This window comes from Nesoenas mayeri (genome assembly GCF_963082525.1).
Source record: "Nesoenas mayeri genome assembly, chromosome: 2".
NCBI lineage: Eukaryota > Metazoa > Chordata > Aves > Columbiformes > Columbidae > Nesoenas > Nesoenas mayeri.
The window spans coordinates 37683179-37802068 of record NC_137543.1 but is presented as its reverse complement, the minus strand read 5'-3'; the positions used below and the strand labels follow the sequence as shown (position 1 = coordinate 37802068).

General features: G+C 39.0%; 2 protein-coding genes across 6 annotated transcripts; one reads left to right on the top strand and one right to left on the bottom strand.

The window, feature by feature from the left end:
• Window positions 1–850: 850 nt before the first annotated feature.
• On the top strand, window positions 851–24092 carry MTFR1 (mitochondrial fission regulator 1). 3 transcript variants are annotated; one of them, XM_080339565.1, is made up of 8 exons: window positions 851–987; window positions 7098–7240; window positions 10455–10553; window positions 15952–16070; window positions 19005–19243; window positions 20988–21240; window positions 21423–21591; window positions 23197–24092. In XM_080339565.1, exons 2-8 carry the CDS (start codon window positions 7175–7177, stop codon window positions 23254–23256), a joined length of 1005 nt encoding a protein of 334 aa, XP_080195691.1. In that variant the 5' UTR covers window positions 851–987; window positions 7098–7174; the 3' UTR covers window positions 23257–24092. The 3 variants fall into 3 exon arrangements, with proteins under 3 accessions (XP_080195691.1, XP_080195690.1, XP_080195689.1); XM_080339564.1 differs by having other exon boundaries at window positions 18969–19243; XM_080339563.1 differs by lacking the exon at window positions 851–987 and adding an exon at window positions 1007–1267 and having other exon boundaries at window positions 18969–19243.
• A 3481-nt stretch (window positions 24093–27573) lies between these two features.
• PDE7A (phosphodiesterase 7A) lies at window positions 27574–104833 on the bottom strand. Of its 3 annotated transcripts, XM_080339911.1 has the most exons (14): window positions 104106–104833; window positions 63211–63271; window positions 56318–56350; window positions 55735–55818; window positions 42781–42932; window positions 41095–41158; window positions 38986–39081; window positions 35869–35969; window positions 33893–34024; window positions 33488–33579; window positions 32356–32500; window positions 31412–31508; window positions 30309–30389; window positions 27574–28584 (listed from the first exon to the last, which is right to left on the bottom strand). In XM_080339911.1, the coding sequence occupies exons 1-14, from the start codon at window positions 104241–104243 to the stop codon at window positions 28373–28375; spliced, it is 1488 nt and encodes a 495-aa protein (XP_080196037.1). In that variant the 5' UTR covers window positions 104244–104833; the 3' UTR covers window positions 27574–28372. The 3 variants fall into 3 exon arrangements, with proteins under 3 accessions (XP_080196037.1, XP_080196035.1, XP_080196036.1); XM_080339909.1 differs by lacking the exons at window positions 55735–55818; window positions 56318–56350; XM_080339910.1 differs by lacking the exons at window positions 38986–39081; window positions 55735–55818; window positions 56318–56350.
• Window positions 104834–118890: the final 14057 nt, after the last annotated feature.

Below are 118890 nucleotides of genomic sequence, written 5' to 3'. Positions count from 1 at the left end.
CAGTCACTACCAGAACTTGAATTTACTGCTCAAGTGCACACTGTACTGTAAAATAATGTAACGTACACCCGATCCTGCATGGAGACACAGCACAGACCCTCGTTTTGAAACCTATGAGATCCAGACAAGTTTACTTTAACGTGAGCAGATCTTAACACCCCTTGAAGGTTTGGGTTCCTTCCCTCTCTCAAACTGCACAAGTTATTCATTTTGACATTACCCTGCTCCGCTCATCGCCGTTGAAACTTGGTTTGAGTTTCTAGCAAAGCTTTTAAAACGGGGAATCCCTCCTAAACCAGCCTTGAACACGGACTCAGCGGAGGGAAACTTCTCCCGAGAAGGCTGGTACGCCTGCAGCCCGGTCCCGCACCATCCCCTCCTGCCTCGGACCCGCGGCGACTCGCTGCCCTTCCCCGCACGCTTTAACAGGGCACAGCCGCCGCTCACAAAGCCAGCGGTGGTGCCGCAGCCGCCGCCCACACCAAACGGCCCCGTCAGCCACTGCGGGGTCTCCGCAGCAGTCCCGGGAAACTCTCCCCTCCCCCGGCCAGGCCCGGAGCTCTTCCAGCGCTGGCAACTGCCGCGCCCCAGAGGAGGCTGCTCCGGGCGGCACAGCCGCGGCCGAGCCGGCAATGACTGGGCAGCGCCGCTGCCCCAGCGCCCGCGGAACACGCGCTCAGATCCCCGGCCCGGCCGCTGCCCAACTGCCAACGGCTTCCCCCGGCGCCGCCTTATTGGAGAGGGCCGGTCACGTGACCCGGCGGTCGCGGCTGGGGGCGGTTTCACCCGTGTCCTCCGGGCCCGGTGGCTGCCGGGTAGGTCGCCGCGCCGCAGCCCTGTGGAAGGGCGCTCGAGGTCCCGCCTCCCGCGGGCGCAGTGGCTTATTGGTCGCGGTGGTGCCGGAGCGGCTGCGGATTGGCTGCTGGAGGGGGTCGCGAGCCGGGGTGGAAGAAGCGGATGAGAGAGCGCGGCCGCGGCGGACGGCGGGTGAGGCGCGGGCGGCGGGGCGGGTGGCGGCCCCTTCCCCGAGGCGGCCCATGGGCCTCCCTTGCTTCCTGGGTAGCCCCTCTCGTCGCGCCCGGCCCCGAGTGAGGGGAGATCGCGACCTGGGCCTGCAGGCTGCTGCGCGTAGCACGCCTCTCCCCGCCTGCCCCGCGGGCCGGCCCGGGCAGCGCTCCTCTCCTCCGAGCAAGACGGGGCCTTAGCGGCGCCGGGAGCGCTGCGTGTGTGAGAGGCTGCTGGTGGTGGGGAGTTGTCCTACTGTGAGGTGTGTCCTCGGGAGCTCGGTGCTGAGGGGAGGCAGGGGCGCTGCGAGACTGGAAGCGGGTACAGGCCGCTGAGGGCAGCGCCGAGCGCCTATCCGGGGCAGGGCAGGTGCCGGGCAGGCAATGGCTTTGCGAAGATGCCGTCTTTGTGCCGCCTCTCCGGAGGAGCAGAGCAGCGTGGAAACGGCTCGGGGCGTTGGGGTCGAAGCAGCCGTTTCTGCAGGCAAGCTGAGCAAACTGAACCCTCTTAGGTTGCTGTGATGGGAGGGACAGGTGGTGGGAAATCACGTAAGTGAAAGATAATCTGGAGGAGTTTCAGGGAAGTTTGTAAAGGAGGTTTTTAAATACATTGGCAGTGTATAAAGGGAAAAGGAGCTCTTAAGGAGCCTTAAGGGGTCTGGTGCATTTTTTTTTCTTTTCTGTAAAGTTACGGTGCTTGCTTTTTATACCTTTGGTGATACTGCTGCTGTGCTCAGGTTCTTCTGCAATTGTCATAAATAAATAACCTGCTAGGTGCTTGTTTTTGTTTTGTTTAACAAGCTGTCGAAATTCCAAATACTGAATGAGTAGAGTTTGAATGCTGGCATCAGCCGTAGTGCATTGATCTCTGATGGCGTCAGCAAGACAATATTTACATGCTGTTCGTAGACATAGACCTCTAGCTCTTGTGAAGACAAGACTTGAAGAGACTAAATGGAAAAGAAATAATTCTATCTTCTGATACCCACTGCTTTTTATGTGGGTGATAAGGAAAAAAGAAGGGAACTGAGCTTTCTGCACATCTGCTCTAAAAGTTTCAGTGGACTGTCACTGAATCAAAATAATTTTCTTCGCAGAGGTCACTAGCTGAAATCCAGTTGCTGTGTGTAGTAATCCAGCATTGTTACAAAAAGAGATGTTGGGGGAAAAAAAATAGAACATCTAAAATGCTTTTTCAGTCAAATACACCCTTTTGTTAACGTTTGCATGCTCTTGTTTCTCAAAGATAGAGCATAAGGACTGGTATTCACAGCAATGACTAGGGAGGTCTGTATGCCTGGCAGGGAAGTGTAGGTGTGTGGTTATGTCTGTGTAGTATAATACTGTATGGTTTAGAGATGTTGAAGGATTTCATTTACATGGTGTCATATTGCACAGTGTAGATATAAACTCTGCTGAGCAAAGGCTTTTGATTACAGTAGTGTTGAAGCAGGGATTTTTTGTTCTTCATCCTTAGTTGGCAAGATGTGGTAACATGAGTAAGATGTGATGAATATGGTTTTGCACTTAGAGGTATATATGACCGGGCTATATTTTTAAGAAAGCTTTAACAGTTTCTCTTGCAAGTATGTATTATTTTCAGTTCTTGCTTTAGATTTCATGCTGATGCTAGCTTAGATAAGCTTTATTACTTCTGTAATATATTTCCTTACAGATAGAATTTCATTAGATGAGCTTGGGTCATGTGTCAGTCTTAAAGACTGAAGATATGCATGCCCTACTTTCCTGCTAAAATAAAGAGGAACCTGGTCTTTTTATGTGTGATTTTTGGTGTGGTTGGTATTCCTTTGAAACCATGCTTCTTTGTAAATTTTGTTCTTTTTATGTTATGCATGCCCTTCCAGTTTAAAGACTAGATGTTTGATTTTTCAGATCTCATGCATTTGTTTATTCTTTGTTAAGGCTGATCTGCTGCATCAAGCCCATTAAGTCATTCTCTTTTATTTTTGTTTGGGTCTTACACGAATGAAACTTTGTTTAGTAAGAAAACTACAAATGTCATATTTCTTTTTAAGAGTGAGAACTTGTAATTTGAAAGGGACTTGGACAAATGCAACATTGGAAAATACACATAGAAAAATTTCAATTTGAAAGCAATTGCATCTGATTTTTCTTTCTTTTCATCTTTTACATGTATGAGTCACTAGAGAGCCTGGCAAAGGGCTCCATTTCATGTTAACTTAGAGGTATGCCTTATGTGTACAGCCTCCAGAGCCTTTATATTTATTTCATGAACGTTTTGTAACGTATGAGTGGTATTATCTCTCATTTTTGTAGACTGATATTTGATACGACAGTATTGAATGAAACCTGCAAAGATGGTTGGGAAAACTGAGTGCAAAAGAGAGTTCAAGGAGGCTAAAGTGAGAATCCCAAGACTCAGAAATGTAGATCTCCTCATTTCTGAACCTGGGAATTCCTGTGTATTTCCATATCAGAAGGAAGGTTCTTCAGAATTGCTAATTTCTGTGTAAGTAGAATTTTGTAAATGAAGAACCTGTGAAATTCCAACCCCACAGTGAAATGCAGTTCTTTGCTTTATTAGTCTTCAGACCTCTTTTGAGAATCTTGCCTATGACTGCTTATTGTTGTAGTAGTTTTGCTTAAGCACAGCAGAAGGACCATGTTTTATAGGATATTACTATCATTCAGGGTCTTCTATTGTAGTAATGGAGTTGTGAAAGCTTTAGCGGAGCTAAACTACTATTATTTTTAGTATAGCTAGCATAAAGAAGATGGAAGATAAATGAAGCAAGCATCAGTATTTCAGAAGAGGTATTATTCCAAGTTACTAAAAACAATAAACATTTAACTCCTGCTTCTGAAATTGGTGTGTATAGAGAGCATGAGAGAAAAATTTGCTGATATTTTCATTCTTACTCTCCAGCAGTTTCATTTGGAATGAACCTTTTCTGTTCTTGGCACATAAAGTAATTGTGAAATAACTGAGATTTATGAAGAAAGGTATAGAGCAATCTAGTCTGGAAGAAAGCAGTATCACATTTGTCTGGGGATTACTCTGGAAAACAAATATATCTCATAAAAATATCAAGCTGATATACTTAGAAACATATTTCCTTTTAGATAACAAGTTAGCTAGTGGTTGTTAAAACATGGTGGTTTTCCTTAGTGCCAGGAGCTAAGAAAACTAATCCAGCTGCACTCCTACAGATGGAATTCTGTCACTGTCCTCCACAAAAGCAGATAACTGATCATTAACAAGAGCAAAGAGTCGATGACCCCAGTCTTAGGTACTTTAAGTATTTAGGCTACAGAAGAAACAAGGATTTATAATGTGAACTATAAATAATCATCTTACTTAAGTAGTTATTTTGTAGAATGAATGGTCTTTTGTGTTCAGTCATCAAGGTCTTGGAACCTTGAATTATAAAAGGTTACCTAAATATTTTTAGGCAGGGTAAGTATTTTAGGCTGTTCCCAATGCTTTGTGTCATCATGCTCCTTTTATTCCTGGGTCTTCTGGATTTCATTGAACAAGTTTCTAAAAGTAATCACTAATATTTCAGAAATTGCTTTGTCTAATTTCTGAGCCATTCAAGGTGAATTTTGTCAGACACTGTTGTCCTGGATGCTTAAATTTTTTTGAGTTTTCTGTAGCCCGTTCTAACATCTGTCTCTTTTCTACTGTCTTCAAATAAAAACACATAATATACTGACTAGCTTTGTCACTCATTTTTTTTCTTTCCTCTCCTGTTAGATCGTGGATGTATCTCTCATCTCCTGCTTATTTGAATACACATAGGATTTTTTTATGCCTGTATTAGCTGGAACCCATTTTGCACCTTAGCATTTTTTAACTTACTGCTTCATATTTATACTACTTTGTCATCATAATGTTATGCTACTTCTTTTCTGCATCTGCTTTTGTGCCTTTAATAGGTTATCTTGCCAGGTTTTGTGTCATGCCTTTAGCTCTTTGCCTCTCAGTTTCTTGAGTTCATGAAAACTTTCTAGACCACCTGCCCTGATAATTCCTCAGAGGAAGTTCTAACACTCTCTTTCCACTAACACTCTCCTTTTACTTCTGTCCAAATTGTCTGTTATTAAAGACTCAGTCCTCCCAGTTGATCAGAAACAAAGTAATACCATTTCTTCATTTCCTGAAACAAAACATAACTCTGATTATATCTTGGGATTTTTAATGACCTGGCCATCTGTTAAAGAGCAACATATCAGGATATAGTCATCCCTTTGTATTCCTATCACTTGCCTTTCCCATCCAGCTCTGTCCTTGCAATTGCCCAGCAATACAGTCTCTACCTTTTTTTCCTCTTTTTTTTTTGAATCTCTGGACACAGCTTCCATTTTTCTTCTCTTTGATTTCTACACTGCATGTTCAACAATCCTGAACTTTGGAATGAGGCGGAGTGCATCATATGTAACACATTGTTGGAACAGGTTTCCGCTTCTAAAGGAGCATTCCTGTCTCTTTTATGTCACTGCCTGCCTGCAGTGCCAGATATGATGCCCAATCTAATATGGAGCATGTAGAAAGACTGGGATTCTTCCTGTTTTTAAAACACAGCAGGTACAATGTGATCAAAAATCCAAATAGTCTGGTGACTTGTTTAAGGGAAAAGTAACAGATGCCTAAAGGAAGAATAGATCAAGTATATGGTAATGCTTCCCTAATAGACTTTTCCAGCTTTTCATAAACAAGCCCATGACTTCTTTATTTATTATGTATGACTGTAGCTTATATGCATGGCTGTTTGGGAGGCACCCCTATTCTTCCCTATTGTTTTTCTTAGAACAGTTGCAGTTGCCATTCTAATCTGCTAGTGGTTAGTTTACCCCTTTTTTTTTTTTAATATATTTATCTCTTACATTTTCATTAGTCCTCCTTTACCTGATAGATTAGTAGTTTCTTCCTACTTTATTCAGAAACAAAATAAAATCCTGTTAGGAAGTGGATTGCTTTTCTGTGGTGATGAGCATCTAATATCAACTTTTTATTTTTTTAAGCCTGTCTAAAAAAACATAACTGTCAAGTTGCACTGTTCCTGCCAAGTTTCCACAAGAAGCCAGTTATTACTAAGGATCTGTAAACTGTTGAAAAAAGCATTTGTAATGGAAACAGTGATGGTTTAACTGTAGTGCTTGTGGGCTCTTTGAAACAGCTTTTCCGCCTCCTGACTTTCAAACTTCCCAAGTACCAGTTCCTTGCTGCTCCGTTGCTTTAGTCATCACTGTATATATACTTAGTGGCTTCAGCAACACTGTTGTTCATGCTACAAATATGTTGTTCAGGGTGATTCAACAGAGTGTTGTTTCTAGCCTGATACACAAAACAAATGTAAACTTATATCTATGGCTTCCTTTTTGTATTGGGTGGTATACGCTTTTCGGTTATGACTGGTGTAGAAGGCGGTTAAAGAAAAACTGATACTTTCACTTGGGGAGCAATAAAAACATTGTGATTTAAGTGAATGGTAGTGCATATAAATAGATGCAATTTGAAATCTGTCCAACTTTATAAATTGCTTGAATGTTTTCAGGTCCCTTGTCTACGCTATTTCCTGTAATTTTTTTTTTCATGAGTGATTTTTCCATGTTACATTTCTGTCCTCAGTTGTGGGAAAAAGGAGGAAACAACAAAGCTGTCAGAGAATGTGAATGAAGAGAGGTGATCAGCTTTCAGTAGTTTGTTCCTGCAGAGAAATGAGTTTTAGATAGGAGTATGGCCCTTTAATCTTAGTGCTAGTCCCCAGCTGCAGACATTCTGTAGTGTTTGGTGCTCCTTTGGAGCTGTTGAACACCATCATCTGCCTAAGCTCAAGTGAGCAATCATATCCTAGGCTTTTGAATCATTAACTTTGCAAGAGCTTTGATTTCTTAAAAATGACACTCCTAAAAATCCTTGTCATCAGTATGAAGTAAATGTCTTATGAATGCCCATGCTCTGCAGTACGAGGAATTGTTGTCACCTAACATGCCTTGTTTTCAATCACTGTTACTAAAGCTTGTTTTTTTTACAGGAATACATGTAACAGTTTACTTCTGTATATGTTCCACAACGTGCATGTAAAGTTCTTATCTTTCTCATTTCAGAAGTACTATGGAACCTCCGCAGCCCTGTAGGTTTGGAAGGCTTAAATCCAAGTTTGGAAAGGCTTTTTCCATTCCAAATGATTTGCTGGCTTAAGCGCTTAATTAGGATGGCTTTTGAACAAGTTGGATTAAACATGGAATCAGTAAGTGTTTCAAACTTCTTTCATGTTTTCAGAAATCAAGTATAGAAAACTCTTCATGTATTTTAGTTTGTGCTTATCTTTTTCTTTTGCTTATGTTTCTTCATCTTATTCCAGGAGAACACTTTGAGTATACTCAATACTTGTATGATTTTGCATTGCTGAAAAAGTATGAAGTTTACTAGTTGGACACTGAACTATTGACTAGTATATGTGTTAAAAATACCATTCAGTTCTTTCTAGCTTTAATAACAAACTGTTTACATTGTAAACGCTGCTTTTCATGCTGGACTTCCATGTGTCTCTTGAAGTTGCAGGAATAATCTTATTTCTTGGCTCTTATCTTGGAGATGTGAAAAGCCCCAGGAAACTGAGATAGTGATAATTGTACTATATTTACCTCTTCTGAAAGTGTTGCAGTACCAGAGAGCAACACAGCTGTCTTCTTTATTGGGGAAATGGATGAATGTGCATGCATAGCTCTCCTCTTGGAGGAAACTGTATGTAGAGTTTTAAACATCAACTGCTTTGTCACTGGGACTTTTAGGAGGGTATTTTGAGTACAAGTATTAACATCAATCCCTGTAAGATGTCAAAATATTTTGTTTTAACAATGGGGAAATCCTTAACAGTGATGTGCGGCGCATAGAAGGGCAGTTCTTACTCTGGATTTTGTGGTAAAACCTTTCATCAATCTTGGGGAATTTATGGAGACCAAAATGTTTATGCATTGCAAATTAAAATTACCAACAAGAGTCTGCATTTTAGGATTTTATTCGAACTTGGATCTGAGATTTCATGCAGTTTAACTTTGAAAATTCAAAGTATGAGAATGTGCTGGACTACCATGGGTGTTACTGTGGTCATTGTCGGCAACATCTTTCAGCCTAAATGTGGGGGGAGACAAGTTTTTAATGTGTTTCCCCATCCTCTTCTTCTATGAAGCTTGTGATAATGCAATTACATTTCCAAATGTCAGCTGCTCTGGACAACAGCAAAATACTGATGCAATAAGAGGGTGTGACTAAGTAATATTTTGTAGACTTGCTCTGCCAGTGCTTTGAGTCAACAAGAAGTTGTATGAACTTGGGTAGAGCAATCCTGAGTCTTAGGAGCTCAGCTGAGTAGTGTGCTGAGTTTATTTACATACCTCATGGCACAGTTTGCATGCAGATTTCTGAAAATACTGTCCAACCATATACTGAGTTACCAAAACTAAGTCATTAAAAGTTTTGGTGCACCAAACCACTGTTGTTGAACAACCCCAAGGGCATTTGGCCAGCAAATATTTTTGAGAATCTGGGTGCTAGTCAACATCTTGTCTGTGGTCTGCGCAATCACTAAACACGTTTTGCCACTTGTTTAAAATGCACTGTGCTTATGTTGGTAATGCAGCATGTAGTCTAGCCTCTCTTGCTGTTGTGGAAGTACTTCTGTAATTGATTAAGCCTTCCCTTGACTAGTAATATTTTTTCCATTGCAACATTGAGGCTATCACCAGCACTTCTGCTTCTAATGTCAGAATCTGTTTTAAATAGTGAGGCTGTATTACTGTGGTGCTGTCAGTGACTTTTTCTTGAAGGCTCTTCATCTACCTGCTATTTCCTCAGACATACAGAAAAACAGTAATGTGATAGTCACAAATGTGAGGTCTTTCTTTGGGGCATCCAAAACGCAGGATCAGTAGAGTACTCTGCACTGAACAAATTTGTGTTCAAACTTAGCAGCTGATTAAGCAAGAGAATATCTGTGTCATCGAATGGAAAAAATGGATCTCAGTGGATTAATGGCAAAGTTGCAGCTTTGATGTGAAGATCTAGCGTAGCATATGTGCAGTACACTTCTGTTTTGTAGAAATATCTACATACCAGTAAAGCCAGAGGAAGGAAAGATACTTGTTTAGAAATAGGCAAAATGTTTGTGTGAAGTTTCTGAGATAATGTAATCTAGGGATAAATGCCATGTAGCATAAATTGTTCTCTTTAACAGAACATGAGAGTAGTGATCTTTGCTTAGTACATCAAAATGTTATACAGCTGTGTGTTGTGAAAATCCCCCAGCTGCACTACTGATCACACATAGAATACAGCCATCCCAGATGAGGGCTGTTTCAGTATTAATAGCCTGGATTGTATCTAAGCTTTCTTTATTGGGCAACCTTCTAACAGGATGTTGAGTTTGCTTGAAGCTGTAAGCCTTTAAAAACAGAGAGCTGAGTAGTAAATTCATTTCTACAGCCATAACAGTGGCCAAGTATTTTAAATTATCATACAGTGTTCTAATTGTTGTGTTGTTTTTGTTGCATTTCCCTGTGCTGAAGTCTTTCCCACTTTTCTCTGTTTTTTGTTTGTTTGTGTTTGGTTTTTGTTTGTTTGTTTTTTCTTCTGCTCTGGCTCATTTTGTAGTATTCTCCTGGGATTAAAGTCTCGTTTCATACAACTATGGAAAATTGTAGAGCAAACATTCCCATCGTTAAGTACAACAAAAGAAAGCAAATAAATTCCCTGTTGAAACATCATAGGAGAAATCTGAATCGTAGTAGAAACAGTTCCAATGAAGTCAGGTGTGGTGAGGTGCTGAATGCAATTTTCTCTAGGTGAATGTATGTTTTTTGGACAAAATTTCATTCTCATCTATTTATTTTTCCTGTGCTGTTAAATTTCACAGTTTCATTTTCATGCTTATGCTAGCTGATACTTATTTTTATTAAGACTGGCAGACACTATTCCTGTATTAGAAGAGAAAAAATGAAATTAGTTTTAAAAAAAAGATATTATGGGAAACGTGGTATTATGTAACTTTGCATTTTTCATGATTGAGTGGCTTTTCTTGAAACCCCTTAAAAAGAGGTGTCTGACCCCATGCAGGTCCTTTATTGTCTTGAAAATAGACAAATTATTCTTTTGAAGATGCTGCTTACTCTTGAATCTTTCTGTGTTACCCAGTTTATTGCTTTGAATTTGAACTTAATGCAAAGGCTGTCGTAAACAGCCCTAGCTATATTGTAATGACAAAACCAGATTTTGTGCCAATTTGGATATAGCATGTTCACTGATAAAAATTTCAGTGTATATATATTATATTCAATTCTAGTATTAAAGAAATAACTTTCAATACATTTAGTACAAGTGTAGTATGGAAAGATAAAGGAAATCTATTCCAATATGATAGAAAAATCAATTATCTAACAGTTGGCTTCTTTTTGCTTCCCATCTAGGTGCTTTGGTCAAGCAAGCCTTATGGTTCATCTCGAAGTATTGTAAGAAAAATTGGCACTAACCTCTCTCTTATACAGTGTCCAAGAGTTCAGTTTCAGGTATGTGTTCTCAACAGTTTAAAATACTCCCTTCGCTATACTGATAAGGAAAGGATTTGCTCTTAAATCAAAAGATGTTAAGCAAATAAGCAGTTCATTTAAATAAATGACTAGAGGATTTGAAAAGTAGAATATGATAAACTGGGCACATAGGAGAATTAGTTTACTTCAGTTCTTCCCACATCCAGTTCAGATTTTTTCCAAATAGGGATTCTTCAGTTTCTGTATTGGGTAAAACCTGAATCTAAGTTGCAGTAACACACAGCATAATGAAACTTGAAATGATTTTTTTTTTTCCCCTGGGGAAAATTGCAACTCTAAAATGAGGCAATACGGTATTAAAAAGTTATTATTGGAAAAAATATGTATTCATAAAAACCAAAAATGTTTGAAACAGTTCTATAAACAGTACTTACAAGCTAGGCCTGAGAGACATGTAAAGATGAGCAGTGTTACTGAAAAATATTCGGGGAAAATAAACAGAAAGTAAAAAATTAGTAACAAGATAACGAGTACCCTGTTTGCTTTTGTTTTAAATACAAGGCTAGCACTGCATAGGTGAAAGGGTAACATCAAATCTGTGCAGCTTTCTGACTTGTTTGCTTTTAACTTCAACTGCATATAGTGAGAGGGTAAAGAGCGAGGGCAAAAACTTAAGGAGGAGAAAACCCTTGCTTTTTATAACAAGTCCTTCAGGAACAGATGGGAAAATGGAAGCTGTTACACATATTCTCTTCAACTGCATGTGTGTTGAGGATAGGGGGTGGATATAGAACTGGAGAAATTTAGTGTTTGAAACTCAAGCTGAGAGGAATATTTCTTGGGCCAAGCAAGGGAGGGGAACATAAAGATGAAAGGTGGGAATCATCACTTACAGTAAGACAAGGTAATTTCCACACAGCTAAAATTTTCACAGTTTAAATAGATTTCTTTATTCCGTATAAAACCTATGATCAATATTGAAATTATAGCAGCAAAATCAGAGAGTTCAGATTACCATAGAATCCTTTTTGGTGTAATAGTAAAAGCTATGCTAACATTTTGCCCCTCTCAAATAATTGCATTTAGAAACTAGGGGATCAGTCATCCTCCTCTATTAGTGGCTTGGGAAAACTTAAAAAATAAATATATACATTGTGGGGGTGGGGATTTGTGCAGGTGAGGACAACAAAAGCACATGGTGGATTTGAACTTTTGGATATATAATTAATAGTATTTATGCCAGCAATAAGGATCTGTGTGCCTCAGATTTGAAAAGAAGTGGAGTCCTATAATGTGGCTGATTTTCTGTACAGTAAAGGCCATACAAGGGAAGATGATGCTCATTTGCAGACAGCCAAGTGCTGCCTTCTCTTAATGTGGTACAGAAAAAAAGACATTACTGGTTTATATACTTGAAAAGAGCTGTAAGGTACATCTAGGGAATCTGTTCCTGAATATTTTTAGTGCTGAAATAAAAATGTGTGTTTTTGTCAGAATTCTGTGTTAGAATAAATAAAATATTTGCCTTTTTTTTCCTCTTAAAGAGACATTCAGTCAGCTTTGCTTAGATTTTATGCACACTAAGTATAAACATTCATCTTCTATTAGATGAAAGGAGAGGATCCTAAAAGTAGAAGTACCACTGTCAGAGTTGATTGAAATAGAAATATGAATGTCAAACTTTGAGCCTTGAAACACATTAACATTTATATGGTTTATGCAGGTGTTAAACTATTTTAATATATAAACTGTTGAAGATGTAAAAGTGTGATGCTAACATCTGTTTTTTATGTCTTTATCTCAGCGTTAAGATTCGGTAGCGAAGTTCAATACTGGTCTTGATCGTTTTTATGCTGTTGCAACTGACACTTTCCTATAGCTGTCTCTTCCTCTTTCTTTCTTGCCAGCTTTAGCTATATTATGAAAGGACCATGCACTGAACCTTGCTGTAAGTCACTTTATTTAAAAAACAAAGCAAACCTTACTTGCCTCATCTGAGGGTGCATGTATGTCATCAGTGTTTCTAACTTTATCTGAGAGCAACAAAACATTCCACAGGTCTTAATTTTCCTTTGAAATAATATCTCTGTTATGTTCATTCTTGCTTCTAGCATGCTTTTGTTCAGTTAGTAGCCTAACATTTTGATTTTTGGGGTCTACTGACTGTTGTAGTATCCATCTCTACGGATCTTGCCGTAGTCAACATTTAAATTAATTGCTAGATGCTGCTTATGTACTCAGGAGTGGCAGAGTTTACCTTATATACTCTATATGGCATGAACAAGTGAAAATGGTTCATATAGTTCTTTCGTATATTTTTTAGGTTTGTCTTGTGGAGAAAATAAAGTTAAACTTACCAATGTAGCCTAGGTAGATTAAACTAAAGCTACAGCACTGTCTCTCAAGAGAGTATCATTCAGCCACAGCATCTCTGTTCCAGTCCTATGTGTCTGTCTGATGGAAATCGGATAACTCACTAGAAGTCTTCAAAAGAATTGGTGTGCGTGTAGCAAATATCAGAGTTTACTGGGCGAATTTGAAAGATCAGAGCAAGTTTGTCTTACTTGAAGTAGTATTTCCAAATGTTTAATATCTGTCTGTATTAGTAATTTGAAATTAGAGTTTTTATTCTGTCCTTAAAAGTATAAAAATATTTGTTCTACCTTCCACTTCTTGGAGGAAAAAAAAAAAGTAGCGATCCTGCTTTTGCTTGTGTAGCAGCAGCGTTTCCGTAGTGTAGTGGTTATCACATTCGCCTAACACGCGAAAGGTCCCCGGTTCGAAACCGGGCGGAAACACTGGCAGGGCTGCCTGTTTTGGAGTTGTGTTTGATGATTCTTATGGGTTCCTTCCAACTCGAGAAATGCTACAATTCTGTTACATCAAAACAATACAGGATATGGAGGCTTTTCTTCAGAAATCTGTGGAGTAATGGGTGTAAAGCCCACAGGTGTGTGTGTACACTGTAATAGACAAAAAAGCCTGAGAAGTAAGAAGCAGAGGGTGCAACTACATCGTTTCCAGAGGAAAAATAAAGCAGGCTACTTTCACTGTTTTATTCAGTTCCTGCCATTTAGTAGAATTAAGCCTCTCTTTTCAGCTCTCTGTTCTCCAATTCAGGTGCCAGCAGAGCAGTTGTCCAGGTTTTCTTCAGCTGAGATTGGCTGGAGGGACATGGTAGTCACACAGTTGGTTAAGCGTAATTCTACAAACAGGCAAAGGTTTTAAGAGATCAGTATTGGCTTTTAACCCTTAAAATAAAGTAAAAATCTCGCATTAACTTGAAAATTGAAATCCACTGCTGTGGAAGGCCTTGTTGTTTCTAGGGATGGAGAAAGGAAACATCTGTATATGGGGTAACAAGCAGATTCTGTTTACGTAGAAATATGAATAAAAAAGTAAGAGGAAACTTGCATCACAGCATAACAGAAGGTTTGCTACTAAATGTTGGATTAGAAGTTATTTATCTCACAGTGCAGGGAACCTGGCAGTGGTAAATGCATTCCTTAGTGTTGATTTATAAAATTATTTTTGATGCAAGTACATATAGCGCCTCTATTTAAATGTGCCTTCAGTCTTTCCACAGTAATAGTTCCTCATGTGTTCATTGCCATCAGGAGAATCTGTATCACCTGCAAGAATTGGCTAATGTAACAAGGATTTTTTAAAATTCCATTAACATTAATACAGATGCTGTGGTCATGAAAATTTCTTTTTATTTTAAAAAAGAAAAAAGCCAAGGAAGCCTCAAACAGTGAAAATCCTAACATGCAATATAGTATTCTCTAGACTGTTTTAAAGAGAGGCAGACTGTGATGGTATTAGGCACAACTGTTAATGTGATAAACATATTACCATCTGTGCTGATGCTACCTGGAAAAAACCCTGTTGTTTCCAAATGATCTGATGGTGCCAATCCACACTCCTGGGAGCCGTGATAAAGGCTCACATACAAGTTGTGAGAGTGTGAGGTGAAGATGGCTAATATTGATTTCCAAAGCTGTTTGTAACAACTCCTGGGGAAAAAAAACAACAACCCCAAACCCACAACTTCTGTCTTCCTGGGACTTGTGTATCAAAGGCTACAAGTAAAATACCTGTGGATGTTCTTCAGAAGTAGTTTTGTTTCATCCAGCCTGCAAGTCCCACTGTGATAGGTCTGCTACAAATCCAACTTAATGCAAACATTTGCTGCTACATAATAGTTTCCTCTTACAGAGGTGAGTTGCCTTGAAAATTGTCCTAAGTGCTGACAGGCTGGATCAGTTGTCTTCATAGACTCTTACCTACTGCCACCATTTTTGCCAGTATTACTGGCTTCTTGGCCACTACCTGCAGCAGGCAGCACTTAAACAGCCACAACAACTGGTGAAGTTTGGCCTGTGGATTGTATGTAGGACAAGCAGAAGAGGCGGGATAGTTGCATTGGAAATAAGTAACTCTAGACTGACTAGGAGAAATTAGAGGAAGATGTTTCAGTAGTTTTACCTGCTGAGATACTGAGCGCAGGCTGCTCCAGTGACTGAGAACACGTGCCCTCGTCTAACCCGGGAAAGCAGGCAGTATTTCAAAGTTGATTTGAAACCATTTTGTGTAGTTGTGGCTATAGAACATGTATTGATGGTCCAAACAATTTTTCAAATTCAGGTCACTTAACTGTTAGTCTGAGGATGGTTCCAGTCTCTGGAGCCTTGCTCACCTTTGGCTTCAGACAGCTTATAAAGCTAATGGCAGAACCATGCTGGGAAACGGTCACTTTGTTTGGCGTGTTGTAAATGAGATTGTTAGCAAATAGTGTATTCTGTTACGATTGCACCCTACCTCTCACTTGAAATCGTTGTGATTACTGAGCTAGTAGAAATGGCTTTTTTTTTTTAACCTGCGTAATATGCACACCTTAATTCTTGTACAGAAATTCTGGAACTTGGAAGGGAAACACTTCCAACAGAATTTCAGTTTTAAAATAATACTAAATCAGAGCAAAATACTTAAGTATTAGTAACCTTAATCTCTTTTTTAACTACTGGTCATGAATATTAACTTTAAAACATTATTTGACTTAATATAGCAAACTACTTGAGAATGTTGATGTTTGTTTGTCTTTAAGGTAACAATTTGCATTGGATTTTTAGTGTTAAGTGGTGTCATGTGATAGTATATGTAGTTAGCTATGATCCTTAAAAAATAAATAGTTTCTGTAAAGCATTCAATAGACTAGATTGAGTAGTTGTTTGAAGGCGGTGCAAAGGTTCTGGACCAAGCCCAGGACAGAAATAAGTGTGCTAAGTCTATAGATGTGTTTTGTTCATGTATGTGTTAATAGTTATGTGTAGCCTCACTAAAAATAGGTAAAATAACTGTGACATGGGCTGAGAATACTGACTGTAACACCTTCAATCTTCTCTTTAAAATTCAGCTCACTTCGCATGCCACAGAAGGAAACCATCTTAATCAAGTTAGAGAAGATGCAGTGGCCTCCTTTGCAGATGTGGGATGGGTTGCTCAAGAAGAAGGTGAAGTTTCTACAAGGCTCAGGTATGCTCCACAAATCTTCTCTTTGAACTTCTGAACTGACAGGAAGAAACCCAGCACGTCTCTAATGAGAATCTCCTGTGCATTGCAATTAACAGCACTCAAATGCTGGGAGAAGAGACAGGGAAAGAGTGATAAAACAGGTAGGGTTTGGGAGAGAAGTAGCAGAGCTTAGACTAACAGGATTATGAAAGAAAGACTGGTTTGAGAACATATAGGAGGTTGGTTTTATACAAGGAAGACTGTTTTTTATGTACTTATTTATTGCAAAAAATTGCATTTGAAGGCTTCAGGCAACCTTGTCCCCACAAAAACATCTGCTGTGATACAGCACAATTGTTTACACTGATTCCTTTCCACTTCTGAGGTTTTCATTAACATGGGGTGGTGTACTGTACAGCTTCCTAATTAACAACAGTGATCATTCTTACAATCCAATAATTGGCACGGTGTTATTCACCTTTCTGGTTAAGGCTCTGCAGTCTGCAAAAGACAAAAAATTATGGTTTATATTTCATCTTTAATCTTAATAATGAAAACTGGCAGGGAAGCACATGAGCACCTGTGTCCGAATGATGGGATAGGTGCTGCTGTGTTGGACCAAGAGAACTACACAGAGCTGTAACCACGTGAGACTGGTTGGCTGAAGTGATGGTCTCTGTTCAGCCCACCCAAATTACTGCTCAGACTAGCCAGAAGCAAGGGTACAGTTCCGTAGAGCAGAGGAAGTTTTTCTTCTAAAAAAACTAACCTTCCAGAGAAAGGCACAGATTGTTGGCTTCAGAGATTACTGGAGGATACTGGTCTTAATTTCAAAGTACAAAATAGGTTAGTAATGACCTAGATGCTCTCCAACATGACTTGCCACAGTGAAGCTTTGCATAACAAACATTCTGGCGCTGCCACATTAATTTCCCAAACTCAGAGGGGAATCACAGAAACCAAGCCTGTTTGGGAAACACTATTTGTAAGGTGTATTTGATATGAAGGAAATTAACTGGCCAGTACTACTTTTGCTTGCGCAGAAGCGTTTAGATTAAGGATTGAACTGTAAAGCTGTTATGTATAATGGAGATAACAAGGAGAATATCTTTCTGTTGCTTCAAAGAACCTGTTATGAAAGACATAGGACTTGCATATTTGCTGAGATGTCTGCTTGGGAAGGGGGACAGATGGGTGTGGGATGGGACTAAAACAATCCTGCAGATATGTAGTGACCTTAAGGCAAACGGCTTATAATGGAGCATGGTGAGTGAATGACTTAACAAATATGAGTATTCCAACGTGCACCGTTTATTACATCTTCACACAGTGTTATATAGTGAAGCTAGCACACATTAGGTGTTTTCAAGGCATTTGGAATTCCCTGTTTTGACAGGATCACATAGGTGCTACTGTTAAATATATATTCACTGTATAATTCAGTAAATGGTCTTGCAGACGTAATGTTTTCTGCGAATGCGTTTTTATAGAGGAAGCAACTAAATGACAAATAATTTTCCACCTAGTTGTAGTCAAAGCACTAGTGACAATTCAGGCATAATATTTTTTCACAGTGTTAGATTCCAGTCAAGACATTTGCTTAAAACACTGTTACTGCTCTGAGCGTTTTAGTTATTCTGCTCCACTGAAGAGTTTCTAGAAGGCAGGTTTTAAAGAGCAAAGTGACCCCTGGCTCCTTACACCTTATGTACTTGGGGAGAGCAAGAAGGTGGCTGCTATAGGAAGCATCCAGTTCTCAGCTTTAGTTGCTCTCTGTTCCAAATTTCTGCAAGTTGTGTTGATGTTTTCTGCTAGTGTTGTGGAAGACTCGCGTGTGTGTCTAATCCGGGATGGAGGTGATCAGAAGCTTTGTTCTCGACTTAAATCTTGGCTCTTGCTTTAAGTCTAGCACAACCGCAGATACAACATGATGCACACCCATAGTTTCTTAACCTGTGTATCCAGAAGGATGGGGCTGTATTAGTCTGGAGTCACTCTACACATTTTGAAAAGTCCTTATCACTAGCCACTGTTCTTTCATGTTTGAATAAATAATGGAATCCTCAAGTTTTGAGATAGAAGTTAAAGAGGATTGATGTTTTTTCAGTTATAATGTTTATGATAATCTATTGTCATTAATCCTTACCAATTTTACTTGAGAGAAACTGCTTAAAAATGTTGGTGTCTTCAGTGAATATAGCCTTTTTTAAATGCTTATTAGACTGCAGAAGCTCTGTAATGCCTCAGTGTTTAACTTTGCTTGAGCTTTGGTGGGTAATAACGGAAAGCAAGTTTTATTTTCTTGCTCTTATGTGAAAGAGGTGAGAAGCTTATGGACTCTTTAAAACTGTATGAAGTTTTCTTCTCTATAGTTGTATTTATTGTGTTAGACAAGTAGGTATAAGACCCTTTCCCATTTACTGATAAGCAGCCTCTGCACCACTAAGCTGTTTCACATACTCCATATTCCCAAAACCGCTAAAATGGAGCACTGTCTCTTCAGAAGAACAGAAAGTACAAAAATGTGCTGTGGAACTAAGAAACTCTTCCTTCTTCTTCAAAGTGACTATTTTCAGCCCATGGGAGAAAAATGGCATTTGAGGGGAAAACAAAACAAACCCCACAAACTTACTTCCAACAAAAAAATACAACAGGTATGAGGCAAAGAAATACATTTGGAGTAAGAGGGAATGTATTCCTTTTTTCTTCTGAAATGAGGAATTCCAGAAAAAGTTGGCTAGGGGAAGAGAAGAAATACAGCTCATGATGCAAACAGAAAGGAGGTAAAGCTCTTGTTCTATTTAAGCTATATAATGTCTTGGTGGAAGTGATTTGTGTAACGCCAATTTTAAAGTGAGACCTTCAACTGGTACTCCTGGTTGATTTGTAACAGCACATTAGTTTTTATCTATAACAAAGCCTTTTAAAATGGAATCTTGTGGTATTTTGTTGCAGGTCAGAAGTTTGGTCAAAACCAGCCCAGTCTGTTTCAGGTGAACTACATCATTCTAGAAAGTCCCCATGCAGACAGACGTCCTCACAAAACCTGGAAGAAGAACCAGTGTCCAGGAGCACAGTGACGGCAAATGAAGAAGCTCTGCAGAAGATCAGCGCTCTAGAGAATGAACTAGCCACCTTAAGAGCACAAATAGCCAAAATTGTAATCTTGCAAGAACAACAGAACCTGACAATAGGTATTAAATTTGCTGTATTCTTAGCATAAATTAGTTAATGAATTTGTGCCTTTTATAATTAATAACCTGCTTATTTATTTTTTGTGAGATACTGCAACACTGAACACTTCTCTGCATTGTTTTGGTAAACAGACATAGCATAATAACCAAGGGATACAGAACAGGTCTTGAAGACAAGAGACCTGCCAGATTTTCTGTATTTTCTAGTATTCCAAAAGTCTTAATGTTTGTGTCTGCCAGAATTTTGAATCTGTGGATGCGCAAAGAAGATTTAAATGGCTTTCAGAGCAAAGCTCATGATAAACATGATGGATTAAGCTAAACTGAAAGAATGTAACTTAAATCTTCCCATCCAGTAATGAAATAAGCGCTCTCATCATGAAGTAATCATACAAGATGCTAATTACACTTTTGGAATATGTAATATACATCTCAAGTTTACGAAACAAATAACAGAAAAGGAGATTGTTTACTGGAATCCTCTCTGGGATCAGACACATTGTATAGATGGAACCAAAAGCAGTGCACTGTTTCTAGTAGTAAACAGCGTAATTCTTCATTCTCCTGAGTTTCTTCCTCCTCTTTCCCTCACCTCTGACTGCCTTCCAATCCTTCCAGTCCATTGCCCGAGATTAGGGGCAGGTGGCCCTTATCAACTGGAGATGCCAGCCATTTAGTTTTCACTCTTTCCAAAGGTCACTTAGCAAGTACAGTTTTGCCTACATTTATGTATAAAATCACATTCTGCTGCTTCAGATGCCCTTTTTTAGTTTTTGTGTGTAAACTGATAGCAATTACTTCATTTTTCCTTAACTGTTCATCTGTAAAACTAATAAGTAGTTTTAATGATCACATGGGTTTACTCTTGAATTGTAATTTTTGTGGGGATTTTGTAAAATAACTAGTTATTTTTCCTAGCTTTCCCTTTACCTCTGTTTCTTAGGAAAATTACATTTTGACTTGTTTTTATCATCTTTATCTCCCTCTTCTGGTAGAATCTGGTAATGACACTGTGTGTGTATACATAAATGTATGTAGAGTGGACTCCTGAATTATCTATATACATATCTTTACACGCTATATACTCCAAGCCTCAAAACTCTGGTTTCATCTGGTTTTGCAGATTTTTTTTAAAGGTGCAGTTGAACAGAGGCTTCTTCATTTATTTGTCAAGTTCTTACTGCTATTATAACATCAATGTTTACCTAAACAGCACAGGGAACTTGAAATCAAGATTATCTGGAGAATACTCTCTCTTCAAGTAGATGATTAGCTGGCCTAAAAAAACCCTGAACTTGAGCTCTATAATTTATATTTTAAAATCTTGTATAGTAATTTATTTATTTGTCATGATCAGTAGGAAGAAACTGCTCCCATGGCAGATTGTATAGGACTTGCAGCTCAGTACCTGCCTCTCAGAAGAAAATGAATTGCTGATAACTTTAAAATCAGAACATAACTAAAAGACATTGTGACGTCCATCCCATTGAAGTAAAGATGTGAAGGCACCTAGAATTTGAACTGGAAATACAAAGAACAGTTCTCACTCTTTGAGAAGGATTTTTGGGTGGCTTTTCAGTTGAGTCTACTTACATGTTTTAGGAATGAAGAAGTTACATGATAATCTAAAGGTGGCAGAGGGGAGGCAATTGAAGCTATTGAAGTCATATTCTCACCTGAGCATCTATGAGATACAAAGGGGATTTACAGGTAAACTGATGTGTAATGCATCCTTTATTTGTAGGTGGGTCAAGTCCGGTTGCTTCAGCTGCTGTCCCTGTTGCTCCTCCACCACCCCCACCGCCTCCTCCGCCACCGCTCCCTCCCCCAGGTCTACCAGCGAGCGTGTCTGCTGTCGAGCTCATTAAAGAAAGGAGAAACAAAAGAACGAACTCTGGACAGAATCTGGCAGCAAATGGGCCAAAGAAGCCTGAAATACCAAACATGCTAGAAATCCTCAAAGACATGAACAGCGTGAAACTACGCTCAGTGAAAAGGTAATAAATATAAACAAATATCAATGTGTTAACATTTGCGTTAATTATTTGTTTCTATGACTCAGAACCACTTCAAGGTGAGACAGGTGCTGATGTAACATCTGGCAAACAGAATTAAATGCATTCACAAATTCTGGAGGTTTGTTTTGGCCTATGTTAATGCTACTTACTTTCTTTTCTAGGTCTTCAGAAGGTACAAAATGTAAAGTGGCTGACCCTGCGGATCCTGCAGCATTAATAGCAGAAGCGCTCAAAAAGAAGTTTGCATATCGATACCGAAGTGATAGCCAAAGTGAAACGGAAAAAGTGATTCCAAAGACTGAAACAAAGACAAAGACTGAGGTAGTGCTGGTGAGTATTGTGATTCTGAACAGGTTTGGAATAAATCCTAGTTTTTGTGAAAGCCAACGTCTGTCTTTCTGCCAATATGGTGCAAATACCTACAAAGTTAGCATCCCTGTCCACAAGACCCTAAGAAGTACGGCTGAAATGCCAGGATTTGTGGCAGTTGTGTGTTTTTGGTATCAACTCTTAAGGTTGTGAACTCTTTTGGCCCTAGGTTTAGAAAGCCCTGTTAGAGTTTGCTTATTTTTTTTAAATAAAAATAGTTTCTGCTGCCAGAAACATGTGATATTTTGTAAACTCAATTCCTAAGGGCTTATACCAGGATCAAATCTGAACTGAGTTTACCTGCTGCTACCAACCTTAGCCATTCCCATAGCGCATGTGGCACTTTAAAGCAAGATCCTGAACCACGTCAGCCATTCCAAGGACTGTAGAAAGCAGATTGTTCAGAGTCCCTACACCAAGATCCAGCAGGCATTAACTGGAAACGCTGAGTAAATAGAAGCAGTTTCTTTATACTGTGAGAATGTTAAAATGAAATTATATTTAAAATCCACATCACAGTACAAATTAACGGCTTCTAGTTAGTTCAATTTCAAATCAATGTGAAATAAAGTGGATTTTAAGCTGTGAATGTTCAAGATGCAAGTTTCCAGCAATACACAAAAACCAGGTCAGCTTTGTTAGTAAGAAATCCTTGAAAGCTTGTGCTATAGAACCAGAGAAGAAGAGTAAAGAGTTCTTTTTTCCTTTGTGCTTTTGGAAAAATATGCATTAAACTCTAAGAGCTGGCTGCACTTTGAGGAAAAAGTAAGATTCCCAAGCCGCAAATGTCAGGACTTCTGAGTACTTCAGGTTATTCATGTTACTTACTTGCCTTCTGGCTTAGGCCTTTAACGTATATTCCTGTAACGTTCAGGCTGGTCTTCATGACTAAAAGGTTATAAATAATGCCCAAGCATTAATCGCTTCTTCCCCAATGTCTCTGGGGCTCTAAGGCAAAGGACGTGAGTTGGCAATAGTTTATTCACCCTTGAGTTTTTCATGACTTTCCAATTTTGAAATTTACAGTCTGTCTTTTCAATTGAGGATCAAGTCCTCAAGAGCTAAGAAAATTGAAGGGTTTAAGTTGGTAAATGATAGGATGTTGATCTGTAGTGAGCTAATAAGCATCTGTCACCAATATGTAACTTGCTACATCAGTCCTTGTATGATATCCTTGTAGGATACAGCTTTTAAAAGGACTTGCACAAAAATGCAGGAGAGAGTAAGAACAGAAATGTCGTTGAACTGCCACTAGAGTGATGGGTTGTCAGCTCTAAAGACAGTTGTGTGTGTCTGCTTCTCGTACTGGGGGAGAGGAACCATCTCTGGTCAGAGCTGCCCCGGCCGATGGTTACCTGCCTCCTCGGGGAGATTTCAGCTCATTGCGGACACAAGTTCCCTTTGCTTTGTGGCTACAAAGTGGGTGAAATCCACAGGCAAAGGAGGAGTTCGATAAAGGAAACCATCTCTGCCCAAGTTCTAGATTTACTTACAACTCAGATGGATAATAGTTCAGCTAGGTTTCTGGTGAAAGCCATCTGAATGTGTTTCTGGTTTCTTTCTCAGTTTGGACCACACATGCTGAAGTCTACTGGGAAAATGAAGACTTTAATTGAGAAATCTTAATGTATTTAGATGACTACGTGAAAGACTGTTGAGCTGTTTTGTCTGAAATCTTTTATGTTGCAAGTAGCACTAGTACTGAGTGGTCTCTCATAACACAGGAAAAAAACTAATGCGAGATGTAGAATTGAGGCACTAAACATGTTTGTATGTGATTTATCAAGGGGAATAAATTTGACCATTATACTCAGGTATTAATTTTGTATTGAAACCTGGCTTTCTACTCAAACCTATGTGGTGGTTTTAGGTTATTAACACTAAGTTATATATACAACATTCTTTGTGTATAACTGACCACCTTAAAAAATTGTGTACATGTTAATAATGCTAGTGATACACCCTTAAGTTAATATCAGTTATTTGAGCTCTAACTGTAACTTGCACTACAATGTTTAGTTTGATACTGAATTTTTTCAGGTTTAAGTATTTCTTTTAAACTGAATTTTAGCAGGTTTTTAGCCCAAAGAAAACCTGAATGCATTCTGCTTCCTACTGAAAGGAAGTGAGAACTTAAATCTGCTGCAGAGGTCACCTGGTATGAGACATTTTAAGTAGCAGCACATTTTTGTGCAGGGTGGTAGTTGTTTTTTTCTTGTTTAAATGAGCTTGCAAGGGTAAGAGCAAAACCTACTTGTGATCTTGGAAAACATAAAGAGTGCATGACAAGTAAATCACGCTGTGGGAGCCTCTGTGAGTAGGTAGTCCAATGGATTTGAAATAACTAGCAGATAGCAGCAGCATAAAATAATTTATGTCAGAGTATATGTTAACTTTAATTGGTGTAAAAATCGAGTACTGTGGGGTGCAAGTTGCCAAAAGTCTATTGCTCACCTCAGCTGTGCCAAGAGATGCTCATGGGCACCGTTTTACCCCCAGATGGGTTTGTGGCAGCGGGGGCCTGCACAAGCCCTCCTGATCCCGTTTGTGGGGAAGAGATGGTAGAAGCTGTTGCACATCACCCGCTTTCCAGGGGCAGCTGTTTCTGGTGCCAGACCTGTACAGAGAGAGGTAGATTATCAACCAACCGCCGGGGCTGACCTCCCCAGCTACAGGGGTAGGAAGGGCTCAAGATACAAATAAAATTCATTTTGAAAAAAGCTCTTTAGGAACCAGAGAGCTACAGCTCCACTGCACACTTAGATGAAGCCAAGGTTTGCTCTGGCTGTAGAGGAGCATAGAAGAAGCTGCGTCTGGGTGTTCCACCATTCTGGGTTGATCTGGCTGCTGGAACAAGTACAAGTGCCTCTTAGAGCTTCTGTTTTCTAGGAAAAGGAAAATAAAGCAGAACTACTTAAATAGAGACAGCTGAATGTCTCTGAAGATGGCTGAAGCTTTGCTGCTTAGAACTGGAATGTAGATTGTACGATCAAGGAGGATGTTTCCTGTTGTGAAGCTTGAAATGGTGTTAATATGTACACAATGTCATTTCCTTCCAAAAAGCTCAAGCCTTCAGTCTTACTGATAGGCCGTTGAATCTTTGTTTTTTAAATGCCTTTAAGACACCTTTTTAAAAGTTAATTTTGGTTTCAAGTTTTGTATTTAATGCTCTATTGCCACTATATAAAATTAAAAGCAGTTAAAGTAAGGATTTGGTGTGTGATTTGTGGTACTCTACAAATGGTAACAGCCATATAAAGTAGTTTACATTTATCTTATAGTGACTACAAATCAATGTCATGATAACTTACTTGCATTTCCTCCAGGACTGGAATGCTCATTCTGCTGTGCAGTAGGAATAACACTAGAATTAGTCACAGAACAGCACAGCACTGTTAATTCGGTTAGATTAAAAATAAATTATCAGGAACCAGTGTGAGGCGTAGGAATCACCACAAACTGAGCAGGAAAGTTTCCCCATCCCCTAGTACAGGGGGGTTCCCCTCACAGTCCATTGGTGGGACAACCAGCCCCCTTCCAAAGGGCCACAGCTGCAGAAGAGCTGGCCCAGGAACCCTCTGCTGAAATCCTCATCTTCTCTCAGAGACAAAACCTCTGCTCAAAGTGTTTCAACTTACTTTGTTTCAACTCTGACATTTGCAATAACTAACTGGACTGAGTTACATTAACTGTAAAATTCAGGACTTCACTGAGGTAACAACTAAACATTTACAGTTTGAACTGCTGCTGGGAGGTGCAGGTATTCAGCACCCCCAAAATACAACATGTAGCAAGCCTTATTGGTCATGTAAAATTATGATAAATGTCACCTGCACAAGAAAATCACAAAGCTGCTGTCAAATAATTTATTCCATACTTTTCTGTACCTTAATTTGTATCTTCCTACTTGAAATAGTCTACACATACAACACCACTGCCCACAGAAAAATACTTGAAGCAGGAGTTGCTCAAACTAGGGATGTTCATGTATGTGGACACAGACCTTAGACGTAACCAAAGGCTGGTGTGTATCTGTGTTAGCAGAGAACGCGGCCCGCAGGGAGCAGGTTAGAACCAGTCTGTGTAAATCCAGTCTGGTAGGAAGAAACAGAAACCCGTTTCCAGGGAAGATGGCTCGGAACAGTTATTCACGTTTCCCATGTCAACAAGCTGTACTCTTTCCTCTCGGAGCAGATCAACCTTGCTGACAGCAAGACCGCACAAAGTTCAAAAAGCACAGGTTGCTAATATATTCAAATATTACTATACACATATTTTTGAATTAATTAGCTTAAATTTTCATTAAAATACATATTAAAATATGCTTATAAATAGCCCATAACAAGCACCAAAATTTATATTGCTGTTGAGATCCTTTAAACCAAGTCGCATTTCTTTAAAACATGTGAGTCATGGAAGACATCATCAGATCCCAATTTCAGTGGTTGTTCTGAAAAAAGCTGCAGGTTTGGAATATGCTTTATTCAGAAACGAAGAGAAATCAATACTTTTCCACAAGTCACCCTACGAATCTGTGCAGTCTCTCTGTAGTAAGTTGCTCACACGCAGCTGTTACCTCTTTGTCCTGACAGCTCCAAACACCCCTGGCAAGCATCACCCTTTCCAACGACAAGCTGCTAAAATAAGGGTTCTCTGTTAGTGCACGTGATAACGGAGGCTCATTACTCACATCTGATCCTTCCCTGTTGAAGTTGGATAACGGTGAGAACTTGCACTGACAGCAAAGGAAGTTCACGCGGGTTCAAAAAAATGGTTTCATTACAAATTTATTTCTTTAAACATGGCCACTTTGAGATTAATGATACTACTTCAGGGAACATGAACGAATAATCAACAACTCAATTTTAGAAGGGAAACAATCAGGTAAGTCAGGATTTGCTTTTCAAACAGTAAAAGGCCAGGCTCCAAGAGGCCATCAATTTTGGCATATGAGGACTAAGTATTTTTCAAATCCAAAAGTTGGCTTAGTCTGACAGTGGAAGCCGACTGCAACCTTAGCTACCTTTCCATAACGCTGAAATCGGTCGTAACTTAAATGTACAGGAGCATAATGTGAAAAGACTTTTTTTTTATTAATTAAAAGTTAACAGCAACAGGCACATATTAAAATGAATATGGCAAAGCCTTTACAAATGGCTTTACGCTGAAGCTCTCTCCCAAAAATGGCTGTTGCAACAAACTGTAAACAGAATTAATAAACAGTCTTTTACAATAATAACAGGGAAATACAAATAAACTAAAAGAAAGCACCAGTTTCTCAAACTAGATTACAGTTGTGCTTACTGTACTTAAAACAATGTAAAACAAATTACAAAAATGGAATGTTTTAAGTTTAAAATTAGTCCTTTAATTTTGTCCTAAAAAACATTTTCTCCTTTTCCCATCAAAAACCCATTAGTGGGTAATGTTTCAGTAGAGGGAGGAATACGTAAACAATGCACTTTTTCTTTTTCATTATTATTATTTTTCAAATCAAAAACAAATTTGGTCACTTAGCTTTGTGCATAGTTTAAGGCATCTGTAGCAATTTGTTACAGTTTCCTCCCCAATGTGGCTGTTCATGAAATTGTCACATTCTAAAGAATAAATAAAAAGAAACCAAAACAAAACAAAACCAAAACACAACAAAAAACGAACAGAAAAATGTTGCCGTTCAAACCCTTCCCGATACCCTCCCACCCTCCCCGTCCCAAACATACTCACGCACCCACACATACACACACGCTGCAGCGAAAGGGGCATTTGTACCCTTGTTCTGAAGGACACGCTTCCCATCCCACTTTATTTCAGATTGGCAAATACCCTGAGCTGATTTATGGTGTTTTAGACATTCCACCTTTTTCTTGCATGTGCAGTTCAAGTGTACAATAGTGGAAACAACATGCGATGTTTCCACTGCAGGATCGCAATGCAGTTCGGACGCTTCCCCCCACCCCCACCCCTTCCCTTCCCAAATTCAGAAGTGTTTTCTGCCGTTAAAAAATTGCATTCCCATACAGCACTGGAGTAAAGCTTGGCTGTGCTCTATGATGAATGCTCAGTTCCCAGTGCACAAACAAAATTATGGCAAATGGGAGGCTTTTCTGGCATCCAAAGAAACACGAGCTGCAGTCTCGGATTTGATCTTTTTCTTTTAAAAAAGAAAACTAAACAAAAAACAACCAACGAGTTAGTGGTTCCTTCACAGCCATGCGCAAAGGTTTTAAGTCTAGAACCAATAGTTTCAGAGTCCGTTTGTAAACATCAAGTCTTGCCAGAGGCAGCAGAGGATGGGCACTTCACATTTCCGTATTAAAACAGGGGCTGAGTGGAAGGTATGCGTTGGACACGTTTAGGCAAGTCTTGCTAAATTCCAAGGAAGTGGAACAATCCGTCTCAAGTCTCAGATTTGAAGACCGTATTCCGAATTTTGCCAACAAACCAAAGCCGTGTGGCACAAGGAAGCTCCGTGCTGTTCCTCCAAGGCTCAGTCACTGCTGTGCTTTGCATATTCAAGGTTCCGAACAAAAACCAACTGAGGCGTAGGCATATTGCTCTGTGGTCAGATCTCGCAGTTTAAAAAAATTCTGGATCAAATGGTCTGTGTCAAAGGAAAACTTGGAAATAAATAATGCTGGCATCGTTTTACCATTTTACCAAAACCTTGGGCAGGCAAGTTATCTCTTTTAATCAAACTGTGCAGATACCAAGAGAAGAGGCAGTTTTGTCGTGAAGACTGAGGTCAGGACAATCGAGGTTCCTGAGGTAATATGTCTGAGTCCATTTCCTCAAAAGCGGGGTCGGCGTCGTCACCGCTGCCGCACTGTTCCCTCTGCACCCCCTTCCAGCTGGCCTTGTTCAGTCCCAGGTGGCCAAGCATCGTCTGCGACAGCCGCGTGTTGGAGAAACGGGCCCACTCCCCAAACAGTGGTTCCACTAAGTAGGTCATAAAACCTTGGGAAACAAGCACACGCATCCAAGTGAAAAAAACAACCCTCACACGAAATATTTAAAATAAAATTTAGCAGCGAAAATAAACAACGCCTATGACTATCCTCAATGCGTCAGACTATTCTTCTCCAACGTGCACTTCAAAACTCATTTTGATATTTAGGGCATCTTTACAAAAAAACCTCTCAAAATCTAAGAGATTTTCCTTGTCAGTCAAAACAGCAGCATTATATCGGGTTACAAACTAATCTTTTGTTCACAACAATGACCAAATAAAGGAAAACTTTGGAGAACATGTGGGGAGGAATCTAAACATCAGCACCTCCGTCACACAAATTGATTTAGAAGACCTTAAGTTCTAAAAGATAGATTTTATACCAAATTACCTAAAAAAAAATAGACAGTCTGAACTATGTAACAGAGGGGAAAAAAATCTGAGATTATTTTCACAACATGAAGCTGACTAAAAGTACATTAAAATACAAATTAGAGAATTTTTTAAACAAAAAGGCCACGAAATTTCAACACACAAACATTTATATGCATGTGTGTGTGAATGCACGTGTGCTTATTTATAGTGCCTATCTGCATGAGCCAAAATGTCAATGGTGATCTGTCAATTCCAGAAATGTGTGATTTTCTAACGTTCTAAACTAAGCAATGCAGCTGATCGAATAGATCAGCTTTTGTCTCTAATTTAATGCACTCTATTTGTGGTAAAATTCATTCTTTACTATGCTTTTAACTGAGTCCCGTTCAATCTACATTAGCAACTTCATTAAAAATAACTATAAAAAGTCATTTTACTATTTTAAATCCAACTCAAGTTAGCCAAAAAAAGAAAAATTATATAACAGCTATTCACCGTTCTCCATCAAATCTCTGCCTTCCTAAGATCGCATTTAAAAGGAACGCTATGGAAGCTAAACCCAGAGTGCGGCGAGGGCACCAGGGGCTACACAGGCAGGGGAACAAACGCTCCTCTTCCCAAACCAGCCACTTGGGGTGAGGAAATTGTGGGCATCAGCACAGAGCAGTCAGACAGCGGCTCCCCGGGCTGAGCCTGCTCTGTGTGGAGACACGGGGGCTTCGTCTCCAGGGCAGGGCAGAACCTTCCGTGAGCACTCAATTCAAAGGGAGAAATGTTATATAGCAAATGGAAAAAACTTGCTCTTTGCAATGAAGTGCTGCCGCACACACACACACCGAGCAGGAACAACCTCTAGGAAGTGTGTCTAAAAGGTACGTTTTTCAAATTGCATCCTGAAAGAAGTTGGTGAAGGGTTTGGAGGGGAAGTCACATGAGCAGTGGCTGAAGTCACTTGGTTTGTTCAGCTTGGAGGAGACAAAGGGGAGACCTCATCGTGGTCTATGGCTTCCTCACAAGGGGAGGAGACGATCTCTTCTCTTTGGCAACCAATGACAGAACCCAAGGGAACAGCAGGAAGATGTGCCAGGGGAGGTTTAGGTTGGACATTAGGAAAAGGTTCTTCACCCAGAGGGTGGTGGAGCACTGGGACAGGCTCCCCAGGGAGATGTCACGGCCCCAAGCCTGACTGTGTTCAAGAAGTGACTGGACAACACCCTCAGACACACAGTGTGAACTGTGGGGTTGTCCTGTGCAGGGACAGGAGGTGGACTCGATGATCCTTGTGGATCCCTTCCAACTCAGGACATTCTATGGTTCTATGAAATAAATGTATGAAAATAAATTGAACTGCAGTTACCAATCTGGATGTTGGCAATAGTTTCTGTCTGTCGGTCACAAAGTGGACTCACACCCAAGTGATATTTTTTTTCAATATCTCCTAAAGAAATAAAAGTATAACATGACTGTTAGGTCATCGTGTCCAGACCCAAATGGAAGCATCAAACACCAGCTGAGGTGAGTTGTACAAGTTGGTTAACAAGGACAGTATCTTGCAGCTGGTTGAATGCACTTTTCCCTTCCACACGCCCCCCAAAAAAGAAACAAGTCTGTCATTAGCCTAGCAGTACTTTGTATTTTCATCAAACAATAATTAAAGAAAAAACATAAGATCACAGGTTTCCTGAAGATTAACATACTTCCTTGTAAAACCTTGTAGGCTGCCATAGAAATGACAAATTAAAATCCCCCCTTAGCAAAATGGAAGAGAATAGCTCAGCCTTCTGAAATTTCTTCACTACAGGAAAATTGTTGTTCTGCTTCTGTGTCACATTTGTCTGAGAATAAGCTTCACATGATTAGCACCACATAAAGCAGTCTGTTCTCCATTTATCGCATCCACGCACAAATTAACATGTCTCAAGTCAGCTAAACTAGCCCTAAGAGAGAAGCACACTATAGTATTAAAACAATTTAATAATAATGGAGAAAATTCACTCCATTTGGCAATTAAAAGCTTTATTAACTGCTTACATAAGTAAGTCGCCTTAATGGCACAGTGATTAAAAATCTCCTCCCTAGCCCTTACCCGCTTACCAACAGGCCTCACAGATCAAGTTTAAATATTGAAGATACATGATGAATATATTTAATAATTTACTGAAACTACTGTGTAAATGTAAAGTGAGCGTAATTATTCACCCTGAAAGGTGCTTCAGATGAAGGATCTATTGAACCAGCCATTCTAGATTCAGATTCTATGCAGATTCGTCGCTGTGTTTTAGTAACACCGATCTTTTGCAAGAAGTACAATCCTTGAAAGTAAAAAAAATCCCACACTGTACTGTAAATCTGTATTAGTCCTAAATATAAATCCCTTTATTTGCAGGCAGCAATGATTCAGTCGCTCTCTTCACAGTATAAAAACATTATGTACCAACAGATTCTGCTACTCTTACTTGCCTTGGTGGAAGAACTCCTCCGTTACTTTTTCACTCCACTGCTTACTCAGCTCCCACGTCCGACATGGATTACAAATATCAGCACACTTCAAAGCCATCTAGCAAGTTAACAGAACATACAGCATTAGATCACCTCTAGCTCCAACAGAAGCATCTGTAATTCTTTATTTCCCAACAGCAGATTATTTTAAGTTTTGTGAAAAACAGAACCTACCTACCTACCATTTGTGCTTCTCTCTAAAGTTAAGTTCTATAATTCTATTTAAATGATGCTCAGAGAACTATCAGATCACATGATCATCTCTGAGTAATATGGAAATTCAGTCAAGTCAAAGTATTTCAGGGGCGCTATATTTAGTATATGCACTAGTATAGGAGACAACAATAAATTCAGAAAGATACATCAAAGTAAGCAAGTGGTATTTCACATTTTTAGTAATGGTTTGCACAAGGCTGATCTTATCTGTTTGTCTACTTTACCACTTTCTTTTGTAGTCCACAATATGAATCCAATACTAAACATTTTTATAAACCTAAAGAGACTCACAAGGCTTTTGTTTTTAAAGCTTCCTAAACCTCTCTCTAGCAGAGCTGCAAACTCATTGCCAACAATAGTGCTTCCCTTCCCTGAAACAGGTTCTGACAAAGCATTTCACAGTTCTGAGGCTGCACTGGAGTCATCAGAAGAACTAAAAAAACCTTTTCTTGGGAACACAACTCTACTTGGTTTAGCAGCTCAAAGTTAGACTGAGCAACACACATCATCACTTGAAGAAGTGCTGGGAGAGGGGGAGACTGAAGTGAACAACCTTTTTGTAATCAAACAAAATGACTAAAAGATATTTCTACTTCATTTTGAAAGTAGGAGATATCCTGGAAGAAGTAGTATTTAGCATTTAAAGTAAATTATTTTTGACACCAAAATGATGTTTTCAAAAAGATCACCTGTAAAATGAAGTGACGATGGTTTGCATTCTCTAAACATAGGTCTCCTCTATCCAAATGGGATCGAAACATGGAGAGATATTCATTTTGCTGACTGATGTCTGTGGCAAGAATGAGGTCACCTATCTGGCTTTCCATCAGCTGCCTGAAATTTGCAATGCCAAACATTCAAAAAACAATTATGAACAACAGTCATCACTAGATTCACATTTCTTTTTATCATATTCATGATTATACTAGTCACAAAACAGTTTGGGTTGGAAGGAACCTTCAAAGGTCATCTAGTCCAACCCCCTGCAATGAGCAGGGACATCTTCAACTAGATCAGGTTGCTCAGAGCCCCGTCCAGCCTGGCCTTGAACCTCTCCAGGGATGGGGCATCTACCACCTCTCTGGGCAACCTGGGCCAGTGTTTCACCACCCTCATTGTAAAAAAAATTCTTCTTCATGTCTGGCCTGAATCTCCCCTCCTTTAGTTTAAAACCATTACTCCTTGTCCTATCGCAACAGGCCCTGCTGAAAAGTCTGTCCACATCTTTCTTATAGGCCCCTTACAAGTCACAAGCTTTATAATTAGCATTTTTATTGACCTGTTTATTTTTGCATGTGTGTGTGGTGGTGGTTTTGTTGTTGTTGCTTTGTGGGTTTTGTGTTGCCCCACCTGAAAAATTCCTAGAACATCCATAGAAATACCAGAATGTTTCATTGGCAGCTTTCAGGAAGACTGGAACAGTTTTTAGATTTCCCCCACTTCTTTTTTCTAAAAAGGCACAAACTAATCATTTAAAGCTTATTTCCTGTTAAAGCAGGTGAAGAGGGTCTATTTTAAACTACAGATGGGGTGGCAGAACGAGAAAAGGCTGCCTAGTTAAATCTAAACAGGTGCTACAACTATATGAATACTCTTCAGTGTGCTCAGAGTAAATGTCATTTTCTAAATATCACACTGCACCATGAACTGCTCTACTCCAAGAGCACAGTATCTGGGAAACTCCTAAAACAGATCATAAATCTTTGTTTTGTGTTCAGAACTGCCATGCAATAATTCAGCTTGTTTTGCAAGGCTGTCTTACTTCAGTGACAGGTTACTTGTGTCTTAAACTAATTTATATACTATTTTGTATAAACCTACCTGTTTTCTAATGACATATGTGCAAATAAACCAGACTCTCTCAGCAACCCCACTGCTGATCTCCAGTGATGGTTCTCTAATACTGAGGTATTCTGCGAATGAAAAGGGTATTACAGGTATCAGTTGATTACTTGTTCTTAAACTGAAGAGCTATAGAGTACAAGTGGTGCCAGACAGTTTTGTTGGCTTTGAGGGATGGTGTTATTTTTTTTTCCCAAAGAGGTTAAAACTCACAAATCCTCAATACTTTATTAGCGTGCACATTTTTAAATCTCAGTATCATGGAAGCCGTGTCTCAATTCCAACGTACCACTAGCTAAACACATTACACTTTATACTCCTTTTCTGTACTCCACCAGCATCCTCCAAACATGGTTTTAACAAAACAACTGATTTTGTCCTTACCTTATATAAAGTTGCTAAGTAATGGTTTGTTTTAATTAGGAAAGGTTGGTTAACACCTGGGTGATCCAAATCATGTGTGGCAGCTGCTATTAAGCTGAGCAGAACATCCCATGGAGTTAAAGATTTGGAAAGCTGTAAGATAATAACAACAAATGTAATTGTGTTAGCAATGCAAGTATACCCTTAGAAAAAGTGGATGGGTGTTGCATTTTTTTCTTTTTTAGTAATTAAAAGCCAATAGAAACTCTGAGAAAATTTTAATAATGCAAAACTGATATTCCACTGACTTCTGACAGTATTTCTGCCCCAAGAGCTACAAGATTTCAACAATGGTTTAAGGTTCAGCCAAAAAAAATGCTGGCACACAAAATGCTACTTTCTGGCTGGTAATGAAGTACTATTTCTAACCAGATCCTGTAAAAGCAACAAATTCTTAAAATTAGCTCTCCATCTCATTTACCAAATCTGTCTGTATGTGTGAATGCTGGTTTAAATACAGAGTATGTCTTAAAAAAATACACAGAAATCCTTCCTCTTAAAATGAAGAAACTAATGCTTTGGAAGACTTCAGAACTGTTCAGAATGGATTTCTACTCTTACACAAAATTATATTTCAAAATCTACCAGGAAAAGAATCAAAAGAGAAAAATCAGCCAAAAAGAAATATTTTCAAGAATTATGTGCATGTCGATTAACTCAGTGTGAAACTGCACAGACTTGTTTTCACTGTTCATAGCTGTTTCTGCTTCTGGTTGGGAGGTCTGAGAGTTGAACTGAGTAATAAAGTCCAGCTTGCACTAAACCAGAGAGGACAGTTCTGCCTGCACACACGTGAAATGCAGCAAACACCCTGTGAGGACACGAGTTTATGTTCCCTGTTGCATGTGCCATCCATCATACCTCACATGTTACTAACATACTTCGGTGCAACAGAACCAGTAGCTGTACATGTTACTAAAAATACAAAGTCTATACTTGAATCCGAAGCATTACAAAACTTCTATCACAAGTATTAAATAAAAAATGCTCAGAGCTTCCAAACTGCATGTCATAAAAAAAGCTCATCGTGTATCAGCTCTGATTTGGCTCCCTGCACCAACAATTCATCTGAGAGCAGCGCTGAGAAACTGAGTGGGAAGAGTGGGCAAAGAGCCTCTGAAAAACATCCATGGAGCCAGAACTTACTTGGTTTTACCTCAGAAGCAAAATAAAGAGCAATGCTATTCAAGAGAATACCAGACTGGCAATAACTTGCAAGGTAGATAATTTGTCTCACCTGGCTAGAGAGTACTACAGTTTTCAGTCTAACACAGGACAGGATTTAGCTCTGAATTTGTCTAAGACACTACTTAAGGCAGACTGCCAGCAGTCCAATTCCTAAGAAACATTCCACTAGCTCAGCTCCTTAAGGTCTGTCACACTGCCCTTTTTTTATAAAGAAAGGCCAAAGAACTCCTGATGTCTTGCTTTAAGGTGCCTCTATAGCAGAAACACACTATGCATTAACATCAAAGACGCACAAAGCAAGGGTAACGGTAGTACAAAAAACAAGCACCAAACACTCCCCCCCCCCCACAACCACAAACACACAGGTTTAGTATTGCCAGCTCTGACTCAGGATGCAATTCCATGTATACGTTCTGGGGCATAAGGCTATGTTAAACAGCTGCAATCTCAACTCCCTACTCTGGTTCAACATGAAGTCACACAAAAGTCAAAGGCGGCTCAGAAACAGGAAAAAAATCCCACTGCTAAGTGTGAACCTACAGCCCCGGTAACAGACAGTAATTCCCTGCTTTTTAGTGTTCGAAAGTGTTTTTTGTTGGGTTTTAGGGTTTGTTTTTAATAAAAAGCTTGTTTGTGTGTACATGTACATAAACATATATGTATATGTGCACACAATCCATTTATATGCACACACAAATACATGTGTTTCTGTACATATATGTGATGTGAAAATGAGAGCACTCCCTTACCTTGGGCTCTTTTAAGTAACAGTGCATGGCCTGAGTCACATCAGCAGCATGAACTGCATTATGATAAGGGTTTTGACTGTGATAATCTTCCTGAACCATAACTGTAGGAAAATAAGAAATATCCAAATTTAAATGAAATAGCACTTTTTTCAAGTACCATTTTATATGCTTGTTAGACACAGAAATATGCAGTATCACAAGTTAAATACACATAAAAGCACCAAAGTCAGTCATTTTCAGTTGAACCAAGACCCAGGTATAAAAGATTTTTATGTGAAGAAACAGTATTTTCTAAAGGAAATCAACTACACGTAAAGTCATCTCAGACCGAAATTAAACAACTTGAAATCAACATATAATCTGAGGTACTTTGAGAACTTCCCAGGAAAGGCTCCCTTTGATAATCTAGCCTGCCTGAACCTTGAGGCAACCTGGAATACAAAATGAAGATAATACTATTCATCAAAGCGTCAGGAAGACTTCGTATCATGCCTTGAAAACAAACAAGATCATAGGAATTAGGCACTGCTTTCCTGTCATATGAAGTGCTTTTCTTTCCCCTTCACGAGAGTGGTCATAAGAAGCCACCTCTACATAGTTTAGGCATCTTCTCATACTTGTACTTAGGCAAATTTAAGCCTATACACAATTGAGAAAAGAATCTCATCTAGATGACAGTCTGACTAGCCACTCCCAGACTTAGTATGTTTTATTGAACTTCTTCCTTGCTTTCTTCCATTGTCCCGTCTTTAAACATTACAGGTAGAATACTTTAAAGGACATGCACATTAGCTTCAGTACACAGAGGGAAATAACTGACATTAAAAAGGATGGAGCTCTGAAGCACAGCAATGAAAGCATACTCTAAATTTTTGCGAGACACGACTCATTAGCTCTTGCAAGCAGACCTCAGAAGAGCATCTTCCTGGCTGACTACAGTCTGTCAGTCCCATTCAAACAAATATGCCCAAAACATGTTTTCCTACCCAGTTGACAAGCCAGTACTCTCCAGTAATTGTGACTGTAATGTTAAGAGCATTACTGCCACTGCTGTGTAATCTCAAGAGTACTCAATGCATCTCTGACACCTCATATGGAAAATCATGAAAATAAGCATCTTAGGGTTCTACTAATCTGCAGTGGAACTCCCTTTCACCTGTTTCTCACATCCAGCGCATTAATGCGGATGCTTTGGCTTAATCCTAGTTGTTTTGTGGCTCCATAGGCTGGTCCAGCTACCTGAAGTCTACTATTTTCTTATTTAATAAAGCAGACTTAGGATATTTTGATCACAGTTTGCCAGAACTAGAATGGCACAAAGACCCTATGTTTCCAGGATCATAGTACTTTGTGTTTTCTCTCCTCTTGTTTGGATTTGGAATAAGAACTTGAAAACACACAGCAGGAAGATAAAGATCTCCAAGTAACCTCTGGAAATCACAGAAAGACTGTGTATAAGCATACACACACACATACACACACACACGTGTGATGTATATATAGAGATTGTATAGAGATATATATACACACAGACAAAAATATTGAGACCCTATTGAAGACTAAAATTAGATTCTTCTCCTTAAAAAGATTCTGGTCAGTTCTCAGATAAAGTGAATTTTGTGTGGCACTATGGACCAGTTGAGCTGTCCCAGTCTTCTAGAATTTGATCTTCAGATTAGTTTGGACTAGGGTATAAGAGGTAGGAAAAGAAAAGGATGAATTGGGTTCACAGTGAAAAGCTTTATTTGGAAGAAAGGTTCCTTGATTGGACAGATGGACTAGCACATAGCTAAGAAATGTTTTTCTTACTGCTATTAAGTAGAAGGCATTAATGAAAAGGGAAAGGTGGTGAACTTCAAAGCTAGAATAAAATTTTGCCTTCCTCCAAGTCTAATGTAATTTTAGTGACTTACGGCTTTGAGTAGTCATATGCAGTCAAGACTTATTGTTTTCTTCTGATAAGCATTTAAGTAACCCAGTCATTTCTAACTGGTCTTTCATTTTAAGGACTGTCTTTGGCTAAATCTCAACTAATTGGGAAATAAGTAAGAAGATAAAGACAAAACACACTCAGTTACAACTTGAGTAACCTAAGACCAGATTTCTATGATCATTTTATTCACATACCAATATTTCAGTTCTCAAGGTCAGCTGATCTACCTTTTTTAAACTAAAAGGAATTGAGTCACTTTAAAGCAACATGAATTGCCAGCCAGAACTGCAATTTTTTTCAAGCTGAAAGAGAACTGAATGATGAAAACAAAAACATTCCCTTATTTGAAAGGGGAAAAGTGCCTTTCAAATGTGATTTCTCCCCTGTTAAATGACAAGCTTATTACCACAAAATTATTTTCTTTGAAACTGTGAAAGCCTGGTAAAAGGGACCAGAAACTTGTTTCTCCTGCCCAGTTAAAAAAACAAAACAAAACCACACACACCAAAAAAGCATCCCACTTCACAAAATTACATAAAAGGTACTGACACAGAAGAACCAAAGGTTGTCTCACAGCAGTATCTGTGTCTATGGTCTGGGGATGCAGAAAGACAGATCCTTCAGCTGTCAAGTCAAAGTACCACTTGGTTTGAATATTCTACATCATCTTTACAATTGCAGCGCCGCAGGCCCACCTGTGCGCTCTGTCTATGGAGAAAGCGTTGCCACAAGGAACAGCGCTTATTTGTAGGAGGGTCTGAGCAAGCAAGAGATGGCATCAAATTGGCACCATTAAACATGGCCAAACTGGTATGTTCGGTAAAGTTTGGAAATAATATTATTAATTGAAAATCAATACAAAGAAAGGAGCTGTCTAGCCTTTCCCAGTAAAAATGACACACAATGTCACATATATTCCTGATCATCTAGATTTAATAAATACAATACAGCATCTGGTACAAAACTACTAAACTTGTTAATACTTGCTTGGATTTAACATGGACATTTCTATGCTTATAGAAACTTTGAGAGATTGTCTCAATCCATATAATTTAAATCACTGCACAATCTGGGCTACATCGGTACTCTTCAAACCTTATTGCTAAACTATAACCAGCACTTCATTTAAGGAATAAAAATGCGGATAAACAGCAATATTCATCATAATAAAAAGCTGTATTTACCCAAAAATCTACGGAGTTTCATCGTATCTAACTGGAAGTGTTCAATTAGTCCATGAAGATTAAACAGATGAAAGGTTAAGCTGACTAGACTGTTTCCTAAAAATAAGATGAAAATACTAATTCATTGGAAGTCATGAAATCAGTGACTCTTTAATAAGAAATGTATTATTTCAAACAAATTGGTCACAAAAATTATACAAGCAAATTTCTCTACACCAATTGATGACATTTACATCTTACTGCATGACAGGATTCCATTAGCTACCTCCTCCAGTAATCAGCAGTGTTTTTGCATCATGACAATGCATTTGCCAATTGTCCACTGTCAATTGATAGGAGGAAAACGTTACTGAACATTAAAAAGAAAAAAAATCAACAGGCTTCAACGTGCAAACCCGTTAAAACAGTATTTAACTTTGTGGTACGTCGTGTCATGACTTTTATAAATCAACATACAGCTTAAAACCAAATAGAAAAGTAACCAGGCAAAGAAAAAACACTAGTCAACACTCTTCATTAGCATACATTGCACATATGCTCTCATTTTCATGAAGTATTTTGGTAAACTACTCCTTATTTCACCCAGAATTCAAATAAAACATTTTAAATTTCTCTAGGAAATGTATACTATTACAAGCTTACCATATATTTTGCCTACTCATAGCTATAATTTTACAATCACTTGCAGTGGTAAAATAAGTAAAACTGTAAGAGACATAGTCTGCAAATGTTTACTTGAAATAGCTTGTCCATTATTTACTCTGCAAACAATATGTAGTGCCCGATAGCTCAGTTTTGGCACATTGACTCTGACGATCGTCATTTAGCAGGAATTAATGAGCTTAGCACAGCCAGAAACTGAGGTATGGAAGGACAAACATTTCTGCTAAAACTAGCTTCTTACTAGGCTTAATATATTCACTTGTGCACACCACTTTCTCACAATTCTTCGAACATTTACTGAGCATTTACAGGCAGCTCATCAAGCAGTTTCATACACAGCATTCTCACCTTACAAGCTTTCAAGAACAAGACTCCCTGTTCAAAATGTCCTCCTAAAATGACTAACTTAGGATGCAAAAAGGATGGTATAGGAAGGCTTCCACAACAGAAGTTGTACTGGTAGTATCTAAAATGTATTTGAAAAAAGCATATTTAAAAGCTACAGAAGGCCTCTGATAGAAAGGATGATTTGAGATTACTCCCATCTGATAAACTTTCTGTCAATTTTAAACACTCCAACTGCACTTCTGCTACCAGCTCCATTTGACTGATGTAAAACCTGCAAGAGCTGCCCTCCATTTCCCACGATGGCACAAATGTCACCTTGATGCTGGGCTTGCTGATCATCCTTCTCCATTCTATTCAAAACTCAGCTCCCATTGCTGTGACTGTAATACAAAACCTCACCCTACCCTCTGCAGCTGCCCTCCCTCCTCCTTTCCAGCACATTTAGAGATGACCTTTCTAACTGTCTGTCCATAATTCAAACACTTTATTTAATAGATTTTTTTAAACTACTTCTTTAGTTCCTATTGTAATTGGTACACGAAACTAATCGTAATATTCTCTTCCTTTTTGTATATTGTGCAAGCTATGTGTACAGCAGCTTCTGTCTGCTCAACTCCTAAGTATTCTATTGTATGTCATAATTATAATGCATTCATACCAAAATGCCTTCTTATTTAATTGTAAAGTAATAGAACTATTCTATTTAACATTAAATTGATCAGAAAAATACTTGTTCAATATAAATGACCTTTTGGACACAACCATATAAATTACCAGCATTCCATAATTAAAAAAACCAAACTGAGTTAGCAAAATTATTAACTTACATCAAATTAACTACATCAAATTACAGGTACAGCAACCTACTAAGTATAAGGGCCTCTTCTACAAATCAGTGATTATTATACCAGTACTGACGATAACTGTATTTTAACAGAGTGACCAGGCAAACTAGGATTTAGATTTAAAACTTAAATAAGAAACTACTACCTGATGAAATTTGTGCTTTTTAGTGAACAAGCAATCACATACTGCAATGTAAGACCAATAGTTACGCTAGGAGATAAAACACAAATGAAGTAGCAGAGGTAGACTCACCATTTGTCAGTCTATCAAAAAGAAAAATATCAAAATTCCAATTTCCAACCTTCTCCAGCATACACTGAAAGAAAACAAAAGCTGTCATGCTTTTTCCTCAGTATATGCCATCTTCCCATAGCCCAGTGGAGTATTTAAGATTTCACAGACAGGTGCAAGTCTTAGAATTTCTACATACAAACAAGTGCATCAGAAGAATAACTGAATTTGTCTGATAACTGAAAAACATGTTAAAAAAACCCCATACGCTACACAACAAGTAGTGCCTTGACAGAACTGGTTGGAGATTTTCCCTTCATCCTTCAGTCTATTTCTTAAAAGAAATAAGACACAATTTAAAACAATTCGGTGAAAAACAGAAGCAGTATGACAGATTGACTCTGTATTCTGACTTCTTCCACTTTAATTTTTGCAATGAGTTACTAAATTAATCTCTGTGTAGTCCTTTACTTGGTTTACTCTCTCTCAGTTTTTGTTTATAGAAGAGAAATAATACCTAGATGCTTTACTAGACGTAAGACAAGCCTTTAATTTTTTTAAGAAGTTGGCTTTTGAGTTTCTACCTCACTGCACTGGCACTTCTTCACAGCTGCTCCATACGACCTGTTCTTCTGGCGACAGGGATGAACACGAGCAGCAAACAGCATTCAGAGTTCAGCAGTCAGAGTCTTTGCCTCTCTTGCCTCTAGCGGAAATTCCTGGCCAGCGCATTTTACAACAGGTACTTGCCTTCCCCTATTCTCATCATATTGGTGGAGCTGTTTCATACTATGTTCTAGCTTTTCTCCACCAGTCACTAAAACTTAGCTACCAGAAGAAACAAACAGCACTAACAAGATCTTCCGCTGTTTACTTAAATGTACATTTTTAAAATCCATCCTCCAGATCATCAGGTTTTTCCTACCCTGGGGCCTGATGACGTGCTGCATGGATATGTCGCATGATCAGCACGCTCCTTTTCTGTGTCAATGTCGCTAACAAGCAGCTTTACACACAATCTCCAAGATGACACAGCCTTTGGGATCCTGAATAACCTGTGAGCTTTGCCTGCTCACTCCCCTTCAGCTCTACCCCTCCTCTATACCAATTCACCAGCCCTTCATCCAATTATCTGTTCTTTAAGTGCTGCCCATCATCTCAGCAGCTTTACTGCAGCGCGGGCAGAGATGAGAGCTACCAAAAACAAAGCCAGTTTGGCATAATAATCTTCTGATAAACCCATTTATGCATTTTATTGAATTTTTAGTAGTCACTCACTCCTCCAGATGTTCAGCAATGAGGTTAATACCGAAAAGGCAAAAAGGGGCGAGGGGTGTGGGGAGGGGGCACAGTTGTCCACATTGCTCCATTACATTTCTTAAATACAGTTACATTTTTCTTCCTTCACTTTTTCTTCAGTTATTACAGTGTATCTTCCATTCACTAGAGTTATTAAAAAAACTGCCAGCCATATAAGCTCTAAAAATCATCCCAGTAAACTTGTGGGAGGTGAAGGAGTTTGTTAGAAATCAGGTAATTTTGGCTAAACTTATTAAGATACAAACATACATACACATTTACATACAAAAATACATGCTTAAAATCTGCATTTGGCTGCACTCTCTCTTAACATAAGATACAGTTATATACTAGTCAACATTTTTAAAAACATGCTTTTAAAAATAAAATAAAAACCAAGCCACTAACCTTAGCTTGTCCATTATAATCATCATCTAAAATGTTCGAAGAATTTGGAGCAGTGATACCTCGGAAAAAACGGGAAGATCTCAGGTATCGCTGAAAACTAAGCAACCTTCTCACATTTCTTGCAGACACAGACACCTCGATTTCAGAATTTGCTACAAAAAACAAGAAAAATACTCTCTCTAATAAACTTTTACAAAAAAAACCATTCAGGGAAATCTGGTACGACAAAGGAGCTGTATCAAATGTTTCAGCCACAGAGGTTTTTATTAATAGGAAGTACAGAGATAAATGACTTAGAAAAGAAGGTTTTCTATGTAAGCACTCTGTAAAGAAAAACAAATATTTAAATCACAGCTAAAATGTATCTTTTTAAGGAAATCTATTGAAAGGACAAAAGTAGCGTGGAAATTGTGTAAAAACACATGAAAACTGCTCTCATGTGTGCTCTCTGTGTCCTTAGCAAATCACATAAAATATATACACCAGCACGATATTATCAGTTACCGTGTGTTGACACAAGACTTACAAGGAGGTCTTCAGTATATAACAAATAACTTTTACACAGATTTTAAACCCCAGAAATTCTCCTAAGTTTGCCAGTAAAGTTTTAGACGCACTCAAGTGATTTTGGTAGTGTTGCAGATAATTATGCTCAGCACCTCTCCTCTGCCAAACAAGCACCACATTTACTTTCATAGCATATGTAATTCCTTTTCCTAGCACAGTGAAATGACTACAGAAGATGGGTTTTGCCTGTTTTCAAAGACTAATCAAAATATTTTTCGCTTATTAGGTTGAGGGGTTTAGCTATTCAAATGACTGTTGCTAGCTTGTGTTCAATTCCACTTGATATGTTTTAAGTCCTTTAGGAACCTGAAGATCAAACTACATATATCTACAGTTTCTTTGCAATGAGCCAGATATTTTTCTTCTGAAATACTTAAGGCTAAACTTGGCCTTTACTTTCTTTTGAGCAGCACCCGCAACAGCAGTTGTACAGAACCAACAGCCAGTCAATAATCTTGATATTCCCTCATTCTGCCTGAAATTACTTACGTTAAAAAGAAAAATGGGTATTAAAGAAGTGAATGCAAACATGCTCATTTCCAAAAATGTAGATCGTCAAAATCAACATGAGCACAACTTGTAGTACAGAGCCTCTTGCCCTTCCAAGAAAAGGGCATATTAGAAACAGGTGAAATTAACAACAAAAATGGTAACTGCTTAAGTCAGTCTATACTATTGTACAGGGGAAGGTCTGGCCTTAACAATCTCAATTCAAAACTCAGTGATTTCTAGTGAAAGGAGTTTAATTCTACATAAAACTTTATCCATATCAATTTTCTCCCTGCAGAGGCTTCCACATACTTTTTGTTCTACATTAACTCATTAATATATTAATTTCCAATCTACACTAATAAAATGCCTCTGAACAGAACTGACATTTACAGTACAGTATGTAATCAAATGCAGCAGCATTTCACAACAACGGTCTTCAGTAACAGAGAATAAATTGACGAAACGGAAATATTCTTTCAGCCATGCCTGAAATACTCCATCAGGATTCTCAAATTCTCATCATTCTCCAAGGGCTAATGCAGACACCTTCACATGAAATATCTTACTTCAAGTCAGCACTATTAAGGCCAAGGATGCTTCCCCTGAAGACACTGGTACGTACTTATCCCAGCTATGTAAGCGAGAGTACTACATATGATAAAGGTTGCTTATAAAGCAACACTGATCCATACAGCAGGCAAATGAATAGACTGTGTCATGCTGCATTACTCTACCAATATTTCTAACCACATTTGTTAACATGAGGTTACAGCGAGCACTGCCAGCCTGCAGAACAGAGAAGCAGGGAGCAGTACAGCTGTTCCTGCTAACAGAGCGTAGGTTTCAGTTAAGTAGTTTTTCCCCCTCAATCTTGATCCAGCCCCTTAAAATCCATATTTCAGAACAGAAGTCATTAGTTTTGAAATAAAACAATATAAAGTGGGTATATATTTAGTTCATAAAATGACCTAAAATATCCATAAAGTCCCATACAAAATCCAGGAACTTCACTAAATCTCACTAAATCTAAATATTTTGAGTAGGAGAAATCAGCACTCTTCTGGCAGTACAGATAGTTTTCTTGATCTTAAGTAGTCTTTTACAGATCTATAGTTAACAAAAGCCTACTTTTGTTGTCATGCTACAAATAAGTCTCACTGTCACAGATGCCACACATTAATCTTCAGCAGAACAGTATGATGTAGGTAATACAAGTAAAAAACCCAGCTTTTTTTTCAGCGAAGCACGCAACAGAACACAGAAATGTGAGGATTTGGCAGCACAGACCTGAGTCCAACCTGTATTTGTGTTCATAAGCCATTTGTGGGGGGTTGCACATGTTTTTGCTTCAGTATATTTCTGATCATCATGTGGGTACAGAGGCAAATGAAATACTCAGTTTTCTGTGAAGCTGAACAGTCATTACTCTTTACTTTGCAATATGTTATCGACACATCCATCTCAAAAATATTTTTAAACTACCATCAGTTTGTACAGTTCATAAACCACTACTCTTACACAATCCTAATTTTCTCCACTTTACTTTAAAAAAGGGAGAGAAGAAAAAAAGGAAAAAAAGCACCATTCCAGTTGATATAATTCAAACAAACAACAACAAGCCAACTTCATCGAAGGTAGCAAAACACTGGCCCAGGTTGCCCAGAGAGGTGGTAGATGTCCCATCCCTGGAGACATTCAAGGCCAGACTGGATGGGGCTCTGAGCAACCTGATCTAGTTGAAGATGTCCCTGCTCATTGCAAGGGGGGTGGTCTAGATGATCTTTGAAGGGCCCTTCTGACCCAAACTATTCTGTGATTTATTCCAGCCTTCCTGCAGCAATACTCACAGAATGGTTGAGGTGGGAGGGGACCTCTGGAGGGCCTTTGGTCAAACCCACAACGTCCCTGGGTAACCTGTGTCAGGTCACCCTCACAGTGAAAAAGTGTTTCCTGATGTGCAGAGGGAACCTCCCATGTTTCAGTTTGTGCTCACTGCCTCTTGTCTTGGCACTGGGCACCACTGAAAAGACCCTGGCTCTGTCCTCTTTGCACCCTCCCTTCAGGTATTTATATACAGGTATTGATATACATTGATAAGGTTCCCCCTGAGTCTTCCCTGTTCCAGGCTGAACAGTCCGAGCTCTCTCAGCCTCTCCTCATCAGCCCCTTAAACACATTCCTGATCCTTTAGCTGGACTCTCCAGTATGTCCATATCTCTCATGTACTGGGGAGCCCAGACCTGGACCCAGGTGTGTTACCACCACTGCTGAGCAGAGGGGCAGGATCACCTCCCTCCACCTGCTGGCAACTCTCCTAATGCAGCCCAGGGTACCACTCACCTTCTTTGCTGCAAGGGCACACTGATGGCTTGTCCAACCCAGTGTCCATCAGCACCCCCAGGACCTTCTCTGCAAAGCTGCTTTCCAGCTGGTCAGTCCCCAGTCTGTGCTGGTGCCTGGGGCTGCGATTCCCTCTGAACTATTTATTCCACATGTATAGCCCAAGTTAGGCAATAGCAGCTTGACCAAGCAGCCTATCAATTAGATCTGCAATAGTCAGAATAACTTCTAAATAAGAAAACAATATTGTTGAGCCCTCCCAGCCCTCTGCAGTTCCAGAACACCTAATTCAGGGGACTACACCAACCTAACAGCTCAACATTTGCTATGGGACGATTCAGAATAGGTGAGTCAGATGTGGAGGTTTGACAGGTAATTAATTTAAAAGGGAGGCTGAAAAAGAAAATAGCTAGTTTTCAAGGAAGGAGGGAGGGGGAGGGAAATACAGGTTCTTAAAGCTGCAGGAACACTGATAGCACCCATGCTTGCAGTTTCCTTTTCCTCACAGATAAATTATGATGGATACAACAATCAGCCACTTTGCGGCTCTGGCAGACCAGCAAAGACACATTCATGGGAAGGATTGGTAAACTGAATGACACAGTTGTGCAATGGAAACTTGGTATTTCCCTCCTGGCACAAGCAGGACAGTCATTCCCACTACATGCGTGATTAATGAGAACGTCAGCCAACTGTCTTCTATCACGAGTCATGAAACGAGATGCTAGTTTCAGACACTACCAAAAGCAAGGTTCAAGATGTATTTATAATGAAGAGAAGGTGAGGAGTGCAGAGTGCACTACATTTGCTCAAGAAAAGCCATGCTGCAAACCCATTCCTCCTCCCGGCCCGTCCATCAGTTCATTTGGAGCTTTCAGTGTGCTAAATGCTTTTCTAATGTCTAACTGTGACCATCTGCTCTTAAGAGATAAGGACAGTTTCAGGACAAATTAGCATGAGAAAATAAATAAATGTAAAACATTTACAGTCTTGAGAACTGGAACAGAATGAAAGCAGAGTCAGGAAGTCAGGTGTGTGAAGAAGGTACAGTGTCCAGAAGTGCCTTCAGTGCAAGGAACCAGAAGACAAACTGCAGACCTTTGTGCCCAGACAACAGCAGGTCTCCTATGACATTCTTCTACCTTTCTTATTTCTTCATACTTAAAGTCAGAATATCACCCAAAGTATTTTTTACTTCCAAGTTTTTTTTTAATTAAAATTATGATATTCTTGTTTCTAAGCATCTTAGTGAGACACTAATTAAAAACAACTTTCTCTAAAATAAAAAGCAATAATTCTGTTTACTAACATCAGTTATTTTGATAGCGTTATGCATATACAGCAAGAAAAAAAAATGTAAACTGTCTTCATGAAACAGATATAATCTGTATTCCAAGACACTTATTTTAATCTCTCTTCCCACTCCCAATCTCTCCAGTGTGTTGTACTGCATGAAAAACTAGACAAAATAATTTTGTCATATTTACCAGGGATATTAAATACTTAGTTTTCTCATGTTGAAATCAAAAAATTAGTACAGACAAGTCAAAATCACTTTAAAAAATAATAATATACTGATATACTCTCAGAATTTTTTGCATCTTTCGTAGTAAGAACAGACAATGAAGGAAAGAATGACAATTTAATTATGGCTTGGTTTAAATTTTTTTAATAGAAACCATAATTTTTAGCAAAATGCTTTAACTTTCCTCTAATGCAAAGGATAAGGACTCAGAGCCTCTCATGGGGTCCTGGTTAAAACAAGGCTTATCCAGCATAAAAACTGTGCTTTCCACTTCTTCCCTGCTATAGGCAATAGGTAAATAGGAAATTATGCATGATAAAAATAACTGAATTTTACTATTACCAATAGAAAGAGCTTAACTGAGGATCTCAGGTATCACTAACAGAAAAAGGAATTAAAAAAAATATTTGTGAGGAAGGATCTTTCTTATGTGTGAACAGGAAACCTGAAGTTTAAGGTGCATACGCTCAGAGGAAGTTTGTCCTAAAAAAATTAAAGGAAATCATTTCATGGAAGTAATATCTCACAATTTTTCCATATTAAAGGCAACTACGCATTTGTTTAGCATTTTTACATAGCAGATACTATTCAAATGTAACATAATATCTGAAAGTTTCCACTAACTGTAAATATATACATTTGAAAGAAATATTCAATTTCACATGCCAATTATAACCATATTTCTAAAGCCTTTCAAGACACAAGTGATTTCTACTTATGAATAATTTGAAAGTATCACGTAGCACTTCACACCACTAGAGGGACCTATGTGCATTCTAATTTCACATCTATGCCCATCAAACCATTAAGAAATGCATTATATTTAAGTCCTGTTATTTAGCTGCTCTTTAAGTCTTTCAATCATGATTTGCATTTTAAAGTACTTTTAAGACATTCAGTACCGAGGTCATATCTAAAACTATGATTTCATGTGGAAGATATCATTTCAGCAAGGATTTTGAAGTTATATATGAAGACTACTGGTGTCTAAACTACCTTATTACCCTTCCTGACATCCTTAGAACCACTCTGGAGCCCTGACAGCATCACTGTAAGGCACTATACCTCCTCTTCTGCTTCAAAGAATTAAATTAAGCCAGTCTGGTTTGGTTTTCATGTATCATATGTATGTATTTATATACACATGCATACTTTTTTTTTAATCCACATAATAATGATCACTGGAAAATACGCTGTGGGTTAAGGATTTGTTAAACAACCGTGGCCTTGCAAGAGTCTTCTGACTGGAATCAGAAAATTGTGTTAAGTTATAGGAAACTCTAGTAGTATCACTACTTCAGGAGAAACTCCAGTAGTTTTCAACAGATCATCCCCAATGGAAGGCAACTGTCGAGCACCACCACCACCAAAGATATTAATACCTCCTTTCCTGAAGGACCCTAGAGAATGAAATACTGCCTTAGTAAAGTATCGAGAGACAGAATAGTAGAGTAATTCAGTTGGAAGGGACAAAAGATACTGCTGATAGTCCTTTGGTCCAATCCTCTGCTCAAAGCAGAGCTAATTTGAGAGAAATCACTCAAAGTGCAGGGATTAGACTACTTCAGTGTGAATTAAATGCCAGTAGCACTATAAGCCATTAAATAGTACAGCAGCAAAAGTGTCAAAAGAAAACACTTTGAAAAGGTATCTAAAGGATTCTACCCATGTAATTCTTCTGAATTTTGTCTCCCCTTAATATCTCTGTGAACACCCCAAGAAGAGAAAAATGAAGGAAATTGGACAACACCATTCCTGTGCCAGACTGTATAACATTTTGCAATGGACTAGAAAACAGTGTATGCAAGGCATATTCTTTCTTTACCGATTTACTGAATCATAACCCCAGCAATCCTGCAGCTGTGTACTTTTTTTGACCTGAATCCACCCACTGGGGAAGGCAAATCTGTAGCTCACAACACTATAGTGTCAACTAACAAACTTTACTGAATATTTAGAGGAATACACATATATCCCTTTCAAAACTGGTTTATGCTGTGTTAATCAAGATTCTGATGCTTTTGAAGAACAAATAAGTTCATGACACTTAATGGTTCAATTGTTTTTCTCAAAAGAAGGATAATGTATTCTACACCATGATCAGATATTTTTCTTGATGTTTTCCAAGAAAACACTGTTCTTTGTTGTTCTAAAATTCTTCAGTTATACAGCAATAGAATGATGGAACAATCAAGTAATCCTTTTTTTTTTTGGCTATTTTTACCCCCAGAAATGGAAGAACAATTCAAAATTAACATATTGTGGTTGACAAAAAAAATAATATCCTCTAAGAGTATGTTTGACTGTCAATAGAAAGGTCAAACTGGGAACGGAGATGAAAACAGAAGAATTCTCACATACTTTATGCCAAATTATCCAGCATTATGAAAAAAACCTAAAAAGCAGCCTTTCAAAATAAACTACTTGGAAAAGGAACACAATGGAGAGGTTCTAAAGAAACGAAACTAGAATGTGTCTGTGTCTATTTCTAAGGCCAAACTTACCTCAGCAATAGAACACTGAGCTGTACCAGTACAAGACTCCAGAGCTCACATGCTGTTTTACAGGAACTTGAAAATAAGAAATTGTAGGTAAAACAACCATCCAGGATAGCAAAAGAATTTAAAAAATAATAAATAAAATTAAAAAACACACACACACACACACAAAAATACCCCAACAAACTGTCCTGTATTCTTAATTGGAAGCTTTTAGCCTGAAGCCTTCCCTAGCCAAGCTCACTTCAAGCTCACTTTTCACTTCAAGTTTATCTTCACCATTTTCTTTTGACCAAAGCTGGTTTTAGGACGTTTTCTGTGACCTCCCCTTGTGTGACAGCATTCTCTGCACTAAACTGAAGGCAAAATTTTTTAATTCATTTGAATAATCTGGATTGTGAATAACAATTTCAGAATGCATACTTCACATAAAGGCAGCTTTTCGAGAAATCTCTTGAGTACAAGCTTTTCACTCCTCAGTGCTGGTATATTCATGGGGAAACAAATACTTCATTGAAACTACGACCACACAGAAATCTTCCGGCATCACTTTATTCATTGTGAAACTCACCCTTCTTCACAGTAGACTGTTGAACAATACAGACAATTACTCTTAACCAGATTCAGCTAGGTAATTTCCCTATTCTCTTGAAACAAAAAAGGGCACTCAACTTCACCTGGACTACGCTCATTTTATCTCAGCCTCTACATGGTATTGTCAAAAGCAGACCAGGTGCTGTTACACAAAGATTTCCAAAATTGTTTAAGGCACTCCATTTGGATTTGAACACTTCTCTCTTCTTTGACGTCTGGTTTTTCACCCAAGAAAAGTCTAAATTCCCTCTCCAAAGCAAACCTTTTCCAACTATTGGTAAGTGAAAAACTGGAAAGTTCAAAACAACACTGGAAATAGTAGATGCTGACATCTTTGCCAGATCTCAAAGTAGCATTTAAAACGTTCCACTAACTGCAATTTTCATGTAAACACACTGCAAGTTGTATACCAAAGGTAAAATCTGGAATTTCTTAATGTGTTTGCACTCTTAAGAAAATTAGATTCATCCATCATCTATAAAAGTAAACTCCTTTCTTTCCTTTCCTCACTAAAAAGACTCCATACACAACTAACTAGAAAAACCAAAGTCATAAAGAAGCCTTAGAGTTCCCATCACATCATTCTCTCTCCTATGTGAAGCACTGTACTGTACGCAAGCATCAATTTGATCCAAAATTGAATCCCTAAATGTTTACAGAAACATACTGATTAACTCAGAAAACACTTTCTTCTTTCTAAGGTATTTTTCTTCACAGATGTAACATATTTGGTTATCTTAAAACACAAAATAGAGCCACACATGCTGGCAACATCACCACCTCCTCGCAGGAGCGTGCTCGGACTAGCATGGCAAGAGAGAATTCTAAAAGTCTTTTGACAAGATCTTATCTACTCTGGTGCACATACAACAGGAAAAACAAGAAGAAAAAATGTTTCCTCTACGCAAAACTGAAGTGTTTGGTTTTTATCTGGTTCTTCCAGACTATATCCAACCACCCTTTCCTGAAAAGGAAGTTTGAAAGCATTAATTTAAATTGTATCTGCTTAAGACACTGCACAATACTTTTTTGCTGTTATCTTAATTATTCACTTTAGCTTCCCTTTATTCATTTTGGCCTCACTTCCTAACTATAACATACTGTACACATCACCGAGGACATTTGCTGATTGTTCTTTTTCAGGTGAAACAGTAAGGGATCGGAGCACATGATACATTCTTTTGTTTGTGCATGCTAGAATACCCTCACAAACATAATCAAAGTTTAAGCATTTGTGTGTGTACATACATATACACACAGACACATGCATATAGAAAACAACAGACATCATTGACAACGTCTCAATAGCAATTAAACAAAATCTAAAATTTTATTGCTGGTTTGCTGTTTCAGAAAAAGGGAATATTTTTATACTGTCATTTACCAATTCTTTGTCCAAAGATTTTGTTTTGCATTAGCTTCTATCAACATATCCTGTTAACACTGCAGACTGAATTACTGTCTATGATGCCTTGAGTAATGTAAAAATTCAAAAATAATCACATTAACTGTGTTTATTTGTGAACCAGCAGAGAGCAAGCGTAGTTATAACCACTGCCATCGCTTTTTCCATAACTTCCCTGAAAACTGAACAGTCCATGCTGGGTTGCCAATGAACTTGCCAAACTCCCTCCTTGTTACCTGAGGAGTGAAAAGATCCAGTGCTCTGTGTTCAACTCAGTAAAATATTAAAGTATATGCAATTTACTGTGCACCTGTGAAATATGTACATCCACTAAACAAAACCAGACCATTATATTTAAGGTAAAAATTTACTTCTGAGGAAGAAAGTTATGTGGCTGTTCCCTCCTCTCCAGAAATGGCAGCTTTTAGCTGCTAACCTGAGTTTTGCCCGTGGTCCCACACAGACATAAATCAAGAGCCCAAAATAACAGAACAATTACCAGCTGATGTCCCGATGTTCACCAGTTACCAACCAACATGAAGAATATAATCCTGACTTTCCCAATTCATTGGGAAGCAGCCTTGTTGAAACAAAAATCTGTTAATTGAGCTATTCCTCCTGGCTAGTTCCTGCAATTAGCTATAAAAATGTGACTTCTGGAATAACAGATAATATAGGAGAAAAACCACCACCCAAACTTAGTTTGATCATCAGTCAAATCCTGCATATAGTAATCCTCTGATATGACTCCAACACCATCTCTAGCAACAAAGACATTTTTTCCAATAAATTTTAGAGTGAATTTCCTAGAAAGAAGTTACTGCTGAGAATACCTCTAGCCAATTTAGCAACTTGAATATTCACATTTCACCTACAGATCTCTGGGATGAAGATGCAGACACTGAGGTTATAATCCTTAAGAAGAAACAGAAGTGGTCCTAAGAACTAAATGCTAGCAAACTTTACTTTGGTAACAGTAGTTGAAGTTGCAAGTAAAAATGATGTTACAAGTCAGAAGTGATTATTAAAAAACAAAACAAAAGAAAAAAAAAACACAGAACATCACCACAGTATCTTCTTAAAAATAGAGTAATGCATTTAAAATTCGGTACTCTTCAAATCTACCAATAAAATATTGGGTTAAGAACCTAATAGTAAAATATTGGAAAAAGACAACTGGTCAGCAGATTATTAGCTGGAATTCCTGAAGACGTTCAACTTCTTCACAAAACATCATTAGCAGAAAAAAGAAAATAATGCAAAACAACAGAAGTTAGCTAAGCAAAATACAAAACAGCAATAATGCTCCATCACTGTGAATGGCAGCCAGTATACATCATCTGCAAAACAAGTAAGCAATGATCACTGCAAAACATTTAGAACCAAAGAGTAAAGTTAGTGGATAGTAGGAAAAAAGTTACAGTGAAACTTTACAAACACCATGAAGGAAGCATATCCATGCATTACTGATGTTCAGTATGCAGCTGGGGGGTAGGGGGGAAGACAACATTCTGCAGCTGAAGCAACTAAACCATCTGAGAAGACCCTTTTCAGTCCAGGTTTCGCTCCAAGCAAAGAAGAGCCAGCCGGCTCCTCTCCCATGCTGTTGCTCATATGGCTGAACATTTTTTTTTCAGCCATGTAGCTCTATGTGGCAAAATCCTCTGGAGTCACTGGAGGTGGGTGGGGAGAATATCCTATAAATGAGGTCAAATCTGATTCCCACAACTTCTCTCTACCCATAGCCTGACGGTACGATACTAAAACCCTTTTGCTTAAAACAATTAAGGAAATACTGATCAGGACTCAGTTAGTATTGCTGATAAAAAGAAAACATTTTACTGATTACAAAAAATAAAATAGAATCTGTAAGTGAATAGAAAATGTAGTGATATGGTGAGAGATGGGGCTGAATTCCTTTACAGGCTTTGAAATAAAACTCCTGCTACTTTGTGGAGTTTAAGTCAAAGCACAGCATTACAGCAAGTCACAACCCTGAAGTACAAAAAAATCTGACTATAATATGCCAACTCTAAGAACTGCCATAGCAGCTGACTCGAGGAGGAAGCTAGAGCCAAAGAATTTTGGGGGCCTCCTGGTAACATTCTTTGCTGTCATCAGACACCACAGTTGATGTTGCTAAAAGTTGGTGCCTGTGCCTGAACAAGTAGGGACAAGAAAAAGGGGTGTGAAAAACCCTTTACCTCATTAGTCATGATCTGCCGGACACACAATCATCAAGATGGAATGAAAGAGCATGAGGAGGACCACAGAAAATACAGTTAATTTGACAGCAGCAATAATATCATACATGACTGCCTTTTAACAGGTAGTTCTTTTAATACTTCTGCTAGTAGTTCCCCCCATCAGCATGAAATGCCACACACACACATATATATATACACAAAAAGACAGTTATGTAACTCATAACTCGCATGCTGTTTCTACAGAGAACTTTTGTTATACTCAATAGAATTGTCAGGCCTTGAGATAGAATTCTTATTCTCTATTGAAAAAAATTCAATATAGTATACTCTTCAAACTTTGTTTTCTCACCTATTTTATGATACTCACTTTTGAATGAAATGAAGATTTTTAAGAGTTTTAAATTTAAGTAGTGATCTACTTTTAAAAAGAGTAACTTTGATTAATATCAGAATATTAGCACAGCTTCTGCCACTCATTTTTATGAATGTGGTAATTACAACAACCACACTTGTTACCATGAAGTAGTTTTTCTGAATCTCCCCATTGTACTCAGAATACTTGGAATTGTGCTGATACAATGTTGACATAGATACCTTACAACACTATGTACATTAATATTATTGGTATAATTTAATTACAATTTAAATCCCCTGCACTTTTGCTGCATATTGGTATGGAGGTTATTAAAGCTTCTACATTACAACCACCACTGACATATTTAGTTACAACAATACAGATGTACAAAAAAAAAGAAAAAGGGGAAATTATCCAAAAATATTCCTCCTATAACACTTCTGAGAAAAAAAATGTTTCATAGAACACATAATCAAGACAATTTAGTCTGCTGTTTTCTTATTACACTTTAACCTTCATTTAAGATTTGGTCAAAAAAAATTAAATTCTAGCTACGTGTTTGAGTATCTGTAATGTTAATTGATTATGATTAGGTCAAGAGTGATTATATCTACTGTAATTCAAATAATCATCCTGGACCAGGCCCTTCTGCTGCTTTCTAAAAGCAGAGAAGTATTCTTCTCAACTGATTGCATCTGCCAAGCAGGAAGTTGGAACACACATTAGCATCCCCATTTCCACAGGGATTTGGGACTAAATTCAATGAGTTTAAACTAAAGTTTTAAAAACCAAAATTTACCAGTGAAGATTTGCCTCTTATTTTTGGTTATGAAGTAACATGAAAGATTCTCCTAAGAAGCAGAAAAAGTGGTCTTGCTTTATAAGCTGCTAACTTTATTTTCAGAGGCTCACTAACTAAAACTAATGGAAGCCTTTGTTTATTTGTCATTTATCTACTTTTAAATACTTACAGTGAAAAATACGGAAATCAATGTATGGATGAGAACCTCTTCTCTCTGTTTCAAATCCTGCCCGACTTCTTACTCGCACATCTCCTAGAAACAGGGTCAAGAGTGAAATAAAAGTGTGGAAGAGTGGCAGAGATAAAATGCAAATGAACACAGCCTGAAGGAGTAAAGATTCATGTACTTAATGGAGGAGGGTTATTCAAACCATAGGCCTATTTCAATGCTGTTTGTTTTAAAGGTGAAATTCAAAACAAAGTTTGAAGACTAGTTACACATGCAACTGCATGCTTTCTTGTCAAAATGTCTCCTGCCTCAGCATACGTTGCCAGAAGCATGTGATAAGCATTCAGATGAAATTAGGAACAGGTTGCTACACCAGTATGGTAAAAATGCACCTCAATATGACAGGAAACAAGAACATTAAAGGTCGATTTGTTCCTCAGTCACACACATAAAACAATAACATTTGGTAGAGTACAAAAAAGATTCAGCTTCAAGAAATGGTAGCTTTTAGCAAATAAGCTAGTTACAATATGGTTTTGTATTACATAATACAATACTTTCCCACTAGCATTTACTTACTTACTTGTGCTCAGCTGTTTGAATATTACACAAGAGCCTATTAAAATACCAAAACTCAGTATTAAAATTTTATCAAACTATTTTGCACTGCAATTAGCTTCAACCTGCATCTTTGAGCATGCTAGTTGACTTCTACTTATGCATTTTACCAACCGAAATCTGATCAGTATTCTTTTATTACGTATTTGTACTATGCACTAATGTAAGTAGTTCACCTGCATTAAAACCTTTCACTTAGAATCCTTCAGCAATTATAAATTTAGGGAAACCTCTGAAGATTAAATGCACTAATGTTTCCCTACCCAAATCCTAACAAAAAAGTGAAATTTAAGATGTGAAAGTGTTCAGGCTTCTAATTATTAAAATCCTTCAAGGGATTTTCCTGTCCTCAAACACAGTGATCTTCATATGAATCAAAACTAAGTATTTAACACAAAGAACTAAGACTGATTTTATAAGAACAAAAATTAAAATATAGCTATTTAATTTCCAGCAACCACCAGTATTCTAACATCTTGAGAGTGCTTTTTCCTCTTCTTCTCCAACCTGCTAATTTGTAATGCTTAAGCAGGCAACTTATGTCAGAAAATAGCTAAAGATACTGACTAAAACTTCAATAATAATATACTCTTAATATTTCATAAGTATCTTTCTAGAGATGCACATCTATTAACACTATCTATAACAACACACTTCATTTGAATGTTATCTCGTGAAGCATGCTGGATAGACCATGAAACAGCAAGCAGACCCAGGGGCTGCCCAAATAATGAGATTACGTATCAGTAAAAACATACCAAATACATGTGGTTTTCCGTTATTACGCCTTTTTTTTTAACTGAAAACTTTAAAAGAGCTGCAAAGGAAAGTAACCCAATTACTGCTTGTAAATATTATTTTTCAGACCACTGACAATATATTACTTATGAAGGCTTCAAGCATTCATGTGAGCAGAGTGCAAGAGGCTGGTCTTGTTCCAGGCAATACAGAGGCAGCAAATTGTAGAACTCTTCTGTTAGGCACAAGCAACTGGTGAATTTTATTTACAAAGTAAATGAATAAAAAGGAAATTTTGGAAAAGATGAGGCAAATGCATTAGTAGCTGTGTATGAAAATATCAGTTTACACAGAGTTTCATTACCTGTCACTCACATTCATCTGGGAAATCAGTCACAGCTAGAGCTGTGTGAATGAGTTCACCAGCTGAATTAAAAGAAAAATAAAGCGTTTTTCAGTTGAGCTTTTTTTTTTTCTTTTTATTTCAGAAAAGGCAATATAATTTTTGTGAATTATATTTATTTTTCAAGGCAGTTTTAGCTTTCAAAATTTACCACCATAACATGAATCGCCAAATAGTTTGAGTCAGTCTAGGTTTTGGTGAACAATTTACTTGTTCAAAGTGTAAATAATAGGAAAAGTTCACAGAAAAATACTTGAAGACTAACATGGAATTCTGCAAATAACAAACCAATCAGGTTCATCTGATAAATGATATCCAAGACGTTTCCCTCTGCTTTATTATTTACTATTACCTAGTCTAACAGCATAGATAGAATGACAGTATTCCTGTTACCCTTTAAATGCCCACAAGCTTGTAGACTTTGAGTAGGAATATAAGAAACACCATCTACAAGTGAAATGCAGAAGTGCAACTAACTACATTGCTTTTAACAGTAATTATCAAAACATATATATACAAAATTTTAGCCAAAAGAATAAATAATATTAATAGTTTCTGATCTGCATTTTTGGCATAAGGCACTTGTAATAAGATAAAAGTAAAATTATCATATTTGCTTGCATACACTTGAAACGAGAAGTTCTCAGCAAAGCAAGCAAAATGTCATAATTAAATAGCTGTTAAACAAAATCCTCTCTCCTTGATTGTGGTAGAAGTAGAGGGTATTTTGTTAAAAATCAAGATCTCAACCATGGATGATTTTTTTAGAATACATTTGGATTTATTCTGGAAAAAGATATCACTTCTACAGGACTGGAATTTATCACAGTAAATGAAGTAGAAATTCCTATCAGGCCAAAACAAAGGCAGAAGAGCTGTCTCCATTATCATTGTACAGAACTACTGCATTTTACAAGATTTCAGACAACAAATGTGCTTGGAAAAATTGGTATGAGTGGAATTTCAAGATACCAAACAACCATCCCAAATTTCTACATAATAACATCAAACTGGCTGCACATCAGCACATTATGAAATGATGTGTTATTAGCACAGTGAGATTAATCTTTACTGCATATGTATAGTTAGCCCCAAAACATCCAGAAGCACTGGGCCATCCCTATCCATTCACTGTTCAGTTCATCTGACCTGCAAAGATCAACAGATCCCAAATTCACCCACTTCATCGTGTTTGCACACAACATAACATTTGCATTGATTTGCTTGGGAAATCCTGCATGAGGTTTTTGTAACTTTATGACTCTGAAATTATACAGGATTTAATTTTAAGGAAGAGACATGTTTATCATCATAGGTAAAGGCACAAGACATTTCAGATTTAACATTACTTTTATCAGACAAAAGGACACTGTTACACAATTCCTTCAAACAGCAACAGAAGTCCAACCTCAGAGCCAGTCATTATTATGGTGGCTGAAAGAAAGTTAAAATTCAACAGCTAAACCAAAAGAACTTATTAATAGGTTTTGTTTATTTAGACCTTAAAAAAAAAACAAATGAAGTGGTTACAAAAACCTTTTGAAACTATCAGATCATACCACTTGCTTATTGGTAAATCTCCTTGGGGGAGCCAGAAGCATTAGCAAGCTGACAGTTTACATTTTAAGTGTCACTTTAGCCACTTTAGCCACTCTGAAGAGACTCATCTTAGGGGAACACATTCCAGTCCAGCATCTTAATGACAGTGGACTTCCAGAAGAATTTTTTTCCTCTTTGAGAGTTTCTGTGAATGCAAAGAATCAAAAGAAAGATTTAAAAATCTGAAGCTTTCCTTTCAAATACTGATTTTATGCACAAATGTGACAAAGTATCTGTTGGCTGAGTGCTTAGCCTGAATTTTTGTCAGAATAATTCTACATGACCAGGATTGCTTGCATTTTTAAGACAAAGGCCGTACAGGCAGAAACTCAATTGAAGACAGAATAAATAGAGGAAGAAGGAATGTAAGAGGAAGGTTTGTAGCTACAACTGAAAAGGAATCGGGCCAGTACAAAACTTACCTTGAGAAAAGATCCTTTCGTTCCTACCCCTCTCTCAGACAAGGACAGCTCTGATCCCCCTGAGGCAGCTGAGATGCCACAGCTGACATCCCTGTGCGTCTGGGTTACCTAGCACATACTCGGTGCCACCCCAACAATCCAGCGGGACTCAGTAACAATCAGCAGCTGCTGGGGGAGCTGAGACCTTCTGGAGTGGGGCAGAAACCCCAGAGATCACAGAGGACAGCTGGGAACAGAAATTACAGCAGCCGTCTCAAGGTAAACTACCCCAGTCAAAGCCATGAAGTTGTGAAGAGCAGCATCTCCAGCAACAACTACTGGCTTCAGAGATTAAAGTTCCTACTAAATTTGTTGGAGAAACAGATGACAGACAGGTCAGCCAAATATACCAGAATTAAAGCAAAAAGAAAACAACACAACAAGCACTACAGGAGGAGAGCATGCACCTGCACTGCACAGCAACGTGCCTCCACTGTTACCTGCTTGAGGTGATCGAGACCTCTAACGGAGGGTAAAATGCTCCAGTTTTGGTTGAGAGGTGCATGCTCACTGATTCAAGAAGTCACAGCCCCACTCTTCTCACCCCACGCACAGCAGCAAAACTTTCAGGCAATATAAAACAACAAGAAAGAAACCAGAAAAGCAAAGAAGAGAAAAACCCAAGAATGCATCAAGATTACACAGGAGTGCTTACAGGAAATTTTGAGAATTCCTCATAGCTGCTGAGAGAAGTCGCTGACAGGAGGTGATGCAGATATATTAGCCTTTCCAAGGTCTTAAAAGAAAAATTCTACAATGCTGCATCTGTATCTGTATTTTAAAATAGTAAACAAGCCACTCGGGAGTGGCTTAGTGTATATTTTGGGAATGGGGTATGACAGATGAGTCATTGGAGTCAATGCTGTTTGTTTATATCGACACTGATGAAGACAGTTAAGAGTTAGTTGTTTATTTTGTGTGCCCCTAAAATTTGATCATATAAATTCAACCTGTAAACACTGCCACACCACAGGAATTTCTTTTTACTCGGTGCAAATTAATTTCCGTTGGATTCCAATTGGAAGAGCCTGAAAATGTTAAAGGAAGGAACTCTACAGCCAGCACAACTGAACAGAGGCAGAGGGAGGTGTCCTGGATACCCCTAGCTTTATATTTTTGGTCTGCTAAAATAAATGCCTTCTGGCAGCACATTTTGTTAGTAGATATAGTGTGCTTGGAATAATAGCCAATCAAGTAAAAGGCAAAACCTCTCATGACTGTGCCTAACTTCCCCATAAGTTACAGCTGAGGATTCGTTACAATACTCTAATGCAATTCTTCATATTTTGTGCAAAAATTTCTAATTGAATATATTAATTTTTGAATCTACTCTGATATGAATGGATGCATTGGTATGTAGAAACAACTGTCCAGCTTTCAGTCTGTTCTTTTTACCAGCCCATTTACAAATATAACAGTAATAAATCTGTAAACAGTTGCTAGCTTGTACAGTATAGTGTATATAACATTCGGAAAAACAAAGTGATCACCAACAAGTGAAATGTGATACAAATTTAGCACACTGATTCAAACACCCAATGAGCAGGTTTTTGTTTGCTTGTTGGTACCCTCCTCCCCACAGCCGAAGCTAGGAGAGGTCAATCCTTTAAAAGCCTGACTGCCTCTGAGCAGCAGCATCACTACACTATTCATAACAAGAACCCATCACATAGTCTAATAATTAATATTCCAGTTCTGCCTATGAGAATACTCAAAGATGTCAAACCAAGTCAGGTTTTTCCCTCAGCTGAGATGTACACACCAGGAACCACAGGAACTCATGCTTCGCTTTCCTCTAGATTTACTTGAGCATTATCACAAATGTTTCTGCAGAGATGATGGGCCCAGCTACTACACGGTACAGTTAAACTTCCAAAGAAGCAAAAGAAGTCAGGTTATTTTTCCCCATAAATTATTTTCTTACAAGCTGAGTTTCTATCATTAGTAGATTAATTTTAAAAAGATAAAAACATAGACATACACTTACAATACCTTTAATTCAGGCATATCAGTGCATTTTTTTAAGTGAAGACATATTTTCCCCTGTGTGGAACTGAAAGTACTCAATTTATAGGATTTTGAAGCAAAAAAATGTATTTTCTAAGTACAACACTGTATACATTTAGTTTTTAAAAAGTATCTCAAAATCAAGGGAAAAAACTACCTCATGCTTGAATTTACTTTTTCTCATGACTAGAGCAGAAAAAAAAACAATACCCCACAATTTGAATAATTCTAGTGTTCATCCTGCAGAAGGTATGATTAAAACTGAAAAACTTATTTTAACTTTTGAAAATAAATAAGCCTATTTCCAACAATAACGAAAAACACAGAGCGGCTTTTTCAACATTTAGAAACCAGTATCTTGTTCTCCTTCTCCTAACAAATCTTCAAAGTAATTACATTCTCCTATTAAAAATCCTTCAGCAGTCAGTGCTATAGTATTAACAACTTCAAACTTAAAAAAATCAAAGTAACTGAAAAACAAAAATGCAAAGATGCTATGTCAAAATTGGATTTATGTATACACACATGGGTGTATGTCTACATATGTAGGTTCTGACTATAAATTCATATATATACACACATGCGTACACAGGCATGTAGCTTATAACCTTAACATCACAGAAAATACAGTTATGCATTTCTGGGGACTTTAATAGGTACAACATACAACTAAATTGGAAAGACTCAGGGCATAAAAAGACGTGCTCTGGCTGATTTAATTGGAGCCAGTTAAGAATTTATAATCACTAGCTGTTGATGTTCGTCAAGCCCTGCAAGACATCACGCAAGCACCCATAGTCCATTTCAACACAAAATCACAGCTCAAGATGGCTTAAATTAAGTGGCATAAACGTGCAGGGAACAGACTCGGCGCACATACGCAGTCCCCGGTGCCATCTGCACCACCAGCAGCCTCCGAAGAGGCGCAGGCAGCTCCGAACCCAGCAGCAAGAGCTTTGCATCTTTCTTCTCTCAAGGCCTGATCTCAATTCCTCCTGCCCTGCACTATCACAGAAGGTCTCCCAGATGCTCACCCCTCCCAATACTTTCTTTCTTTTTAATTTGGGTTCATCCTAGTTGCTACTCTGGGAACTTTCCTTGGCAACTTGACTAAACCACTGGCCCTGTCATGTGTCCTATTCCTTTCCCAAGTCATTTTCTAGAATTAGTAAGAGAAGTATTGTTTAAAATCATATCGTTATTTTAAGAACATCTTGAATGTTTCGTAGCCTCAGTATCCAAGTTTTTCAAAGTGTGTGGTAACTCTCACATAAATGTTCTCTGAACTACAGTTTTAACCAGAAGGACACCATGCAGAGGTGATAAATTCCACCACAGAAATAAAGATCAATCATGAGTCACTTGGAAAACTTCACTTCTACCAAACACATTACATAAATTATAAGAACTTTTTTTTTAATATAGGAGTAAAACATCTGACACAATGGTTAACTTGGAAAAGAAAGAAAAAAAGGCCAAAAAACCCCAAAAAAACCCAAGTCAACACAAATAAACCCAAACTGTTCTAAAGAATCCAACCAGAACGTTACTCAAGAGAAAGGGAATTTTACAAGTTTAAGAATTCAACACGCAATATTTAAATCAATCGTAAACGTTAGAACTTTGCAATATAGAAACTGGTATGCTTACCTAGCATACGAATGTACAACGCAGTCTGGTCAGAGCTGTCATAGGAAATTGCTCCACGCCTCTGGGGAAAAAAAAAAAAAAGGTATATTTTATGCAAGTCAGAATTTAATAATTTTTAAATTGAAATGAAAATAAAGTATCAATTGCCCACTTTCAATTTAACTCTCAAAATTAGTTTTGGAAATTTGAACATGCATCTTTCAAAAAAAAAAAATAATTGTATATATATGCTGAAGGATAGCAATTGGTAGTGAAGATATTATGAAAAACAGGATCAGAGCATGGAAAAAAACATCTCTGTTCCTTAATTTCTTTTGAGCTGCTCTTCAGACATTCCTCAAAATAAAAAAAAGATGTAGAACAAGATTAAACAGACAAAATAAGAAGTGCTTCTTATAGCCTTCTATAACGTATTACTTAAATATTTGCAGTTCCTGGTTTGTTTATCTACTTTTACCTATGGGGTATTTCCACCATTCAAAGCTAATTTTAAAGTTTTTAAAAGAAGAAAAAGTCCTTAAGTGACACCATTACTGCAGTCCTAAGAACTCAACCTATATTCTGGAGGGGCAGGACTTGGCTGCCACATGCTGCCTTCATTCCATCCAGTACGTTCTGTAGGAAAATCAAGGTATCGCTGAAATAAGATGTAACACATGAAGCTATTTTAAAGAAAACAAGTGAGTGGTATTTCATGTTTGATGATAAAAGTATAAAAGAGTCATCAAGCTATTCATACACGACACTAAGATACTCCCATATAGGCTGTATTTCTTATCTACACAAACTATGTCTGTTCCCTACTTATTCAGCCAATGCGATAATAGTTAGAATCCAGAAAGTCTCCCACCAGTGTGGTGAACAGGTCCTCTAACAGCTAAAACCTGGAGGGATGTTCTCATAGTTACACAACACTGGCATTGCAGTCTCCAAAGCTTGGCACAAACCAGCGCCCAGCCTTTACTGTGTTTTCACCATCTTCCGCCACTTCCTGAGGCCTTCATTAATGTTATTTCTTAATCACAGGATCAGAGGATCACCTTCACAACCAGACTTCAATTTTGCAAGTTCACAACATATGTTCTTTAAAGAAATACTATTTTTTTTGTATGCATGCGCATTAAAAACTCTTATGACCTTACCACACGCAACGTATTTTCACTGAGGACTGAAGGCACGGGGTGCCACAAAGGGTTATCACACCACTTTGAAAACTTCAGATAAAAACCAACCTGGAGGTGAACACAGTCACCCACTTTTTCCTCTGTGTAGCATGAATGCTACACCAGGGATGCACAAAGCCTAAATGTGCACAAGTTCTAAAGATGGGAAACCATACAGTGTTAGGAAATAGGACAGAAAACTAGATGTTGGACACTGAGAATTCCAAAAGAAAAAGATCAAGAAACAAATTACTTGTAAGGGGAGAAAAAAAGGCAATAATGCTTATAAACATCTATCTACAGAGCAAACTGAATGCACACAAAGACTAGAGGATTAATAACCTCTATCAGTATCATTTGTGCAAGTGATGCCTTGACTCCAAACCCAGAAGTTACACTTAATTGTTTTAGTATTTTTCATGTTAAAACAAGAAAAAATCATGACACTCAAAGTTAGAAAAGTTTAATATTTAACTACAGAAATGACCAAAGACTTAGCTCCAAATGAGGTCAAATTATAGTAGCCATTGTAAAGACAACAAGGTAGAACTCCCTGTATGGCACTTTCATGACGTCTTAGCTTTTGCTCTGTATTTCCCTGGAAAAAGTCATAAACCATGCAAATAATCCTTCCCTTGAAATATGCTTGCATAGCCTGTCTCGCAGCAATGTGCCTGTCCAGAAGGAAAGGCAGCAAAGCACCTCATCAGCCAGAAAATGATGCTGATTTCCCACTAACATTTTTCAATTTCTTCATCTAACATACCTTTGAATTTCAGCACATCTCAGATGAATATATTTTCTGTAGTCTGGAACATTTCAAATTACTGACTAGGAAAAATCAGTGATGTAGCTTAGTGCTAACTTGCGATTTGCACCTGTCTATCACAGATTTCTGAACATGTCCAGTACAGTTCTGTAATCTAATACAGGAGAAAGCAAAGCACACATGCAACTAGAAGAACCATGTCCAAATGGAGCACAACTCTCTGAAAAATAAATCTTTCTGATATGTTGATTACTTGCTCTCTAAAATCTAAAATATTATTTGCTAGATAAAGTAGTACATCCAATATGGTATCAAACACAAAGCACATTTTTTAAAAACAAACCAATGCTTACACAAACAAGTGATTTCATTCTGCAAGATTCTAAGACATCTCATGGGAATCTCTGAACAAACAAATCCTTTTAAAATTACCTTTCGAAGTTTAGTTTCCTAAGGAAAGAAGACAATTTATTGTGTAAACTTTACTAATAATACTTCAGAATTTCAGCTAATTTTACTAAAAGGGTAGAGAGCGTAAATTTGATAAATAAAATAGATATAACACTTATTAGCAAGTTCTGCCAAGGGACAGATACAGGGTGGGTAATGAGTGGCCAGATCTCTTACCTTTAGAAGAGGCAAATAAGTGGGGTACGGATAGCTAGGAGCACTGTGGTGGGCAGTAGGAGACAGAGGAGGGGGCTAATGGTACAGAGGCTTTGAGAAACTTGTGATGGGCAAGTAAATTAAATAATATTACGCACTTTCAGCCATCAATGGTTTTGTGCCAGCTGACACCATGAATAGGTAACAGACTATGCATTACAAGTTTAGGTATTTCACATATTTTCCCATTTCAAATAATACTGTCAGCACACTAGTTACACTATCTCCTACACTACTCTAGAAAAAAATGCAAGGAGAAATAAAAAAGAAGCAATTTAACTGACCCTGCCCGTGGTTAAGATACTTCGCCCAGATTCCACTTTTCAAATCCAGCAAACAGAAAGACCAGATTTAACGTGTCAGCTTCTACTGAGATGTGAACCATCACGTGCAGCAAATTTGTAAGTAGAACAGCAATTATGTCTTGAAGAACTGAAGTTTCTATAAAGTGCTCAAAGTTCAAACAATTTAATCACTACGATTCTATCCTTGGTGACCTCCAAAAATGCCTCCTCCCTCATTGCTAATCAAAGGTCTGCTCTCTGTAGCCTACAACAAAACATCAAGACTATACTTACACTAAAAATTTACCTTATGTACACAGTTGGGATGACTGTAGCATTCACTGTATCAGCCTCCAGAAACCTTGTCTAAAAACTTCACAGGCAGAGCTTCTGTCACTTCTGGCACTCAACGTGTCACATTACTGTTAATACTGTTAATTTATTTAGCATGAAATTTCATTTCTAGATCTCTGCCACCTCTTTGGTCTGAGGCTTTGTACCTGTTAACAATTGTAAAACATACTGGAACTCCTTGACCCTTCATAAAAATCTCTAACAAATAAGCATCATTCCAACGAGAAGACAGAACCATTGGTCCTCACACTGCAGACAATGCTGATGTGTTTAGGCGGGTTGTCTTTTCAAGCACAAGGACAACTTGGTCTGGTGGAATTATCTCCTGGACTCAAAGTGATTCAACAAATTCCTCAAATGATTAGGTGAGGTTCTCAACCACTCCACTTCTTTCCAGACATGAGCACAGCCCTCTGAACTCAGCGGGCTGTTCTGCTTCAGCAGTGAAGGCAGATGTCAGAAAGATGACTGGGAAGGATTCTTTACCCTAGACTTTCACTTTGAAAATCTCCCCTTAAATTTCAGTTTCACATTAGAGCATCCTTTATTCTTCCAAAGGGCAATACAGTATAAAAAGCTTTCATTTCTCCCCACTTTTGTCACATTTTTATGAAAAGTAAATGGAAGAAGTTCAAACTAAAGTAAAAGATCCATTAATCCTTTAAGAACAACAATGGCACAAAGTCCTCAAAAGCAGGTGAAGGGAGTAACTACCAAAAGACAGTTTTAAGTCAGACCTTTCTGAAAATCTTTTCACAAGAGTACAGAAAGTTATTATAGGCCAGGTAACAGGAATGACATGCCAAAGCAGCACATCGATATATCTTCAAAGGGCAACCGCTTCAGTGATGCTAGGGAGCACAAGCGTATGCCTGTAACCCTTGGAAACAGAGCAGCTGCTGCTGTTTGTGCCAAACAGAAACGTTTCCACTGGCGTATCAGTTTTATCACAGGGGCTTCCCAACCCTGTTCCAAGCAGATCACCAGCCCTACTGGGGGACGCCTCATTTCGGGAAGCACCAGCCAGCTGGCTTTTGACTGTCGAGTAAAACAACCACTGGTCTCATCCTGTAACAGCAGAAAGAAACTGGTAGAGCTGTTGGCCTGCAAACTTCGGTACCTCCCATCAGAAGGAACCTTCTATGGTTTCTGATGGAGTACACAACCCCCATTTTGTGACTAAAGCTGGGAAAGAAAAGCCAGAGGACAGCAACACAGCCAGTCAGGTATTTTTACCTACTTGGCTTTTCTGCCCAGGAAAACTGAGAACAAACATGGAGAAGTTGTTATATCATGGCAACTGCAATTTACTGGTTATGGTGCCTCAAACATACACACTCGGAAACTAAGATTCTAGGACAGTTTATCAACTGAGAAGTCCTAGAATCACAAACTAATTACATTAGATTTCTCCAACTACTACTGGATTTCAAAAGTGAGACTGGCATGTATCGTCATCCGTAGAATTATTTCAAGTAACTGAAAGTTCCAGGCTAACATAAGATCCACAGTTTTCCACAAGGCATCACCAAGCTTTTACTCACTAAAGCACTGGAAAATGCTCTTTTAAAGCACCTAAACTGTCACTGAACTCAAGCAAGCCACTGCAAAATGGTCCTACTAATATTTTCTAAATATACCCTTGCAGTTCAAAGCGGTATTTTGAAAGTTTCTCAAACCAGCAATAAGAAAACATAGTTAATTTCAGGAAAGCAACACTAATCAGCAGTAAAAATGAGATACGCATATCCTCTTCAAACATACAAATGTAGCAGTTTTAATATTTTCTTCCATATAAAGCTATTTCACATGACCATCTCCCAAGACAGATGACAATCATTTATAAACTTAGCTATTGTTTGACTGACAGTTATCAACATTAGTGATACAAATATCTCCCAAGTGTCAGTAAGGTATTTTCTCTTATATTCCTTATATCATGTGGCATTATAAGATATATCCAAAGCTTTATCAACATAAAAACTTCAAGATTTTAACAAAAAAAATGCAAAAGCTTGAAAACTGATCACAAAAGAAAACACTGTGAAAAGGCAGCATAAGTGATGGACTTAAGTGAGGACAGAAACACAGGGCGTATTACCTTTAGAAACTAAATCACAACGGCAGGACTCAAAAGCAACAGCAGAATTGGATAATTGGATGAACACACAAAAGTAATTATTTAAAAGAAGCAATCATTTAAAAGTGCAACCATAAATAGCAGAGGTTTTTATACTTAACTGTATTATGTCAGCTACCTGGAATTCCCATTTTACCCCACCTTAACAGAATCTTTAACCAAACTGAATTACAGACACAATTCTTAAGTAGGCTTTTTATGTCAAGTTTCGAAAAACTAACAATTTGAGAATATACCAGCAAAATATGGATGATGTACTAGGCTAACACACCAGCTGTAAAACTGGCATTTAGAATCTGCCTTCAGTCACAAGTCAACATTCATTAGGGTACCCTGGTCTTTTTCTTGGTGTGGTAAAAACTTTATGACAAGTGCTAGCAACTACGCCTGACCCTTTTTGCTTTTAGTAAATTTAGAACTGGGTTATTATAGCAATGACTGAACAGCACAGGCATGGATACCTGATAAAGCTTGTTTTCACGACAAATCAGAATTCATGTTTGTTCCGATTTACCTGTTAATTGTTCAAAAACATTAAACTTGTGTATTAATAAAAAATCTGTATATAAATGCATGAAATCTGTTTCTTTTTTTTCAGTTTCCTTTATTCTCTCCAATGATTCCGGCCTTCCTTCACAACCCTAAGTTTAAATTTATTCCTTCTTTTGGAATTAATTCCAGGTTAGGCAGCAAGCTATGCTGAGAAGAGACTGGTCTCACCTCCAGACACCAATCCCACCTATGTTTACTACCACAATATACATTGTGGGGATACTTAAGTTCTTTAGAATGAGAGAGTAGAAACTTCTGATTTTGTTTAACATCAGCACACACGCATCTCAAATGGAAAGGCTACAAAGTGAGTGAAGTAGCCAGTATTTCACCCAAGCAAACATAACTGGTATATCCACTCCTTTAACCCTGAAACCAAAAAGGATATTCTGTCCAGGAAGCAAAATATGCTAATTTGTATTATTCTCACAACGTTTAAAATTGTTATTCCTCATTTTCACAAAGCGCTACGGAGTTGGAGGTCTGTCAGTAGATGTGACAAGCAAAGCCCTGTCATTCGGAAGCCATTTCAGTTCCCTTTTCCGCCGTCTCCTATCTGGCACTGCTACAAAACACTCTTCCCACTTTAAGGCAGGCAAAAGTTGAGAGCTACAAAATCATGTATGAACACTTAGGAAACACAATCTTAAATGATGAATGATGTGTTTCCAAAACAGATTAGATTTTAGAGAAGAAAAATAAGTACTTAATGACTTGTTTTCTCTCAGGCTACTTCTAAACCCAGTTAGTCAAAACAGAATAATAAAATGCCTACCTTAGAAGTAATCCATCTGATAAGGATCACAGCTGAACACCAGATCAATACAATTCCCATTGGATCACGCCAAAGACCTGAAGCATAATCTCTTCCCTGTTGCCTGTTGCTGCTAGAAGCTGTATGAGGGTTCTGGAGCCCGAGAAGCGGCGTGCAGCAGCAAGGGAACAGGCAGGGAGGAGGCAGGGAGCAGGCAGGGGCTGCCCGCACCTCCGACAGCTGCGCTCAGGCCCCATCACCTGACAGCCCAGCTATGTGCCCTGCGTGAGCTGTGCTGCCCCGGACCCCTCACTGCCAACTCCCGACCCAACGAGAAAGTTTTACAATCAGAGGACACGGCCAATAGTCAAACCTTACTAAATCCTGCAGAAATGCTAAAGGAAATGAAAAACCACTATTATGTGCTTTTATAGCATGTATTTTAACGCAGCAAAGCTTGCTAGGCTGCAGGATCACACTCCAGTACTCAAGGCACCTGAGCTAACTCAGGATACTGCCTTGCCTTTAAAGGCTATGAGGAGCCTCTTTGCAGCATATTTACCCATAGTCGATATTCACAAGTTCCTTTCACCTTCGAGACCTGGAAAACTGCTATGAACTGAACTTCAAAACATATTTCAAGGTTCTTTTCACAGCAACTTCCCATAAACAATTCGGATGAAAAAATTCAATGCACTCAACATATGCAACCACTGACACCAATTATGTTTCTCTAATCTCTTCTTTTGTCCACTAAATACCAAGCCATCCTTCATACTGCCTTTCCAGCCACACACACTCATGCCTGAACTGGCAAGTTGCTTTGGTTTAATGCTCCAAGGGTTGAACTTCCCTACAATCCCCCTCTCCCTCCACCAGCACTTTCCAGGGCTGGAAAGCAGGCTGACTTCCTCTAAGAGCACTGATTATGCAGCCAAGAGGTCCTATATACTTGGGGCAGCTCTGAGAGTCACTTTAAGCCAACAAAAATGTTTCATCTCAGAAATACAAAGAAACCTCCACTAGTTCAGGGGAAAAAAAAAAAAGGCAGTAGCTACAGGGGGGGCGGGGAAGGAACAGTGTGGGATATTGATGAATTTAAAAAGATGAAGTGGAATAATTAAAGGAAAATTATATTAACATTCTGCTCTTCCTATAATTACTTTATTATAAGATCATATTGCAAATTCCGATATGCACACAAAATACAAAAGTCAGCACAGATTAGCAAAGGAGTAACTTCAACACTAAGATGGTGAATTTCCTCCCATGCGGACAAAAAGGGGACACATGACACAGTGGATGCGTACTGAACAAAGGAGAAGACTCAGCAACTGAGAAAGGGCTCCTTGTTGTTTTATATTACAATTCCCAATATTTGTGCTGGCTTTTAAACCATAATCATGATCTTGACACCAAGCTGTAGATTCCTACAGCACCACTACATTGCAAATATGTATCTTCTGTTCCCTCTTCATGCCCCTGAAAATCAGTCAGATCGAAACCATAAGCAAGAACATTCAGAATGGACCTTTAGGTACCTCACTTAATAAATACAGCACTTATCTAAAGGTCTGTCAAGTTCCACCCAAAATACAAACTGTCACAGAGGTAGATGTAAAAACATTACCATCTCCAAACACTTGACAAGGTTAAGACACCCTGACAATTAGTCATCATCAGTCTGATCTTACTTAAAAATAAATAAATGGTATTATGCCATATCTGCATTAACAATTTGGCACAACTGGAGCAGATCAAATCACAGCTGCTGCTGAGGTCTTTACACCTATACTATATGAAGCCCAAGAGAGGGGTTTTTTTGCAGGCCACATTTACTCAGACTTCCCAAACTGGATTCTACCACAGTAGGTTCAAATCTGCAAAAAATGGCCGATAATTGGTCAAACCTCTATGACCCTATCGAGGATTAGAGCACACTTGGTCACACAAGGAGTGGAATGGCTCAGTCTCTTTTGAAAGAAGCCTGGTTAGCACATACTGAAACCACTCTGGAAAACAAACAAATGGTCACGATAAACAGTGACAATGAGGTGATTTGCTTCAAGACTGAACTCTCCTCCAAATAAAACAAGTATAGCTTTATGATCTTTGAAAGGTCAAGCATTTCTCTCTGTCACCACTGGTTTTAATCCCCGATCAGTCTTCTCTGTTTTCGTGTCTCAAAACACATGAAGATGTTCTCGGAGTGTGTGGATGGTCTTATCCCAGCTGTATGGAGCAAGCCTTTCTTCCATCGATATCGGAAACACAACATTACCGTAGGAAACATAGCAATATAAAGTAATCACCCCTTCCTCTTTTGTCTTCCAATTGTAAGTGGTTTAATTAATTAGCTTAATCTTACTGAAAGTTTTTCTTAAAACTATTGTCTCATGCATAAGTTTAATACCAGAACACAGAAATAAAAATATTTGCCCATCTGTTAAGCATCACTGCAGCATTATTTGTTTTAACTACAACTTGGAAACAGAAAGACTGTTTCAGAAACAGGATTCCGAATTCGTAGACAAAGGAAAAGCAAGAAGTGCATTAGTTTGTATCAGAAATAAACAAAGAAGATAAAGTATCTCTTTTGGGGAAAGTACTGCTGTAAAGAACCCCATTAACAATTCTAAGTTGAAGGTGAAATCAATGATGTCTTACAAGTATACAATAGAAATTATTCAAGGTCATTAGCAAGTATGGTAAAGCCCCAGGTAGAAGACTTAAGATAGTAATAAACTCCTTCTGTGATAGTACACTATCTCTGTAAGTTCTGGGAATGCAATCAGTGACCCTTGGGCTGTGAACACTGTTCTCAGGTTCATCATGAAATGAAGGAGCACACCAGAAAGAACAGCTATCTTAAATTGCACCTTTTGTCTTTTAAAAATTACAGAAGTTTCCATTGCTGCTTTGTTTTCTTTCTTCTCTTTTTCTTCCTGGCTTTTTAGCAGATTCTACTTCAAGTGTTTTTTTTTTTTTTTTAAATTAATTTTCTCAATGCATGCAGAGGCACTATGTTTGATAAGACAAGGTTTCCAGTACTTAACACTCACATATAGCATTAGAAGTCACTGCCTAGTTCCTCTGTGCTTGCCATCAGCTCAAATGTACAAGGGCAACTGCTGTCTCTTACCATTTCCAAACATAAATATCCAAATGATTCTATGTAAATTTAACAACATGACATTGTTGATGCACCTAAGCAAAGACATTTTGCTATAATTTTTGTATTTACTGAGTAATCATTTCTGTGTCATTCCTCACAGAACGAGAATTCATTATCAAAACAGCAGAAAGCACCTGGAATCTTGCAACCATTGTTACAAAGATTCCACTAGGAATTTTCTAAAGATACCAGTTCACTCTCATTGTGAAACTGGCATCACATTGGACAAGCTCTTACCGATTCACAGTAGTTCCCCATTAACATGCCATAGTGATTTGCAAGGATCTAATTATTTCATATACAGTCTTAGAGGTCTGCAATGGTCCACATGGAAACCCATTATTTCCTACTAGCATCCTCTGTTATTCGAAGTATCAAGTACAGGATCCCAGTTTCAGTTGTATATTTCTAAATACCTATCTGTTACAATCTTTTTTTTTTTTTTAATAAAATTCAGCAATCCTGAAGAATTACTCAGTATTGCCTTACAAACCTCAGTAACTACCATATCTTCAGAAGTGTCTTTAAATGCTCCTCCCAAAAAACATTTCAGTAACACTTTCAGGAAATCTAGAGCTGAAGCAACAGCACCATATTTCACAGACGCTATTTGGTCTCATGTGACGCTCCTGTTTAAATGCAGCAGGGCTTCACAGATGTCTATCACCACATTAGTTTTTATGCAGAAGTCTGAGGCCCACTGCTCATCACTCCTGCTCTCCACAACGACCTGATTTCACACATGTGCATTTGTGTACTTGGCCCAGAAATGAGATCTCTGTGGGGTCTCCTTTGCCCTTCAAACACCCCCTCCCAGAACAGGCACAGAACCATGCTTGTGGTACACTGGTTTCTAGGACACGTTCCTGACTGGCATAGTACTTGTCATGGACCAGCCACGGAACTTCACCATATTCGTATTAACAGCATGTAAAGACAGCTGAGGAATTAGCCTACCATTTACCAATTCATCAGCACACAGTGGAGAAGGGGGGTGAGGGGGAAGGAATCAAAAAACACAACCCACCACACACACCACAGCTTTAAACTAATTTCCATCTTTTCTTTGCTTTTCTCCCTGTCTCATTACCTATTACATACAATCTCTCTCTCCGGCAGACTTCACTGCAAAGAATAATTAAATGGTAATCTATGACAAGTATTCTTGTAACAAATGCAGGTAGCTGTCGCTGCAGCACCACCCAACCACGAAACACTGCACTCACAGAAAACGGAAGAATACACCATTATTTTTACAGATATTGTGAAATTCTAAAAGGTCTGTTCTCAGTGTATAAACAGTGACCAGCTTTTACAAATGCTACTTCTGTTTGTATTTTAATTAAAAATGTTATCTAAGCATTTGACTTCCAAATCAGGTTCTTATTTAAAGCATTTGCCATGTAGCCTATGTTGCATCAAGGTACAAGTTTCCAAATATTCTAGCTGTTTATTAATTAAGCTATCTATCAGCTAGTAAGCAATAAGCAAACAGGAAAAGCTGAAGAACATTAGCAAAATTCACCTTCTTTACTACATATAAATCATTGCTACTAGTCAGTTTGTCGCAACTAAACTCAGAAGACTGGTTGATCTTAAATGTGGGGGTTAGAATTCCAGAACACAAACTTCAAAGACAAGGACAAATACAAATCCAAAAAGTAGAATTTACCTGTTTTCTTAGAGAGTACTTCTCATTTTTATACATCTTCAGTTTCAGTCTTCCATAAGATAGAAAAAGAAAGAAGCCCCCCTCCTCATTAAAACTACAACATCTAATCTCAGCAAATGAAAAGAAGCCAACAACCCTGCATTTCTATAGCACAACTCATTCATCAGCTACTCTAGTGTTGCAATAGAAAACTATGAGGATCATCCTATGCACACTGCATCTCCAAAAGGAGTGAGAGGTATGCTATATTTTATAAACAATCATGTAAATATTTGCCAAAGCAAGCACACTTTAAACATTGCAATTTCCTGATGGCTGTTCTTAACCTTTCGTCTTATTTGCTTAATATCATGCTTATGTAAGTTAACAGAAATGTCCATATAGCACTGAAAAAATTATTTGGCAAAAATGCAGATATCTTAGTTGAGGGATGGACAAAAATGCATTTTTAATTTCCTTGTTTAAACACCTAGAAACAGATTACTTCTTTCTAGAAATCAGAATACTCTCTGTGCCTCTGTCATATAATGAGCCTTAGTTAATCTTCTGATGATTTGTTTTACCTAACAGTAAAGAACATACCATTATATATTGAAAGGATCTAAACTAGATCGTTTGTCACTGTGCCAGTTTGTACCATAAAAACTTTGTTCTTACAAAAATGTATTTAGCCAAAGACCTGAAGTTCTACAGTATAATATTCATTCTCATTTTGTTCAGATATTTTTGAGACTGCTTACTTACAATTGCATTTTACAGCTTTGTTTAAATCCACAGAGCTTAGATTTCTGCTTGTCTCCAGAGAAGAGATGCTGGCACAAAGCTATACTCCATTTTTACCAAATCCTCTTTAAAGAAACAAACAAAATAAAAAGTAATAGAAGTTAAGATGACAGTCTACACACATTTATTTTTCAACTGTCTTTTGGACATAGTGACAGTTATTACACTTAGACAGAAAAACATTTTAGTGTGGTCATACAGATGCTCAGCCAGGGCTTGTATTTGTCCAGACCTGTTTGCAGATACTGTCATCTGCTCATGCACAAAAGGTCTGCAGCACAGCGAAACTCGACCAGTTTTAGACTTCAGTATGAACGCCTACATCTGCAATTTCAATGAGTTAAAAAATAGTACCACTGTTACAATGTACCACTGGAACCTCAGACTGCAACCCATTCACTGAAGACGAACTGTTCTGAAGGTGAGATGCAATAAACTGAGTTTTAGCTGCCCTGAGTTACCGTGTTTCATTATTAAACATACCTTTAACAAAGAATGGTATATTGGAAGCAAAGAAAAAGTAATTTCAGTTCCCACATACTTCACATGTTAGAAGTAACCTGGCTATGTAAATCAAAACAGATTAACAGTAATACATGATAAGAAAAGCTACCAATGTTTTAGACTTCATAATAAAACATTTATGTTCTACTTCTAAAGCACATCCTTTGAACAGTGAAAGTCTATCTTACTGTCTGCCTTATATTTAACTGGAAACTAAAATAAAAAATACTGAGGTTACATTTTTACAGAAGGACAACATCACAAAACTGTCAACACATCACAATGCTCAAAATTACAGAAATTTAAGTCACAGTAGTTGTATGTTATAATTCTTCATAAATTATCTACAGAAGATGCAAATGACAAGAAGTTTGTCCTCTGAATTCAAGGTCTAAGCTTTTTTCTCTGGAGAGAAGCTTCTCCAATAACTTTTGTTCATATGTGAACATTACTGGCTCCTTTCTGCAGCTCTGTGGCTCCCAGAAGCATGTGTGTGGGAAAGGGGAAGCAACCAGGGCCTCCCCAGAGGGCAGTTGTGTGTATTAATATGAATTTCCACTGATGTGTCTGTCTAGCTCATGAACCCGAAGGGGAGAGCAATGCAGTGCAATGAAGAAAAGGTAAAAGGTATGGGGTCAAGGTACAGTGTGAACTGCTGCTTTTTGACTTGTTCCCTGGCTTCTCTCTCATTCAGACATGAAAAGCAATCATAAATTAATAGAGTAAAAAAAAAAAAACCTAAGTGGTTCTGTGTGGCTCCCAAGTGATGGGTAATCTCCCATATCTATGAGGGCTCAAACCTCCCTGTAAGCCTCAGGAATATCTGCCCGCCTGGTTCAGACTAGTAAATTTTTGCTACTCCAGCACTGCTAAAAGATACTTTTAAACTTCTCATACACACTTCCATTCACTTTATAGTAAGTATTTAAATAGTAGTTTACACAAAATTAAAACACTGACATCTATTGAGACTCTAGGCAACACAGCTTCCATTTATTACAACCAGGTATTTTAGTAACATTTGAAAATCATACCTAAAATCCTTGCATAAAAAATATTTCCAAAGGGGGGGAGAGATAGGAAGAAGGAAAAAAACCACACACATTTGAGGATTTCCCTAGGCCTACAGGCACATGCTAAAGCTCAAAAAATATGTTAAGCATTAAAAAGGCAGTAATAAAATCATCTCTTTGTTTCTGGTTCCTTGCTAGCCATCACACAAAACCATGAAAATATGATGTTTTCAAAAAAGATTAAAATTCAAGGGGAAAGCTGGAGGTTTCACATTAATAAATTAAGCAGAAATGGCATAGAACATCTGAAATAAATCAAGCCTAGCTGTTATTTTCCTATTCTGTGATCATTTCCATTAAAATAACTGAATGACTACACAGGACAAACACAGAAAGTGGTTACACCATCTGCTGTCAAATCCACAAATCAATATAGTATTTTTTTTAATAATATGATGGCATTACAAATGAAAATAATAATTAACTTAAACAGCCATCACAAAGTTTATTAAGCTTAAAGAGATCCAAAGAAAGATCATATTGCTGTGCCCAAGCATTTCACAAAAAAAGCAAAGCACACAACTAGGAAGCAACGCACAGTATCTGAAATACAAAGAAAAGGCAAGAGAAGTTACATTGGCCAACTACATTTAACTTCTTTCCCCTCAAAAATGGAACATTTTAAGCTTCCAAACAAAAACCAATCATCAGAGTTACAACTTCTGCTACAACCTTCTTTCCAGAGAAATTTCAGCAGGATACTTGCCGGCACTAAACATTTCAGAACTTGCTTATGTACCGTACTCAAAAATGCTTGTAGTCTTCCATGAGTTTTCCCAAGAACTAATTAAACCTACGCCCATTAAGGTTAAGCTGACCAGTTTCAACTGAACTGGTTAAGCAGACCAATTTGAGCTGAACTGCCTAAACTTAGGCTCTAAGTAGCAGATGATCTGCAAACCCCAGCCTTCCAAACACCACAGCTCAACCCCTGCCACTGCAACACCCTCCCTCACTTTCCAGCCTGCAATATATTATTGCCAGCTTCCCATCTCTTATTTTATTGACCTACTGATACAACCCTGTTTTAGATACTTTCAAACTCTCCTTCTCTGACCTGCAGCAGATGCAAATTTCTTATAGGGAATGCTTTAAAAACTCGCTAATGAAGTTTAATAAAGCTATTTTCAGGCAAGACTGATTTTACAGACGTTTAGACATTTGTACAACATGTAGTTACTGCCTTACATTAATATTCTGTTGGCATGTTCATCAAAAACCCCATCTATTTATTTCAGCATCTCATCATAGATAAAGCTGATCCAGTAACAGCTTTTCAGTAGTGTTGTGGCTTATGTCTGCAGGTGTTAAACTGAAAAAGACTACTGTGTTTGAGACTTAAATAGTACACTGAAAAGGTTCGGCCTTCCATTACAGAGGTTGTTTGTGGGTTGTTTTTTGTTGTTGGGTTTTTTCATACAAAGAAAGAGGTTTGTTTTAAAAAAAAAAAAAAAAACCAAAAAAAAAACAAAAAAAAAAACAAAAAAAAAAAACCAAAACAAATATCAGTACTAAGAAAAAGCTGACAAAGGAACAGAAGAATTACAAGCTCAAAATTATTACCAAAAAAATACCAAGCGAAAAATGCCATGCAACTGCAATTCCCTATTAGAGGGAAGCATGAAAGGAGGTACGGAAACAGGCATATGTAAAGAAAGCATTCTATTAATAGATTAATACATTTTTCATACCCTTTACAGCTGACACATTGACATAGAAAAAAAGGTGGAAAGCTAGTAGGAAAAAAAAACATCACCAACTTAGGGACTTCTTCAACTATAACTAATATCCTTCCACAGCCTTCTCAAAAATTCAGTGTCCTTGTACTAGCTTCTCATTATTCAACCAGAGTCTGCATTTTATTGCATTTACAACATTCCAAGACCTCCTACAAGTAAAAACAATTTTCAAGTAATTTTTCTGCAAGGATTTCACAGCAGGATACCTCTGAATGTAATATTCAATTTTTTAAGGTAACAAGATGCTACTTTCATTGCCAAGCTTTAAACAGAAATGAATTTAAGAATCCAGCATTTTAAAAACAGTTATTTCAGATGGATTTTTTAAAAATCACATTTGTAAAATTAAGTTCTATTCCCATTTTATTCAGTTATCCTGCAGAGATGCTGAAAAAAACCCACACGATTATTATATTGTTTCTTAAAGAAGCAAGAATTGTAGCAGTACCAACAAGAATCTCTGAAGCTCCTTGCCACCCACTGGACACCTGTCAGTCTTGGCACTGGCCTTTATGTGCCCATGTAAAGAAGATTTTGCATGGCATAGCCCTCTCTTGACCAAATTAGGCTAACCTCATCTGCATTGACATCAGTGCCTATAATTTTGGAATCTCATCGACAGAAATAGCTTTATCACAGGGCCCAGCATACGAATTAAGCATCTGTATAGGGCATGCTGAACTTGAAGTGATGAAAAGCTGTAGTGGAAAAATCTTAGCATATGCTTTGAAGCTATATCTAATTAAGGCAACAGTTCGCTACTTTGGGTAAATTTATTATTTCAAGCCTTGGTTTTAGTCCACTGGCAGTATCCTATGTTTGCACACAAACTAGTGTTAAAGCCTTTCATTTTAACTTAGAACTCTGAACTAGTTCACATTTGAAAGCATTTAATATTTCAGGTATATAGAAATCACACAAATTGTTATTACCGGATCCCAGCTTTGTCTTCAAATTTGGTGTCACTAATCATCCCATTGTTCTGTGAGAAGCCATTTCAGCTTGCTACAGGATTACCTCCAGTACTCAATTTGTGCTGTCTGTGCACAACAAACTAAGAATACCAAGACACAATTAATTTCATTAATGTTATATGACTTTGGCAGTAAGGGGAAAGTCTAATATATTTGGATCATAATCTCCTTATGAGTGTAGTCATCTAATTTTATCGAGGGACTTTGGAAAGAAGTAGAACAGCAAAATAATTAAGCTACATAAGCAACCTCCAAAACACGTTTGGAAAACGAGGGGAGAGAAAGAGAGGAGTAATTTGCACGACTGTAGCATAATTCCAGGTTCCTCATCGCTCTGTCAGAGCTGGGAGTCTACAGATCAAAAGGCAGACAGCACTGCTCGCCTCGCTCTCTGGGGAAAGGAGGATCTGCTGTCACTAACTTCTTCAAATATGATGGAAGACAGACATGAGCCTCAATATAATTAAAGCCTTTCTCACCTTATGAAGGAATTTTAAGATTTATGGAAATACAGATGAACACGTAGAACTAAGGATCAGAACAAAGGAATAATAGAAAACACTAAAAAGATTCATTGCTTTAAAATAGTTACTGAATATGGATGCCATTGTTCCTGAAGGGAACAGTACTGGAAGCACTGAGCCTACCCACAAAGACTTACCGAGAAAAAACAGAAAGAAATCGCAACCCAGCCTGTAGTTCAAGATCCCTTCTTTTTGAGGGGGTGACATGGGAAGCCAACCTGTGACAACAGCAGCAGAGCCTTGCTTCCCGTATCATTCTACTTCCAAAACAATTACCCCAACTTGTTCTTTACTGCTTCCTACACAAAATCACAAATTGTCTTCATGCCTCTAACGAAAATTTTCTATGTGTAATTAAACGACACACTCTCATTGCACTGTCCCCTCTCTTCCATCATATCCCACTAAAATAATAGTGTAGGAGAACAAGAACAAAAAGGTAGGACATACTGCAGCTGACCTACCAGCCTGGTCACAGTCTTACTGCTTATCAAGCCAGAGAAGTTCTCCTGGAAGTCACCAGTGAAAAGCCTAACTCTTGGTCTTTCATTTACTTTTCAAATTAAGAAAAGCAAAACCTTTTCAAATTAAGAAAATAATAGATCAATTTTCAACACTGAACTTTTATTCTGCTTTAAGAGATATCTCTATTAAGTAATTTCTTTCAAGAAAGTTTCAGACATGTCCTTCCAGATAAGTGATGTAGACATTTTGAAAAATATCCTAAACTGGAAGTTATTCATGGGAATAAACCATCAGCCAACACAGTGAGCTGTTCATAACCCATTACTTCTTACAATGTCCTTAATTTTAACGTAATCCACACCAAAAAAAAAAAAAAACCAAAAAACAAACGAACAAAGGAAAAATAGAAAACACTGAAAACATTCTTTGCTTTAAAATAGTTACTGAATATAGATACCATTGTTCCTGAAGGGAACAGTACTGGAAGCACTGAGCCTATGGTGCATCTTAACTGAATTTGCTTACAGCATGTTCTTTTTGGTTTTTAAGACGACCAAGATAAGATTCCATGATGGTTTTCCACAGAGCTCCCAAGTCAATTTATGCACATAGGTTGTTGCCCCTGTAATTCTTTACTTAAAAAGAAAAGTGAATGGTCTGAAACGGCCAAGTGCTCAAACTCCAAAGCCAGAATTAATTCTCTCAGTGGCTTCTCTAAAGTACTCAAATATATCAGAGCACTTCACAAGTATTCATCCTCAAAACCCCAAACGAGCACTGAGAGATCAGAGCCCAAACACTAATCCTTCTGTGCACCCAGTTTAAAACTGCTAGAATTGTATTCTACCAATTTTTGAATCACATGCAGCCCTCACACACGCAGAGCTCCCTGGCCTGAGCTTTCTCCTCTATTGGGAGTGGGTGGAGGAGAGGAAGAGGGCAGGGAAGGCAAATCAGGCTGCAAGATCCCACATCAAGCACTTAACAAATGAGAAGCACACAATCACCATCTAGGAAAAGCCTGATTTCCATGTCTGCACTAATAAGCAATTACAAGATGGAAGCATGAGAAATTATCTTTTTCTCCAGAGTGGTATCTAGCTGCCTTATAAGTAGACACAACTATCTCCATTCTTCTTAGACAGAAAAAGAGAAGGAATGGTTGTAACTCTTCTCACATCACAAGCAACTACATTTTGTGCAATAAAGGAGGCAAAGATTTCCTGGAAAATATTAACAAAAAATATTTGAAAAATTAAAACCTCACAAAGCATCAATGTAAGGATGTTAATATGGATGGCATGGGCAATCCAAATGCATATTCCTTAAATGTTTTATTTCTCTTTAGAATTATATCCATGAGGGAAGAAAACTATTATGTCACAGTTTTTTTAATTGAAAGAAAACAAAAAAACAATAAATCATGAAAGGAAAACCAACAAAACAACAACTAAACTATGAAGTTCTATCAGGTCAGAACATACTATACTTTACCCATATAATTTCCCAAAGAAGTTGCAAACTCTAGATTCATCTCAGAGGCCACTTCTGCTATTTTAAGATATAAACTAAATACCTAACTCACCACATTCTAACAGTAGAAAACAAATCTAAAAACCTATTTTTAAAAACAGCAAACTGAAAATATATCCCAAGCAACAAATGTTTATATAAATATATACAAATACACTCAGCATATAAACCGTATTTGGAAACAGATGCACAAATTTAAAGCAATCATTCTTAAGCAGCGAGTACCAAGTTTTTATAGAAAGTAGCACAATGCAAAAAAATGAAGTAGCTATGAGCACCAATTCATTTTTATCCTTCTTAACCTGAGCAGCTACTTAAACTTTTGCCTGAACAAGTGAACTTTCTACAGCATTGGCTGCTTCTATTATGTACAAACCCAAGAGCTCAATTAAAAAAAAAAAAAAAAACAAAAAAAAACCAAAAAACCACACCACACCTGTAAAACTCCTGGGTTTAGAACTTGTCCAAGGAAGTGGCTTCCTCTAGGCAAGTTAGTTCAACACACAATGCCTACTAGAGTTGTAAGTGGGGCAGTCATCGGAGCTGGGCATGGACAAGGCGTTAGCAATAAAGCAATCTGCCCTAAGTGATGAGAGTTAAGTTTTGAGTACATAGTTCATGCCAAAATGCCTTTGACCCTGAAAATTTAACATATTAACACACAGCTTTGAACAGGTGAGCCACAAGAGCACAGAGTGTTCAAGAGCCTCCTAAGCACCTCTACAATAGTTACAAGGAGACTAAACATCACTATAATTATGTTTCATCGTTTAATAAAAATAATTGCTTAATGTTCTAAAATCTACATGTATAGGGCAGTTTATCTGAAAAACTGGTGTCTCTCACAGTCAGGTTATGGCTTGTGTCTACTGGTACAAGACTGCTATTGTAAGGTATCTTGAACAGAGAGACTGCTCTGCTGTCTGCTACAGTCTGTATTCATGGGGTACAACACCCAGGGCTGGCATTGACTTGCACCTCAATGCATCGACATTATTAGATCTTCTTTTTATTCCCTAATTTTGCAAAACAGATTTCAATGTAACAACGATCAACATTCAACAAGTAGGAAGAAGTACAGCTAATAAGCTGAACTCCTTTCATAGAGCTGAATGTCTCCAGGGATGGGGCATCCACCACCTCTCCAGGCAACCTGTTACAGTGTTTCATCACCCTCAAGGCAAAAAATGTCTTCCTCATCTCTGGCCTATATCTCCCCTCTTAGTTTAAAACCATTACCCCTGCTAAAAAAGTTTGTCCTCATCTTTCTCATAGGCCCTTTCCTGGCTCCAGCTTCCCACATGCCATGGACAAGCAATATGGGAGGCTCACCACCCTTCAGCCATACACCTTTCAGCCTTCCAACCAGGCACAACTTACCCAAAGGTAAAGTCTATTATTCCACTTGTTCCCGATTCCAGACATGCTGAGAAGGAATAGGATAAGCTCATGCAAACATAAGGCTCCTGAAAAGAGGCGCTGGAGTAAAAAACCTAATTTTTTGCAAGTAGGTTTCTGTTGTCACATGTTGGAACAGACCACAGAAAGACATCTTTGAAATCAGAATTATAACTTCTTCAAGGCTTAGAAAGGCAAGTCTATAGTTACATTACAGAAAAATACAGTTATGTTTAAGAAACAGCATACATCTGTGGAACAGAATAGATTTCAGTTTGCATCAAACCAGTACATTTTCATGTTAATACTACAGCATTTTCCTTTTTTTTTTTTGTAGGAAAAAAAAATAAAGACATCTAGAAGCTAAAAAATTTACTTGAATGGAAAGTTATAAAGGTCACAAAAATATCCCCCACAAAACCAGCTGAAAGGATAATAAGCTATTTTTCACTGGCAGATAAAATTAGCTGGGTATTCTCCTGATTAGCTGGGTATTCTCCTGATTTCATCAAAATCATTCAATATAAAGTGGTATTCCATATGCAAAATTAAGCAAGTAGTTTATCAGCCCAGTCACCTTCCTCCCTATAAATTCCTCTTTTGAGGCATTTGTGATGTAATTTAAGTTTTATTCTCTAACCAGGTATCGCAACATGCTTATTCTACTTCAATTTTTCCTGGATATCTTGCACCATAAAAAATATCCCAACAAACTCATCTGATCATTTACTTTGGTATTTTTTTCCCCCTAACATCTATGGTTAATTTCTGTATAACAGTTTGAGATTCTTCCTTTAAAACTGAAAGGGTGGTGATTTCTACAAATGTCAGTATTTTTGTTATTTCGAAAATACAAAGGGGTGAAATGTAAGAAACTCAACAAACAACTGAACTGAAAGGCCCCCTGCTGCACTTCAGATGAGACTAAAAATAGGTGCGAAAGCTCAACATCAGAACTGACTTTTTTTTTTTTTTTTGCTCTTAACACAGAAAAAATTGAAGGAGGAAGTCTGAAAAAAATTTTGAGACAACTATAATTTTCAAGGAACCATATTTGGGTTTGTTTTTTTCCCCCATGACATCATCTGTTTAATAGCGGTTTGTTTACTCAGTTTCAACTTCAGTGGGTTTCACTTCCTAACTTTTTCTTACACTAGCAAAAGTGCAACCAACGTACAAATATCTAAAGAATACACATGAATGTTCCTCAAGCCCAAAGATGACAACCTATCCAACAGTGCTACTACTTACTTGCTCTTACCTTTCAGCTTTTTTACTGCAGTGACACTTTTTCACAAGGGTCTGCAAACTGCTCAGGAAACGTGACAGTAATATGGTTCATTAACCAACAGTTTAAAAAATGGGAGACTGGAGCAAACCCACCTCAAGCTTGTAAGGAGGCCTAAGACCTTCTCCTGAAATAAGATGAGCAAACACTTTGCAAAGTCAAAACAGTAACTGAACTCTTTTCAGGAACCGGGCAAAAAAAGGAGTGATTGAATTCATAAATCCATAAATGTACACAGCATGTGTACCCTAAGAAAGGAGAAGACAACATCCCCAGGCTTTTGTGTAACTGCCACTCATGACAATTAACTAACTGCAGGTAGGAGCAGAGCCTTACTACCACCAGGTTAACCTAGAAGAAACTTGGGCTCCACTTCACAGTTCACACAAACAGGGAAGCAGAAGAAAAGCCAGGCATATTCTTGCTCCCCTCAACATGCAGCAAATAGACTATTCTCCCTGCTTCCTAACAGTTTCCATTTTGGCATGCATATGCAATAGCACATGTATGAACTGCACCAGTTTGTACAAAGTTCTTACGAAGTAACCTATTCTATTTCCCTACATTTATCAATCTGGACTGCCAGATACATAGAAATCCTTCAGAGAGTAAGTTGGTATCACACACAGCAAACGAGCATGTTCTGGGCACCACGATTATTGAATATGATAAAGTCTAGAACAACACAATGAGCTTATGTATTTGGAAACAGCCTACATGTGCACATTAAATCTGTGCATGTCAAAGCCTGCTACACATGTGCAGAAGGTTCCTCAGATTCCTAAACACTCTCTCCAATAGAGAATACCAGGTGACTCAGTTCCTTGATGTGTACATGCACCACTTCAGTGTAAGAGACCTCTCTTTCTTTTTAAACTGCAGGTGTTGTCAAATTCCATCAGACCAAATCACTTGTGTTATCTGATATTAATCCACGTTCTTGAAAAAAAAAATATGTTGGGTGGGAGTGCAAAACTATGGGGAGGAAGGTAACCTGGCTTTCTAGAATAACACTTTTTTGTACCTGTGGTCAAAACCGACAGGCAAACTACCAAAAAGGACCCAGCACTAAAAGCATCAAAGTATCATCAGATCAGGAGAGAAAATAAATGAATAACTAGAAACAACACGTTAGTATTTCACAGATTCATATCTTAAGCTTTCCAAATAGCTAAGAACTGTAATACACCTAAATGGCATACTGATTCTGTAATGATTATCAATGAAGTAACAGTCATATCTGTTGATACAAAAGCTAATTCACTACCTACAAGGGCAGTTTAATCTTCAACAAAATTGATAAAGCTACCTTCAGTATCTTGATTTAGGTGCCTTCTAAATCTACAGAATCCTCCTTGGGTATGCCATCATTTTTTTTCCCTTGCATGCCTGTCTAGATTTCTGCAGAATATCAACAGCCCACACCTTATTTTGTATGTCACAACAAAGGTTTCTAAGATACCAAGGATGCCAGATTCTGTATTTGTGTGATGATGACTTTACATTAGGTTCTTTACTGTGCTGGTAAAAGAACAGTCTGTCCGTTGATGGAACCAAAATAATTAATCTACACAAAAAGTTGGTTTTGTTTATTTGTTTTGTTTGGCTTTGTTGTTTTGGTTTTTTTCAGCACAGAAGAAATCTAGTCAGGCATTAACTGGTGAGGCTCTTTGCATCCCCCAGCCATCCCTGAAAAAGCAGATCCTCAAACTCCCTTAGAAATCCTTTATCAAGAGAATGCTTTCAGGAATAGCACCAACCCATGCCAAAATACTACCAGAACAATATACTTCATTATAATAGAATGGCTAAGATAAAAACCTATTTTAGAAAGAATAAAACATCTGAAAATGTAATAATCACCCACCATTTTTATGATGCAATATCTATCAATGTTTGTAATTTAAAGGCACTAAAATAAGACTTCCACTTCTCTTTTTTTTTCCACGAACAGAATTGTTACAGAAATACTCAGCATTTAATTTAAAATCTTAAGAGTTATTGAAAGCATGCAATCTTTAAATGAAAGCTGAAAAAAAATAAGAAGAGAGCATTCTCAACTTTAACAACCTCCACTAATATGAATAAAAGCCTGGGAACAAAAAGTATATGTATTCCAATAGCTGTAATTATGATGCTTCACCTATTGTACTTGAATGAAAGCAATAAGATACGAAAATAATTTTTATTTGCCATGACGCACAAAGCATTTTTTATATCAAGTTATTTAAATCAACACTATCTTCAATTTATAATGAATGTATCATACTTGCATAACAGTTAACTTTTAAGGAAATAATTTAATCGGCTTATGTGAACTTGGAAACTCTGAGATAATAAAAAATATTCAAGTTGCAACTGGAGTTGTTTACATTTGTCAGTACAGATACAGCTTCTGGAGTGCTGCTCTGTAAGCTTTCAATGCACAGCCATGCATACATTCCAGGTAAGACCAAGACAGACAGTATTACCCATAAAATCAGTTATTTTGCTTTTCCAAAGCAAAAAAAATAGACCCACCAAAAAACAGCCTAGAAGTTCACTTCAGAGGAAAATGACGTTTATTTTTCATGTGATTTGCATATCCTGAAACCAGTTTGCAGAAAGACACCCAATACTGAAGACACTCCATAGGTCTCATCTTCCAGAAGGGAACTTAATCACTAGGTTCTTCAGCTTCCTTTCCTCCTGCTCAGTTTCTTAAAACCGCACTTTCCTTGCCCACATGTGAGGTACCACAAATTCTTAAGTAACTGACATCATTTCCAAAGACAAATCACCTAGATGGCTGGACAAAGCTGATTAAGAAGATACAGCGCAGCCACACCAGCTTCATTTGAATGTGTGGGAAGAACTGACGTTGGTGCCAACACATTTATGTAATGTGGTCCCTGCAGATGTTCAACTGCTTTGAGCTGTCAACTAGCTTTGGAGATACGCATCACAAAGCAGACTGGTAATTTAAAGAAGAACCCTCCAGGTGGTGTGTGGATTTTAACATGGCAAGACATCGAGAAACATGCTGGGATATCTACCTTATAGAACAGAAAGTTTTAAAAACCTCAATGACACATTCCGCCAGGGGCTAATTAGAATTAATTTGTACCCCGTGGCCTCAAGAGCTGCTATTAGAATACTTAAAACTCCCTAATCATCTTTAAGAAGGCATCCTTTTACCGTAATTTTGTCTGTGACTGCAGAACAATATAAAGCAGCAACCCTGAAAATTCTTAATTCTAAAACTTGTCCATCCATGCATAACATTTTAAATGCCTTTATTTCTTGTTGAAGTGTGTGTCTGTGTGTGTGCACCTGACAGAGAGAGGATGAATGAATGTTAAAGTCTGTCCCTTTACCACTGGCAACAGAAACCAGAGAGCTGCACTTCGGACGCCTTTTGTACCCTTACAAAGAATCAAAGGACAAGACCAAAGCATGCATAGTTCTTAAATACCAATATAGAGAAACATCTATCACAAATACTTGAAAAATCTACACAGGAACACCACTATCCCATCCCACCTCCCATTTTTTTTTTTCCTTTTATAATAAATTACAGGCTCTGCTATGTATTTTACACATCTTTCCTCTGAGTTTCACACATTCAAACAGGTTTCTTCCTCCTTCACATTACTGTTGAAATATTTTACCTCTGTGTATTTAACGTCAAAAAGCACAGCTCACACTCCTAAACACTACATATTTGCTTGATGAATTCTAGTTAAAGCTGTGAGGTAAAAAGGCATTCTTCTTAAATGAGACAGTAGGAGATGCAAACTTCTACATGCTCCATTTTGTGAGTATGAAGGATCGCTTATTGAAGTTTTCACATTGTATGATGAAGAGTCAGCATTACCAATCACAGTTCTTACGCATCTCTCCACTAGCTAGCTTCATTCAAACACTGCTTGAGAACTTTAAATACAAGCAGTTTGGTGGAGCTTCAGTCTTCCCTTAGCAAAATGCCTATTAAAAACAGTTAAACAGAATCATTTGATACATAAATGCTTGAAATGTACTCATGAAAGTGAACATTCATGAAAGATAAATGCAGTTCCTTAGCAGGCCAACAGCATTTTAATATTCATGGAATACTAAAATAACACTTTATTTTAAAGCCCACCAACCAGAAATTCTTTCTCCAGTCAAAAGAGGCAGAAGTCATCATGTTGGCGTTTGTAGCAAAAAACATGCCCAGTTATCAGAATAACCCATGGCTGCTGCCTGAGGCTTGAATTAAGTGTGGGAGATCTACAATAAAAAAGCTATTATGAAATACACGTCCTTATCTCACACAGTAACTTTTCACAAATCAGCACAAATGCATTATTTCATTTAGTGAAAAAAAACCAATATACTACTAGAAGAGTATACTGCAGTTAGAAGTGGAAGCAACACCAGCCTAACATCTACTACAGTATCTGCACCAATAATTCTGTATTACCGGTCCTGAGTACCAGCTTGCATCATTGTACCCCAGAATATTCCTCTATGTCTTAATTCTCAACCCTTTCTGCATCAAACATCAGTGTGAAGGATTACAGACTGATCTGACCCTTTTCCCCTAAGCACTAGTTCCTCTTTCCCTTGAAAGTACAGGAGTAGAACTATCATGTTCTACGGTAGATAGAAGAGCCTGTAAGAGCTGGGGAGGGAATTCATAAAGGAGGAAAGCTTCCAAAAACAGTGGAAGGGATACACTTCTGTGTGTCTGCATAGCTGCGACAGGAACAGAGATACTGGAGGAGATGGACACTACAGCAGCGCCTTTCCACCAGATCACATAGGACACGAGCAGTCGCTGTTGTTAGGGCAGAGATGACAAAGTCTCTTCTCTCACCTACAGTCCTTGTATAATTCCTTAGCCCTAGAGCAGAGGTTAAACAGTGTTTTAATTCCTGATTTTATTGTAACATTATTTTTTGTAGCAGTGCTGAGAGGGTTTTCTTCATTTTAAATTTCTAACACATTTTAGCCAAGTGTGTGTGCTAGCTACTTAAATCTAGTTCAAAACTGTAAACTGAAAAAAAAGTATTTAGGTAGGGTGAAACTCACATACTATTTACATCTGCACGTTCTAAAACTAAATAACAATCACTTCACTAAATATCCATTTTAATTACACGAACACTTCATATGCCTTCAGAACTGCAAATCTCCTATCTTGTTGAACCCAAACATTACATTGTGAATGTACCAATTGTTCACTATGTGTTTCTCTTTCTTGACCTAGAAAATGTTGGACCATGGGCTGATAAAACAGTAAAAACTTGCAGGATATCTGGGACTGAACATAAAAAAGAAGGTCTTTTTAAAAGTACTGCAATGTTAGGATGTTAACTCCTTTGCCAGGTCAATTTGTTCATGGGATGAAACCTGACTTTGAATTATTTCTGTTTGTTATGGTTCTAATTAACCCACATTAGTAGCTTCCCTGTTAGTCCTCTTCCGATCACTAAATTGTGCACTAAGGAGAAAAGTATATGTCACAGTCCCCCTTTATAAACTATTTCAGGCCTATACTCTCTGCTGGTTGACTTGGGTGGTCAGAAGGCTTATCATAGTCAAAGGAAAATAGCATTTTGGAAAAAAACCCTACAGAAACTATAAACTGTAACCATACTCTCCATCTGAACACTCAATAGAATCAGGCTCATTTCGAAAAGCAGGATTGCCTCTCTTTCCCTATGTCCTTTCTTTTTCAAGTTAAATCACTTCAACTCTAACCAACAACTACTTCTCTTCCCCAATTTCTGAGCACTTTTAACAACCATGCTCCAAAAGACACTGTCACTTCATCATTATAGCAAAAGTTCTTACATCTCATATTGTATCCTGTACCCACCCAAAGCAAGGGAGGGTTGCTGAGACTGCCCATGCATTATGCACTAGCCACATCCCAAACGCACAGCTCCCTGTATCACAGAGCTGCATGCAGGCAGAAGATCTGCTGAAATTATGAGGCAAAGCAGCAGCACAGAGGGCCCAAACTATAAGTACAGATAATTATATCATCTATGAGACAATATGACTGACCAAAAGGACATGAAGCTGTTCACATCCTTGTGAGGCCTCAGGAGAGGCTTAAAAGACCACAGCAATAAAAGAGTAAAAGCTGTCTCACTGCTCATGCAGTGCTGAAGGCAACTATATGGTTTCAACAAGGGTGAGAAAATTGATACAGAAACACTGAAGAAGCAATTGAGAAGCAAGCTCAATGTTGGAAACCGTAACTCAGCAACTATTGCCTCACCAGAGGCCTCTCTGTATTGTGTAGGCGCTGCCATACTCTCTGTAGCACATTTTTTTCATCCCCTGCAGAGAATTAGTGGCACATCCCATAGCCAACAAAGAATATCACTTTATGAGGAGCAGGGATGAAAATATACACCATTACATGACAACACACACAAGCCCAGGTGTCCATGGAAACCCTAGAAGCCCACAGCTTTCTCCTCCTGACCAGAGTAGTTTCCTTCTTTTTCTCAAAGCAACGAAATCAGTCGAATTAATAAAAAGCAGAGATCCGCTGAAAAATTTATTACAATAAATAATCCATATTTTTGCAATAGATCCATTTCCTTTATTTACCAAACTCATTTTCATTGGCACTTTCAGAGTAAAGTGAAGTACTGGGCCCCATAAAGACACTTGAAACTTTCATAGAGGGTTTAAGAGGCTGTATCTGGGCCGGGGCCACCATGTCGGAATGTGAAGAAAGCAATGCCACAAACCAGGCAGCAGAGGTGAGAAAATACAACAGATGAACGAGATAGGGATCAATGAATGCATTCAACAAAACCATATTGCTTTCAAAACAATCTCACAAAATGCAGCGGTAGTATTCTGCCACCAAGCACTTAACACAAATTACTTGGTCTTCACTTTCTGTGAAGGGGGACAAACCCCAGAAGACACTGGTGGCACAACTCTCATACACTGCATTTAGTCAATCCTCATTCTTTGCTCTCACAGATATTACAGAAGAAACTTCAGGTGAGACCTTTACACACCATCTTCTGCAGCAAACATGAGTAGCTACTAAGAAAGGATGCCCACACACATCACTTTTTCCATCCTCAACTTTTATGCAATCTGCAGAACAATCACCTACTGCTTATCTATTCTCACAAATGTCAGCATGCATGAAATGGAAGCCAATACACTTACATTTGCTGGATCATGATAGAAGAGAAGAAGCTGAGGCAGTATCTGCCGTATGGCCTATCTTATCTCCTGTATGTTGACAGTTCCTACAAACATTCTCATGGCGGCTGCACTGGGCAGACCAGCATATGGCATCCAAACTCCCTCAAGGCACTTCTAAGACAAGGGTTGGGTTCCACACAGGCCACTAATGAACTCACCCACAAATGCCTCCACAGAACTGGATGCACTTCAGGCTGGGATTCAAAATAATTCTGCCACTCAACATAATCAGCATACTGTGTGCTCTACTAAATTCAGCAGAAACGGATGGCTCAACAACTGTGCACACATGTACTCAGTCAATCCAAATTTATTTGACTTGGCAACTCAGTAACACAGAGAACAGCTATTACAGTATGACTGTCCTGGGCCTAAGATAGGATTCAGGGCAAGCTCTATAAAGTTTGAAGGAGATACTAAATATCTAGAAATCTGCAGAAAGGGAAAGAAAAAAAAAAATACTAAAAAGAACAATTCCAACAATTACCTGACTTAATCCTGAAGCACATACAACAGTGTAAAACCAATGAGTCTTCATCATTCATTCTGACCAAGTGCTTCTAAACTTACTGTAAATGATAAACACTAGTAATCTAATAAGTATAATCTTCTTACTTAGAAAGAAGAAGTGAAAGCAACAAATCTTCCAGAAACATTTAGGATATCATTTTGCCCTGTGACTTGCTGGACACAGGACATGGTAGCAAACAGTACAATGGAACTGTTCTTTTCTCTTTTCTGAATCTATGCAGCACCCACCATATTCTTATTCAGTTACCACATTTTTATACATATCTACATATTTATTTTCATACACATATATATACACACCCACATACATACACACACTAGCCAGCCTTTTATGTATTCTAAGCAATTCTCCAAGGACAAAAGAGAGGACTGACTCTCACATTGTAACACATTTCTTTTATAAACTCTAACATAGCTACTTTCAGTGAAAAACGAAGGGAAGACGTTTTCAGTTTCACATGAAAAAAACTTTCCATTTGTACATTATTTCTAAATGTACTATTCACACATGAGAAAAACAAACACAAAATCTCATATTTTGAAGAAATCTATTAACCTCACTTCCCAAATTAGATGTTTTATGGTTAACGGGAAGCGGAAAAAAATAGAGATTCTTTTGACTTCATGTACTTTATCAAGCATTTGTTCGAAGGTTAAAAACAGCCCTTTTCAAATGTTCTTTTTACCAAGTCACATCTATCCAATAGCTGTAAAACACAGAAGCATGGACTCATCTAACAAAAATGAAATTACAGACTCTGAAGTTACGTGAATACTAATGTATGAGACACAGGGTGCGCAATGCTTTTTCAAGAATACAGTGCATTAGTTAATTTGAATACCACCAAGGAATTATTCAGCCCACTCTTGTTTGGGGAGAAAGTGAAACAATTCCACAGAATTGTCAGCTGTCCTGGACATTCCTCCAACTGCAGCGGGGGAAACAACTGGAGTCAGTGGTGCCACACACCATACTGACTCTGACCACATGTCCCTGCTCCTGCCCTTGCACCAACACTCGTAGGGTCCTGCAAAAAGCCGGGAACCAAATCAGCAGAAAATTGCTGCCACAAAAAGGAAAGGGCTTTCTGCTGCTGTAACTCAGTGAACCAGCTTTCTGCAGGGTCAGAGCACAAAAGAAGATAATGCAGCTAAAGGCAGGTCCTGTGCAAGCATTCCTGCTTGCATTTAACCTTGGAATCATGACTGCAGACATTAAATAAAATTCCTCTCTGAAAAAAAGAATAATTTCTGTTTAAAATAATGTTAGTAGTAAAAACTATGGCTCCAGTCAACAATAGTCATCAACTACCGTGCCTCCCCAAGCACTAAGCACAGCAGTGTCAAACAAGGTAGAATTAAAGAAATTGCTCTCCTATTTTTCACAACACAGTAAATGCAAACCCCATTGTACTTAACTTTAGCAAACTTAATTTGAGGAGTGTCAGAAACAAAAACCTTCTGAAACATGTGTATTGTTACATTAAGAAACAAGCTTAATATGTATGCTTTAGCTTATTGGTCTTTGCCTCCTCCTACCCCAACCAGATCTTCTGCCACATTCAGCCTAAGAGAAGAACGTGACTGCCTGAGTCCCAAATTGGTTTCAATACCACCAGATTTTTTTAAATATATAGTCTCTTTCCTATGTTCTCATGTGAATACCACAGTATTAATGATAAACTAAAAAAAGTCTTAAACTTCATTAGTCATAATAATCTTTCCTACTTAGTAAACCAATCAGGAATAATAACTTCTCAACTAATCCTTTCAAATCATCTTTCCTGAAAAGCTCATGAAAATGGATTAGCCTTTTAGTGCACAGCAGATTATTTCACTTACACTCTATTGTATCAAAAGGTGGTAGGCGAAGAATGTTAACCAATGAGCCTCTTATTAACGCACCAAACATCCTTTCAGGCCTCAGCTCAAGCTGGAAGGCACTGGCAAAAATAATGCTACAATATGACATGAAAAACACCAAAGTAACCATAGCTTCAACCATTCAACACTCTTAGGGAGATGAGGCCTTTCTCCTCTTTAAAAAAAAAAACCTAGAACTCAGTAGGGATCACCAAGTACAAACCAAACGCACTCCCTGCAAGCAAAACTTAAACATAGCAAATTACGGGTACTAAATTCCTTAACTTCTAGCCTTCGTTTATGGCAGGTTGCAAAATTCCCACTATAATCTCAAGTGAAAAAGATATAAGCAGGTGACTATATTCAGAAGAAAAACAAGATCCTTTTTGAAAGGAGGAGGAAAGTAATTGGGATATTTAGGGGTATTTAGGATATGATTAAAAAGGCAAAAAGCTCAAGTTTATTTTGGTTTTGTTTTGGCTGGGGTTTTGGGGGGCTTGTTTGTTTTAACTCAGGCAATTGATAAAATTACCCTTTCCCCTCAGAATTTTGGGGTTAAATACTAGATGTTTAGCTGGACAAAATGCAATCACTTTATTTGGTCTAAATGAAAACAAGCTAGGAAAAGCTGATTAAATATATTAAGTCCAGTGAAAAGTGAAGAAATTCCTATTGTCACCATGCTAAAGGAAATACAGCTCAGACTTTACAACAGAAGAAAGAACAAAACTCCATAAATATACTCTCTAGATCTCTCAAAATAAGAACAAAGACTACTCTACTTCCATGCATAGACACTTTATATTCACTAGTCTCACACCACATTTGCAGCTGTAAAAGAAACTGTATGGATTTTTCTTTGCTTCATACCAGAAACCAGTCAATTATTGCATTTGCTGAAATCTGAAGTCTAAAATTCCACAGATAATAATCAAGAAAATGTAAATACTCCAGACGTTTTGAAAACTTGTTGCAGGCCTTTACCATTTCAGAAGAGAAACTAAGGCAGGCCACTACTGACAGGACCACACTGTCACACGTACCCGCTTCAGATTACTGTTGCACAGGAACTTTACTGAAAAGTTTAAAAAACAAACAAACAGAAGTGTTAGTTCATGCCTGAATAATACAACACCTCCTAAGCAGGTCATCAACTGCAACTTCAATATATGGATTGTATTAGCTACAAACAAAGCCAGAAATAACACAGGCCAGTGTCGCTCCTGCCATGACAGCTACGGTCCTTCCACCACCAGACCATACTATTAAAAACAGAGCATTTTGTATAAGACAGTTAACTTTTTCTCATCTAGATAACTGAGTCCCTCAGGAAATCACTTGCAACCCAACACTGTACCTCAATTTCTAAGACAACTAAAAACCACCACATTAGACAGAGTGTGTGCACAAAGATGTTAAACCTTTCTTGTACCAAGGCTGATCCACCTACTAAAGTCTCAAGCTTCCCATTATTTACTGTACTTTCTTCCTGTGTTTCCATCTCCCCTTGTGACAGAATTGACCCCTTAACCCAAAGTGGGCAACAGGCTGTATTTCACAAGTAATAAAAATCGAATTTTACTAGTCAGAGTAGCCTCCAGCTATGTATGCTATGGAAAAAAAAATATATTGGGAGAGGAAACAGCCTACTTCTCTCCACCTGTCTCATCTGACAGCAAGGAGTGGGAGAAACAGTAAAATCTTCTGCTAATACAGAGCCACCCTCATTATTCTCATTGCAGCATGGTCTTTCTGATGCTCATGCAGGCAAAGGAGGGCCTGCTGCAAATTCTGGCTCCTTCACACTTTCAGCTAGCAGCTAAAAAAGAATTTGCCCTCTACCTCTGCAATGAAAAGCAGACTCCAGAAATCACTTCCATTATAATTATTGTGGGAGTGCGGTCAGGAAGATAATACATCAGATTGGTGTATCACAGATGTACAAAGCAGGGGGAAGTGAGAGGAAAACAGGGGTTAGACTGCTGTAACAGAAATAAATTCTCAAGTTATGCAAGGGAGGAGGGCAGGGAAGGTGAGATAATAGCCACAAATTTATTTCAGACCAGAAAGAAAACAAAATATTTGGCTATGAATTCCTTACAGTACACCTAGGATGCAATCATACAAATAAACAAGTCCCCAGCTAACCTTTAAATCCAGTTTTCCAGAACTGCATTTTTATAATAAAATATTTTGTCTTTGGCAGACTGCCCCGCTGGATTACACGGGGTGCTTATTTACACTGCAGTTACTTGTTAATGACATAATTGGAACAAACTGACGAAAACTTCACATCTAATGAAACACACAAAGTCTTCCAAGTTTTCCCGTGATGGTTTCTGTGTGTAACACTGAACTGGAATTTGAGAGGTCTACGTTCAATTCGTGGTCCCAATGTGCATGTGTATGCACACACCAAGCACTGGTATTTGCTTATACAAAAGAATTTTCTCAAGTAGAATTGAACATTTCATTTAGCTGTGAATGCACACAAAGGACTATTTGCACTAAATGCATTATTTATAAGATTTCTGAGATCAAACTCTTCAAGTTTTTAGTATACCCATCCTCAGTCCTTAATTTACAAAGAAGGTAATTATAGCTAAAAGAATACACTGCATTCCTTTAATTGTATCATGAGATAGATGAACTTGTATCTTAGACATCCAACTGTACAAATTCACATGTGGAAAGTCTTGATGTGTGTGTGTTTTTAAGATTTACACAGTAAAGCACAACCATGTTAGTTTTGTTTCACACTTCTGGGGAAAAAAAAAAAAAAATCTAATTTGAGCTGCAAAGTTACTCACTATTTCCATGCACATCAGTTGAATTTTTAAGAAAGGCAAACAAAACAGGTTTGGTCTGATCCAAAAGGTGTTTCTTATATGTGAGCCACAACCTGGCAGGACCTGGAGACACATTCATGAATCCAATATCCTCTATGCTAGAAAATGACTGAGTATATTCAGAAACCTACAATTTTAACAGAAAACAAGCAGAAACTTGTAGATACTGAGTGATTAGGGAAACACAAGAAAACAATAAGCCAGTGGTTATTGACATGACAGAGAACTGTTCTAACAAATCACCATTCTAACTATTTCCGGGGCTCTTCCCCACAGACTTTGCAGAAAATAAAAGAACTGAAGAAATAACGATTCAGCTGCAGATGTCCTCAACATTACTTTCCATGTGCCAAAACAGTAGAACAGAAATGTCAAAAAAATTACATTATTTTTATCGTAAATTCATCGTATAATCATTCAAATTATTAGAAATTAATTTTATCATAAATTCATCATTTTTATCATAAACTCTTCACAGAAGGGGTTGTCAGGCATTGGAACAGGCTGACCAGGGAAGCTGTTGAGTCACCATCCCTGGAGGTGTTTAAAAGGCATTTAGACGAGGTTCTTAAGGAGATGGTTTAGTGCTACAGTCAGATTATGGTTGGACTCGATGATCCTGAGAGTTTCTTCCAACCAAAATGATTCTATATTTTATCTTATAATTGAGCATATTACCATATTGACTCAGAATTAACCCAATTTGGATACCACCACTTCTCTCAAGTGACTTCAAAAAAAAAAAACAAAAAAAAAAAACTGACTTAGCAAATACAGGGTTCTTTTAAAGAAAAGCTGCTGAAACAGACACTTCATACAAAACACTTCTAACTCAAATAACCTGTATTTGCATTACATTACTACATTATTAGTTCATATAAGATATTGAATATTCATATACAAATGCCGACTCGTAAAATTGGTTTTGGTTAAAATTCAATATTTCACAATTTAAGGGGCACATAGCTACAGTTTCTCTTTTCAAACCAATTTCTCTTTAAAGATAGCATCAGAAAATTGAGGTTAATATAATACAAAGCACAAAACATACTATTACACAATCTGGACATAGAAGAATTGACTTCTGGTGATTTAAGACAATCTAGTTAATGGAGACTTTATACTATTCTGCTTACATCTTACACAGTCAATTATAAGCCATGAAATAAGCTGCTATGACCTTCTGCAGAATGAAAGTACCAATGCTGCTTTACACCACAACACATGAAAAAAGTTAATTGGTCATAAAACTCAGAGAGCATTTTAAAAATGAACTGCTACATAAAATTACTGTAGTTCATGAAATCCCCAAACAGAACTTGTCTGTGCTGTGCGCAGAGTCAGAGTCAGTCTCTGCCTCTCATATGAATAGATGCAATCTCAGCAACCAGACACAATAAATACAAGATGAAGGGAATGGCAAGCATAGCAGCAACACACAGAATTAATTCCAGAGGCTAGGAATCACATCATGAAAATTACTTCATTATTTTAATTTGTTAATTATTCATGCAGCAGAGATACAGGAAATAGCAGAAGAAAGCTAAGAAGAGCAAACAACTGAGAAACACTGATGGAGAGGATTAGAGAGGTATAGAAGGAAAGATATGAAAAATAGCGCATAAGAAAAGAAGGGGGGTTGGGGTAAGGTTCCACATTCAATAGCAGGGCCAACCTAAGGCATTCCTTCTGTCTCCCCACTGTTCATTACCCCTGCTCTAGCACCGCAGCATGCTGCTTCCTCCTTACTAACAGGCACAATAATTTGTGAAACTGCCCTGTGAATCAGCCAGGGCTGAAAAATAACCTGATCAAAAAAAAAAAAGTTGACATAACTAAGAGAAAAAACACAGGAGCAGAAATGAGCGGCTGTAAGGGAAAAATAGGTCATGCAAACACTTTTACCAGCAAAAAGGTGCAACTGTGGGATTAAAGACCAATGCCTACGTTCAGATTGTGCAAATACACCTCTCAACTATGTCTTGTAACTCGTAATGCTACAAGCACCGCAAAACATGTTTGGATCACATCAGCTGATGAACACTGAAAAGAGGACATACACAGCAAAAGGTGGCCAAAGCACGTGGTTGATGCTGGGGAAGCATGTACCTTTCACTGAAGTGCAATACGCTTCCAGCTGTTCTTAGTGACTTTTTTCCCCACTGCATCCTCTTCAAGTCAAACCTAGGCTTTCATGTGCAGGATCTACAGTCTACTGTTCAGGTGCATATAACATGGAGAGTCACAAAGCATGATGCTCTGCTGCTTAAATGCGTGAAATGGAGATGCAATAAAGAGGGATCATGAACTAGATTATCAAATACCAGGTAGCAGTACATGGTACTACCTGGTACACAGTAATACTTGGTACTTCAGGTGGCGTCTTAGAGCCTGTATTTCTGACATTCAAATGGAATATTCTATTATTTGCTCCATTCTCTCTTCATGCAGTTTCATTCTTAGGAGATATCTTTCTTTTCCATCATCTATTTCAAATATTAAGGACAGAAAGGCCAAAACTAGGTCTTTCCTTCTATTCAGACTCTGCTACTAGATATGACATAATACTAGATATTATATATTATTATATTATTGTATTATATACTATACTAGATACTGTATAATAGTACTGATGCCATTTTTGGAGGCACTGAAGTGAGTGCAGAACCAGTTACAAGGTAGAAGGACAGAAATTAGTCAAAAATAGCAGGTTAGGTCGAAGTTTTCGTACTGATTCTGATATGTTTATGTCAATTCAACTTGTGGGGGTTGTGTAACGCAGGACACAATCTAAAAGCACTCACAGCTACACTTTTAAAGTAATTTTCATTATAAACTCTTATTCGTTTAAAATAAAAAAAACCAATAATCAGACTAGAAATTTTCATATTACGTACATACAGAGAGTTTTAGAAACCCTTTTTTCTACTATTATCAGCAAGTTAAAAACAAGATGAGACAAAGAATCCAAAGTTGTCCTCTGAAAGCTCCACTTTAATTTTAAAAACATCGTTTTGTAACATTTGGAATGAATAGCCTAAACATACAATCGAAGGTATTACTTAACATCCACTTGATCTCATAGGGAACCTAAATTCAATCTCACCAGAGTGAAATGTCCTAGTCATTTCAACAGTTACCCATTAAAGTGCCCTTAAAAGCAGCTGTTAACACTAGCATTTATTTCATGTTCGAACACAATTATTAACTCTAACGATTGTATAAACCCACACAATAGCAGCTTTTCACTTGACTGGACTTGAACAATAAATATCACAAATAACCTCCAGGTAACAGATGTCACTTTTACTATTTCTGCTTTTAATACTTTGAAATTCAATAAGACTACAGGGAAATAATTCATACATAAAAGAAAACTGCAAACAGAAAAATAATAAGCTTTTCTCTACATGTACTGTGGCTATTAACAGGTGTAAACCACCACAATGAAGATCTAAAAATCAGTATTAGGAAAGAACTCTCTTATGACAAGAACAGTTAAGCACTATTAACTGTTAAGTTGCCTAGCGAGATTGCCTAATTTCTATTATTAGAGGTTTCTACGGGTTTCAAAAACCTAATGGTACCATCCTTTCATGTAAATAAATTCTGACATAAATAAATTCTGTAAATAAATTCTGAAATAAGTTCACTAAGTCAATTTTATTAAAATAGATGGCAGATAGCTACCCAGTTTCCTCCTTCTGTTAGTTTTCTGCTGTTTTAGCGAACTGAATCAGCAAACACCTGACAAGCAGAGATGGCACAAAGGAAACAGAATAATACATGTCCAATGTCAGGACTTTAACCTTCAGCAATAATGAGTTATGTCAGCTCACCGCATCTCATAAGACTGTATCTTAAAAAACAGATTAAGCAAACAGATTAGACAAACATCTGCTAATAATACTGTAAGCACAATTTATCCTTCCTCAGGCTGAGAGGAGCACACCAGAATTTTTGAGGTCATTTCCAGCAGCGCCTTATCTAAGCTTTAAAAAAGCCACACACCGCCCATTTTGAATGCATTTAGTGAAACTTCAACAAAATATCAAATTGAAACTTCACTAAATGTATTAAAACACATAAATAGCTGCCTTCTTAGCACTGTCACAATTAAATGCTATGCCTAATGTAGCATGCATTTGTCTCACCTGTGTCTCCCGTGTAAAATACCTCCTTGCTGAATGGATAAGCCTGAAATGTCTTATGCCTAAATCACTTCACTTTTAATCTATAAGTGGAAATTCATTTTCCAAGACCTTACTTTTTTAATAAAAATCTGTCAGGTGTGTATTAACTGTAAAATGCTGGCTGCACGTACCTGCTTCTTGATTTTTCTAATACACATCTCCAGGGTTATTATTGCTCAAATCTAGCCTGAGCAGAAGACTGAAAACAACAGACTGGCAAGGGCTCAGACCTCTTTGAACAGCAATGGAACTGCAGTACTAGGAGCCTTCCAGGAGATTTGCAAGTTGAAGTTAAGTTCAGAAGTTACACATAACCATTAATCTCACTGGTGAAGCTTCTTAGTCTGTCATTTACACCAGCCTGCAATTGCAAGTCTGGCAGACATTCACATTATATTACCTGGAGGAGACTGCAGGGAAAGAAAAAAAAAAAAAAGGTAGAGGAAACAAAACACAGCTGTACTCTAATCAGCTGGCCAATATTAGTGAAGACTTCCTCACGTAAATATCCTAATTCCCTCTTGTTTAAGTATAAACTTCTTTCTCTGCTTCACATGATGGAAATACTACTTGGTCAAGCATACATATAGTTTTCACTTTTCTGTAAGGAATTAAGCACCTCTCCTTGTGACTCACTCTAATATACCTGTAGCATATTTGTCAGAAAACAAGGAATCCATTGAGAAGCTTAAAAGCTGGGGAAAAAAATAAATAATAAAAAGAAAAAACTTAAATGTCAGTAACTTATTTAATTTGATAAGCTTGTACACACTTTACGCATCACCTGCTCTGGAGACCACACAGAAGAACAATAAATACAATTTATCACCTTTCCCATCTTGCCTATTCCTTTTCCCAAAAGACCATGAATGCTTCAAACAAGAGAGACTCTTATTCATTTGCATAGGACAAAACGTGCTAAATTAGATTCGATTTTCAAGATGACTTTTATATATGGAAAATTCACCATCCCCGAGCAGAACTCAGATCACGCACTACAAATGGAAAATATCTGAACACAGTTGCTAGTGGAAAACTAACTGGTCACAAAAATAAGGTTTTTGTCAATTATTACATTCATACTCAGGAAAAGGAGAGTTGTCAGTACATGTTAATCTTTATATGCTTACTAATAATTATTTCCATATGTATTCAAATTCTTGGTCGTTGAAACAATATTTTGTTGATTCTTCCTTCCCAAATATACACATGCCTAAAGCGCTCACACATGCAAAGCTTCATTGCTATCAAACCAGGGACAAACAAAGCCAAAAGAAACTAGCACCTCTATATTTTCTGTATACACGTATATGAAGCGGAGCAAGTAACAAAAAAAGCAGAATGAGATTATAAGATACCTCAAAAACGTAAACAACAAAAAATGAGTATTACACACATAAGGAGCAAAGACAGCATCTTCTGCAAGGACAACACAATTCAGAGCACTGAAACAGACCTTTCAATCTAGACATTATAGGAAATTCCTAGAAGACCAAACCAGCTGACTTCCCACCATAATCCCAAATTTTCTCCACGGAATTCCACTACAATATAATTGTATCACTGTTTGCTGGGAAACCATACTAACACATATTCAGAAATTTAGGGTAGTGTTTACAAGAAAAACATCCCTTTTGTCCTGAGAGTTATAATGACCCTTTTTATAGTATTTTCAACACGATGAGATGAAACAAAATACAGTATAGTTAATTTTGTTTCTGATGTAATGTGGGCAAGCAACAATACTGTGGAAATGAAAAAGCCAAGGATCTTTGTCTCTTTCTAGACAGACTGCCAAGTCTTAATAGTTGGAGGGAGAAATAGCTTAGCATCCCAAATAAAACACTGCAGTGCATGTTCATTATTTCAGTAAAGTCGTTGCAGTTTTTGGCAACCCCATAGGAAACTTAGACCCTTCAAAGAAAGTCCGAGCTAAAAACCTAGGAAAAAAAAAAAAAAAAATCTCTAGTTTAAACATTGCAGAAAAAACCAAATCATTCAACGGCTCTGGAAATAAACCGCAAGGAGTTCACAGCTCGCATTACAACCAATACTAAAAAGATAACCTCGACAATAACCGGCCATAAACCTATAAAACGTTGTATCTTCTCGTCACCGCCACCGGTATTTGGCAGCAGGCGGGGAAGGCGCGACCGGCGGCTGGGCCGAGGCGGGAGGCGGAGGCCGCTCGCTCGCTCGCCCCTGCGCCGCGATCCGGACACTCTCGGGGGCAGCTCCGCCACCAGCCCACCCCCACCACACCTCTCCGGCCCCGCCAGCCCCCTGCTGCCGCCCAAGGCAGGCCCTGGCGCCCGGCAGCGGCGCGGCGGGAACGGAGCGGGGCCGCCCGCCCGGGTGGGGGACCGGAGGGACGCGGAGCCGGCGCAGACCCCGCTGCCTCGGGGAAGCGGGCGCCGGCGGGCCCGGTGGCGGTGCTTACCTGCGAAAGCTGCCGGGGGTTGGGGCAGCCGAAGAGCGCGGAGCTGGAGCTGAAGCTGATGGCCCCTCTGCGGCTGAGGACGTGCTGCGGCACCGGCCTGTCCAGCGGCAGCACCGGCAGCTGGTAACATACTTCCATTGAAGAAGCCTCCGTGCGCCGACCCGCCGCAGGGCAGCGGCCTCGCCCGCCGCCGCACCTGCCTGCGCAGGGCTCGCCGCAGCGGGACGGCGGGGGGAAGCCCGCGGCGAAACCCCGCGGGGGCCCGGCGCCTCCTCACCGCCCCCGCACTCCCCGGGGGGTCGGGCCGGGCCGCGCCGGGCCCCGGGCCTTTGTCCTCCGCCGCCAAAGCCCGGCGGGAACGGCCGCCGGCAGCGAGGGGGAGGCGGCGAAGCGGGACGCCTGTGTCAGCGCTCGAGGCGGCGAGTCCCGGCCCGGAGCCCCGCGGCCGCCGCCGCTCCCTCGGCCTTGCTGCCGCTGGCGGGAGCCGCTGTCAGCCCCGCTGCCCGGCGCCGCGCATGGAGGCGAGGCTGGCCTGGGGGGGCCGCTTTGGGTGAGACACAAGCCGCGCTCGCCCCTATTGTCCGGCACGGCCGGGAGGAGGAGGCGCCGCTGCCGCACAGCCCCGCTCCGCTGGGGGGAAGGGGCCGGGCCCTTGGCGAGGGGACCCAGGGAGGAGGAGGAGAAGAAAGAGGAGGAGGGAGCGAAGGAGGAGGATGAGGAGGAGGGAGGAAGCCTTCGCCCCGCCCGCCCCCACTCGGAACAGCCCCGAGCGCACCGGCCCGGGAGGAGGCACAAGCCCGACGGACTGCGTGGGTCGCGCGACTGGCGACACGCAGAGCGTCATCACGTAACTACCCACTCTCCCCTTCCTCCCGCCCGTGCGCAGCAGGGTGGCTCGGCCGCGCCAGCGGGCCCCGCGCGCATGCGCCCTCCTCTTCCCGCCTTCGGCGGGGCCGGGGCCGCTGCGGTTGAGTGGGGGCGCCGCGCCCGCAGACGGCAGCGCTGCCCGCGCGGGACCGCGAGGCGGCACCTTCCTCCCTGCTTCCCGCCTTCCGCTCCCCGGGCCGGCTGAGCACGTGCCGTGCGCGGCGCTGCTCGGGCGAGGCCGGAGGGGCGGCACCCGCGGCGGGGGCGGCGGAGAGCGGCGCTGCGTGGGGATGCCTTGTCGTGGGCCCCGCTTGTTCTGCGAGCCCTCGGTGTGCCCTGGCCGTGCCCAGGTGGGCGGGGGAGCCTCGCTGAGGGGGCGTCGGTGTTCCCGGGTGGCACCATCGGTCTGTACCGCCGGGCCCGGCGTACCCGGCTTGCGTGGCTACTCGAAAATCGAACACAGGAGGAAAGTTTTTAATTAAAGAGGATTATCTGTCAAAAACAATGCACTGGGGAGTTCACATTTCACACAGAATCACAGAATCACCTGGGTTGGAAAAGACCTCAGAGATCATCGAGTCCAACCCTTGGTCCAACTCCAGTCCATTTACTAGATCATGGCACTAAGTGCCATGTCCAACCTCACTTTAAAAACCTCCAGGGACGGCGAGTCCACCACCTCCCTGGGCAGCCATTCCAATGCCTGACCACTCTCTCTGTAAAGAATTTCTTCCTAATATCCAGCCTAAATTTCCCCTGGCAGAGTTTAAGCCCGTGCCCCCTTGTCCTATTGCTGACTGCCTGGGAGAAGAGACCAATCCCCACCTGGCTATAACTTCCCTTCAGGTAGTTATAGAGAGTGATGAGGTCACCTCTGAGCCTCCTCTTCTCCAGACTAAACAAAGATTTGAATCTTTGATGTTTATTGCTTTAGAGCATGGAGGGGCATCTTTTTGCAAGATGAAGAGTTAGAACTGTGTTAATTTCTGTTAAGGTAAAAACTGAAATTCCTGGCAAGCCACACAATTCCAGGAATTGACCTTTAAGGAGGAAATAGGATAATTCATGATGTGATCTGGTCCATAGCTGTGTACCTCACATTAGCAGAGACACTTTAACTTTGCTTGGTTTCTTTAGGAGTAAACCTCCCTTTGTCTTTCTGCAGCTGTTTTTTTCCCATCCTTTCATCTCTTTTATTTCTCCATCATAAAAAAAAATCCTAAATATAGCATGATAGGTAAGGGAACAGTTCTGTTCTTTGAATAATATATGAAGTGCCTGTACCCACTTAAAAATCAGATTTTGCAAAATGATTCATATTTAATTTTGCATAATACATTGTTCTTCTCAATGCTTGCTTACTGACAGAAAGGTTTAGATTTCACATGATAATGGTTATTTATAGGCAATGACATGGCTTTGGAGGAACCCATTTGGAAAGAATAGGTGGTTTGTGTGGAGGATTTTCATCTGTTTGAACTAGTTGTAGAAACAAGTTTTATAGATGTGGCTGACGGCCATTTTACTCTGAGCTACAAGGTTAACAAACGCCACCTTGTTCTTTTGCAGAACTGCAATCTACGTTGTTTCATGGACAGCCACAAAGACTGATGGACGCATCAGAGAAAACACTGGATCAGCTGCCTCCTCTTAAAAGCTCACTTCAGCTGGATTTCTCCCATTTCTTGAAATAAAAATGTCACAAACATTTACCATGTAGTTGCTTAATATATCCATGCAAGAATTCAAAATATATAAGCACATAATTCATAGTAAAATAACACACTCAGTAATTTTTTTTTCAGTAATTAAGGTATGTTGGGTTTTCTCAGCATTCTTTGACAGTTTACTCATATTTGGCCTTCTTACATTAAATCAATGCTGCATTTAAGCTACTGATATAGCTCCACCAGCTTCAGTGGAGTCACAATTTCTCTCCCCCATTTTTCAACATTACCTTTGGTTCTTTCCTATTAATAACAAATCAGTTTTCTGTACTCTGGTAGGATGTTTTTTTACTCTAGTCAGTCTTAAATTCAATTTGCAAACAATATATCATGACTTGTAGGGAAAAAAGCATATTCTTACTTTCACTGAATATATATGGTGTATATTTTAATCCTACAGGGTCAAGCTATAAATAAAGATTATTGATAATGTGTTTTACAGTTCCTATCAGCTCTAGGTATTTTCCATGTGACTACTTGAAACTAGTTCATTAAGGTCATATTAGCGTTCAGTCCTTAAATAACATAATCAGCATTTTCCCTCCCTAATAATCAAATTATCTTTGATCTCTAATTAATGTTACATAAACATCTTTAAGGAATCTGAAATACAATGAAGTAAGCAGAAGTTTTCCAGGTAGTGACTGATTCTTCAAGTGCTCTGCTTTCAGGACACAAATTTCTATTTTTAATAAATACAGAAGTTACTAGTGTGAGCCAGGTGATGATTTATTGTATGAGTTTACAAGGAATAATTGCAGAGGATTTGTTTTTTCTTTGCTCACAGCTCTCAGAATTCCCCTCTTTGCTTAATTTAAGACTGGAGAGTTACTGGCAGATTATGTCTTCCAGAAACAGGGAGTGACTGTGGAAACACGTGAGCAAAAGTCAGTTTTGAACGCAGCTGCAAACTGTCTCAAGTTTAATAGCTGTTCAAAGGCAGCTTTTCGTAACTCCACTGAAGATATTATTGGGAATAATAACATGAAAAGGTGATTCTTCTTGTGCTGTTGTTCATTCTTCAATGCATTTCTAGAAAACTTGCTGGAGTGCACACAGTTGAAATGATCTCAGCCACGAAAGTTCTGTTTTTCTCGGTGGTTACATTTGCCTGGACAAAAATTCTCACACGACAATAGCATTAATATGACTAAGGGCGTCAGTGTCAGCAGAAGCCGGTGGATAAAGCTTTTCTTCGTGTCATTTTTACAGGCATAATAACAGTTGATGTGCAGAATATTTTTAATGTCAGAGTGGGAGGATATGAGAAGCCCAGGTGCAGTTTCAGAGGTGCAGCTTGCAAGTTTAGTGGGGTTGTGAGAAGCTGAAAATTCACGGCTTTTTGTGTTGCTGATGGAAGTGGGTTTGGACCCCTATGAACAGACAAAACAAATGTGTTGCACGTTCGCCAACTGAACCATTTCTCAACGTACCATTCAGCGTGCAGAACCTGGTAGCTTCCAGGATAGGCTGTCGAGCAGCAATCGCCCATTTTGTCCACAGAAAATATAGTGGTTTGTTTTGATTAGGTTTCGTAACTTTTTTTTAACATTTTATTTGTTGCCCCAATACCTCATTAAAATTGCACATCCTTTCTAGGTTTCTTTATATGTAGGTGTAATTACTGTTTTCAAAATGGTCTTAACAAGGATTTTTTTAAAGCAATTTTGACTATTTTTAAGAAGTTAAGCAAGCAGTCCTATAATTAGTATACTGAGATTTAAGGCTGAGTTTGGAAGTTGTATTTAGGTTCAAATGATTCCTGGTGTCCCATCTAATTCTTTATTGGCCTATTGGGAGTAAAGAAGTCTTCTAATATTAAAGCTGAGAAGTGAAATGGTGAGCTAAAATTCCAACATGCCAACTAGACTAAAGCAACAGTGTCTTATTAATCTCACTGTGTTGTGTTGTCAAAAACTAAAGGAAAGCAATTTGTTGTTTAAAGCTCAAATATGAGATGTTTGTGAGTAACACTAGAATTTTTTAGACAAAGAACATTTAAATTTTTTACGATTTCTGGTTAAATTAAAGATGAGTTCACTTCCTTGTTGTGGAAGCTTATCAGTGTGAGAAGTTGTAGTAGTTGCTTTTCGGGTGTGCTAAAATTATTGGAAAATTTCTGGCAACAAAAAGGACACATTAACAACCATCTCCCTTTGGTGAATGAAGCAAACCAGAAATGGGGACTGGAATAATTTGCAGCATTTGCACTTCTGATAATTTGGTTGACTACATCCAGGAACCTAGCAGTCTTTCTTTTGCACTTTGGCTTTTTTACTATTCTATTTAAAGTGCCATTTTGTTCTATTATTCCCCTCACAAGAAGAGTTAAGTTGAAATAAATAGTAACTATGCTTAGAATTAACAAATACTCTCAGAGGATCACATTAGGAGTGAAAATGTATACTAATTAGTATTCAAATTAAATTACTCCATTATATTCCAAGTAATTGGTTTTTTCTGCCTTTCCAAAAGATGCTCAAATGTACTACTTCAGTTTCTCTGTTAAATTTGAGCTTCCATCTAAAATTCATCAGGTATTTCATGTTTTTATGATTGCTTCTTAGCTAATTGGTGGGACTGCTCTTCTATCAAAACCTATAGCAGTAGAAGCTAATCCAAATAGGATGAGTAGAAGTCAGAGGATCGAATATTTGCAGCAACTGATTTTTTTCCACCAAGTAGCATCCTGACATTTTCTGATGAAGGAAAGAATGTGTCAGGGTTAACATTAGCATGATTTCTCCTTGAAAGTCTGGAAAAACATCTGTCATTCTGCCAGTCTTCCCATTAAATACCTGAGCAAATGCAGTGAGAGGATTTGATTACTTTCAAGAGACTACCTCTGGTTTTATTTAGGTTTATTCTTTGCTAGACATTTTGTTTTTAACAATAGCAAAAAGGAGGTAGCCGGAATCCTGTCTGATTTACAACTCACTACATTTCTATGTGCTTAATCCAATTAAAACTGGAAGGAATGTTGCCAATATGTCAACAAAAATGCAACAAAGTGATGAGATGGTTAGTTTACAGAAGTTCCTGAATTCTTTTGTCTTGACCAAATGAAAGAAAATTGTTCTTGTAAGACAAGTGCGTACTAAAAGGATTAACTCTGATAAACTTACTTTTATGCTCAGATAAAAGCCAGCCTGAGTACTAGGAGAACATTTTTCAATCAATTTCTTAAAAGCAGCTTTGCATTTAATTAGAGGCGAGTCTCTTGTTTAAAAGTCGAGGTGTGGTTTACTGCACTAAAACACAGAAGCTGGGACTCTTAATGGTTTGGAGTGCACTGGAAATGCGGCTTTAAAATATTACACTTCTGTGCTAAGTGAGATGCTGCTGTGCAGGGGGGCCATGCCACTCTATCACACTACTGGCTGTTTGCTCCTATCAGTACCAAAGCTCATCGCCAGGGTAAGCCAAGAGAGTTTAGGGAGTTGAACTGGCAGAAAATGAACTTCCCCTCCCTAAAAAAAGAGAGTGAGACCAGCCAGACAGCACGGCTGGTTACAAGGTGCAGGTACTTAACTGGCAATGGAAGTGAGCCTTTTGGAGTCAGCCCCCAATGAGACCACATGGTCTGTATCATAAAACCTCACCTACCTGGCGTAAATCAGGATTATGCAAGGGATTACTCGAATTCTAACTCAAAAAGTAATTCATTTCAGAAAATCTAGCTTTAAAATCTTACATAAAGAGGTCTTTTGGGATGTGTAACACATATTGAGATATAGAACATATATATAGAATATATAACATATGTATGGAATATGTATCTAACATGTATGATGCAAGGCAGGCATAGCAGAATTCGCAGCGAAAATATGGGTTAATTGGCATAAAGTATTAGTGCAAAGTATGTACTTTATGCATGTTCTCACATGCTATGCTGAGTTGGGATTAGTCATGTGTCAGAACATCAGTTAAATCTACATAAATCAATACCATGTCAGCATCTTTCTAGATTAAATTACATGACTAGAAGTTTGTAGAATACTTTTTTCAAGGATAGGCCTAAGAAAATAAGCAACCTTTGTAATGTTTAATCTCACTTTGGACTCTGAATACTTGTTAATATAATTATTTACTAAGCAATTTAATTCTAAAATGTATAAAATCTGAATCAATATGCTATTTTGCAAATTGTTCAAAACCTGCAAACCAGTATGTTCTATAGAATATCTAAAACCAGGGAAAACCATGACATCTGCTCAGTTGTATGCAGGAGGTTTACTTATACAGTCAGTTCATTATTACACAAAATAAGTGGGAAAAAAACATATCCTGTAGTTCCTGTAATTTGTGTAAAAGGACAAAAAGAGTCTGAAGAAAGATCCTGTTACTTGACTGCAGAACGTGAACATTTGAGAACCAATGGGCCCAAAGAGCTTAATTTGGCAAAGAATTGGTTATGTTGTTGCTGATCTTGAACAGGATGATCTGTGAGCCACTACATGTCATTGCATCTGTGGCCAAGATAACCAATTCCCAGATAATGGGAGAATTGACTTTAATTTGTTAGAAGTCATAACTAATACATTGCAAGTCAATACCGTTTGCATTGCGTGTGAGTGGTTAATTGCAAGATATGGAAAAAAATGTACAGCGTGAAGCTATGCTGCCAAAAAAATACGAATTCAAAGCACAATTGTTTTGTAATTCAATTTTCAGATATATTTTTGTTTTCTGGTCACTTTATCATGACCAGATCTATATGCGTGAATGTCCATTTGTGGAAACAATTGATGAAACAAATCTTTCTAAACACTATTTGGGAAAAAGTAAAAAAAAGTTCATCCATCATGCAAACTTGTTTATAATTGCCACTTATCAAATGTAGGAACAAACATCTTTTTGCATATAATTTGTAGCAACACACAAATTACGTATGACTTTTAAACAACAGACAAATAGGAAAAGGAAGAATTGGTGAAATCCATTATTGCAAATTATCTGTTTTGGATGTTGATGATGAAAGATGACAAAGTCTGGTGCCTAGCACCAGCAGAGGGGATTGCCATGTGAACAAACAGTCACAGCATATACTGATTGTTAGCAAGTAATACATAATATGGATTCCGTTCTGCTCTGATACGACACACATACCACAGCAAATCATTTCCCCTTTCTGTGGTACAGACTCCACGCACACACTAGAATTCTCTACGCTGCTGCCACGTTGCAGCCAGAAGATGCCAGTGGCCAGTTTCTCCTTGCTGTAAGGAGAAGGCTTTTGCCCAGCTTCTCAGGAAAAGCTTCGCATCTCCAGGTTAGTGATTCTAGAATAGAATAAACATGTAATAGTACAAACTTGGAGAGTTAACTATTACTTGATGTGCTAGTTTCCATCTGCTAGAATTGTATGAAGCTTCCCGCATGAGCTGATGCAGGATTAACCTTGGCTGGGGACGGGTGGTACAACAGGGCAGCAGGAGTTCCCAAGGACCACATGTGCCTTCTTAAGTAGCTTGGGTACTGTGGTGCTAGGATAACACTGTTTGGGAATCCCTGCCTGGTGTCTGTAAATTGTTTTGAAATAATATTTTGAAACAACATGTAAAAGTTTGAAGAGCTGGTTTTTTTAAGGAAAGCAAGAAAATAAAGTAAAATACATCTCCTTCCCTGAAATGAACCATCCTCCCCCCAACTTTTGAAAAAAAACCCTATGGAATTTAATGTAATACCCATAAAGTTCCTCAGTCACATAGAGTAATTTATGGAAAACTTTGTAAATAAGAGCTGCAAATTATTGGGACCTCATTTTCTGTCAATCTTGATTGTGAGCTCTGTCACTGATTTACAGAGGGCTGGGATCTTACCTTCTGAATCAAAAGGACATTAAAAATTATTCTGTAGGTTTTATAGCAGCTATAAAATTCTTTATTGAATTCTGTGTGATTTCCATAACGTCCATAGGACTCTTCGATATAATAAATGCCTTGTAATCGATTTGCCTGAACTAAGAAATATGAGTGATGCTAAGACCTATGAATATTTACCCCTGAAGACTGTTTTCTGGTAAAGCATAATTCTTCATGTATTGATAGCAATTACCACTGAATTTTGTGGCTTGAATTTTCAATTGCAATCAATAGATAAATCACAAAGTTGAAAAGTGCATGAAGTTCTCTAGCAGCGAATAAATGCCAGCTCTCTGAATCTTTATGATTATGTTGACCTTATTATGGAAAAATCAGCGGAGTTGGAAATAAGCAACTACTAAGGAGCCATAATTCTAATTTGGCTTTCTGGCTCCAAAGCGCAGCCCACGCTTGTTGTCACAGCTGCCTGTTAGAGTTTGATCACACAGCTGGATCATGCACCAGTGACCGCTCTGCAGCTTTGGCAACTCCTTGCTGCTACACTAACTTTTTGTTTCTCAATCATAAGCAAATTAAAGCAGGCAGCTGCAAAATTATCAATAGGTGAAATACATGAGCTGTTCTCAGTATGAAATAAACAGGAAAATGAAGCTCTCCTTGGCCTTAATTAGTTCTTATAAAAGCTGGCAGGGAAACAAAGACATTTGTACACTCCTTTATTTTTATATGAGACTTGCCCAAAAGAAAAACCTCAGACATGTAATTTCCTTTTTTTTTTCTTTTTATTCCCCTCCCCTGCTTAATGCTCTCAGTCAGAGGCTAACCCAGCACCCTCCCTCTAAGGGTAGAAAGAAAGGTGGTTTGGCAAGGGGTTACGCTATGTCTCTTTAGTGCAGATCAGGGCATGTCTTGAGGAGCCTGCACAAGCTGTTTCCACAGTGATAGGCCACATTTGGTATTTACTGTCTCCTGTACAGGTAATTCATCTGCAGGAGAAGCCTTCACCAAGCGCTGCGGTTCCGCAATCATTACCGCTGGCTCTGGGCCATGCCACATCACCCAGCAGTACAAATTTGATCTGGATCAGGTGTGGGCACATGATTACATTTTTGTCAAATTAGCAGAGCGCTTCGTGAGGATTTTATGCCGCCTGTCTGCTTTTATCCTGGTTGCAGAGGAACACGCGGTGCCGGAACCACAGAGGGTTAGGGCTGTGTGGGCAAGCGATGCCTGTGGTAGCAGTCATCCCGCCAGGGCAGAGTTAACCTGTCAGAGTTTTGTTTGAACAAATTGCATGGGCAGAGAGCATTTCGACAGGAACAGCACTCTGTGTCACGCACCTGTGGTACTGTAAAAGCTGGCAGCAAAAGCATCCAAAATATTTAATATACTGTCAAACATTGGCTTGTAGCCACAGACTAGTCCAGAGGAACCTTAATTCTTCTACTTTCTGCTATTTTCCACAGAATTTACTTATGCTTCACACTGGTATGGTGTTCTGGCCTCTATATACTTTTTAAGGTGCTGCTTTGTGGTGAGCTGAAGATAATGTAAGACCTTACTGGTGCTGAAAAGGTGTGATGTCACCACTTCTATTTCATCAACTCTAGTAATTATGCCAGTCACACAGTGAGTCAGACTAGCAAGTTGATTTAACTGGAAACTAAGGGGGGGGGGGGGGGGAAAATCAGTGAAAATTTGGATTACTCCTGTGCTGGCAGCCCTCAGGTTTATTTGAGCCAATTGTAAGCCCGGGGGTAGTGGATGAAAGATTGGACATGAGCCGTCAATTTGCACTTGCAGCCCAGAAAGCCAATCGTATCTTGGGCTGCATCAAAAGCAGCGTGACCAGCAGATCGAGGAAGGTGATTCTGCCCCTCTGATCTGGTGAGACCCCCACCATCTGTCTCTGAAGCCCTCAGAACAGGAAAGAGTACCTGTTGGAGAAGGTCCAGAGGAGGCCACCAAGATGATAAGAGGGATGGAGCACCTCTCCTCTGAGGAAAGGCTGAGAGAGTTGGGGTGTTTGAGCCTGGAAAAGGCTCCGGGGAGACCTTGTTGTAGCTTTCCAGTACTTAAAAGGGGCCTATGAGAAAGACAGACATTTTTGCAGGGCCTGTTGCGATAGTACAAGAAGTAATGGTTTTAAACTGAAGAAGGAGATATTCAGGCTACACATAAGGAAGAATTATTTTACAATGAGGGTGGTAAAGAACTGGTGCAGGTTGCCCAGACAGGTGGTGGATGCCCTATCCCTGGACGGAGCTCTGAGCAACCTGGTCTAGTTGAAGATGTCCCTGCTTATTGCAGGAGGGCCAGACAAGATGACCTGTGAAGGCGCCTTTCAACCCAAAATATTATTTGATTCTATAATTCTAAGAAAAGAGGTAGAAAATAAATTTCTATGTTTAACTGACTGTGTTGATGGTGATAGAGCCCAGAAACTCGACCTCCTCTGTAAAGCCTGGAAACATCACGATCTCCCCACAACTCTCAGAGGACACAGAGCTCTTGGCAAAGTGTCCCATGTCCATCAAAGATGAATGAAAAGCGTTGGAGAATGCGGGCATCGATCCCGCTGCCTCTCACATGCTAAGCGAGCGCTCTACCACTTGAGCTAATTCCCCAGCCCATGGCCTCTGCCTCAGGTCCTCTCCCCTCCCAGGCACCCACTCCTGACCCAGGCTGCCCTGCATCCAAACTCTGGGCCTCCCATCCACCTCCTTCTCACACCCCCACACACGCACTCCCTTTCCCCATGGAGGTGACTCCTCCCAAACCCCAGGGCTCAGGAGCACCATCCCCTGCCCAGGCTTCCCCCAAAACTGCCTTGGCTCAGGAACACCATTCCCTGCCCAGGCTTCACCCAAAACTGCCTTGGCTGGTCATGTTCCCAAGCGCAGGCAAGAGCTGCAGGCTGTGCAGCCCTTGAATGGAGCCAGCCGGGCAGGACCAAAAGGCAGATGTGCGGGCAGGTGTGTCCCAGGCAAAAGGGCACTCCTTCGAGCCAGAGTTGAACCAGCGACCTAAGGATGGCCGTGCAAGGGAGCCTACAGTCCTCCGCTCTACCAGCTGAGCTATCGAAGGAATCATGGGGCCCTGCCCAGCACCTCACCCATCACACACTCATCCAATGCTTCTCCATGCACAGCACAGCATGATGCCTCTACTCCAATGCCCTGCTTCCAACAGCCTCAGCTCCAACATCACACCACCTTGTTCAACCCCTTAGCAAACCAAATCCTTCAGACCAATAACCTGAAAAACTCCACTGGCTCCTTGGACATCATCAGCTACAGCTAGACTCTCTTCAGGGCCCAAAAGAGCTTACCCGTATCCCACCAAAACTTAATCTTGGTTCAGGATCACTGGCCTGTCTTTTGCCCTCTGGTCAAGTATGAAACTGACAGCCTTTCCTCTACTCCATTTCATACTCCTACAAGCTGGAAGGTCATTCATAAGCCTTCTGATCCTCTCTTTTTTCTGGCTGAACATTCACAGTGCCCTCAAACCATCTTCACATAGAAATACCTCTATCTCCTTTGCTTTTCAGTGGCCCTCAACTCAAGTCACTAGATTTCACTGATTTCTTCCTTGGACTGGCCATCTCAAAGCTGGACACATTACTCAAGATGACATTTGCCGTTTGTGAGCAAAGATGGAGAAAATAAATTTCTCTGTTTAACTGACTGTCCTGCTCTTGATAGAGTCCTGCAAGTCATCCTTCTCTGTAAAGCCTGAGCACACCGTGATACCCTGTGGCAGTTGCACAGCCCCTGATGAGATCTGGAGCATTCAGTAGGACAGCTGATGGCTCTTTAGCACCTTTGTGCCCCACTGTGTCTGTCCCCACATTTACACCTAGGATGGTGCTGATAGTGATGCCCTCCCTACACCTGGGGGCAGGGTGACTTCAACTTAACCTCTCTAGGAGGGCAGAAGGGGTGGGACCATCAGTGAATTGACAGGGTCTTCAACAAAGGAGGTGCCCAGAGAAGCTGAGAAGCTTCTGGACCACGTTGTAATGCCCACAGCCAAATGTGACCGAGCTATAAACCAGGCTCCCTGCCAAACACCCTCTTTGAATGGTCTTCTCAGAGCAGTGGGGCTGTGAAATGGAGCCCTCCCCCTGGACTGGAATACTGTCTGAGGGGCACAGCATAATACCTCTACTCCAACAGCCTTGGCTCCAACATCGCACCACCTTGCTCAACACTTTAGTGCACAGAATCCTGCAGACCAACAATCTACTTCTAGACTCTCCTTGAGCCCAAAGAGAGCTTACCCGTATCCCACAGAAACATAATCCAGTTTCATTGGGCTGTCTTTTGCCTTCTGATCAAGCACCAGAATAATTTGCAGCCTCTCCTCTGCTCTGTAACCTATGCCTACTAAGCTGGAAGATAATGTGTAAGCCTTCTGATCCTCTCTTTCTCCTGGCTGCACATTACCAGTGTCCTCAGCCCATCCACACATGGAAATACACCCATTCTTTGAACTTCTCTACGGCCCTCCACTGAAGTGGTTCTGTTTCTCTGATGTCTTTCCTCTACAAGAGAGCTCAAAACTGGACACATTACTCAAGATGACGTTTGATGTCTGTAAAGCAAAGAGGGGGAAAGTAAGATCCTCTGTTAACCTATATCTACTCCTCTTGGTGCAGCCCTGGATTGTGTCCTTCTCTTTAATATCTGAGTGCAGCATGAGGTCCCATGGCAAGGACCCTGTGTCCATTGAAGGGGAATGAAAAGCATTGGAGAATGCGGGCATCGATCCCGCTGCCTCTCACATGCTAAGCGAGCGCTCTACCACTTGAGCTAATTCCCCAGCCCATGGCCTCTGCCTCAGGTCCTCTCCGCCTCCAGGCACCCACTCCTGACCCAGGCTACCCTGCACCCGAACCCCAGGCCTCCCACCTGTCTCTCTCTCACACCCCCACACACGCACTCCCTTTCCCCATGCAGGTAACCACTCCTGTACCTCAAGGCTGAGGAGCACCATCCCCTGCCCAGGCTTCCCCCAAAACTGCCTTGGCTGGTCATGTTTCCCAGCACAGGCAAGAGCTGCAGGCTGTGCAGCCCTTGAATGGAGGCAGCCGGGCAGGGCCAAAAGGCAGAGGTGCGGGCAGGTGTGTCCCCAGGCAAAAGGGCACTCCTTCGAGCCGGAGTTGAACCAGCGACCTAAGGATGGCCGTGCAAGGGAGCCTACAGTCCTCCGCTCTACCAGCTGAGCTATCGAAGGAATCATGGGACCCTGCCCAGCACCTCATCCATCACACACTCATCCAATGCTTCTCCATGCACAGCATGATTCCTCTACTCCGACAGCCTCAGCTCCAACATCACAACATATTGTTCAAAACCTTAGCCCACCGAATCCTGCAGACCAACAAACAGAAAAACTCCACTGGAGCCCTGGACCTCCTCTTCTACAGCTGCACTTTCCCCTAGGCCCAAAATGATCTTACCCATATCCTGCTGACACTTTTCTTGAGCCAATTTCACTGGGCTGTCTTTCACCCTCTGGTCAAGCACTAGACAGACAGCCTTTCCTCTAATCCATAACCTATTCAAATGAACTGGAAGGTCATGTGTAAGCCTTCTGATCCTCTCTTTCTCCTGGCTAAACATTCCCTGTGTCCTCGTCCCATCCTCACATAGAAATCCCTCCATTCCATTTGCTTCTTGGTGGCCCTCCACTGAACTTGCTTCATTTCTTTGATGTCTTCTATGTAGTGCAAATGACAAAGCTGGACAAAGTACTTGAGATGTCATTTCCATCTGTCAAGCACAAAGGGAGAAAATCACTTCCTCTGATATAGTCCCCACTTCACTTTGGATAGAGCCGTGGAAGTTGTCCTCGGATGTAAAGCCTGGGCACACCATGATCTTCCCACAACTCCCAGAGGACAGAGGACCCCTGGCAAAGAACATTGTGTCCAGGGAAGGGGAATGAAAAGCACTAGAGAATGCGGGCATCGATCCCGCTGCCTCTCACATGCTAAGCGAGCGCTCTACCACTTGAGCTAATTCCCCAGCCCATGGCCTCTGCCTCAGGTCCTCTCCCCTCCCAGGCACCCACTCCTGACCCAGGCTGCCCTGCACTCAAACCCTGGGCCTCCCACTCACCTCCTTCTCACACCCCCACACACGCACTCCCTTTCCCCATGGAGGTGACTCCTCCCAAACCCCAGGGCTCAGGAACACCATTCCCTGCCCAGGCTTCCCCCAAAACTGCCTTGGCTGGTCATGGTCCCCAGCACAGGCAAGAGCTGCAGGCTGTGCAGCCCTTGAATGGAGCCAGCCGGGCTGGGCCAAAAGGCAGAGTTGCGGGCAGGTATGTCCCCAGGCAAAAGGGCACTCCTTC

Coding starts and splice junctions, on each gene's coding strand:
- MTFR1 (XM_080339564.1), top strand. CDS start 7,175: ATGATTTGCTGGCTTAAGCGCTTAATTAGGATGGCTTTTGAACAAGTT. Junction 10,554..15,951: donor GTCCAAGAGTTCAGTTTCAG/GTATGTGTTCTC, acceptor TTTAAAATTCAG/CTCACTTCGCATGCCACAGA. Junction 21,241..21,422: donor AAACTACGCTCAGTGAAAAG/GTAATAAATATA, acceptor TTTCTTTTCTAG/GTCTTCAGAAGGTACAAAAT.
- PDE7A (XM_080339911.1), bottom strand. CDS start 104,243: ATGGAAGTATGTTACCAGCTGCCGGTGCTGCCGCTGGACAGGCCGGTG. Junction 56,351..63,210: donor GTTGTACATTCGTATGCTAG/GTAAGCATACCA, acceptor GTATTTTAATAG/GCTCTTGTGTAATATTCAAA. Junction 33,580..33,892: donor ACTTAGCAACTTTATATAAG/GTAAGGACAAAA, acceptor TTTCATTCGCAG/AATACCTCAGTATTAGAGAA.